Source organism: Drosophila hydei, unplaced genomic scaffold (assembly GCF_003285905.1).
Source record: "Drosophila hydei strain 15085-1641.00,03,60 unplaced genomic scaffold, DhydRS2 tig00000001-arrow-pilon, whole genome shotgun sequence".
NCBI classification, from domain to species: domain Eukaryota; kingdom Metazoa; phylum Arthropoda; class Insecta; order Diptera; family Drosophilidae; genus Drosophila; species Drosophila hydei.
Genome location: NW_022045643.1, coordinates 11,948,628 through 12,065,301, shown reverse-complemented (window position 1 = coordinate 12,065,301; position 116,674 = coordinate 11,948,628). Strand labels below are relative to the sequence as shown.

At 41.9% G+C, this 116,674-nt stretch overlaps 2 protein-coding genes across 2 annotated transcripts; one reads left to right on the top strand and one right to left on the bottom strand.

The window, feature by feature from the left end:
- Nucleotides 1-2,445: 2,445 nt before the first annotated feature.
- On the bottom strand, nt 2,446-71,267 carry LOC111600930 (MOXD1 homolog 2). Its single transcript, XM_030222791.1, has 10 exons — nt 70,461-71,267; nt 44,637-44,792; nt 27,153-27,434; nt 26,674-26,859; nt 25,365-25,560; nt 19,139-19,308; nt 18,879-19,041; nt 16,625-16,760; nt 7,619-7,787; nt 2,446-2,848 (listed from the first exon to the last, which is right to left on the bottom strand). The coding sequence occupies exons 1-10, from the start codon at nt 70,962-70,964 to the stop codon at nt 2,519-2,521; spliced, it is 2,292 nt and encodes a 763-aa protein (XP_030078651.1). The 5' UTR covers nt 70,965-71,267; the 3' UTR covers nt 2,446-2,518.
- LOC111600931 lies at nt 30,443-31,109 on the top strand. The gene is made up of 2 exons (XM_023317299.2): nt 30,443-30,750; nt 30,815-31,109. The coding sequence occupies exons 1-2, from the start codon at nt 30,535-30,537 to the stop codon at nt 31,016-31,018; spliced, it is 420 nt and encodes a 139-aa protein (XP_023173067.1). The 5' UTR covers nt 30,443-30,534; the 3' UTR covers nt 31,019-31,109.
- Nucleotides 71,268-116,674: the final 45,407 nt, after the last annotated feature.

The window sequence follows — 116,674 nt, the reverse complement described above, 5'->3', positions numbered from 1 at the left end:
GTATATATATATATATATATATCTGTATTCTTTTTTATTTGTGGCTAACATTTTGTCAGCTTGCGCACGTTCCATTTAATATGTGTTTTTTGCTTTTGTTTTTGGTTTTGTTTTTTTTTTTTTTTGATTGTTTCAACTTTGCATTTGCCAACTTGTCTCTAATCCATAGTTAATGCCATAGTTAATAGCAGTTATCCTAAAAATATATACTATATAGTTTTTCCATATATATATATACATTCATGTTATATATATGTATATATATATATATATATAATTCCATATATATATATATTTATATATATATAATAGCAATCGCGCGAGTTGCTCTGCTTGTTTTTTGGTATAAAAATTGTAACTTTACTTTTGGGAATTTGTTTTTCTTTTCTTTTATTCTCATTTATTTGCTTTGCTTCACGCGCTGCTTTTTATTTTTAGTTCTTTTATTATTCATATTCTTTTCGGTTTTGTATAAAATACTCACATTCACATTTACAACTACGAACCACGTAACTACTTATAGATGTATTGTATTGTATATATAGACTTTATGTTATTTAGTTATTTATATGTATATGTATATATAAATGTGTATCATGTGTGTGTGTATGTGTGTGTGTGTATATATCGTAATCGTATGTATGCACGTATGTATATGGTATATTTTAACTACCTCCAGCTAGAAGTTATACATATATAGTCTAGGAGTAGCCTATAAATATATACCTCTGTATATCTAGGCCCATTCGAAATACCTACTCACACACCCTGTATAATGCTTAGCTCCTCACATTGGCGAAATATCTGACCGAAAACCGAGTTTGTTTTTGCTTTTTGCATTTTGCTTTTGCCTTAGAAGTTGCCTTATCGAATATAACATATATCTAAAGTATTTACAGGTTAGATCTAGCATACAATTAGTTATAGCTAGAAGAGAGACAGAGTTGAACGATATATATATATTTATGTATATATAAGGAGAGAGAAAGGCAACACTTTGAGTGTAGAGCATTTTGAGTTGAGTTGAGTTGAGTTGAGTCGAGTTGAGTCGAGTTGAGATTGGAAATAGTAACTGAAATACAACTTAGTGTTAAATGCGTATTATCATAGCTTGTGGAAAATCAACAAAAATATACAGTAGAACTATTGTAGAGGACAGATACTTAAAGAAACTTTCTGTTCGCTTAGTCTAAGTTTAGCAAACTATTCGAATTCATATAGTAAAATATCAATGTCGTCTGGGTAACAGCTAGACTTAAGTGAAATTATAGTTAATTGGAAACTTCGTTTAGTCTTTGACGCCATGTCTCAAAAGCAAGTCTTTCCAAACGTTCAACTAAATAAGTCCTTCCTTTACTTAGTTGCTTGTTTGCTCTTTTTGTTTCTTGTTTAAATATGGACGTATAAATGTTATATGTGTAATGTATGTAGTTTTTTTGAATGCCTTTTGCTTACTTCTGTTTTTGTTGCTTATCTACGCTTCGAACTTAGTTCCTTAGTTTGCGCACACTACGAGTGACTAAACTTAACTGGGTTTTAATTATGTGTTATGTGTGTATTATGTTGCACGCTCTAGCTTTACGATCTATGTTCGAGTATGTTAATGTATGTTTAGTTTAGTTGCCCTACAGCTATATATGCCTTTGCTCAAGTGGTTTTCTTTTGTTTTCTGAATCTCTTCAGTTGCGATTGTGTCTTGCAATGTCCAACAAAAATCATCAGACGTTCAAGCTTTACATAAGTTAGACCCTATATACGATATATATTTTATATATATATACTATATAATGAAACTATTATGTAGAAGGAATGACTGCACTAGTTTTTTTTTCATTTTCATTTTGTTTTTCTTTTAATATCGTATCGTTCTATATGTATATATATTTGCTTTCTTGTATATCATATAACGACAACAACAACTAATTATTGCTTTTCGGTTTTTAAAATGCGGTACGCGAATATTTCTTTTTTTGGGATTTTTTTTGATAAATTTTATGTTGATTCTTTTTATCATTTATTTTTTTGCTTAAGGTACCTTAAAATCAAATCATTAATAATTTACTAAGAGCTAGAACAAAAATAACAAAATTTGCGAGACTTCGGCATAAATAAAACAGTGGGAAACAGCAGGAGAAGGGTGGGTTGGGTAGGAGAGGGAAGGGGGCAGTGGAGCCGTAAAGGGTATCTAGCTTATTATAAATAATTAATATTTTTTTTACGTTGCTTTCGCATTTTGTTATTTGCGTGTGCCTGTGTGTGTGTGCCTCAAGTTGTTGTGTTGTCTGCTGTCTGTACTTGTTTCGTAGTAGGATTAAGAGCTGTCATTTATAGTTAAAGAGTTGTAGTTGCGTTTTGCTTTTGTTTTTTAAGTATTTATGTATATATAGTGTAGTTAGACGGTGGTGCCTGTGCTGCTTCGCTCTGCTGTGCCTGTGCCTTTGCCTTTGCCTGTGCCTTCGCCGTTGCCGTTGCCGTTGCCTGTGCCTGCTGCCGGCTGCTGTGGATGCTGCTCTGCTCCTCACGTCCGGGGCAGCAGCAAGAGCCACCAGGAGACGGCGCCCAGCCACAGCCACAGCAGACAGCTGCCGCTGGTGAGTTGGTTGCAATTGCTGCCGTTGGCACCGCTCAGGCCGCCATGGCCATCGGTCGCCGAGCTGCGACTGCTGCGCGCTGCTCCCTCGATGATGTTGTTGTTGTCCAGCTCGTGCAGCACGGGCAGCTCACTCAGATCTGCAGCGGGCGCGGTGCGCTCCGTGATGGGGGCGAAGAGGCGCTTTGGCTTGCAGCGCTTGTGCTTCTTGTAGGTTTTGGTCACATTTATGCTGTAGCCTTCGAGAAACTCGGAGCCCTGCAAAAAAGGAAATGGATAAACATTAGCGTTCGCTCCGCATCTAATAAATTACAGCATTAATTAAATTTTTCTTCGTTCTCCAACTATTATACTAGACCAGCTCAAGCAAATGACCCACGCAGCCAGCACTGAGAGTGAAAGGAAATTAAAAGAATGAATGCTTTTATGTCTTTGTCGCTTGGAGCAACCAACAGCAAAGCGCCCCAATCTCGGAACTCATTTATAAATACTTTAATATCATATAAAACTGCATACATATGACTGCTGGAAAAGTCAAAAGAGCTTTGAATAGGACAGCGCTGTGAGTTATTAAAAAGTTAAAGTTAAAGTAAATAAAAAGACGAGTGAAGCACTCTGTTAAATCTGACTGAAGGAGGGCCGCTTAGTGCACTGATAGTTAAGCTATATACAGAATATATAAATAGAGATATATACTTTTACTGTGGATATAAGCACTGAGATGACTTCGAGAGGTTGAGTCGCTAAGGTAAAATTTAATTTTGTCCTTTCTTTAGCGATGCTCAGCTTTTATTATATTTTTAATAATAAGTAACTTAATTGACTTTTGAAATAATAGTATTAATTAATAGTAAATATTATAATTTAACTTTTGTTAATATATTTTATTATTATTTATCAACCATTGCAGCACAAACTGAGCAGATGTACAGCCAATTCAAGAACTTCTCAGTTTTCTTATCAGTAGAGCTATAACCAGTTGGGAATTCTATGACTATAGATTAGTCTAAAGCCAGCGAAGCCTCTGACCAAGTGAACAGAGCAGACAAAGAATTTTGGTATTCAAAATAAATTTTATTCAAATATATTTTTCCTTGAGAGTAAATTCCTTTTAATGTTTACATTTAACTAATTTCATTTGGCAAAATTGCCAAATTCCAATTGGTCTAATCTAAAGTCCTTTAAGACGCAAGTGAGATACGTGCTCTATTTAATCTACATATTCATATTGGAATTTAAATTTCTAAATTAAATTATGCTCGTGGCTCGTAGCTGTGCGCTATTCCAGACGATTGCCGTGATTAAACATACTTTATGCCGTATTTAGACGCTCGGCTCGTTCTGACTTCGGGGCGCAAATCTACAACACCTACACACCTACCCAACTCCTGCACACCTACAGCTGCCCAGGCACAATAAGAACACAATGAAGCCATCAGATTTGTCGTTTTCCACTCCTCAGATCCAGATCCAGCGGGCAAAATTTTGCCTTTTAATTACGCTGCATAAATTTGTGTTTATAAATAGGCAATGGCAATGGCCATGGCACTGGGCAGGACATGCTAGGGTCTGCTATGCTCTGGTCTTGTCTCTCTCTCTCTCTCTCTCTCTCTCTCTCTGTTGTCGTTTCGCTCTGTCTCTGTGCGGCTTGTGGGAGGGATTCGCGAGACTCGACTCCAGTCGACTCGACTCGACGCTGGATTTGGGATCTTTTTGGGGCTGCGGTCAAATGTTTTATGGCAGTCGAAATATATCTAAATCGAGTGAATGTCTGCATTTGGCCAGTGGGCGTGGCGCGCGTTGGGCGTGAGAGACTTCATAACGAGTGTTTACTAATAATATTATGCAAATCGTGCGACGGGCCAACAACATTGGCAACAGGAACCAACGTTTCGTTCGTTTGTTTGCTGTTGGCTGTTGAATTTTTCAAAAGGCATTTTCAGAATCGTTTTACGTTCACCCCCAGCGCAGATCCAGGACACAAAAAAGGAAAAAAAAAACAAAAATAAAGGAAATACTTGACAGACATTTGCAGGTGTGTTTGGACAGCTTTTATTTTGCGGGTAGCTTTTGAAGGTGTCTGTGGTTTGGGCTCGCCTTCCCTGCTGTTATTGTTGCTGCCAACACACAGATGGAGTGGGAGTGGGAGTGGGAGTGGGAGGGCGAGAGCATAATTGAAAAGGAATGCACGGGTTTGCTCACGGGGCCAACAAAATTATAAAATGTGCATAAATTTAAGGCCTTAATTGCCGGGCTTTAAGCCCACGTATGGGCTGGATTTCGCATAGATTCCTTTCGGATTTTGACATGCTAATTAGCTGTGGGGCTGGCCCTGATTTTTAGGCCACGGCCCATTCGAGCGACTTTTTGATATGACAGACATTTCCCCACTATGGCATTGTGTCTTTTTTTCTGTAGTCTCCCCTGCTTTATGCTAATTAGTGTTGCCAGGCAATTCTTGTTGTCAGGCAGGTGTGACGTGCGTTGGTATTTCAGGCAAAAAACATATGGGGTAATCCCCACTCAGTTCCTATCAAGTTAGGAAGAGTTACCAATGGTTGACTGACTGAAAGGTCTGCCAGAGCAATAGGAGCTCGAACTTAGAATTCTTATGGAAGGAAAGACTGTTGAAAGTTGCCTCTAATCGTAGCTGAGTGAGTAAGAATTTTGAAGTCAACTTTATTAAATAGATAATTTTCTAAATTTGAAAACTAGGCCTTCCAGCCCAACGACTGTGAAAGCATCTGTAGAATGAAAAAAAAACTCCTTTATCTACTCCTGGGGGATTGATATTTTTTTTGTTTGCCAACTTTTTTTAAGTTCGCTTAGCCAAATGGAGCAAGTTTTTGCCTTTCTCTTTGTCTCCATCTCTCTCTCTCTCTCTCTCTTTGCCTTGTAGATTTTTACGGTAGATTGAACGCCATTTACCTTTCAATCTGCAGAGCTGAGTGACATGTTTGCTCATAATTCGCCTGGGCTGCACAACTATTTTATCGGCTGGATGAGGTTTATTCTCGCGCTGCTAATTTGTGCGCTGCGGGGCTTTATAAATTCAATGGGTATGGCCGATGCCTCGAGGCCGCCTCAATGAATTATTAACTTGACAGCTGAAGAAAAAAGCGAAAGGCAGTGGGTGAGGGAGAGGGAGAGCCAGAGCGAGAGCGAGATGAGACCCAAGCCAACTTGGAAAATGGTCAACAACATTTAACGCAATAACACGGAAAATCGATGACAATTCAAGCGTTGATAATTTTGCTGCCCACCAGCCAGGGGCACAAAAAAAAATGGAGAAGAAAATGGCAACAATTCCCAACTTAAGCAATTTCCTACAATTTTCCAGCGACTAGAAGCATGGTCATATGGGAGCATTCAGTCAGCCAGCCAGCCAGGCAGTCAGTTGGTGGGTCGATGGGTCGGGCTGGTTGGACGAATCGCTTGAGCCATTGGACGTGAATTAGTGTGGCTGACTGGCAGCTGGCTAGCGACTTGGTTTTAGTGTGTGACCCATTAGAATGATCGTTGTCGAAGCTGTACGTGTGCGCCGCCTGATATATATGTGACCTGGTTGGCTCTGCTCTGTTATGCTCTGCACTGCTCTGCTCTGCTCTGCTCTGGTGTGGTCCGCTTGAGCCGCGTCTGGCCCGTAAAGTGGCGCTAACAAACTCGAATGCTGCCCATTGCCAGCAATTGAGCCAGCCAACCAGCCATCAGGCAGCAGGCAGCAGGCAGGCAGCAGGCAGCCAGCAACTGCAATTGATTGCACTTTATAACGTGCGGTTTCCGGTAGACATTACCCGCTTTGCTGCAGCCACATTATCCAAGCCCTCTCACGGGCAGTAAAGGGGCGCGAGAGAGAGAAAGAAGGATGTAGCCAGTGGGGCTGCGGACGCCAACTGTGAGACTAGGATGCCTCTAATGTCTTTTGCCCATGCTCCTCACGATGAATAAATGAGCACTTGTCTAGCGTCTGTGTGTGTGCATGTCTGTGTGTGTGTGTGTGGGTCGCTGGCTCTCAAACCAAACGGCAGCAAGAAAAATTATCCCAGATATTGTCTAGCAATTTAGCTGATTAAGCTGATGGATGTAAAGCAGGAAAAGCAGCGAAAGCAGCAAAAAATGTAAAAATAAAAATGTTGCCAGCGATCAGAGAGCAGATAAAATAGAGTTGACAAGCGAAGGGTTAATGCGATTTCAACTGTGACAGCAGCTTACGATGGCCATTCCTTTTCAAGGATATATATTGGCAATAGAATTGCAAAAGCAGCGCTAACGAACGTTTTGAAAAATTGACTTTACCTTTCGATACATCAACTGATTTGCGTTTATGTAAGTGAATAATTAACAATTCATTGAATGTCTTTTGATGCTTATTATTTATGTTCTGTCATGTACGGCAACGGAATGAAATCAAATTGTCTTGTTTTATTCTGATGGTTCATCGAGACTGAATTAGAAGAGAGTAATGGGAGAAAGTAGAGACATTGAAATGAGGATGCTCTATTCAGACCGACTCTGTGCTTCTTTTTGCATATGTGTGAGCGAGATAAACAGTAATCGCACTTGTCAAGGCCTTCAAACAAGTAGAAGAGCTTTGGGTGCACTCTAATACTTGATCGATACGCAACTCGCATACACTTCATACACGCATGCTTATAAAAACGTATAAGGGCGATAAGCTGTATGTTCACTCTTCGCGCAATTATAAGAGTCTACTATAAAGCTGATGCCTCTATTAATTTGCATTGGTATTTACATATGTGGGAGCGAGATAAGCAGCGCTCGCATTTCTAAAAGTGACAGTGCGTGAGCATAAGTATGTGTATAGTGTAACTTTATGTGACTACGTGTATAAGTGTCTTCTATAGCATTTAATGTATAAGTGTATTCTTTGGCATTTAATGTAGTTGATATTCACTTTAGCTTTAAGATTAGGGTATATATCCTTCGCATTTCGTTCTGCTACATTTTATTTGTGACTTTCACTTGGTTACACTTATCGTTTTTGGTAAATCGAAGTTGCTTACTCACCGGCACCACATGATTCTTGGCTCCCCAGCAGATGGGCTTAAAGCTGCCTTTGCGTGTTGCCTCTTGAAATTCTCCAAATTGATTTTCCCAATCGTAGGATATCAGACGTGCCTCCAAAGTCATGCCAGCCAATTCGGGCGGTGATGAAATCAGCACCGGATTTGAGTCGCTGTACGGGAGGAGAAGAGAACAGAAAGAGAAAGTATAAGAGAAGAGCAAAATAACATTATTAACTTTATTATTATTGTCAACTTTGATTAGGACTTAAAATTTATTACAGCCCCAAAAGGCGCTTTGCCAGCAGATTTTCAAATACTCCCGCCGGGGCCACGGACCAGAGGCCGGAGGGGGCTTGGCAAGTTGGTAAGTCGGCGCAGATTTGCGCGGGCTTTGCGCTGTCGAAGGGAAGTTCAGGGTAAGACGAACGGCCAAAAACTTGAGCTAATTAATCTTTTAGATTTTCATTTGTGACGCGTCAAATACGTTACTTCTTGGGCATGCCACGACTGAGGGTGACGCGACCAAACGAAATAAAAACCGCACTCGAATAAAGAAGGGCAGACAGCAAATACAGGAGCACCAGGCATTCGAAAACCCCCAGCAAATGGCCCAAAAGTGTAAAACCTCAAAGCAGTTGCCTCGCTGTGCCGCAATCAGGGGCGTTGTGGCAACCACTTTTGCAGGAACTGCGGCCAAAAATAGCTGTTGTTTGCAGAAGGTGCTATGACTAATGAGCTGGCTTAGATTTGTTTTTTTTTTCTCTCCTGTTTTCTCTGATCTGTTTATATATTTTTCGTTTATCTTTTTTGTTGGTTTTGGCTATTAAGTCGGCAGCTGTAAGAACCCTTTTTGAGTTTAACTCATCATTAATTTTCCTTGTCACTTCCTTTTTTTAATATATATAAATACACATAATGCTTAAACAACTCCAGAATAGCATACACATTAAGTTAACACCATATAAAGCGTTATTATTTTAAATATTCTTAGCTCGCTCATTGTTTTTGTTTTGGTCTTTGGTTTATTTTAACAGAGCTCGCTAGACTCCCAGACAATTGCAGGCAGCTACGCCTCTGCGCCTTTCGCGCAATATAAATTCCTTATACATTCATTTCATTTCATTTCATTTCATTCATTCCCTCTATTCATTCATTTCGCCTCGTTTCGTTTCGTTTTGTTTCGTTAGCGCCATCTATGATTGCCAACTGGCCCCGTGGCTTCCGCACCGTTCGCTGTCTCGACCGCCCTTACAATTAGGCTAATTAATTTTGTTCTTTGGCTGGCATTACGAAAAATGTTGCTTTAATTTTCTAGCACACACACACACTAACCGCCCATCCACCCACACACAAATACAGACACAGTAACAGTGAAATATCAGCCAACGCACATTTTCTTTGTTGTTGCTCGCCTGGCAGCTTCCTGTTTGACTGTGTGTGGCCGAATCCTTTGCAAGCCGCAAACAAATCTCTTTTAATTAATTTATGATTCCACTCAATCCGCATCGAGGGTTGCATGATATCACACAAGGGGCAGGCAGTCCAGCTCAAAGGATGGGGTAAGTGGCTGCTGCTGCATCGCATGAGAGCCGCAACAATTTGCGGTTGGCAACACGAAAATATTAATGTCTGCGGATTGATTGCAGCCTGCCCCCTGCCCCCTGCCACGCCATGGAAACCACCCACCAAACTAAAAACTGGCCACTTGTACGAGTGTGCGTGGTGCGCACCGTACGGTAATGCTCGTAATAATAATATATAAAATAAAATATTGCATTCATCCATATGTTCAGCAGTGTTTGTGGCTCGTGGCCTGTGTCCTGTGTCCTGTGTCCTGTGTGTGGCTGCTGTGTCCTGCTGCCTGCGTCCTGTTTCCTGTGTCTTGCATACGTGTATCTTTTGACGTTCCGCCCCCCTCCCCCGCTGCTTGGGTGGGTGTTTGCGGTTTATTGAGCGAACCATTGCGTCGCATCGCATCGCATCGCTCAACGCGCCGCTAATATATCCGGGCGCCGCATGCATGAAGCGTAACCTCCGCTCACCGTGAGCCGTGTGGCATCATAATAAATATAAATGCAGTGGAAAGTCAGACAGCTGTTGCTAATGCTAAAAGGCAATGGCAACGACAGCGGCAGCGGCAGCGGCAGCGGCAATGGCAATGGCCATACATAGATTATGCTGATCCCCTGTAGCCCTTGGCCCTATAGCTCTCCAGCACTCAGCCGCAACCCAACCGCCACATCAATCGCTGCCCGCTTTAGTCTTATGGCTGTTGACTTCATTGGCACTCAGTATAATTAAAATTATGAGCCAGCAGCAGCAGCGGTAGCAGCAGGACAAAAGCTGTGACTCCACTTTGGTTTGGCATTGTTGATTATAAAATCGAATAGCTGCCACCACATCACAATGCACATGCGTTTTTGGTGGTGCTGGTCGCGCGGCCTGGCCCCGCAGGCCATGGATCCTAAGCCGCACACAAAACTGGGAGCTGGGCAGCAGCCAATGGCCCATTCCAACTGCAGCTGCAACTGCAACTGCAACTGCAACTGCAATGCGAGCTCCAATGGGTTTATTTATGTAGCGTTATGGCAGCAGCCATTGCGTTGTTGTTGCTGCTGCAGTTATGGGCCAGAATTCAATTTTGAACTGGCATCGCAATGGCAATTGGCAGCAGGGCAAAAAGCAAATGACAAATGAAAACTTAAATTGCACAAATGGCCAAATGCTAAGGGCCAAATGGACAATAGGCAACTGTAACTGCATTCAGTTGTACTATATCGATGTCTCTATATATGCATATGTTGATATATCACAGAGTATTAAGTTGACCAATAGAAACTTCTTCAGCAGCTGTGAAAGCTTTGAATCTAATTTCCAAATTTTCTGTCATAATATTTGCTGATAAATTAATATTGAAAAAACTCAAGTTTTAATTAGAAAATATTTATTTCGAATAAGTTGAATCCTTCATTAGCAAATCTGCCTCAGCAAACAAGATAATGAGGCTTGGGCCGGCATTGAGTTCGCTTCTGATGCGTAATTGATATCGCATGCTCGTTCATGAAACAGAAAGAGTATATTGGCTTCACACTACAGCTATGGTATCTGCTGGAAAACTGTGATTTCTATTCAAGAGCGAAAAAAAGGGACTTAAAATTCAAATTTAATTGAATTTAAGTGCTGCTCAAGCTGTTACCCAAAATTTCATTAAGAATAATTGCCGCACGCAAAAACAATAAAAGAAACCACAGATTAAAAATGCCAACCACGTGCTGTCAAGCAATTTGATATCCTTTGCCAATCGGAGATGAGAGAGACCAAAGATGATGGGCGAGTGGAAAAGGAAAGGAAACGCATCAATCGAATGGACGTTGCTTTCATAATGAACGAAGCTGAAGAAATTGTGTAAAAGAAGACGAACTCATCAGGCGATAAAGGATATCAGGCAGGATATGGAAGCCTTAATGAGCTAAAGGTAGCAACAGCAGAGCACCATTAAAGCCCCAGATATCCTTATCAATGTTGAGGGGCCTCAGCAATTAACAAACAACAACAATATAATGAAGCCAATTTTATTGACACACACAGCAAGAGGAGGGGGAATAGAGCCGCACAACTTGAATAATTACTTTCTTTTTAATGTTGGGTAATTTAAAATGGAGCACGCCCAACACACACACACACACTCACACACGTGTATAAAAAGTGCCCACACATGAGCATACAATTAAAATTAATTTCGGTGCCATGGCCAGTGCGTAAATTGTGAAAAACCACTATCACATTATTTGGGCCGTGAAAAAAATCAGGCAGCCAAAACCCAAACGTAAATTAAGCCAATAACTGTTGGGTCACGGGCAAGCGTATGTCCACGCGAGTGTGTGCGTGTGTGTGTGTGTGTGTGATCAATGAAGCCCAAGCGGTAGCTCGACAATACTCGCCATGACACACACTACAATCAGGCGCCTGTGTGTGTGCCTGCATTGTGCTTTATGTCCTTGGCTCTGGGCAGGCAGGGCGTTGGAGCCTGGCACAACGCACGCTAACGACTCCAATGAGTTTTGCATGACGACGATGATGATGACGACGACGATGAGTACAACATTGCTTGTCCTGTCCGTTGCTGCAACGTGCTACCCTGCCCTGCCCTTGATTGGCCTGCCCTGGCTGGACTGTGACCCGTCTGGCCATAACTTCAGCCAGTTGAGCTGCCTGCTCGTTAGTGTGTGGGCTGGTCAATTGAGCCACAGTTGAACTGCAAACAATTTTTGGGCTATATATGTATGTAGATGGACCTCAATCGACTCGAACTGCTGCTGCTGCTGCTGTTGGCTACTGCTGCAACTAGTCGCAAAATCCGTGCGTATCAAATTAAATTGAATTCGAACCATAATAAGCAAGCAGTGACAAGAGGCAGCGGGCAAAAGGTTGTCATGGCAAGTAGTCCATAATTACATTAGTTCGGAAGCCCAAGGCCTGGCCAATGCATGATTAGCTTATCATTCATGAGCTGGCAACCAGACGACCAAATTACGCACTGCAGGAAACTTTAAGCTGCATGCCAAATTGCAATCTAGCTGAGCATCAACTTATATATGACCAATAATATTGCTCGCGATATCGTTTGACTAATTTGTTTGCTGTTCGATAAGGAAAATGGAAATTGATTTGTTATTTTATTGCTGCTTGACGGCTGAGCGACTGAGTGAGAGGCGAGTCTGAGTCTTTTATACTACTATTTTTATGTTTGTAATAAAATGTTTATGTTGTTAATACAATTTTTATACTACTCTTTGTTAGTTTTTTCCATTTATACATACTACTTTTTCTTGTGTTCTACTACTATTTCAGTATACTTATTTTGCTTCATACTACTTTTTCTATCTTTAGGGAATCCATTGTCTATGCTTCTATTTTTTATGATACTATTCTTATGCTACTATTTTATTATATTATTACTCCTTTTTTATATCACTGCTTTTGTGTTTCTAATACCAATTTTATACTATTTTAAAATACTCCTTTTTTAATACTGTTTCTGTTATGTCATTACTACTTTATACTACCTTATCCTACATTTAAACAACCATTTCTGTTACTACTATTTCATTGTAGTAGTATTTCTCTCTTATACTGCTAGTTATACGTTTGTAGTACTATTTTCTACTACTATTTCATAGTGTTACTATTTAATACTACTACTTTTCCTTCTGTTTTACTACTATTTCTGCATACTTTTCTTCAACTGCTTTTTCTTTCTTCGCACAAGCAGTTTTTCTGCTATTTTAATTTCTTTAGACTACTATTTATATTTTATAGTTATATTTTATAATTAAATAGTACTATTATATATTTTATATATAATATATTTTTAATTAAATAGTACTCTTTAATGCTATAAAGTTTCTTATCATATTACCATTTCGTTATTCTTAACTTTACTTTAATTTATACTACATATTCCTCTTCTTAGCACTGCCATACTCTATATTAGTATTTATAATTTCTATGCTTATATATATTACGATTGAATCATAGACTAATTTCTGCTAATATTTGTCTACCTCGTTGCTAATTCCTTTCTTCATACTCCCGCTCACTGCATAGCTTCGCATTCATATATAAATGCCGCCTTCTAAACCACATTTAATGTTTGTTGTTGATTAATAATTTAGCAGCTGTTCAATCAGTTGGCTGCGCTCTTTGCCCCTCGCTGCAGTGCCGAAAACTTAATTGTAATCTACCTATAGAGCTCAGTCTATTGTGGCATTGTCTGGTTTTTGTCAATGTTTAATTAAACTTGAAGCGCACAAGCGGTTTTGTGGTAGATCTAGAGCCATACGCCACCCCAAATACTGATTTTGCTCTGTCTGCCTGGCTGCCTTGTTGCCTGGCTGCCTGGCTGCCCGGTTGACTGGTTTGCCCTGTGTGGCTGTTACCCCTTTTCACATGCGATTGTAGTTGAAAAACAACTATAGCAATTTTCATTTTGTTGTTGTTGATGTTGTTGCATCGCTGGGGTTTTCATTATGAATTTTAATCCTCATATCGCATTCGCACTTTCGGCTCAGGCCCGGGTTCTAACAGACAGACAGACGGACGCCGAACCCGGAGCCGAAACATTAAGCGCTACAAAATTGCAGTAGCCATAATAACTGGCCGGCAGCAGCAGCAGTAACAACAATAACAACAGCGCCAATGCAAGCATTCATGCCATTGTATAAAGCGAACAACAACAAACACGCGAAACGAAAACAACAACAACAACTCACAGAGCGAGCCATAGAGCCATAACGACAGACAATTGCAAATGACTTTATCAATTCATGTCGATTTTCGGTGCACGCAGTTCAACTGTGCGTATGTGTGCGTGTGGGTGTGTGTGAATGACCATGTCAGGACAAAAAGCCACTGTATGGCAGGGCCTCACAATCACCTACAACAACAGAGGAAACAATGACAACAACACTAACAGCAACAACTGCTGCAGCTGGACATAAGCCGAGCAAAGGAAAAGCGCCGCAATGTGCCTTTGAGATACTTATGTGCATAAGAGATGATGTGCTCATACGAGATGATCTAATGCGAATGGATTTTGAGGCCATCAAATGATTCGGCAGGAATCGAAATGAGTGCATTCATGTTGAGTGTGAAATGCAATCAGTCGTTCATGAGATTTCCTTGCTGTAAGCGAATGAAAGTTTCTCTGGGTCTGTTTACTGAACAGGGTCAGATTCATTTTGAAATTTATATTCAGATGCAGATTGAGACAAGTGCTCACTGAGAGGTTTACCAATCTATGCTTCCTATAAGCTAAGTTCAGACCTGATAAGAGGCCTTATTGTAATATTCCATGAGCCCTAAACTTGACTAAGCAAATACGCAAATTGTTTTCATTTTCAAGGAGCTTCAACTTTCAGGCCAATCAATTTTGCAAGTTAATTGGAGTGAGCCATTATTGGAGCCATAAACAAATCGTCAATTAATCGCTTTAGCCCGTTTTATTTGCCGTTTAGGCCATGGGCCCTCGCTACTTCCTAGGCATAACTCATTTAAATGGCCGCGTTTTCCGCTTCCACCTGCCCTAATCCATTTATGCCGTTTACTTCGATTTGCGCAAAGGACGCAGAAGGAGAAAAAATGTATGCACTCCTTCCTCGTCTCTTAGAAAATTATCTTTGATTTTGACTTGACCGCGTCGGGCTTGTGTCAATAGGAAATGATTAAGGGAGCGTGCGGCCCTCTACCGAATCGAAAGGGCATCCTTCCCTGCTCCTGGCCAGGGCGCATCAATTCAAAACGAATCTCTTGACTGGCATTCAGGTTTAATTTGGACTAATTTTCAGCGCACGCTTTAATACAATATTTATGGACTCCCCGAGGTGATTATGCCCGACCGCATTTGAATTGGTAGACGGGGCCAAAGCCATTCAGGAGTCAAGAGCTGCCGGTTGCCTCATCCGAGCAACCTGACGGCTGACTGAATGACTGACTGACTGACTGTCTGGCTGCTTTGGCCATGTGGTTTGTTTGCTTAGCACTCGGCATTAATAGAAATCAATATTTTCTAAATAAAGCGAATTGCTCGGGCTGAGGTTGAGGTTGAGTTTGTGGCTCAACTGCCACTTGGCTACCCCTCATTCATGTCTCGTAATTTACTTTTTGCACATTTACAATTAGAGCACTGTGCAGAGAACAGTTCATTCTCCAATTGTTTGCTACGCAAATACTTCACATCGATGAATACGCCCGATGATGATTCCCTGCTCCTCGAACTATGCTCGAGCTCTGGCTGCTCTCCAGTGCCTCGCCTAGTTGACTGTCAACTGCGACTTCGTTAGGTGATTTGGTTATGCAGCAACATCATTAAATCACCAATTACTTTAGTCAACAGAGAAATAAAGTGAATTTCCTTATACACAAGACCGAACGTCGAGTGTGGCGTCTCCAAGTGCATGCGGCAAAGTACAATGGGATCAAGTTTGTTGAAGTCTCTTTAAAAAATTATGTAAGCTGTAGCATTAATCTAGCATATTAATGGATCATATATTTAGATATGTCACAGATCAATTCTACAATTAACATCTGTTAAACTATATGAATATCACTCTATCAACTCTTATATATTGCTCATCTAAGTATACAATAAATCGTATAGACTTCTTCGGCTGCATATTTCGATAATTTATCTGTTCAATCTATTATAATTTATTGTTAAATGCAACTCGATAATAAATAAAAATAAAACTCAATGATAAATTATTATATAATTACTCCAATATAATTGGCTTTCCACATACGCTTCCTCTGACAATATTGATAATTTATCGATTTAAATGTTCGATTTCTATTTCACTATTTATTTGATCTATAAAATCTAATTGATTTTATTTTAATTTAAATAATTTGATCCATTCTGCTTCTACTACTTTTATACTGTTTTATAAATCGATATGTTATCGATTGCTTTGTTGTGAAATGTGTATATATTCCATCATACGCTGACATACACACTTATTCATTATAACTCTATCCCCCACAAATCGTTAAGAATACTGAAAATCATGCTCTATCTATATCATACTATATCTATATAATATAGCTACTATATTCAGTATATATTATACATTCATAATTTACTTTATTTGCTGCATATATCGATGTATGATCGATAAATGCACTAAAGCTGTCTATGCTTCACTTCTATCTCCAAATTCTTTTATAGTCTATTCCGCATAGAGATACGTCTGATAAGCTCAGTCCATCTGTCTGCAATACACTCGATTTATATTTGATTTACTTTGATTTCTTCTGCAACCTTAATCTGTTTCGATACTTTTGCAATTTATACCGAGCCTTGTGTTCGGCACTCGACACTCGCTTCTCGCTGTGCGATCAAAGCCGTTGGCTCTGCAGTGGGCGACTTTATGCAAGTTCCCCATTTAATATATGTGTATATATATGAGTCTATATGTGTAACATTTGTATAATAAAGTGGGGGACTTACGTTGCGAGTTGTTCGATGCCAAGAGAATGCAGCACGGTGGGCAGACTGGGCAGTGAGTGACACGTTGTCAGCTTCTTTTGGCGCGGATAGTAAAGTGTCAGCACGGTGCAGCTTTCTTCCTTCATTGTGAGGCCACCTGTAAGGGAGAAGCGAGCAAAAGAAGCGCATAAGAAGTGCAGCGGAAACAACGAGTAAACGGAAACAAAATAAACAAATAAAATTCATTTTATTAAGAGCGAACGACAACAAGCCGAAGAATAAATACCCTTGCATTGATTCTATACAAATATATTGAAATAGCAGTCATATAATCAAGTAGCTTGGATTATACTACAGTGTCAGGCTTAAAGACATAGAGACTATCGACTGATGTCATATTGACTCCAAGCAGACAGGTGCTGCGCTCACGATATAGCTGTAGTGCCCTCTAGAAGGGTATAAATTTACATTGAAATAAGAAAGAAAGTATTGCACGGCTGACAACACACAAAATGCATAAATACAACGACCAGCTTTGGCGACAGTCACCAGCGAGGACAATTTCCTGGCTGGCTGGCCAGGTAAGTCGTCTCAACGAAGCCTGCCGCTCCACCTCCAGCTCCAGCTGCAGCTGCCGCCCGTTCAGCAGCTATCGCCAGCGCTCATTTCCATGGCTCGCCGCCTCACTGGCTATGAACAAAGGAGAAAATTAAGCGAGTGCTGGCCGTAAAGCAGCAGGCGCCATCATAATAATATTCCGCAGAAGACATTGATGTCAGTTGAAGTCTGAAGACTGAAGCATGCAGGATGAATCCTGAAAGATGAAGGCCTAAGGACGTAGGACGCAGGACGAAGTATGCAGTATGTATTGGAACAGTTGTTGATGGAGTGGCATTGGCATCGTCATCGGTATTGGCATCGACATCGGCATCTTCATCGCCTGCGTCATTATCATTGCTTTATTTAAGCTGGAGCTGGAAGCTTTATGTTTTCAAGGCATACGCCTGACTGCCTGTTTTACTGCTCAGTTCAGAGCATTTCTATTCGCATGTGCTCGCCGAGCTGCCTGTCCGTCTGTCCGTCTGTCTGTCTGTCTGTGTGAGCGCCAGAATTCATCTTCATGCCTCTGTGCCGCCCTTAGTGCAACATCGTTAGCCATGGTCTATTACGATTGTGTCTCCATAGAGTTGCACTCAATTGTTGCCGCTACGTTCATTCACTTAGTCTAGATTGTGAATGCTGTGGATTGTGTGCATCAAGCAAGAAACTCAAATTTCCTCTGTCTGCACTTTTTGTGCAAGGGCGGGCAGCTGCCAAGTCTATAGAATATACAGATATATAATAAAACTCTGCTTTACTCTTTTGAATGGTTGTTGAAACCGTAGGCTAAGTTGGTGACAACTACTTTGGCATATATATACTATATATTTAGCCCCGTAATGATGGTCATACATCATTTTCCAGATTATAAAGTACAATTTTTTCAGTAAGATTCTAAGATCTTTACCATTGTCATGTGTTTTTTTATATACTCGTGCATCAGGTGCATTAAGAAATTTCCTGTAACCATTTCTGATGCTGTAAGCAACTTCGTCTCATTGTTGTCTGTTCCATATTATTACATGCCATTGCTCGCTTCCTTTTGAATTGGACCGATGCGTCTCTTGTTCTTTCTCGCACATCTGACTGTCACATTGTCCACTTTGCTGGGGACTTGCTCAGCTGTCAGTTCGGCTTGGTTTCTGGCTCACACCGTGCCGCCTGTCACCCACACCCACACCCACACCCACATTACTCGTGCAATTGTGCATCTGCACCCCGCTTAACACCTGACTGTTTCGTGCTAAGTGAAATGTTTCAATGTCTTGGTTTATGTATTTTACAATGAGGTCGTCAGCGACTCCTCCATTACGGCATCTACTTTTGCCTTCATCTACTTGCCAGGCGCCTGTCGTGCGCTGTACTCTTTTTTTCGTTGCTTCAACTGACGGTGCCTGGCTCTGAGTCTGAGTCTGAGTCTGAGTCTTGCTCCGTGGCTGCACTTGCTCACTTTTTACTTGACTGCTGCCGGCTGCCGGCTGCCGGCTGTCGCATATCGTTTGGGCTGATTTAAATGTGTCATAACGACGACTCGCCCGTTTGCCCGGACGGTTGAGCATTGAAATTTTTGCACTTTTGCTCACGACAATGGCTGCTTGCTATTTTTTATTTACTCCACCTATATATTTTGTGGAGGCCCTGGGGAGAGCGGCGTGGAGGAGCAGCCAGCACTTACCTAGCGTAATTGCCTTTCGTGACGAACTGTCATAAATGCATTCTGCGATGAGTCTATCGCCGGGCATGGAATGCACAGACTGTGGCAAACGTCGAAAGTCCTGATAGGCCACATCTATATTGCTGTCGTGTGCGATTGGCGGAAGCTCCTCGGTTTGTCGTATCTGCAAAGTTAGTTTGCTCATTAGCATTGGCTTGGCTTAGCTTCGTCCTCAATACCCAGCGGAAATCTGGGAAGCGCGGGGCTCTCGATTCACTCACCTGACGCAGCTTAACCTCCTTGCCGATTTGATGTGTGCGCATCATGACCGCAAAAATGTTGATGCCCTGCCCGGGGAAGGCGTAGCCGGTGCAATCCTCAATGCACTGGCCCTCGGATATCACGCGCTTCTGTCCCGGTGGTATAATGTGGCGCCAGTTGGGATCCATGCCTGCAAATGTTGGGAGAGCGTGTGTTGAATTCTTTTAATTAACGCTTTAGAGTGGCGCAAAGCGCGCTTTATCAAAGCCACGACATGCACAATTCCCCCCACACACACACACATACACACAGGCATACACATAGCTGGAAATCAGAGCAGAGCCAAGCACTCTACTTACTTAGCTTTGAACGCTGATTTTTTAATTCGATTTGGAGGGAAACGTGTAATTACATTTTAATTGCTGCTTTTGATGTTTGTTAACAACTTTGTCAGTGCAGCAACGCAGACAAAACCGCCAAATGACAGCAGCAGCAACACCCAGCACCACCAAGCGCCACCAGGCACCGCCCACAGCCAAGCGAGAGGCTGCATCCGTATCAATTAGGAATCTTTCTAGTCTTTTAACAATTTTCGGTAATCGAATTATTTGTGTGTGTGTGTGTTCGCCTTAACTGAATTTGTTATGCGCGCTATATCCATTAGTTAAATGTTGCGAAATATTGCTCATACGACGCGTCGTACGGCTCTTAGCTGCCCTCCTCGACTCGGCTACGCAATTAGGGCCGCGTGTCGCGCGTCATGTTGAAAAAATATTTGAAATTCATGTGTGCTACATTTTTACATTTTTATATACCACTGTTTGGCATTTCAATTGCTCATGTGTCCGTGTGTGTGTGTGTGTGTGTTGCTGTTGTGAGTATGCCAATCAAATTACCCGCGTCAAATGCTTGGCATTGCTTGCAAAAACCCTTTTTGCACCGTGCCGCGGCCAACAATTGATTTTTATTGTAAATCCGCATGGGCGTCTGTTTTTTAAAGCCCTTTTACGGTAAAGGAATTGCATGTGTATATTTATAGCTTAGTCATGCTCGGTTAGCAACATTTTATACGGCGAGCACTGCGAGTGACATCGAGTTGATTGCATTTCTGTAATACTCGCAGCGCCAAGTCACATAACTGCGATGCAATTTTAATGCCACACGAGTCACTTTTTGTTCCCTTTCAACTGTGGCTGTTGCATGATTGATAAAAACTAAGGATCACATCATATTTATTGATGATCTAATGGCATTGCTCGAAGTCAACTTTGGCATTTTTTCATTAAATAATATTTCAATTCTGACAACGCAGCTCAGGTCTTTACTGGAAAAGAATTTCAAATTCAATTTGCAATTCTTTCGTTAATCTTTGGCAAAGCCTAATCGCAAGTGGGCTCTCTTTGGCTTTCACAGCTCAGACCATAATTGCAGATAGCCCCAGGCAATTATCCTATCAATGCAACCCATTGACTGTGTTTCAATTAAAGAATTGCGCGAATCAGTTTGGCCTTATAATGAAATTTGTATTTTTATTCTTGTTCTATTGGACATTGTACAAACATTATTTCGATTTACAATTGCGCATATATATTTCAATTACAGGCCATCGGGCCAGCGTATCTGGCGTAGAACTATAAAATCTATTTTAATTTGGGGCTCGGCGCCGTCAGCTTGCATAACAATGCGCTGTTTAGCCCACGGCCAGCCGCACAGATCCCCATTAAATTAACTAAATATTTTGTATTAAATATTTTGCAACTCTGGCAAATGCGCTTTAGTTAAACTATCTCTGTGTAAAGGCAATAGCCAATTCCACGGCCGGGCTAAAAGGCTAATCAAATTGTCACAAACGAAATAAACAAAACACAAAAAAGGAAAATACGGAAATAAAAGGGAAATAAAAGGGAAAAATGTTGACCCGGAAAACTGAAATTGAGTTTTTGCAGCAGGTGCGCCAGGTGCGACGCAAATCGCCATTTAAAATAATTAGAAAAGTTGCCGCCGATTTTTTGATACGGCCAGCGCTGCGAATTGGCATTGCTGTCAACGTGGCGTGTGGCAAGTGCAACGCCAATCGAAATTACCAAAATCAAGCCACGCACCGCGCACCACGACCACTGCTCGTATGTTAAATATCGATTTGAAAAATATGCATTTATGAATTGTGTTATGCTGCACGGACTCGCCTGGCCAACTCAAATATAAATCGAAATAGATATAGAGCCAAATATACCGAACTATAAGCCCTCGACACCCAACGCCCAACGTGCAACGCCCAACCTCAAACCAAATGCCAGAGCCAAGCTGAAAATCAAACTCTCGCTCGTTGCGTCGCTTTGGCCAATATTGAATTTGATTTAATGAATGGAAATTGGGAAAAAGCATCAAAAGAGCGAAACGGAGTATAGAGAGTGAGTGAGAGAGAGAGAGAGACAGTGACAATCGTTGACTGTAATTTATGTAGCAAACTGTTATTGAAATCTCTTGCAGTTTATTTTCATAAACATTTTCAAAGCATACTTTTTGGAACCGAATGTTTAACGACTGCAGAGAGAGAGAGGGAGAGAGGGAGAGAGAGATTTGAAAAAATGGTTAATTATTGCTTTAGATACAGTAATTAAATTACGGATGGCACAATCGCGATTCTTTCGTGATATCACACTGTCAATTGGTCGAGAGTTTTGCACAACTTTAATTTCGAAAATTTGATAAATGCGCATGAATTGCATTTTGGCATTAAATTGATGATGATTTCGCACAGCACATTGATTGATTTCATTTCATGACATTTTATAAAATGACCCAGAGCAGATAAACTGGAACAGAGCTCGCTTCAGCTCCTCAGTCCACAAGCCCTAAGTCGAAATTCCAAATTGAAAATTGAATTGAAAACAGGAAATTCCACTGAGTTCACAGATTGGAATAAAATTATTATTTATATGCAGAGATTGTAGCAAGTGCTAAGAACGGGAAACTGAATGGAGGCCTCTAGATGCTTACACACATATATATAAAAGCAGAACTTACTTTAAGCAGTCTATGAACTTTTCATAGCACAGTAAGTAGATTGCTTCAATTTTAAATATATAAAAATATCTGGGAGATCGCTTGAAAATGCTGACATTCGCATTTTGTAGACATTTTTAAAGGAATTTTCCGTTAATTTTCATCAATTTATTTATATTTCCTTTTGTTTCGTTAAGCTTTTCGGTTATAAGCCCCAGTGGGCTTAACAGCCTCGTAGGCTCTTTGATAAGCTCCAATCGGCATCTCCATGCGCCATCTCCAAGGTGCCATAAAAAATTCGCCAAGCCGCAGCAACATTAATCAAAGCGGCGTTGCATACACCAGGGCGCTATATCAATAACCAATTAAATTGAAATTAAATTTTGCCACACGGACGACAGAGAGACAGAGATGGAGATAAAGCGAGAGAGGGAGGTGGAGAGCGGAGAGCGGAGAGAACCACAGATCTATGGCCAGACAGTCGTAGTCCTGCAGGAAAACGAAGCGTAGCAATTTCACAGCTACTTACGCGTGCTGGGTCGAGCAGCTTTGCTGTCTACCTCGCCCCCGCGCCCAGCGCAATTCAATTTATAGCGTGCCAGCAAAATGTATCCAATCTATATATATATATATATATATTTCTTAATTTTTTATATAGAAGTATGTGCGTACATATATTTTTTATTTATTGACGGGCGTGTTGTGGTATGCGTTAAATTTCAATTAAATATTTCAATCGCATTGCCAGCTGCTCGAAGAGCTACATAGAAAGGCCCATTCGAGCGTAACCAGGAAGCTCCAAAGCTAGCTGCATGACGTGGCAGACACACACATATACAGCTAAATATATATATATATATATGTATATTGTATTTTGTGCTATTTTTTATTTTAGTTGATTCGCTTAGAAATTGCAGCGTATCAGAATGTATTAATCTACTTCTGCTACTTTTGTGCCGTAATACTCCGGAAGTTTTGGCAACACCTACTCAAAAAGCATCGACGAGAACGTGCGGTGGTTGAAGTGTGAGTGGCTTGGAGTTTGCCTCCTGCATGGCTTATTCTTTTACTTCCTATTCACACACACACACACACGGGCAGTCCCAACTGTGTTTGGCCATGTCTCTGTGCGGTTGTAACAAAGTTATATTGGTTTGCGTGACTATGAACAAAAGTAAAATAACAATTACAACAACAGCAACTACAACAACAACAACAATAACAGCGACCACAGTGCTCCGCCCACTCGGCTGGTGGCCACAAGCAAATAGAAAAACCAAACGAAGCAACCAAACAGCAAAAACAACAATAAGAAATAGATGCAGTAGAGGGAGCTGAAGTACAATAAAAAAGAGAGAAAAAATAGAAAACAAATTGTAAAGTGAAATTAGTATTTTAGTTATCCTGTGCGCAGGCACAGTCACAGTCACAGTCACAGGCAATACACACACACACACACACACACACATACATATCTGGGTGGAGGAAAGCTGAAAATTTGTTGAGCTCGCCTGTGGGCCAAGTGAGTGGTGGTTCAGGTGTACTAAGTCACCGGGAAATGTACTCAAAAAGCGCTTAAGCCGGGCGAACACACGAATTTTCTTGTTGTGGCTTATGCAGCGAGGGCTGCCTGACAACTTTCTGCGACTGTAGGCAGACCTTGTGTCTACTTATAGTCTAGCTAACTTTTTAATTATGTGACTGCTTGACGCGTAAACAGTGAAAAGCTGTCAACGATTGGTTTACTGACTGATTGGACTGACTTACATAGGCTAGATTGGTGACTGAAGATTAACAGAATGGTTGACTGATTGATGGTCTAACTGCTGGTTGACTGACCAGACTCGCAGATATGGCAGACTAACTGTAGGACGAATGGACTAAGTTTCCGATTAGATGATTGTCTACTGGCTTACGGCCATAGTGACTGATTGATTGTCTGCTGATTGACTGGCAAGAAGTATACTGATTGACAAACTACTCGATAGTATGATTACCTGAGTTACTGAAGTACTAAGTGACTGTTGATTGATTGATTGACGGAGTGATTGTATGACTGTGGATTGACTGATTGAAGGGCTTACTGAAATACTAATTGATTGCTTGACTATGGATTGACTGATAATACAATTACGTATTGTGATTGATTGAGTAATGAATTGACGACTTGCTAATTGTCCGATTGAACTGATTGACTAAGATTCTAATGTCTCACTGATGGCCTTATTTTCTTACTGTTCTGATTGCATAATTGGCTGATTGATGGACAAGAAACTTAGACTTGATCAGAAGACTACCGAAACTATCAATTGTAAAGTCTATAGAGATCACAGCTAAACAGAGCAATACGAAAGGAGTTCGGGGAACTGGATATACAAGTAAATATTTGAGAATCTCTTATGAAAAGGAAGCATATAAAGGCTTGCCCAAATAAAGTATGGACTAACATACATAACGAGCGGCATGCTCGCCTGGAGCTTAACTATATAATATTATATGAGCCCTCGTGGCTGCTTCTGTCCTAACAAATAGTCAAACTAAACCTAATTGACGTATTTTCAACCCTCAGGGCCATAGGCCAGGTAAATTAATAATATACGTATATCAAATTCTACAAAGTTTTAGATGTTCATTATAAATTTCTTTATGCGCCTTATGCGTGCTTTGCGCGCCATTTAATAATAAATAATTCAACAGTAAAAAACAAAGCAAATAGCAACGGCTAATCAAATTGTTTGGTCTGGTCTGAACCTCAGAGACGCACTTGATAAGCAATTAAAAATATATTTCTATTGTACGAAATCGTGAAAGCAGTCTGCCAGGATAGACAATGTATGACGTTGTTGTTTCAACTGTTCCGCCAGGACTTACCTTTACCCACAACGCACACACACACCCATTTATGTATGGACACAAAACTCATAAGCTTTTGTTTTACTTGCCACCAATGCGGTCGGCAGTTGGCAGTTGGCAGTTGGAAGTTGGCAGTTGTAGAGGGCCGCAGCGCCCAGCTTCCGAGTGAGCAACTCCCAGGGTCGTTTTTTGGATTCGGCAATCTCATAAATTGCATGACATGAGTTGCATATATGAAAGCTTGCATCGCATCACATCGCAGCGCATAAAATTTATACACACAGCAGCAGGCACTGCAGTGCTACACACACACACACACACACACTTATGCATATATGTAGAGAGATCTGTGTATATGTCTAGTATGTGCCCAGGCCAAAAACTTACCGATTGACAAAATGCCAGCGTCATTTGGTCGCAGCACGTGCGTAAAGTAGATTTTCAAACCAGAATTATCCGCCATTTGTCTGGCATGCAATTGGGCAAAGTCCGGCTTCAAATTGTTGTAATGGGTCTCCATTAAATAATATTTGGCCTGTCGCGACTCAATCGGGTAGCCCGCCTCGTGTGGATACGTAAATCCCTGTAAAACAGAAGCGCAAACAAATGAAACAAAAGCTCACTCGAAAATAGGAAAACGCTCAGACGATCAGCATGACCAACGGCGCAATACACTGTTATTTTAATAATGATAATATATATATATATATATATAAATATATATTTTACTATTAGACATAGCAGGAATGGACAGAAAACTGATTGAAATAATATCTCATATCTAAGTTAGCTGTGTAACTGCAAGTCTCAATGTCTTTCTCAATACTAATATGCCCGCTTTCACTTCGAAGCAGTGCACAAAAAGAAGCTACGACTGTTGTTTGCAGTATACATATTTATATATGTCGGTTTGTATATATATGTGCATGTATTTATATACAGTATGGATGGCAAATAAAGGACGGAAGTTGATGCCATGGTCATGTGCAATTTAAATGCGCAGCAGCAGCAGGAGCAACAGCCCCAAAGCCTTGCTCCTGCCCCAGCACCTGCCTCTGCTTTCGGACCTAGTCACCACGCAAGCCGTTGCCATTCAATTGCATTGCAATGCAGTCTGTAGCGCCCCCTGGCGGCAGCACATGGCACTGCATTATGGCAGCGATCCTGTGATGAAATTATGAAAAGCATGGCAAAAAGGTTCCGAAAGTGCAGAAGGCCAAGCCATTTCTTTTTTCGTGAATACACTGAGAGAAATGAAGTTTGACTAACTAACGAATGGACGCGGTATGGTCTACGTGAAAGATATGATTGAATGGAAACTTAATTATAAATTAATTTATATGATTTATATTTAATTGTCTGCCTTTAATATTTCTTTTAATCTGTTAGATTTTTTATATAAAATGAACACAGAAACTCAATTGATTCGTGATTGATTCAGCTTTGATTGCGCTGCTGTGTTGGATCTTTACGGCGTATTTCCTGTATCTCTCCTAAGGATTCACAAATCCGAATCGCATTTGCTTTAAGGGTATCAAATATTTCGTACTCCACTGTAAAAGCTAACTTGTATTTTGTGTTGAAAGGAAGCATTTGCGAAGGTTAAATGAATATTGCATGGTTATGGTTCTGACACTGATGGCCATGGGGATGAGAAAGTTCAGCTGAGTTGAGTGCAGTTGAATCTGATGCTTACCTCGCTGCCCCGCGACCAGGAGGCAACAATGGCATTGCATGCCAGCGGTATGGAGCGGGCGCCCATGCACTGTCTGCCCTGCTCGCGTGCCAGCTCCTCCAGCTCCGAGTGCGACCCCTGGCACTCGTGGAGCGTTATGTGCTGCAAGTAGTGTACGCTGGACGATGAATCATAAATCGGCTCGTACTGTCGGTCCCATGAAAAGAAAATGAGCACCAGCCAGAGACAGTCCAGGCCGAAGGCGAGAGTGAGCGTTGGAGAGACAGAGATAAATAAATTTTTAATATTTCAATTTGGTTATGCCGAGGCGAAGAAGCACAAAAAAAAAAAACAAAAGCAAAACAAAGAAAAGAAAATGGATACCGAATGCAGCAGACTGCACTTGGCCTCAATTATGAATTGTATATAAGTATTAACGTTTAGTCATGGCCACGGGCTGCCGGGCTGCCGAGCTGCTGGGCTCTCGGGCTGTGCCTTACCCGAATGAGATGATGCTTGCGATTGATATCCTCCAGCTTGAACATTTTGCACCAAAAGAGCGGCGTATCGCCAGCGGGCAGCTCCACGTCCTCATTACGCAGCTCCAGCACACGGACTCGCTCGTCATGCGGCGCTGGCAACTGCAGCTGGGCGCGCTGCATCAGCACCATCGGCCGATAAGGACGAAAGGCTCGCTCCGGATCGGGCAGGGTGCCAGGACGCACTGAGCCGTGCGGCGGATCCTGTGCGTGATACATATATAACAAGCGCATCGTGTCGTTCTGTAAAACACAACAAAAAAAACATAGTCAAGGATAATGGAGAGTTGAAAAATGTGTAAAAAATTAGTGGCCAACGTATGTGTGTGTGTGTGTGTGTGTGTGTGTGCACAAAATGGCGTTATAATAGCGTCCCGTGCAACAGCGGGCAACAAACCCATCAGCCATCCGCTTGCAGCCGGACAACAACAGCAGCAATAATGTCGTTGCTGACGTGAACACGGATGGACTGTCTGGAGCTGGAGCCGGAGCGGGAGCTGGGAGTCATGTGAGGGCAAATTAAGTAAAAGTAAAAAAGGTGCGCACGAGTTGAGCAGTGGAAGGAAACGGAAGTCGCCCTGCGGCCATTGCCAGCTGGGCAGCAGGTGTTGTTTGGTCAGCTGCAGTTGGCGCTGCCCAACTTCGAGTGCTCCATGTAAGGACTTCGCGTTGTTTCGTCTTGCCAGCGTGTACGAGCTTGTAATGGTGGCGTAAGACAAGGCACTAGAGCGACAGAATGCCGCTCCTTAATTAATGGATGTCCGCCAGCACAAGTTTCAAACTGCTGATAAGCTCTAAGCGCTGCCAGCAAAGATCGCACATGTTAACGCAAGTTGAGTGCATGTTGAACATAAGTACAGAGTTGTAGATTGTAAACTATGCAACAACAACTTGCAGCAAGTCTCTTTTCATCAATCTGCAGCCACAATAACTAAGTAACCTTGCCCGTTTGCTCAGCTGTTATTCATCTGCTCTAATTTCATTTAACAAAGGCAGTTTGCATTCCGAGTGGAGATCCAACTAAATCCGTTCTAATAAAAATTCACTCAAGTTAATTGCTTGCATTTCGGGCAGCGTTGCCAGACTTCACAAGGAAATCGCTTTTATTCGCCCTGCAGACTGTACTTAAGCATTCGCCAAAATTGTGCAGTTGGAGTCTCTTGTGATTTTTCATTCGGTTTGCCCACCCGAAGGACATAGCGTCCTCATGTCTTAGCTTCAAATTGCACGTCTGCTGCCGGACTCAAATACATATGTATCTAGATACACATGTATATCACATGTTCGTTATTTTGTATTTTGTTTTCTTGGCACTTCTTTTGTGTGTGTGTGTGTGTGTGTGGCGAGCATGTATATTTCATTTGCCACGTAGTTTTAATTGGTAAACCCAAATTAAAGCTTTCATTAAAGAATCACAACACGACGGACGTCGCGTCGAGCCAAAATGTGCCCATGAGCGGGAAATATACCTCACTGCTGCCGTCCTCCTGCTCCTCTCCGAGCTCCGACTGTTTGTACTTGACTCGTACGCCTCGGGGGCTTTTGGAAGCCAACAGTCAGCTGTCATTGTGTGCATGTCATGTGCACGTGCATACATACACATTTATATACATATATTTGTGTGTGTGTGTACGTCTGAAGCGAGACAACAACAACAATAACAACACATGTAGCAAACATGGCAGGCACCACAGTGACCGTGAGACAGAGAGGAGAGAGCGAGCGAAGAGTGTTGGAAATTGTTAAAAAAAAAAGAAGAAAATCTGCAACCCGGTCAGGGCATCCATTTGAATTCATTGTGGCAAAGTGCCCATTGTAGCTGTTAAGTGGAACTGTAGAGCACCATGTTCGACAATTGACGGCCAGGGCAGCCAGGGCCATGCCCAGGACAGGGACAACAACAGCAACAGCAACAGCAACAGCGACAACAACAACAATAGTGACAACGACGACGAGTCCTTGTCTACTTGTTCATTTTGCCAGCAACGAGGAGACAATACTTTAATTAACAATTCCCTTACCGCTCGCCATTCGCCATTCGCCATTCGCCAGTCGCCCTGCCCCTGTAACCATATCGCCCACGCCTTATTCATAGCAAGTCTGCAAAAAACCTGTACAAATGACTCGGTTGCCCGCTGTCCTGGCAAACACTGCGGGCGGCTGTGGCAAACGCGCTAACCGGCCGGCAATCGCTGCCCAGTTGCCCAGCTGCCCAGCTGTCCAGCAATAACAACAACAACAACAATAGGAGGACGGGCGGGCAGTTTTAAAACATTTGCCGTGCGACAGGCGCAGCACAAAAGTCATTAACGTGGCCTGGACGCCGCTGGACATGGCCCAGTTGTAAAAACATGACCACTGTGAAAAAACTCAACAGTCATTCGGAAACAAAAAACGAAAATGCCAGCTTAAGCTCGACTTTAAAATGCTCTTCACTGGAGCTGAACTCATGCAGAGAGAAGGCGCAAAGTGCTGAGAAGCATCGGACCTCATGTGGCAAGAGCCTATCATGTGTGGGGACTAAGTGCGAATACGACGATATTTTAATCAAGTGTGAGATCATTTCAAGCAGCTGCTTTCCCTTGACACGATTACAGACATGAGTTCCGAAGGAAATAAGCAAGTTGAAAAAATGTCTATGTTTTCATGAGTGATCATAATAAGAGTTTATTACAATAGCAACAGACTGTCACACAGACCTTAGATGTGACTTTTATAAATATCATATAATTAACTACGCAAGCCCACAAAATAGCCAAAGGCTTTCTGGGCTATCTAAGGGTATCAGCACGTAGAAACAAAGTGTGAAAAAGCCTGAGACGAACTATGCACACGCACGTGCAACGCCGAAAGCAACAACAACAACGACAACAACAGCAAATGTGAGTCGACAACTAAAATGAAATGAAAAGCTTCAGCAAGGATTACAGCCAAAAATTAATGAAAGCAAACTGGCTCCAGTCATTTGGCCTGTGGTCAACGTTTGGCCAGCACTTAATTGCCAAAGACTGTGTACGAAGGACCTGCCCAACCTGACGAGTTGTATGTGTGTGTGTCAGGACAACACGAGGACTACAGGTGGGCCACACTTTGCTGACTCTTGGCTAATTGTAAAATGCGCCGGTACAAGCACTCATTAGAGTCGTGGTTACGGCCTAAAAAACTCGCCAGAAAGGCAGCTAAACGGCTGCCTGAACCCAAAATGTGGTCCAAGGTGGCGCTCGAAGCACACACACTTTGAAACTCGTTGTAGCTTTTTGTTTGGGGCTCAGACAGGGCATTCCCTTTGCTGTCAACCAGAACAATAGTTTTCACTGATACAGACGCGACATTGAATAAGAACATGCTCGCTCATCGCCGGGCTGCGGCTATACCGCGTCTATCGGGTGCTGCGAATTACAGAGAATGGAGCCAAAAGGTGGAGCTTAATATGCGCATTCAAGAGACATGGCCAGCAGTGATCGGGCCACCAGTGCCCATTGAGACGGAGATTGAGCTGGAAGATTACATTTATGTTGCCTCGCGCAAACACATTTATATTCAGTGTCCCGAATTGTTGGTAAGAGCAGAGCTTAGCTTACTTTGAAGCCGAACTTTTGGGGTAATCGATTTATTTGTACCAGAATCGCAATGCGAAGTTGTTTTTGTTTAGATTCATAGAGCCCACAATTATTACGTCAGAGTTTATCGACATGAGTGTCCCCTGCATCTGGCGCACATTGAAACGTTATTATGGCCATGTGAAAAGCGATTTCAAACGTAAGTCGAGTGCAATTTCACATAAGAAATGCAAGAAGCCTAAAATTGTATCTCGTTGTGGTGCTTAATACTGGGCAAATAGCATATATGGCAGCACTTTGTTTTGTATTTTGGTTAATGTTGTGTTAAATTTGTTGTTCGTTCTTGGTCGTATGTCAAAGGAAACAAGTAAGAAAGCTCTAGTCGGGGTGCCCGACTAGGAGATACCCTGATCCCAGTCCTTTGAGTTTTGTAATATTTTCCGTAGTTTGTATCGAGTATTAAAAAAAAAAGAAAACAAATAAAAATCGACATTGCGAGACCAGGATTCGAACCCGGATTATTTGCGCAACGTGCACAAACTCTACCAACACCGCCACTTCATAACTAAAAAAAAAAAATAAATAAATAATATAAAACAATAAAAAACATTTCATCTCCTCTGGTCTCGAACCCGGACCAAGCTGCATCCGAGAGGTGCCTCTACCAACGCAGCCACTGCCCTTCTTACGCGAGCTGTTGCAAATTTGAACATAAGTAGCAGCTAATAATTCAGCACAATTCAATCGCAATTTCAATTCTTGGAATAGAAAAGTATACACGCATTTGAATGTATGTGTGCACACGCATAGGAAAAATGCGTGCGCGTGGCGCTGCTGACATGTGCTTTTGCAAATTGGCCAAACGTTTTGTTTAATAACTTCTGTTTTACTTAATGGATTTTAATGAAATTTTCAGCATATGATCTACATATCCTATTGGCTTGGTTGAGATGCAAACGCCTTCACATAATGGCCCTAGTTCCAACTAAACTTAAATTCTAAGAATTTGGGGGAATTTGGAGCCGGTATCCAAAATCCAACAAAAATCAAAATTGCATAAAATATACATAACACTAAATACAAAATTTGGAGGCTCTAGCTCTTAAGACGTTCGAGATATAATTTATTTACTGCATTTCAATAATGTTTTTATTCGATAACAATTAAATGCGAATAGTTATCGAATATTTGAAACAAACTTGACCTGCGCGTGCTATACACGGACCTACAAAAAAAATTTCAAGTCTCTAGCTCTTATAGATGCTGAGATCCACGCGTTCACACATACGGACAGACGGACAGACGGACAGACGGACAGACGGACAGACGGACAGACGGACAGACAGACAGACGGACAGGGCTCAATCGACTCGGCTTGTCGTCCTGATCAAGAATATATATACTTTATGGGGTCTGCCACGCCTCCTTCTGCCTGTTACATACATTTGCACAAAACCATTATACCCTGATTTCCCATTTTTAATGGGATCAGGGTATAAAAATAAAAAAAATCTAACAAAGTTGCATGACTTTTTATTGACGCTCGATGAATATTGACAATATACATATGTGTGAGCGAGACAAACTCTTGCCAGTATAAGAGTTAAGAATAGAAGAATGTAGCATTAGTCTTAAGCTTACACAGCATGTGCGAGTGAGATAAATAGTGTTTGCGCTTCTTGATCACTGGCAGTTTTTAGAGTAGGCGAGAAAAGTAATTTGAGCAGAAGAGAGGAAATTGACGAGCAGACTGCAAATATACACTTATACTCTTAAACACTTATTTATGTTTTAATATTAATTCGCTTTATTAAATAACCTTATTGCTGCTGCATACATATATATTTGTTAATATTGTTTTATTATTTATTATATTTCATTACTGAAAGACACACAATTCATTTAAGTCATTTATATCTACACATACACTGAGCGAGTTCTGTGTATGAGTGAGTGGGACATAAATGTTTCAGTGTGCAGCGCGAGCTAAACTGGCTCTGTGTATGTGTGTGGAAGCGAGATAAAGTCTCTTTGCAAGAATTAAAGTAAAAGTCGCACTCAACAATAAAACAATGGAAGTAAAACAATGAAGTAAAAATGCAATTTATACTACTACAAACGAATGCTCAATGATTTTATCATTCTAAGGAGCACATCTATTAAATAACTTGGAATTTTATTTATTTTCTCGTGTGTGCTGACGTAAATTATTTTGTTTAACTTTTCCAAATATCCAACACTCTTCAGACACAGACACACACACACACACACTCACGCACACCTTAAACTTTACAGCCCATTACGATTGTGCTGTTGTTGCTGTTGGCATTGCATTGTTATTCCTCGTGTTGCTGCTCTCTTTGGCTTCTGTTAAGTTGAGTTCAGTTGAGTTTCTGTTGTGCTTTGTTTTGCTTTGTTTTGTTGCCACTTGCGTTTTGCCATCTCAACGCGTTTTAATAATGGTCCAATTGTCCCAGAAGCGCAAACGAAACGTAACGTACGCCAAGTTGGCGCTGCTAATGGCTAATGGTCAAGTGGTCAAGTTGAACCATGTCCTTGTCGTGGTCCAGGTCCTGGCCCAGCCCCCCGGTCTGCACTACTGCCACTGCCACTGCCACTGCTGATGCTGCTGCAACTACTGCTGCTGGCGATGGGGCCACAAAACTTGCTCTTTGCCAAGCTTGTTTAATGTGCACGTAATTGAAATGCATTTACAATTGAATTATAAATAGAACAAAATACACACACACACACACACATACACATGCAGATACCTACACATGTACGTAAATTCACACTTCTGTTGCTGGTAGTCCCTACATAACTCTACCCGTTGCCTCCGCAGTTAGTCGAACAATAAAAGCAACGAGTCGCTTTGTTAAAGTTTCAGCAGCAGCAGCAGCAGCAGCAGCAGCAGCAGCAGCAGCAGCAGCTGAGCTTGCAACTGGCAACTGGCAACTGGAATCAAATCAACCGTTCCCCAGAAGCATTTCAAGAGGTGTCTTTGTCTGTGTGCACCTGGTTGCCATGGTCACGTCGAGCACTTTAGTGTATTTATGTGTGTGTGTGTGTGTGTGTGTTTGCCTGTGCTCTTATTCCTCTGTGAGCCATTGGCAATTCAATCATCAATGGGTTTTTCGTGCGCTGCTGCTGCTAACGTCTGTGGCCTGCAACTTTTTGACAGCTGATTTCAATAACTAATATGCAAAGTGGCAGATTGACAATACTACGCCCAGTTGGCCTAAACAGCCCCGCCACCCACCGTCCACAGCCCACAGCCCAATACCTGATTCTGCTGTTGAGTTTTTGTTGTGTTCTAATTGCCGTGTCAGTTGCTCTGATTGTGGCAGTCAGCAGCAAGACTTTGTTGTTAGGCTTTTCACACACACACCTGTGTGCCTGTGTGCGTGTGTGAGTATGTGTCAAAAATCTCAGACTAATCGTTTGGTTTGTGCTCCAGTTCCCCTTTAGCTATTATTCTAATGTCGGTTTCTAAGTGGCTTAATGATTTTTGTTGCGTTCAATTGAGTTGCTTTAATTAAGGTGTGTGCGTGTGTGTGAATGCTCTTGTTTGAATTGACATTAATTGAAATTATTTATGGCAAGTGTTGCAGCTTTTGTTATCGCTCTTCGACTTGCATTTAAATGCACAATCTAATTAATTGTTCTCTGCATTAGCTCAGCAGCTGCTGTGCCTATTGTATTTGCTAGTGCTGCATTTTATGCTTAATTAGACGAGTTAAGCAAGCTGTCGGATATACTTATTATATCAAATTTTGTATTCTAGTTGCCAATGTTCTCTAAGCAATTGTCCAGGCTAGGTTTTAGTATCAAAATTGATAGCAAATCAATTAAGCGCTTAAGTATTTTGATATTGTGGACTTAACCTGAGCTTAATAAGCTTTGATGTCGATCTAGAGGCCGGCTGTCTATTACTTTGATGTTTAAGAGCCCAAAAAGTATGCAATAGAATCTGTTTTGCATGCTGCATGAAAGCCCATTTGGCAGTGGCAGACAGAAACACTCACATGGCCATTAACCCAGCCATTGCAGTTGGATTTAAGCGTTATTCTCCACTCTCTGCTCGCCACATGCCATTTGCCACTTGCCACTTGCCGTCTGCCGCCTGCCGGAAAAAAATGCGCATAATTCCCGCTAAAAGTTTGAACTCCCGGACACACTGTGCTGTTAGTGTACAGGTCTACAGGCCGGGGACTAAACGCTGCGTAGCAAGCCATTGCCATGGCCATTACCATCGTGCTCATGCCCGTACTCGTTCACCTTCTCCTGCTGCTGAGCCTGCTGCTGCTCCTGCTCCTGCTCGTTGCCGTTCTCGTTCTCGTCAGCGTATATTTGTCAAGCAAATGGAATAACCGTTGCAATTGCAACAACGTCAAAGCCAAACAAAAATGTTATTTGCCGCTTTGCCCAAAAATCAAGTACACAGCCAAACAACCAAACAACCCAACAACCCAACAACCGAACAACCAAAACAGCCAAAATCCCGCGCCTGAAGTTGAGTTGGCGCGAGAGCTGGAGCATGTGTAGTCCGGACCCAAAAAGTGGTCGCCGGTGGGTCCCAGGACCCGCTGTGATGTCCATCACAGTATTGTCAGATCGTGTGTGTGTGTGTGCGTGTGTGTAGGTGTGTGCCTGTGGGTCTGGCAACGGCTCGCATAGTCGCTTTATTAAAGCTAAAACCTGCCTGCATTGTCCCATTTTACACATGAGTTGTGAGTTGCAAGTTACGAGCAGCCTCCACTTGTATAAACTGCCAGAGACTCACATGAGCTCCACGGCAACTGGCAATCGAAATGGCCAGAGCTTATAATGCTCTATGCAAGAGCTGGATAATACGACTTCATCGAGTCGCCTGTGCTGTGGATCGAGCCTTGACAAGCTTGCAGTGCATTAGAAGGAAAGAAAGTTCCCAAATGAACTAATCATTCACCAATAATAATTAATTTATACTGAGAGCTGCTCGAATGCAGACATTAATATAATTCTGCTCAAATTCAACAGCTTTTCGGAGCAATGCACTCAATATTGGGCTTATTGAGTTTGAGCTCTGCAGAGCATTGGCTCTGCGGCTTGCCTAGAATTAAGCAATTTCCTCTTGTTGCGCTTCAGTTTGGGCCGTGATTTGCGCGTTTCGCGCTCAACGTTTGCTCGCTGCGTGTGTGTGTGTGTGCTTTGCTGTAACTGCAGCGCCTGTTGTGGGCACTTGAAGTGCATGTGAAACGTGTGCTAGGCAAAAAACACGGGAAAGCCAAAACAAAAAACTGCAGGCAGCACCAAAAGCTAAACGCAACGAGAAACGTTTGTTTTAATGCCCTAAAGCGACAAATATTGGCAGAGAGGCAACGGGAGGCTGTGGGCGGGCGGGCGGTTGGCAACGGCAAAGAACTGGAATACAAAACTCGGTGCGGGATTTAACAGCCAAAGTAATGCAATGACAAACAAAAGCAGCCAGTGAGAGCCAGTCATGAGTCAAGAGCAGCAGCAGCAGCAGCAGGATTCGCTTTTTGCTGAATGCTGCGGGAGCTCGGAACTCGGAACTCGAAACTCAAAACTAGGAACTGGCTGATATTTTTGGCCATTTTTAGTGAGTTCGCTGGCTGACAAATTTGTTGTTGCTGTGTATTTGGGTGCAGTCAAGGCCATAAAAAGGACCCGAGCTGGATTACCATGTCAAGTGCAACAGGCCAAAGCCCAAAAACGTAAACCGAAGAACAACGCGATCTAAGCTTCGATATGTCTTTCGCCCGAAAGTAATTAACCAGTGGCAACTACCTCTACTCCCTGCTGGGCTACTCTGACCCATGTGCACGAATAAATTAACTAATAATAACAGAAAAATAGAAGGGAAACCGCAAGCATCATACGGCAACATTTTCAGCCAGCCGGGCAGAGCTGTAAAACCAATTTGTTTATGAAAAAAGCAAAGCGACGTAAAGTGTGCGCATTGTTGGTAACCTGTAGTTATTTTATTTTATTATTTATGGTTAAATGGTGCAGCCCCCCAACCAGGCAGCGCTAACCCGTTTATTAAATTCATTTCGCAGTTGTTTTTATTTCCATTTTTTTTCTGAATAGTAACCGAATAAACCGCAAAACCCGAGCAGCTAAGCAACTAAGACACACACTCATATAGTATCCAGAGGCCAGAGGCATGGGCGTGGCTAGGGTTGTGTGTAGGGAGTTGGGTTGGGTTCTTGCAGATATGCGCACACACACAAAGTAACCGCAAAAAAGTGGTCAGTTGGCCAAAAACTAAACGAAATGTAATAAAGCAACGGATATGCCAGTTTGCTTGAGCTCTGCACCCAGCTGCAATGGCAACGGCAATGGCAATGGAAAAGCGGAGGCAGTGGACCGGGGTACAAAGAGACCAACAGAGCTATGCAGATAGATAGATGCTATAGTTCTCAGTTGAAAGACAGCACTGCACAGTTCCGTACAATAAATGAATATGAATTAGGCAACAAGGTTCTTGTCCAACTAAAACACACAACTGGCCCACAAAAAATAAAGAAAGAACGAAATTTAAAGAGAGCCTGATGGGAGCAGGGTCATGGAAATCGACGCATGGCAAATCGAAGGCAGCTTCTTCGAGCTTGGCCTAAAAGGAAATATCCAGATATCAAATTACTGCCTGCAAATCATTAGTTCTTTGTCCAACTTCATTTAGACGTATCCTAAATTAAAACCTTAACTAGTTGCCAATTGGTTTTGGTAACGAAATTCGCTCTAACTGCAACAGCAGCAGCAGGAGCTGCAGCAAGTGCAGTTTAAATGGACCTCAAGGACTTGAAAGGGTTTACTCAAAGCACTTTTCGCTTCTCGCACTCAAAAATGTTGTTGTGGCTACACCTCCACTTGGCTTTCGGCCTGCCTAAATGTCAGTTACTAGCAGCTTTGCGTTGCTCCAGCTATATTTTCGTTATGCTCTTGTGATTTTTCCAGCAAAAAAGTTAAAAGCATTTTCTTTTTAATACCCTCACAATGGCTATTTCGCCTTTTTAGCAAAAATGACGCAAATAATATATATACATATATATTTATATAGCTATAAAGTAGAACAATTTTGCTGCAGTAGTAACAGAAGGGAAGTCATTTGACTTTGGCGGGCTATTCGACTCTTAGATAGAACAATTATTAATCAAAATCCCACAGCTGTTGGGCTAAATTCATACTGAACAATCTCTCTATAAATTTCCATCTATATAACATAGTAATTCTTTGCCATAAAGATTTAGGCTTATCATAAGTGAAAGCGTATTTGAATTTCGATGCTCTGAAAATTTGTTCCATTTTCTGTTAAATATATAAATATATATAAAGTTTTTTTGGGGCGTCCACTTCAGTCGACAAACTTTGGATTTTAAAAGCTTAAAATTTAAATCAATTTAAATTAAATTTTGCTGCATACTTTCTGGCGCACTTTTACGTTCGTTTCGACGAGTTTTTTGTGTTTTATTTGTCACAGCCCTATTAAATTTTTAAGTGCCAAGCAGGGACCGCAAGATCCGCAAATACCACACAAGCAACCGCTAGCCTTCAGCCCTCCTTCCGCTCGACCCCTGCCCATCGCCATCGCACCAGCTCCCCACTAATAATTCATTATAAAAGTCAGTGCTTTGGTTTGGTTTGGTTTGGTTTTTGTGTTTTGCTGTAACGCGAATTCCGCCTTAATATACACAGCCCCCAGCCCCTTTACCCATCTGAGCTGCGAGCTTATGTCGTGACAAACTGCACACATATGTGTGTATATTGTGTGTGTGTGCGTGTGTGTTTCAGTGCTTGTGTTCATGTTTATGGCACCATTTTGCACAAAGTCAAATCAAGTAATAAGGAGTCCTGGGCATTCCCTGAATCCTTTTCGTCTCGATTTCTTCAAGCCAAACCACGGAAATCAATTGCGATTCTTCTCGGCCAAAGGCCAACCAATCTCTACAGACTTTCACCTATCGAAATCGTTCGAAATCGAAGCAGAAAATGTTTTCGAGAACTCGTGACACTTATTGCGGGCATTAGTATATGGCGATGGCGCCTCGACCCTCCTGTAAGTGTTGAAAATTACTGTCGACTTGACTTGTTGCCTTTTTGTTTTGCCAGCTTGCAATGCCAACTACAACTACAATAACAATTACACGAAGTTGGTATGGGTGTGTGTGTGTGTGTGTGTGCTCGTATGTGAGTGTGTTGAAAGTTATTATGGGTGTCCGGGCCGCCACCGGAACCCAGACCTGGACCCCGACCCCGACCCAAAGGCCCATTAATGGGCAAAATTACTGTTTACAAGTGAAGCAGGCAGCCAGGCACCACTCGTAGTGAAACGCCGCCACCACCAGCACCAGCACCAACACTTCGGAATGCAGGTTTCGTGTTAAAATAATAAACACATAGCGAAAATTGTAGCAGCATGTGTAGCAAGCAGACTGCATAATTCCATTACAGAGCTGCATGCCCCATACATACTGCATGCTGCAAGCGCCCAGCTGCAAGCACCTAGACCAGCCTGTCATAAGCCATAAACTATTCCAGGGCAATATTTTTGCGTTATGGCCAAAGTCTTCAACTTAAGTTAACACGGCAAGCATGTACTTTACTTAATATTTATATGCCTGGAGCATAAAAATGTTTCAAAAAAGTATTTCTAATGTCCTTTAATGCTTTAACTAGCCTATGAGTCGGCTCCTGCCTTGAACCTCTCTTGATGTGCCATCACACATATCCCAACAGGGTAGGACAGGGTCAAGCACACCCGCTCAGCGCGTTTTGATTTGTTTTGTTTTTCTTTTTGCGCCGAGTTTTTGCATTTTAAATTGCCAGACAGCGGAATATTGTGGCTAGTTTAAACAATTACTACAATAGCAATAACAAAACAGCATAAAAAAGAAAAAATAATAAAAACAAACGAAAAAAAAAACAAGTTCAGCACAATATGAAATTATTCTAATTACAATTAGTGTTAATTGTCACTTACGGGCCTGGAATGCTGTACGTGTATTTCGTAATTTGGCATGCTTAGAGAAATTTGCATTTAAAATGAGTTTTTCTTTCTTGTTATTGTTGTTGCTGCTCTGTTTTTGTAATTTTGCAATTTCAATTTGAGTTTAGCCTAAGCTAATAATAACATGAAAGTCATGGAAGAACTGTGCGCATTAATGCATTAATTGTAATTACTTAATTATTTGCATAAATCAAAGTTTTGTTGCCTCGTTGCGGCGCCCAACATTAATTTTAATGCAAAGCGACATTTTCCTCATCTGATTGAAATGGCAATTAAAAAAGTTTTTGATGGCGCCCGATTTGCAGATCGCTGGCAGGCGACAGCCGAACGGATAGATTGATGAAAATCATCCGCGCTACTTAATGACAATTTTATGTAGCTCGTCAAGTTGTCGTTTCTGCGTTTTATGAGTGGCTCAATGCAAGGACCAAACAGGGCTTTAGAGACTTTAATACCAGGCAATTAAAATTGGAAACATTTAATTAAAACACAGGCAATCGGATTCATTGATAAATGCTAATTGAAGAGGATTTTCGTAAAAGTGGGCAAATGTTTTGCTAAGAAAAGTATTAATCAGACTAGGAGTCTTGAATGGGACAGCAATAATAAAAAATGTAATATAATATATAAATCTATACTGCGTCTCACTCACTCTCACATTGTGCTGCCTCAAAAATGTAATTAATATAATATAAAAGGAGAGGAAAGATTATTTTTTCTATGACTTTTTAACATATTCAAGACGAACCAAATTCATAATAATCTCATCAAAGAAAAGGCGAAGTCACCAACTGTAGAGGCAATCGAAAAGGTATTCGCATTCCCATTTCCCGCTGCTGTCTCCCATTTCTCCCGCCCCCTCCCCGATGCTGTCGTCGTATTTAATGTGCAGAACTCTCGTATATTTTTTGGTTTTTTTTGTGGTATTCTTATGTAAAATGTTTCCGTCAAATGGCGTCTGACAAACTCAGCAAATGGACCGCACGCCTTGCCACATGAAGTGGGCGTTGCCATTTCGGCAAGGCCACGAAATCTGAACGCAAGAATCAAATTGAAATGACGCACTTAATGGCATTTATGGTTTATGCGCATTTTTATTATAATGCGACTTCGATTTTCTCCTCTGTCTCTGTCTGTCTGTCCTCGTCTGGTCGCTTTGCAATTTTCCAACGTTTTGCCATTTTGGCCAGTTCATTTGGCAGTAGAGTCTAGAAGGAAGGCAGGCGAAGCGAATAGGGGACAAGGGTTGACCAACTGTCGCCGACTGTAGTCACCCTCTCGCACGATTCATTTTGGCCAATTGGTAATTTTGTTATTAGTCACGCTCTTTGCGCTTCATTAATGTTCATTACACACAAATGAACCCACATCGATTGATATTTCTCGTCGTCTGGCGGTTACAAATTGCGCTCGTATATATATAAATATCGGTATATATATATACATTTTTTACGATTTGCGGTTGATATTCTGCGGTGTGCAATAAACGCGATGTCCGCTTTTTTCAATTTATTTATACGATGGCTTAAAGGGTTGCCCGCCTAATACATTTAATTATAAAAATAAACACACACACAAACATACGTCTATTGCTAACGGTATATTTATATAACCACCAACACATCCATGTGCAATATGTATCGAGGAAACTTTGAACTTTTGGGTTATGCGTCACATATGCTAGGGGCGACAGCGAGTGCGAGTGCGAGCGAAGTTTCGAGGGGTTCGCCGAAGTTCACAAGAAATAAGAAAATAAAATTTATTGACGCAGCGCTGTGCACGCTTAATTGAACATTGCCAACTTGAAAGCCATATCCACTGATTGACTGAGCCAGTGGAACGCAATTTTTTATGACCTTTGAAACTTTGAAGCATGTAATTTGTTCTATTCCTTCCAGGGAGTTATTTAAATGGCCATTTGATTATGCGCCTAAGCAGCTGGAAATGTGGCCTGGCCTTGCCGCTGACAGGGCCGAAAGTGCAGGCGGTTTTTTAGTTTTTCCTCTTTTGCCTTTTCCTTTTCCTTTACTGTTTCGTTTTTTATGTTTGTTTAGAAATTGTTTATTCTGGCTTTGCATTATTTTGGGTTAATTTGGTTATCTAATATAAAAGTGAACGGGCCCAAAGGGGTCGCCCAGGACCGCAGGCCGCTAGGGGTTGATTATGCCACTTGAGCGGCTTAGGTTTAAACCATATGCTTGGCTTCAGTGCACTTTGAAGTGGCATGGAAAATATGATAAGCATATTAATATGATTTTCATTTTATTTTCGTGGCAGTAGCTGGAACTTTGATTGAAAATTGAAATTGAAAGGGAAAAAAGGATAAGCTGGGAGATACATTTGCTAAAAAAAAGCTGGAATAATGGCAAGAGCAGCTGCTGCAACTAACAAGACTCAGAAACATATGCGTTAGGAAACTCTAATTCAATGATATTCGAATACATTCATCACTGGAGTCCCCAACTATTAATTCATACTCTCTCCATAAATTATTAATCTACTTGATTATTATTCTTCCGGCATGAATTGCCCCCAAATCTTCAGTTGTTTTAATAAATTTCACATTTGATTTGGTTTGTTTTTCTTGCCATACAAATTATTTGCTTCCGTAGCCCCATTTGAGTGGGGCTTTCTCCCATTTTTATTTAATTTGCACAATTGCCGCTCATTAAGCGCAGTTAAAATCCAAACAATTAATAAATTTTTAAGTGCAGCGCAAATTATGCACCTCTTGACCGACCTCAAGACCCCTCCACAAAAGCGCCGCTCGTCAACTGTGGGCCGCATCACCTGCCTGCCTGCACCTGCACCTTCACCTGCACCTACAAACCGCTCTGCACACAATACATTATTAATTTAACGACCCTCTCTGCCCCTTTGCAACGTTTCCCTCTTTCAGGACTTGCTGCACGCACAACAAATGGCGCTTAATTTGCCAAATGGTTGGGACCCCTGCAGTCCTTGGGCACTTCCCTCTGTTTGGGTAGTTGGAATGTTGTTTTTTCCTCCACTACTAATACTCTGTTCGCAAAGCTCAAAGCGAGTTTTTTAGCTGCAGCAGCTAAGTGTATGTCTTTAAGCCTGCAAATGCATTCAATTTGCACATAAATCATCTCCATTTAGTTTACAATATAAGATATATATCTATATATATATAAGAGAGTAAACAGAGTATCTGCAGTGCGAACTGGCTGCATTCCCTTGTTTTCTGTTTTAGTGAGTGTTGCAAAAATATGAATGCACAAAGATGTAAAATACCTTGACTGGAAAATTTGCAAAGATGGGCGGCATAGAGCGCAGGCGAAAGTAAACGAACAGCAGCAAAGTAAAGCGAATAAAGCACAAATGCAAAGGGAAACAAAAGTAAGAACCAAATTTGCAACTTTGTGCAAACTTAAGCTAACAGAAAGGCCAGCCAGCTAGCCAGCAAGCAAGCAACAAAATTCATTAAAACTTTGCATTGTGTTTCAAAAATAACGAATGAACAGCAACAACAACAGCAATGGCAAAAGGAAGAAGAAGCACTAACCCATTGCGAACTAATTTGTCTGGCGATTTAGTAAAGATTTCGGACCCCAAATACCCTTAGCCCATGGCAAGGGCTGTTGATGACGCGACAAAACCCAATTAATACGCCAGACAAATAAAATGGTCAGCCAAAGACAAGTCGGAAAAACCGTTTAGCTACAGCAATAACCAAATGTGTGTTTACACACACAGACAAATACACACACACGCACACACACACAAACAACAAACAGACGCGAGCGTGCATAATTTTTTCTTTCCTTTCTATCCAAGTATATCTTAATATATGTATATGTTATGTGGTTCTAGGAGTGGGCTTTGACGCGCGTCTCTGTCGCCACGACTGTCTGCCTGTCTATGTGATGTGTGTGCATGTGTCTGTGTGTGCGCTGCGTATTTGTGTTTGTGCGTGTTTGTTTTAGTTAACCAGAAAGTTTTCTTAAAGATTTACGCTTAAGTTTTACGTGATAAAACTTTTATCACTATGACATTTTGCTCTAGCAGCAGCAGCACGAACAGAAGTGCTGCGCGACTTTAGCAGAGCTTTGCTCTAGCCAATTGACAGTGCTGTCAATATAGAGAATAGGATGAAAATGATACTAGATTGGCATTTGTTAGGCAACGATTAATATGTCTTTAAATTTAAGTGATGTCATCTGATACGCTCTGATATCAGTTGCTGGTTGCTGCTGCAAAAGACTTTTCTATTATCAGCCTATCAGATGGCACGGGGCATGCCACTTGAAAGTCGAGTTGATATGGAAATACTTTTAAGGACTCTCATTAAATAATCCAGAATTGGGCATCGCAAAGTCATGTCAGGCATCTCGCAAGTCAATTAAGTTCATCATATATTAAGATCAAATATTTTGCCTAACAGCATATTCTTTGTGAATAACTTTAATCGTGCCCTCTTTGACAGCAGCACCCCTGCCACTGGGACGGCACTACTTGTGTTGATATTTGCTCGAGGATATTGGTCCAGGCTCATGTACGACTCATGTTAGTCGTCCCAAAATATAAGTATATATATCCGCTAACAGGCTGGGGGTAAGTACGTGCCGCTGTTTACTCCCCCCGGGAATCAGTTAAGTATTTTGATGGCAGCGCTTATATCATCAGTCCAAAACTCAAGACCTAAGAAACTTTTTATTAACATAAATTATGACGCACAAACACACACATACCCACCCACCCACACAGAGAGAGAGAGAGACGCACACACTTGTTATGAGCATGTGAGAGAGTGAGTCAATAGTTAAGCATGGCACAAGTGAGTGCATAAATTTCACTTGGCACAAACTTTGGCCAATATATCTATTAAACGTCGACGGTGCTTACCGTTATGGCGATGTCATGGCTGGCATCGCATGTGTCCAACTTGCGGCGAAAGCGTAGGACGGTGTGGGTGGCATTCTCGTAGCCCAGCATCAGCATGTAATCCTGGGAGGGATCCACGACAGGCTCCGTGTCGCCGTTGCGTGTGACGTGTCGATCCTGCAAGCGGGAAGAAAACTGTGTGTGAGCTTTTCCATTTTGGTTATTAATTGAAAAATTTACGAAAATATTTAATTTGCAGCATACTTTTGTGCGGCAGGCACAAGCTCAAGCCCAACTGCTCCCGGCCACACATTCATGTCATTTAACAAAAGATATATATATATATTTAAATATATATATATTACGGAGTTTCGCTCCCAGCCACAGGCACTTCGTAAGCTCCCAAGCTTTCACGCAGCATCTGTGGGATGCGTTTTTCAGTCTTCTTTTTTTTATACCCTGCATTCGTTCAGCGCTTAAAAGGAGTTGTTCATACTTCACGAAAGTCATATAAATAGATTTATTTTGTACAGGATTGTGGTTCAATCCTGCTAAAAATAAAAATATTCTTAGAAATTTGCTTTCATAGCGAAACTCCTAGTTGAAAACTTTCAACAAGTTTTTACTTATTTCATAAAATTGTCTTAAATTTATTTGTGTTAATGCTTAAAATGTACACGGGCCCATCTTATGTTTACTTTCCGTTGCCCTTATCCTCGTTTTCCATTATTTTGCCTCCTCTCAATGTTTTCAGAGTTTTACCAAGTTAAATTTGAGTAGTCGCTCCACCTTCATAGACAGGACACCCCTTTCTTGACTGAGGTTTTTTTAGTCTTTTGACTTGTTCGATTCCTTGGCACATGTTGGCCAGGCCTCGACACAGACGCCAGATGAGTCTGAGCTGAATGTTGGGTGTATGCGATGTAAATTCCTATGCACACATACATACACTCACAAATACATTTGTATGCATGTATTTTGACAGGCCACTGTTGAAAATATTTGGGAGTCGCTTTTTTTTGGGCGAGGGTTGTAGTGGCGGGCAGGAGGGGGTGTTGGGGCATGCTCTGTGATTGTTTTTGGGCGGCTGCTTCGCATATTGGCAGTTGACTGCAAATGGGCGTTGTGTTTGCTATGCTCATAGCACATCCTTGCCAGCATGCGGCAGGACCTCTTGTGTTGCTTTTGGTATGGCAACAATTTTTTGATGATGTTGCAAAAGTCAAAAGTGCCCCCATTGCCTATACCCATTTCACTTCACTTCACTTTGCTGCCAGCAGAGCACGGGTAATTGAAGCTGATGGAATTTTTGAGTAGTTTTCTATGTAGATATTTCAAATTTTTATTGATTTAATTATTTGTTGTCGTTTGTCATTTGTTTGACTGATATCAAAGTGGTTCAGCTCTTAATGCAGTTACAGCCTCATATAGCAACCAAATATTTTTCTATATATAGTTGCAGAGTGAGTGCTGCTCATATTGCATTTCGACATTCTTTGAATGTGGTTGTGTGCATGTGTGTGTGTGGCTTTTAGAACACATTTGGCAATACATTTAGGCTGTGTTATTTGAGTGGACGCTCACATAAAATGATCATTTAAAAGGCTGAAGAAGTGTGGTAGTTCTGGTTCGAAAAGTGAATAATTGATTGATTGATTATACTACTTATAGGCTACACAGAACTGTTGTGCAACACTGAATTACCAAACCAGTCTTTCAGCTTAACTATAACATTTTCTTCAACTTAAGAGAATTCACAGTTATTTATAGTATTCCGCTTAGGTTTCTTCTCATTGGTGTTTGATCAATTTCTAGCTTTTGTGTATGTGTGAGAGAGACAACTAGTATTTGCTGCTGTACAGCTGTTCTTATTCCTTTGTATAAGACTAAAAGATGATATAAGACTGCAGAAAATGAGTGAGCTTGCCTTCGTAAGCACATAGAAGTAATTATATATGTGAGAGCAAGACAGATAGTGTTTGCAACTGATAAACTCTACTACAGTTTATTACAGTAAAGTAAGAGAATGATGTGTTTATGTGTTTTAGTCTCCCTTTGATTTATGAACGAACTTCTAGCTAATATTTACAATTAATATTCGCTCGCGTGCATTATGCAATCTTATGCCAGCTGCTGGTCAAGCTATGTTCTCACACCCCCATCTAAATTGGCGTGGTATTGGTAAATGTTTTATCATCCTTCATCCCTATCTGGCACTTTCTCAGGCTTCTCCTCCTACTCTTCCACTGATACATCGCCCCACATTATGGAGTGAAACTTTTCTGCTCACAGCTCTCAGCGTTTCCATCATCTAATTACAACTGAAATTTTCACACACCTGAGGCAGATGCAATTAATTTGCCCCAATTTATATCATCATCCCACCGACAGATCCTACGCCTCCCTCCCCACCCTCTTACTCGCGATACTCCCCTAGCCCATTAATATCGTCCTGTTGCGTGTTGTGTTGCCCACAATTACATGCTAGCATTTCATTAATCATATCACACGCTGCGCCATTTGCCATTTAGCTGGCTAATTAAAAGTTTGCAGAAAACATTTAACATAAATTCTGCTAAATTTATATAGTATATATTTCGTATCTATGCAAGAGATAGAACATTTCGAACTGTCTGTCTGTCCGCCCGACTGTTTTGCAATCTGCAAACGCATAATTCAAGATCTGTAACGCGCAGTTCCGTTCCCGTTCCCATTGCCGTTGCCCTTTCTCCTTTCCCCTTTCCTCTTGCTGTTTTGCACAGTTTCCCTTTTAATTTTACATTATCTACCTCTATACACACACACACACACACACACACACACATACACATATTCGCACACCTTGACATGTTTCTCGCTTATCGCAACAGCAGCCAAAAGTCGCGTATACGTCGCGTATGCCGAGAGAATTGCGAGCGGCGACGGAAATTAAAAATACGCGCTGCAATGTTGCAAGCACCCAAGCGACGTTATCAAAATCAGCGTGTGCGTGGGCGTGGCACGGGCTGAGGATAGGGGAGGCAGAACTGAAGTAGAGTAGCGTTGCCTGCGGGTGACGCGTTGTGCGGTAATTATGCAAAAGGAAGGCGCATAAATTTGCAATATTCTCAGCTGCTGCTGCGCTGCTGTTGCTCTCTTGTGTTTCAAAAATGTTTCAAATGCCAACGACGTTTTAACTGCTCACAACTTTTTATGCGTGCAGCTCAAATGCCGCCAATTCCGTCTTTAGAAATCTGCCCCATGGCGGGTAGTCTCGACGAGGTCGTGCCGCTTGTAACAGAGTTGAAGGAACTCAAGACTCCATAATATAGTAATATTAACATACTCTCTGGCAGTTAGTTAGTAATAACTGGATAGGAACAGAGTATTTGAGGTTCGGTCAATTGCTTGGAGAAGTTTTTCATTCATTTTAAGTTGCATGCCAGGAGAGCGTAGTGCGTGCAAAGTGGGAACTTCAGGGGAGGAGCTTGGCTGGTTTCTGTTGGGACTTCGTCCTGCTCGTGGTCGTCGTTGTCAACGCACACGTTTTTTTAATTGCTGAAATTTTATCACACCTTCATGGCTGGCAGGACTCGTAAATTGTAATCCTTGTGCGCTCTTTGCCAGAGCAGGCTTCTGCTTGAGCAACGATGACGTCGCCGCTTTCCTTGCCCTCGTTTGCCCTTTCAGTGCTCGATGTTGTCATTAACGTCGCTGCCTCTTAAGCATTTAATAGCCTTGTCAAGACTTTAATGCCTTTTAGCTGCCGCCCCCTAATATGTGTAAGAGCGCGGGACGGTAAAAAAGAGTGTAGAATATAGACTGTGCGAGTGTGTGTGTGTGTGTGTGTGTGTGTGTGTGTGTGTGTGTGTGTGTGTGTGGAGGGGAAATCAATAAAAGCAACGGCAAATTAAGCACCTTTACGCTGCTTCTCGAACAAGCAAGCCGCAGCGGGAATTTAATAGGATTATGCAACATTGACGTTGCGAGCAAAGCCAAACAAACTTATGTAAAGCCTGTCACTGCACTTAAGAGCAGCAGGGGTTGTGTGCCGCACCCATCCCACAGCCTATAACTGAGCCTTGAACCCTTTCGGCATCATAACATGCGCCTAATTGTGCTGATTTTCGCTTGATGAAAACTTTTGACACAGACACACACAACAAACAAGCCGCCCATCATCAGCAGCAACAGCAGCATCAGCAGCATCAACAGCAGCAGCAGCAAGTGGCATTCCAAGTTTTGTTACGCCAAAAACAAACTTTAGCAATTTATGATAATTCAACGTCAGCTGGGACAGTTCAGTGTTCAGTATACACTTGAAGTACTCGCTATATATCGAGAGTGCAGGGGAATCAAGGCTGAACACTAGACCCAGGCCCATGCCTGACTGAGATGCTGCTAATGTAAGCTGGCAGGCAGGCAGGCGGGCAGCAGGCAGGCTGGCTGGCAGGCAGTCAACCATCAACAACAACTGACAGCTGGCTAGCAGTGAAAAGCTCAGCGATAGACAGATGGAGAGAGAGAGCGAGAGTGAGAGAGAAAGAGATTGATATGGAAAGACAGAGCGAGAGCGTCTTAAAATATGCTTGTAGCACACATTAAACTTATTACCCCCACAATATAGCTCCTTAACTCTTTGCCTGTCCCTAGCCAAACACACCCGCACACCCACACACCCACACACCCACACACACTGACTGTATCTTTACATGTTCAGATTTTGCTTTATAAACAAATGCATACAGCAAAAGGGTTGGTTGCACATAGCACACAAATATGAAAATGCTAGCTATCTATCTATCCATATATGTGTATATAATATGTATTTGCCTACATACAGTTCATGCCACATGCATTGCAGTGGGTGGGTCGGCGAGTTATTGTCATGTGTGTGCCGCTCAAGTGCAGCAGCTGAAGTTTTGAGAAAGGTTCTCAAAATGCGCTCCGACAGCTTTGATTTATATGTAGTGGGGCTCATGGGGTTTGCGGCCACAGCAAAAAGTTCTCCGAAACGAGCAGGTGAGCGTAGGCAGGCGAAAAAACCATTAGATGGGAACGAACAACCGCAAGACTAACTAGCTTAAAAGAGCATTTCAACAGAATACTTTTCTCACCCAGCCACGGCATCCCAATGAAGACGTTTGAAAACTATTTTGAAAAGTTTTTTCTGAGAAGGAAATATATATATTTATGATGAATGGAAATATATATAGGCAAGCTTCTCTATCATTAGAAAATGTTCTTTGGCTGGTTTTCGAAAGCTGAATTATTTAAAGGCAATTCATGAGTTGAGTTGCATTTCTCTTTAAACACCCACTGTAATGCTCTGAATGTTGTGTGCTTGATTAGAGAACCCTTTTGAGCACTTACGAATCGACCCTCTTGCTGCCATCTATTACCATTCGGCAGTGCCAAAATCTTGTGCAACTCCTCCGCAGCCATTTGGTGGGTTTGTAAATTGTTTTCCTGCGCTCTGGGCTGTCTGTCCGTCCGTCTGTTTGTCTGTTTGTCTGTCTGCTTGGTTGCCTGGCTTTGCTTGGCAGTGTAGTATTTGATCTATGTTGAAGGCGCAGTGCTCTCTGTTACCCTGTATGCTGTTCGGCTTAGGAATCGACGATGTCAGCAGCCAAAGTTGATGCCTCATGTACATTTGATTACGTATACGCCAGGCAGGCAGCCAGGCAGCCAGACTCTTGCGCCAAAAGAGAGAACGCCAGCGGGCAAAGCCATCAAGCTAGACACCCCTTAGTCTACAGTTCAATCCCTAAACACCAACTCCAACTCCAACTGCAATCCCAAACCCAAACCCAGCTCAAATTCCAATCCCTCTGCCCCAACCCGCAATCTCTACCTTCAGTGCCTGTGATGATGCTCTTGGAATTGGCAGGCTTTCGGCTTGAGCTTGTGCAAATTATCGCTGCAAGCGACTATATCAATTAATATAGTTAAAGTGCCTTTCAGACTCCGCTCGACTCGACTTGATTCGACTCGGCTCAGCTCGGCTGCGCTCATTGGGGCTGCCTGCAGCTCTGCCAAATTTAATCGTTTGAGTTACTTTTGAGGCGAGTCTCTTTGTTGACTCGTCTGCCTGTCCGTCTGTCTATCTGTCTGTCTATTTGCTGTGCATCTCATCTTGGAATTTGGCTCACTTTCTGTGTGGCCGCCCCTATGCAATATCTCACAAATGCAGACACTGCAAATTGCTAGTTAATATTTTATAAAAGTAAACAGCAACAAATTGTGCAATGCCATGGAGTGTAAATGCTCTTTAGCTGATGCCTGCCAATATATCGTATGATTATATTTGGCAACCTGCTCAGCAGCTGCAACCGAGCTGTATGCATAGCTGGCAAACATTGAATTCCGTTTCAGGATCAATTCACAACATTATTAGCAGCATTCAAAAGTTGCAATTCACCTCTTAAAGCTGAGATAATATAATAAAATATATTCGATAAACAAAGCTAAATGTATTTGTATTCATCCCTTTGTGGCATGCATTGGTGCATTAAGCTTTTAACAAGTCATTCACAAAAACTGAGTGGCCCATTAAAATGATTAACAAGTAACAGAGCTGCAGCTGGGAAGTGCACGACTCGCTGATACCCAGTGGCGAGGCTTTGAGACTGTGCTGAATACCCACTCTAGCGCTTCCATGGTATTTGTAGAGGTAAACGTCAGTTCCTTATATTGTATGGCATATTTGATAAATAAAATATGTTCTTTATCAATATTAATTACTTGTTCTGAGAGTGTTGAAGCATCAAGTCTGAAAGCCTCAAGCCACTAGTACAGGGTATAGAAATATTTGCATATCTGACATGCCATGCCATTTATGTGTATCAATATATATGCATATATTTATATGCAATTACATTCGCTTTGTTATATTGTGGAGAATGTGCAGTGCAGCGCAAACAATCAAAGTAGTTGGCCATAACAAAAAACGTGGCTTCCGGATTAATGGAAATTTACAGTAGTAACTGCTGTCCATGCACTCTCACATATTTGCCAAGGATTTACCCACTTCGACTGCTGCTAGAGTTAATTGACAAATGGCATACATTCAGATAGCTCTAATGTCATTCTAAGCACTGTTATCTTGTTCAGCTTACTCCCAAAGGTGCTCAGACCGCAATCTCAGCTACTTACCCAGGGGCTGCCCCATTTGCATTAAACATTTTGGATTTTTTTTTGATGCTCGAGTCAACCCTTTGAGCAATTTCGTTGCTCTCTTTGGCTCGGCTGGTCGTTCACTCAATTAATGTCATGTAAGCAACCCACTTAGTTGGTTTCCACTGTAACTCGTGCAACATCAAAACTGACAAACACACACACGCATACACATATCAAAAGGCAAGCAAATTCAATTAACAAACTTTGCACGTCACTCAAAATTAACTCTGGAGCGTTGAGGCATCATGTTCCCCGCCCCACTCACAGAGCAACCCCAACACCCCCTGCGCTGTTGACAAATACCCAAGGAAAAAATGGAATATATATATATATAGTATATGAAATGATGACAAAAAGTGTGCGACTATTTTATATCACTTTCAATTGTCCGGCGGTTGCCGCCCAAGCGCTGTTAGCGGCCACGCCCACCCACTGGGGCAGCTCAGCCCAGCGCATTATAATATAATGCGTTTTATAGTGGCGAAAAATAAAGGAAAAAGTAGAAGCAGATATGATGATATAATAAAAAGACGAAAAATTGTATTTGTCATATTGTTAAGCTGATGGCTGTCAGTTTTGGGTGCGCTGGCTGAAGCTGAAGCTGATGCTGATGCTGATGCTGATTTCTGATTTCTGACGTTGACGTTGGCGTTGGCTGTGCTGTGGGTGTCGCTTACAGCGCGCTAGTGTCTGTGTGTGTATATTGAGACCGCTTTTTAAATACGCTGTGTAACGGCTGCCATCGAAATCTGTTGAATGTGACACACACACACAGAGAGACATGTGCGCGCACACAGACAGAACGATTCGAAACTAAAAGCAAATTCAAATAAATTTAAAATCCCCTTGTGCATTTTTAGCGACAGTCGAACTCAGCCCCAGCCTGTGAGTGGATGACTGTGTGTGTGTATGTGTGTGTGTGTGTATTTGACTGGCTACGTGTCGTTTAGCATAAAGGCAAAATGCGATAGGCAAAGTGAGCGGTTGGGCCGCTGGCCGAGGGCTGCGCGCCCTTAAGGGCTGCATTTATGACACTCCATTTGTCAAGTGAATGAACGGCGCCCCGAATGAAATGAAAGTGTGCAGAAACTGTAGCTTGGAATACGGAATTTGGTTCACGAATTGGGATTGGGATTGCGATTTGGTCTGCTCTTGGGTTACTCACTGACAGACAGCCAGACAGACAGTCTGATAGACGGGGCTGACTGTTTGACTGAGTGCGCAATTCAATTGCGTTGAGATTTTTTCCCAACCCGATTTCTTTTTGTTTTTGCCCAGGCAAAACAGCTGACAATCCCGTAGACCCGTTGTTCCGTAGACGCGCAGTGGCAAGAGATTGACAAACCACGCCGGAAAGTGTTTTGTTAAATTTTCTGTTTGGCAATGCTGACATTGACGTTTATTAAGCGTTTTTGACACTTCTGCCGCAACGTTATCTGAGCCACCCCCGCCCGCACCCAGCTAAGACACCACTCAACCACTCAACGTCAGCTGCAGCAGTGCAGAGACGCAACATCAACGTCTGTATTTTAAAAGTGTTTGGCATTAATGTTTGTGCAAAATTATTTTAATGAGCTCTTCGAGGCTTTCGACAATTTAGCTTGCGGGTTGAATCATTAGATTTTCACCGCATAACATATAAAACGATATATATATATATATATATATATATATATAATATATGTGTATGTATATCATTATATATGTGTTATTATATTATACGCCCGCAGTTTGATTGCTTGGCAGCTGCTCCAATTTTGCTTTTGTTGTAACGATTTGATAAACTGTCAGAGCTGGGCCCTGACAATTCAGTTCAGTCACAAAGGCAGTAGCAAACGCATAACTAGGACATTGCGACACACACGAACTGTTCGAATATTATTCATAGAGTATTGTAGAGGCTTGTCAATAGAAATCTAAGCATGGTTCCCATTGAAACTATTTGAATTGTATATCTATTGAAATACATATCCTAATGCATATTTCAATAACACCTTTAAGCTGCTTAATAGATTTGTTAATGTTATTTCAAAGTCCTATGAAAGCTAGAAGCATCATATATTTTAATATATTATATTATGTATAAATACATTTGCTTTTTAGCTGGCTGCCATGTCCCCAGTGTGTGATTTTAAAGAAGCTCTTCATAATAATTTATCTATATTTTATATGTATACTTTGATATCATTTACTTTTATACTTAGAAAATAATTTTCTCATGCATACATAATAAATCTCAATTCTGAAATATTTGTCGCCTGTTGCCAGCACACACACACACACACACACACACCATTTCGAATACGCTCACGTCCTTTTTATAGCATACTTTTGCGAGCAGAAACGTAAAAAAATTGTATTTCAAAGCAAGACACAAATCCTTTGCCTAATTACTTGTCTGGCTTTGGGCTTTTGGGCGAACAAGAGAAACTCGTTTCATTTCGTTTCTATTTTTTTTTTTTGCCAATTTCCGCATCCCGTGGCATTTCCTTTTCGCCGCCCCGTCCAGCATCCTCTTTCTATTATTAAGGCTATAAATCCATGATCGCTTTGATATGAGCTGGCCCTTTTTATTTCATTTTTATAAATGCCCAAACGTGCAACGCCCCCTCGTTGCTCCTGGCCTGCTTGCCTCGCTCTGTGTGCTCCAATTTCAAGGCAAATTTACGCAGGCTGCTGCCCGTAAAATAAAAAGAAGCACAAAAAATACTTTACGTAGGCAGATAAAAAATGTAAATATCATTGTTTGCTTCATAGTAGAGAGCGGGCCAGGCGGTGCGCAGTGGAGCTGCGGGGCTGGCTGGGGGTGGCAAAGATGTTTTTGAACTTGGTGCAAAAAAGGTTAACAGCGACATTTGCCATTGTTTCGCCTTGACACACACGCACGCTCACTGCCCCGAGTGCTGGCTGCTCGCTCGCAGCACGTTTGCATTTCTTTCCCTGATTTTGGACTGTTTTCAGCAAAAGGTTCGACCCCAATCCCCTCCCAAAATATGCCCCAGGGAATGAACACCTTATCGCAACTTATTGCATCCGCCGGCAACAATTTGGAGACGGCCTTGTTGTTCTGTTCTCTCTGCACAGGACTTCCCCCTATATATACAGAGAAATATATATGTATATATATATATAGGATATATATTTTTTGTTGGACAATTCCGTTTACACACACATACTTTCACTTTTATGTTGTTGTAGTTGTTGCTGTTTTTGTTGTTCCCTGCGGCGTCTGCGTAAAACGTTTTAATTACATTTGTATGTTAAAACTCCAATTGACGCCTCCCGCCAGCCCGTCCTGTCGCCCCAAACGCTTTTGAACTTTAACAGGGTTGTGTGTGATTGTGGACCTGGGCGGGTGGCTGCTTGAATGCTTGGTGGGCTGTGTCTGAGTCTACCAGTGTTTGTGTGGGCGATTTAGGATATAACTAGATTGCTATATAAGACGTTTTTGATGTAGGTAAAAGGCAATTTGCGCTTGTCGACTGCTTGTGTGGGGCGGTTTGTTTAGCTCGTCCTCAATTTAATTTAACTAAACTGTCAAATCAAAAGCTCGAGAGCAAGCAAAATTAACCAAGCGCTTAAAGTCAGCTCGGTCCTTGGAAGTCCTTCGCGTTCGCTACTCAAAAGCTGTCAGCTAAAGCAGCTAACACTTGTGTGTGTCAATTTTATTTGATGAAAATACAAACACAAACAGACAGAGTAAAAGAGAGAGCGAGAGAGAGAGACAGAGAGAGAGGGCAGAGCGGCATGCTGCATGAGTGGCTTGTTGCTATTTGTAGAGCGCCTGATTACTGCCAGGACATCCCTGGCAGGCAGTCGCCCTTTTAGTGCCAAGTGTTATCGGTAAACAAATAAAAAAGAAGAAAACAGCAGCTGCAGATACACACACACAAGCACAGACAGAGCAGAGAGAGACACACATGCCATATTTGTTAACTCTCTGTTTGCTCTAAGGATAATTTTCCAGCCATACACACACGCACACACACACACACTCGAACTCCCATTCCATTTAGTCTATTGTTCGCATCAATTCCCCAATCTTAATTCACTCAAATTCGATTATTTCTCGTGCACTTTGGGCTCTGGTGGGTCTCTCCTTCCCTTGCCCAATCGCTTTTTATTTCCAGCCCGGGTCGCTCATTGAGGTTAAAATAAACTTTCGAAAAGGCTAAGAAGTCATTTATTTTTACGTTTAAACTGCACAAGCAACAAATGAAAAAGAGAACAGCACACACGCAGCTGGCAAAAAGTTGCAACAATCAGCAGCAGCAACAACAATGAAAACAACGAAAAATGGCTGCGTTTGAAAGCTTTTAAGGCAATTTTCGAACGATTTCAAATGCTACACAATCGAGCAGGGCAACTGATTTACAAATGGAAACCTAGTACATGAACAGGATTATTAATAGTAAATGTTTAATCTGTGCTTGAAAGCTCTGATGTCGAGCAAAGTAGTTGAATCTGGTTCAGTTCAGTTGACTTAATAAGCCTAGGCACTTGTCGAAAGTCTGTCTGTAAAGTGAGGCAGACTTTTTTATTATCAATTTGGTATTTGATCCGTGAGCTAAGATAAACATAATTGTATTCTGTACCCCATCTGATGCGGCCATCTGCATAATTTGCAACATTCGCACTCTTGAGAGTTGGCCAGCTGAGCGAGTGGCAACCCCTATCGACAGCGGCCAACCCCTCAGCTGGTGCCCCACTCTGTAAAACACTCGCACGTATCCAAAACAATTGCTTTACCTGCCAAACAACTCATTGCTAGATTAACTCAATTGCCTTAAATTGTAGCGCACATGGCGCGCACCCCCAAACAGCCAAAGAAAAAAAAAATAAAATAACAAGCGAAAACAAACCCCAATGCGAGGGGAGTTGCAGGCCCATCCAATACGGCCAGAACGAATCGAATCGAAACGAAACGAAACGCGGCACTCAAGTGTTTTGGGTTTTGTATCTTTTTAAATTTTACTTTTGTGCAATCGGATGTCCAATGTGGCCCAGTTGAAAAGTCCAATGAGTTTGGTTGTTTGGCTGTTTGGTCGAGTTGGTCTGTTGGTTTGCTTTTTGGCTGTTATTTCCAGCTGAGTCACGCCGCTGAAATGGCGCCCATTCACACTCCCACTCATGCACACACACACACCCATCGATACAGACCCCACACTTGCAGCACACGTGCCTGTGGAGAGCAATAAAATAAAAATTGAAAACACAAAGGATTTATAGCTTCAATAGGTTTTCAAGGAGCCACCAAGCTCAGCACAATTGTTCACCCACTGCACCTTTTCGCATAGATGTAGTCAGGTGAGCGGGGCTGCGGCTACACTGAAAACAATAATATTCGTAGTCCATCGAAGCAGAGATATATATTGTATATGGCCAGACATTTCATTGTTTATGTGTGTGGGTGCGCCACAGATTTTACTTTACTGATTATTTCTTCGCCTTTGCCCTTTATGCAGCCGTTTCTCTGCCTCTCTCTCTCTCTCTGTCTCTATGTCTATCTCTCTTTGTGTCTGTATATGTTTTTTACACTGATTGGTGTATTTTCCGTTTGGTTTTGACGCGCCTAGAGCCATGTGGCTTTGGCTTTGGCATTCAAGGTTCGGGATTTCGATTGGGTTGCTCTGCAAGCTGCGGCTTTTTACCTTTAGCACATGCAAAACAAAAGGGCTTGCAAATTGAGTTTTGTGGGCGGTGCTGTGGCTTGGCTTGTGCCACATCGACACCCCCACCACCCCTAGCCCCACTGCCTCCCGCACAGCCCATCAAAAAAGGTGTAAATAAATGCGCTGGGAATTCGTCAGTCAGCTAACTTTTTGCCTTTAATGAGACGGAAACAAACTTTTTCACAAAATAAAAATACAAAAATGTGGAGCAAAAGAAAAACAAATGACAAAGCTGCTTTGACTTTGACAGTATTTTTTAAAAATCTTCTCCCTCTTCCTCTCTTTGGCTCTTGCTGCCTCCCTCTAGCTGCGACTATTGCTGTCTCTATCACTCATTTTCCCAGCTGGCTTTTGCCTTTGGTTTTCTTCTGTTTTTTTTTTTTTGGTAACCCAAGTGCTTGAGCAATATAAAGTTGTGGCCGTTGTTGGCAAAATAAAAATAAAATTACTTTAAATTTGTCACAATAAGCTACCGCAACGCTTTCTAGCCAGCGCTTGGCTCGTGCATACCCTGCAGCGGGCAAATTCATTTCATTTCGTCACACAATATAGCATTTAAATAGCAGTTGGCAGCAGCAGAGTGAGAAGATTGTCTTTGTTAATTGCTTGAGCTGTGTGTGGACACCTGCGTCCATTCTGCCTCTGAGCAGAAACAAAGCCGAAAGCTTAGCCTGCTTAGCTGCAGCTGAGGTAGCTCCCAGACGGCATATGGTTTGCCTATATATGTTAGCATTTTGTGGAGCTTATTAGCTGGCGATCGTAAAATTCGTGTTCCATAAATTTATGTTGGATATTCGGAAAAATCGTCTTGGATTGAAATCCATTCATTTCTAAAATTAGCAGTGTATTAGATCTTCGGCTTCAGAAACTTGGCTCTGCTTTGCGTTTTATTAAAATTGTTTCAAATTGAGGTCGTTCGGTTGTGGTCGCGGCTAGATGGCAGTGGGGGCCACGCGCTGGGCATCTAGCCTCTTCTAATAGCACAACAAAAAGCACACTAATGGACCATATTGTGCTTGTTTTTTGTCGCTTTCTTATTTTGATTCTACTCCGGCCGGCGTCATTTTTATTGCGAATTTAGGCATCATTAGTTACGGGTTTTTAATAAAAATACAAACAGCAAGTACCAAATATTAGATATAGCCAGCATATTTTTCTCGTGGCCAAAAGTTTGATTTGTGAACATGAAGCGATATAAGTGCGCCTTTGGGTGCCATTGTGATGGCTCGCTTTGTGGTCAAGCTCTGTGGGCCCGTCCTCGAGCCCGGCCAGGAGCCCGGCCTTAAGTGCCCCAAGCAGAAAACTTTGTTAAGTTATACAATTTGTTCGGCAAACGGACAAATGTATTAGCAAGAAGTTGTAGAAATGATTTCAAGCTTTACAAATAGCCTGCAATGTCCACAATAAATATAAGAAGAGGCAAAATGGACTTAATAGAATTCGAGCTTGGCTTGAACAGCGACTTCTTTGAAGCGTAACCTCTCTGATAAAAAGATTAACAAACATTGAATAGAAAATGAAATATTAGGCATTTTATTAATGGAAATGAACTTTATAAGTGAATTGTAGACCAAGAAAAGGTTAGAAAAGGTTGACTGAGTGAAGGAGATCTCCCAGAAGTCTGAGCACAAAGATTTTAAAACATTTTTAATAACAATAAAGTCAGATTGCCCCCTTTTGCATTGTCAAACGTGTTTTTATAATTAAAACTAATCGGCTTCAGCTATAAGCTTTATTCGAAATATATATATATATTTCTTAAAGATGATTTATGCAGCCTTTTTATTTGCTTATTGCAGCTTATCATATTCCTTGAGAAATGCGTCATTTCTGCTGAGCGGCGGCACAAATAATCTGCGCTGCTTTTTAAGCTACTTCTGCTAATGACCTCTAGCGCATTTGGCCTTAATCAAGTCTGTGGAAGGTGCCAGCCATATGCCATTAAGTGCACATAGTCGAGGGGCTTTGGAGAAGAAAAAAACGCCGCGCCCTTCGATGTGGAAAACTCTAAACAAACTTAATGCCAAGCTAGCTGCACTTGTCTCGAATCGCAGTTTATGAGCCAGCGTCCGGGTAGCGGCAACCACTGTGCAGTGGTTGAGGTTAGTGGATGGCGGGGCAACGGGCAGCGGGTCTGTCACATTTTTTAAATGCGCGTAGAGCCACGGAAGCCACGGCCACTTTAACACCTACCTAAAACTCCGACTGCCGACTGTCGACTGGCGACTGCCGACTACTGCTGACTGCTGTTGGCTGCTGCCGACTGTCGAGCGACAATCATTTTTCATGCTAAGCTCCAACGTCAACCGTTTGGTTTATGGCCTTAATCCTTTTCTACATAAATGAAATGACGGCAAAGTCCAGCCTCACAGTCTCAGACCCAGTGCAGCGCAAATGCCGCGCATTTCATCATTAGTCAGCGGCCATTAATGCCCAAGCAGGCAGGCAGGCAGGCATGCAGGCAGCCAGCTACTGGAGATTGGGGATTTAGAACTGAAACTGGGAGTGGAGCGACTCACATCTACGCATATCGACGCGTGCACCAGCCTACGCATCATATAAATACTTAACTATATATATATATATAAATAGACTTATATATATAAGTACTTGATGTACTCGCAGTCAAATGCATATACATTTATATGTATGTATATACTAATCAAGAGACTGACTAAGTACCCAGGAAATGCCAAGGTTGTTGCACTCCAACTCCAACGTCCAGTGGCTTTTAATTAACACACAGCCGAGACGGCGGGGGCTCCATTCCGGGCCATCAGCATCTGCCTCGGCCACATCATCATCGGCATTAACAGAATATTTTCATTTTTTTTCTTTTGCCGCCTACCGCCTGCCGTTAGCCGCAGCTATTTTCAAATCAATTCCATGCAGTTTTTAATATATGAACCCACACACACACACATACGCACACAGAGTCACATCTCTACATGCATGGCCCATGACTAGATGGCTTCCCTTTCCAATTTCTCGAAATGATGTCATGCTGCTTCTCGGCACTCGCAGTGAAATCCGCTCGGGGCATAAATGCGCACAGCGGGCGGCTGTTTAGCGCTTAATTAATGATGAATATAAAAATTGCCGCATATATGAGTTGCTTTGCTTATATGTGTGTGCGTACATCTAGATACATTTAATGGAAATTTCTAATGGAACGTTGCGACACGCACTCTCGGTCACATTTGTGGATTGTGCAACGCGGGGGTGAGCAACAGTTGCCAGCATCGGCATCGGCATAGGCAGCAGCAGCAGCCATCGCCTGCAACATTCGCCAATTTTCTTTCTACTTTTTTTCTCAGTGTCATTTAAGTTGCCTTTCAAAATCTATACATAAATATGCTTTCACGCAGCTTCCAAAGATATCAGATACTTTTTTGCTAGTTTATTATTGTTGTAGCTGTTGTTGTTGTTGTTGTTGTTGGTGAACCGTTAATGCCAGCAACTCGTATCAGATGCAGATGTTGCTGTGGCCACGAAGCTGCTCTGCTCTCGATTGTGCGAAGGGTATTACGATAAATTGATAAGTTTTGCTTAACGAGACAGAGAGAGAGAGGAGAGACAGAGCTAATATCTTAATCTTTGGCTACTTTTTCATATTTATATGCATGTGGATATAGATTCTAAAACTATACCCTTGCCCGCTTTCACAATTGAAGTAAGGCAAGCTCTAAGGCTCGATGGCTTTCAGGTTTTGGCTGCGAAACAATTTTTGTATTTTTAATTTTATTTAATTTAGTTTATGTTTGGAATTCGAATTCCCTGGGTTTGGAATTCGAATTTCGAACTCAAATTATATGTTTTATATGATTACATTTGAGCACAGATTCTATTAAAAATGATGAATATAATATAAATAATAAACAATAAGCCACTTTGTAAAATAAAGATTAAATATTAACAAATATAATATTTCAAATATACTATTTTAAATAAGATTAAATATTAACAAATATAATATTTCAAATAATATTTCAGAATCATAATTTTCAGTTTTCAGCTTATATCACATTCATATTCATATATCACATTCAAAGCAAGAGTATTTTTAGCATTCCATATATTAGTTGTATATTCTTGTCTTATAATCAAAATGTGATTAGCCTGGCAGCCCAGAAAAAACAGCAACAATGACAACGCTGGGCCAGCTACAGCCTGGGAAGAAATGCGCAACAAGCAACAACAGCAGCAGCAACAACAATTACAAAAAAAATAAAACACAGCTAACACACAAACACACTTAACGTGTAAACATGGCTAAAAGAGCGTTGACCATATTCGGGGCGCTGCTGTTGCAGTTTGTTTTGTTGTCGCACGCAGCACCAGAGACGACAACAGGTACAAACAACGACAACGACAACGACAACGACAACAGCAACGAACGGTACACGTTAATATGACTAGCGCAATTCTGAGAGTGGAACTTGAGACTGCGGCTGCGGCTGCAGACCAGGCCAAAGCAGGAGAAGATGCTGCACAATGGCAAACCGGTTCGGTTCGGTTCGGTTCGGCTGCTTGTGGGCCCATCATACGACATTATCAATATAATCAACAGGTAGTGGCCCCTCTGTCCGCTGCGCCGCTCTGTGGTCGATCTGCTTCAGCTGCTTCTAAGCCTTTTCAACGCTCATAAATTGTTCGAGTGGCGCAAAAAAATATTTTGCAAACGCAATGCGAGGCATGCGGGAAAGCCAGCTCACATGAAAGGAAAGTATTGGCTGGGGCAGCGTGTCGAGAGAGAGGCGGCTTTGGATGGGTACCAGGAAAATCTTTCGCATACGGCGAACGGTACTTTTTGCAATTATCATCGTTGTCTTTGGGGTTCCAGAAGATGCTGCTGCAGCGCTAAAGCAAATATGCGCACTTGGCATTGTATGCGAAGACTCAAGACAGCTCAAGACTTGGCAAGACAACGCACTAATAGCCCCAGTGCCTGTGCCCCTCTTCGCTTCTCTGCTCCTCTGTACGTAGTATGTCCTCCTTTTCGGCTTGCATGTGGCAGCAGCACACGCACACACACACACACACTTACAGGCAGCGACTGAAGGCAGCTGCGGCAACTGCGGCGATTGTGGCGGCTGTTTTGCGGTCTGGGGCTGAGGTTTTGCGTTATGGCCATGGCCATGTGTAATAGATTATCAAAATGCCAGGCCCATAGACACGATGCCAACGGTTTATGTCACATGAATGTAATGAAATTAAATTTCTCTCACACACACAGAGAGGGAGACTTGAAGCTTTAGACATGGACAAGTTATTAAACTTTGGCTTGTCTTCGTCCTCGACTCGACTAACTGCGATAATTTTAAAAGTCAACTTTGTAGCATCCAAAAGCATCTACGCAAGATTGTGCAGCAAGTGTGCATATTTACTTCCTGTAATTGAGCATTTATAGCTTTTATGGCCTAACGGATTTAGCCAGCTAGCCAGCCAGCCAGCCGGGCAGTCAAGCGGCCAACTGGGCAGGCAATCAGCCAGGCGGACAGGCGGACGGGCAGTCAGGCATTTAGGCTCCTCCTCTAACTCAACTGGGTAATTGCATTCTAACTAGTCTTGAGCTAAAGCCATGACTATGCGAAGACGCTTAAATCAATTTGATTATAAAGTTTATGCATAAATTGCAAATTGATTTAGCAGTTAATTGATCAGCACTGATGACATTGCCAATTGATTTGCCCAGCACAGTTGCCTTGCCTTGTGGTATATTACTAACTAGATAAGCAATGTATAAATTGGACAGTTGCCTAAGTAACACATGCATAGTTAATGCTCTCGGCATTAGATGTGTCAATTCCAAAAGGAGTTTCCAATTTCAGCTAAATGTGCAGCAGCAGCTGCTGCTGAAGTGGCCTAAGGCAGTTTTGTTGACGTATCGATTGAGAGTTTGCCAAATGACGATGCTTAAAAATTCAAATTGAAAATAAAGCCTAAGCCAAAGTTATTATATATATTTTGTTTTATAAGCTAGCGAGCCATAAGCTAGTTCATAAAATCAATTTGCTTTAGTGCTCCTACAATTGTCTAAGGCCTTGGCAGTTTCGTAAGCCGATTCACATTATATTTTCTGTGGCATATTAAGCAATCTCTTCAGTTCGGTCGCGCGTCATGTGTTTTGTCAGCAGACCAAACAACAATGTCCAACATGAATGCCTTCAATGTTCAACGCTTAAACGCATTCATAGATATAATATGATCTTAAACTAAGCCCTCGACTTCGTAGCAGACCCCCTCACAGCCCCCCACACACACACAATTGAGGCAATTTGCTGTCTATGTATTTTCGGTATTCTCATTCTATTGCTGAGCAATTCATGTAATAAAAGACCTCGGGGTCTTAGGCAAAAGCTCAAACCAACAAATATACGCAGCATAAAATTTAATAACAAAATGTTTACGCGTCTACTAGATGAGGAAGGCAAGAAATTTAACTATTATTTATTCGCCTGACTCTCAATGCGCAGTCATTGAAATTTGTGGGAGGTACTTTGGGAACGGGCAACGAAGTGGGAAGCGGGAACTGGAACGGGAACTCATCTATATAATTTGCCGGCATGTATTTATGATTTATTAAGTGTGTGTGTAGGCGTAGGTGTGTGCGTGTGTGTGCGTGCCTGCAACAACTACAAATAATGCTTAGGGAACAATAGAAAAATGGATGGCTATTGAGAGCGAGCTCAATGCCCAGCACGCGAATCGTTTCGTCGCTTAATAGACAGTTACAGATACAGATACATTTATGTACGTGTGTGTGTGTGTGTGTGTTGGAGTATAAAACACACGCACGCACCCAGCAGCAGCAGCAGCAGCAGCACCAGCAGTAACAACAACAGCAAATTGGATAATGTCTATAAAAACTAATTGAATTCTAAGCGCTCAGCACGCTATTCGCATTCTTCAACCAACAGCTGTGAGAAAGTAACAAAGAAAGTAAGAAAAACAGCGAGAAAAAAAACGAAATGTAGAAAAAAATATATATAGAATCTCCCCACCCGAAACAACTATAATAAAAAACTCGTCTCAAGTGATGACATGCAAGCTGTTGTGTGCGTGGAGTGTAGTGTGTGTGGGCAGCAGTTGTTGTGTAATGTAAAAAAAAACACAATTTCACACAGAAATGTACGTTGAGTCGCAAACACAGAATACGCTGAGAAACAAAAAGCTCATTACTCATATGCCAATCAAGGGTCCCGAGTCCCGCGTCCCGCGTCCCACGTCCCAAGTCCCGGCTGTGCGTCCAAACACCAAACCCAAACCCAAAACCAAACTCAAACTCAAGTCGAATGTAAGCCGCAACGCTCACTAGTTGACCCCAGTGATGTTGTCGATGCTTCGGCTTTGGCATAATTAATCATTCACTTATAATTAACAGCGCAGCGCGTCTAAATAGAACAACTTGCTAATGTTAATGCTAATGTTCATCTGCCGCCAGATAGACAGCGAGACACAACAGTCTTCAGCAAAAAGCGTAACAGCATTGCGTATGCTGAAACTCGCACACGTCATGCCGCGGTCAATGCAAAAGTTCAAATTGTTTACCACCAAATGGTTTCTCTTCACATTACTTCCTAATTTTGAACATTTTTTCTTTTTTTTTTCTTTATTTTTTTTTTTGTTCTGCTCTCAGCAGGAGCGTATTAACTTGGGCGTTGGACCTAATGGCTTTACAAAAGGGTAAGCTGAGAACTTTTCACTGAAAATTCTGAACTCATTGGCGATCATTATGAACTAATGCTTTGAACGGATTTGAACCCGGAACTGCGGCAACTTTGTTGTTCCAAGAAATGAAATTTCAAAAATTTGTATTTAAAATATCATTAAAACCTTTTTATTTTGATCAGCAAACTTTCATATTTATTGAGCTCTGTTTCCATAAAATAAACAAATTCTCTAGTAATATAAAGAAAATATTGAAGAAACACAATCGAAATAAAAAAAAAAAAAAAAAAAAAAACTTTTAAAAAAACCAATTTTGCTAAATATAAAAATTAAACGAAAGAGCAAGTTCTTAGTTCAAAATTCTAAAAATTATTTGCAATTATTTTTATAAATATCATTTTCACACTCGGTCAACTCTTACTTCCAATTCAAAAACTTTCCACAAACATACGCTCTATGAGCAGAAGTGTATTTGTATGTCGTTGAGGTATCTTATGATTGTTTTCTTAGCTGTTGTTTGAGCTTGTGCAGCATAGCCACTTGAAAATTAGATGGACAGCTGGTCATATGGATATTGAATAGATACGCGGCCCAACCCAACCCAGCCCAATCCGGACCAGGGCCAGTCAAGCAGTCAGCCATTCAGTTGAGGTTGAGTGATGTACTACGAGGGAACGCAACGCCACGCAGGCATCGACATCGACGTCGACGTCGACATCGATGGTCATTAGCAAAAGATGACGACGATGGAGCCGGAGATGAAGCTGGATGTGTCGAGGCAATGGCGATGGCAACGGCGATGGCGATGACGATGGCCATGGCGCTGGCGCTGGCACTGGCAATCGGTGATGTTGCGTACTCGTAATTCTTCTATAATGGATCTGTTATCTCTCTGTGCTTAATGGGTTAGGTTAGAGCCAAAGGGGCCAAAGCTTTTTTCGAGCAGTGCGTGAGGAGGCAAGGGGGAGGCGAACGCGTACGGCATTCGCTGCGAGGCAAAGATGACTGACAGCTCTTGTTGGTTCGGCTCGCTGGCTGGTTGGCTGGTTAGCCGGTTGGCTCTGGCGGAGCATACTTAAAATTTGAAATTAAATAATTAGTTGTTGGCTAAGTTTTTTCCCCGCCTGTTGGCCGGCTGGTTGGTCCGTGCAGTGTAATGACCTTTTAAGTACTTTTAAGATACTAATCGCCTGGTTCTCTAGCTAATGGCTTGTTGTGGCTTGTTTTTGGGGCTTGTACTTCTCGTCGCTGAAACGGGAGTGCAACAAAGTCGCCACTTGGATGGCACTAATTAACGTCACAGCGTTGCTTTAGGGCTGCAGAGCGTTAAAACCCATTTTCGTAAAGTTTCTCTGATGCGTATTAATTAAAATTTTGATAAGCGCCAGTCTCCGCCGTCCTCCAGATGCCCGCTCCAATAAAGCTTGAAAATAAATTACACAAATTTGTATTTGGGTTTTTATGTGGTTGTTGTCGTGCCTCGCTTTTTAGCCTCCTCTTTTAGGTGTGGCGCTATTGTCGGCTGCGGCGGCATGGCTTATCGCAAAGTATCTACAAATAATGGACGACTAATAGGCATCTGCCCCCAACACCCTACCTTGTAGTCCCCCCTCTCCTGTCGCCCAGCGGCTTTGAGCTCTCAAGCATTTTGTCAGGCTTTAAAACGAGCGCCATTTAGCAGCTGCTTGTATTAAGCTGTGGGCGAAAGTGAGGTATGTCGAATGCATAGAACCGTTGTGACTTACGCGTTACTAGAAGTGGGCGTGGCATAGAAAAGTTGAGCAGCTGCCCAAAGCCTGTGGGTCACTTTAACGATTGAATTGCATTTTTAATTTAAATAATTAAGTAGAATGGTATAAATATTTAATTATTAGTAGCAATAAAGACTCGACATATTTTGCTGCATTTCAAGAGTTTTTAACGAGACTCGTCATAGTAAAATGTCAAACATTGTCACAGGCGCTGCAGCAACATGAACTCTTGGATTTTCGAAATATTCAAGCCATGCCATGACAGCCAAAAATTATGAAATACCAGCAATTGTTCTCAATACATAATTACCACACATTGTTAAATGGAAACTATGCCAATGCCCAAGTCTATTTTTTCAGTCGAATACAGAGATATTTCGGCATAGATATTCGTACGAGCGCCCGCTCTGCCATCCCTTTTTGCCCTTGGTCAGATAGCTCGACTCGATTTAAAGTTGAAAATATTTCGGACTTTTCATAGTTAAAGCCGACTCAACAATTACTCCGAGTTTGTGTTGCATACAAATACGTACGTGTATGTGTATATACATATATACAGCTATTGTGTGTGGTTAAACTGGGAAATGGCAAATTGAAATGAATATATGAAATGCCAGAAATGTGCCAATTGAAATAATTCCTATACCCCGTAGCCAGTAAATGCACGAAAGAGAGTAATCACCTATTGAATAAATTGATTGAACATCGATGATTCGATGATGACATTCCCATTACAGCTGAGGCCTCATAGAAGCTGAAGAATATTCCTATTCATGCACTGCGAAGGAAATCAGTTTCGAGTTGAGCGCTATGTACAGCGTATCTGATAGTTGGGCATTGCTATCGAATATGAATTTCAGAATTTTGTTTATGTCCTTTTGGCAGCTCATATTTAAATTGCTTTTCCCAGCATTTTCCAATTAACGCGAATACGAAGTCTGCAATGTGTTTAACTGTTGTGCAATAAATATTGAATATTAATTTCATAATTCAAGAATTGAATGCAATTACGCATTGGCCATTAGATAATTGTAATACACACACACACACGCGCGCGCAGACGCTTTCGCACACACACACAAAGCAGCATAATCAGTCAGATAGAGAGGTTAACCCCGAGCTTGAGCAAACAATTGATATGGCTTTAATGCCAGGCTTTTACTTACACTTCAACACTTAATTATTATATTAATAGCCATATCTATTTTGGCTCTAATTAACCTTTGACACATTGTGTGGGCTTCAAGCGTAGCATTTTGACAAATCAGCAAACATTCATACAAAGGCAACAAAGGTGATAGTTGAATAGGGGCTGGCAGGTAACAGTGGTCGGGGCAGGTTATCCAAAAAGGCCGTCAGACAGTCACGACTCGTCATGCTTATTGTGTGCGAGTGCACAAGTGTGTGTGTGTGAGTGTGTACAATTTGAAGCGACTCGCAATTACCAACGACACGTCAAGATGTGAAATTAACACCGTCACACAAAACCCAGTAACTGACAGACAGACAGACGCAATGAGTGGGCGGCGGTTGGGCAGACAGACATATTAATGTATCTGGTATTTAACATTCAACAACAATCACATTGTGTGCCTCTATGTGTGTGTGTGTATGTGTCCGTCTGGGCGTGTGTGTAGTTGACGTTGCTGGCTCGAAATCATTAAATCACAAACACACACAAGCAAAATGCAGAAAAAAGCGCCTGGCCCCAAGTATGTGTTTGTGTCAGCGACACAATTGGCCGCCCACCCGCCGGCCGCCAGCCAGCCACCAACGTGGAGCGCCACACGCATATCCTGCCAGGCAGCAAACAGCACTGACTGAGAGAAGGAAAACAGAAGAGAGCTACGCAACCGCAACACGCAATACTCGCATTTCATTAGACACTTTGCAGTGACGACTCCTATTACTCTTGCAGAGCGCCAGGAGGAGTAGCCGTGGGTGGAGCACAAATAGAGGGCAACAATAGACATCGTTGTTATAGCCAAAGGCGTTGCTAAAAAGCAAAAAAGCAGCTCGGGATGACAATGAAAGACCAGAAAATGCCCTGTAGACAGCTGCGTATAGAAGTCACATACATATCTTTTTTAAGCTGCTAAGCTTTAAATATATAGAAATGAAATTTAAATGAAAATCTTTTTTATTAAAATATTTACAGCTTGTACAAAAGAAAAATGAAAAATATGAATTTTGTAACGTTTCCTGCTCTAATAACACGCAAAAACTATTTGAGAAGTGTCAATTTATTATGGACTTTAAGCAAGAATTTAGATCTTATTTTCTCAGAGAAAGCACGGTAGATCGAAGTTGCTTATAACTGTCGTAAATTTCTTAAATTTTGGCTTGTGTATGTAATGTGCACCGACCTTTAAATGATAACTTTAAAGGGCATACATAGAAACAGTAGTGGGTTCGAGGAAACTACCCAAAACGACGTCAGTCATGGACGATTTCCAATTGGTTTTAGTGTCCAAAAGTAACAAAGGTCGAAAATCACATATTTGTTTTATTTCCTTCTACAGTCCGCAAAGTAGAGAATTAAGTGTGAACTTTAAAAGTAATTAAGTTCTGAAATTCTAATTACGTAAAGGCTGAATGCGAGCCACTCCCATGCGTAACCCATTTTTTCCTAGCACCAAGGAAACGCCTTTCATGACATTTTCAAGTATTATTGACTTGGACTTAACTTCAACTGCTTATTAATTTATTTTAAAAATTCTCAAGCCAATTAGAAGCAAAACCTATTTGACAATTGATAAATAATTTCCAAGACAAGACACAAAAAATTTAAATAAAATAATAATATCTAAATAGCAATAAAAGACTGTTTGAAATATGTATTAAAAAAATATAAAACTTAAATAAAATAATACAAAATTTTTAAGCCATTTTAGTTTAGCGTATAACTGATGATCTAGTTATAGGTATTTGCTGAAGTATTGCTGGATGTGCTGTGCGATCAGCTTATTTCAGTTGGTTACACGCAGGACGAAGGACGTTTGCGGCTAGGTGTGGGCGCTGTAGGAACGCGTGCACATTCAAATAAAAAAGCTTCGAGTCGTTACAAATGACTCTGTCATTATTCATATGCCGCGCTGTCAAGGAACCTGCCCAGCTGAGACTTTGCACATATTTTGTGCGCTTTTTCAACGGAACTTGGCTCGTATCCTGGCTCGCTTTTTTATTTTTATTTCACTTTTTGTTCTTGCTGTTGCTGTTGCCGTTGCCGTTGCTGTTGCTGCCACCCAACAAATTAATTACTAACCAACTTGAGTGGTAAAATGCTTTTCTTGTTTAGCTAACAACAATTTTTTGTTTTTGTTTTTGTTTTGCGCTCTTCGTTCTTGCTGCTATGTATATTTTTACTTTTTTTAATATTATTTATCAAAATGTTTGCTTGAAGACTTGAAAATAAATTGCCAGAGATTAGGGCGACAACTTTTCATTTAGCTAGCTGCCTTAATTTCCGGCCACACGCATTGGAAAATGAAAATGTAACCCGGACCCAAAATGAAAAATGGTTGTCTTTCCAAAAGGGCGTCTTTCGGGAGGGCGGGGACTTCTTTTGCTTATCTTATTGTGTTATCACTCACCTGAAAATATGTTTGACCCTTGTCCACCCAGCCGATGGCCATATCCGCGCCAGCCAGATTCCCATCGGGCGAGAATCCAAAGCCGACATAACCCAATGTACGTGCCTGTATTTCAAATGTTATATCCTGATTAATGATTTGCCATAGTATGCGAAAATCCTCATTCAAATCGATGGCATGATCCCAGACGGGCGTCGCTTGTGAGGCTGCTGCTGCTGCTGCTGCTACTGCCGTTGTGTTGTTGGGGCTGCTGCTGTTGCTGCGAGTGGTCAGCTTGCTGGCCGCTTGTGCCGTGGCCAGCAGCAAGAATAACAACAAAAGCGAGGCGAACGTGTGGCAGGATATAAAACATGTGATTAACGATGACCGCCTTGAACTTGAATGCGTGCCAACTCGTGTTGCTCTTGTGGAGCTCTGTATTGCTGTCGTGTGTGTTGTTGCTGCTGCTGCTGCTGCTGCTACTGCTGTTGCCGCTGCTGCTGTCTGCCTCATTTTGTGCGCCATTTTGTGCGGAGTTTTGTTGGCTGCTTGGCTTCAGTAAACAGTTGATGTTTTTGCTGTTGTTGTCAGCGATTGCGCGTACGACATTTATTAGTTTGAAAATCAGTGAAACGTAATTACGCACGGCAACTGCTTATCTTTTGTATCTGTTGCTCTCTCTCTGAAGATGCTTCTGCTGTTGTGTTTTCTTTGGTGCTATCACAGTTACGATTATTTAGTAATGATAATAATGGCCACGCAGTTTTACTTTCATTCGAAGCTGCCAATGTTGCTGTTGCTGTTGCTGTTACTATTGCTGCTGCTGCTGCTGCTTCCTGTTTCCGATTTGTTGCCGCTGCTGCTGCTCATTAGTTGCGCTTGTCACACAGATAGACACTCACACACAGCTGCCGGGCTGGAGTCTGCTGACGGATGTGGACGACCCTCTGTAAATAGACGACAAGTGAAGGAAAGAAAAATTATATAATTGCTATAATTTGATGTCGAGCTATATAATGGCAACACAGATGCAGCTCGCAGTTAGCTGCTGCGTGCTGCAATGCTTAAATGCATATAATTACATAAATTATGAACCGGTATCTATAAGATTCTACAACATAGTTGACGTCTCAAGTTAGTTGAACTGCAACTTTTGAGCATACCACCAGGCAAGCAGGCAGCCGGTCAGCCAGCCAAGCAGGCAGTTCGTCAACATATTCCGAAGCTTTAATTAACCTGGTCACGCAGTTTCCCCAGAACATGGCCAGCACTGGCTGACAGACCGGAGAGCAGCACTCCAAGGGGAGCTAATGGCTAACCAGGCGACAAGCAGAGGAAATTGAAAAAGAACAAGCTATGGGAATTCATAAAACTTAACAAAAAAAAATATATAAAAATGTGACAGGCTCTTGCATATTTAGGTAAAATAAACTACGAATTTCTAAGGGAGTAAAGGTAGATGAATAATTTACTATACTTTCGATGCTTCATGTGTTTTAGACTGAAGAAAAGATTTATGATCGGTCAGTGGTAAAACTATATTAGAAGCTTTCTTTTAAGCTTAATACTCAAAGTAACTGCAATGCTAAAGATAATTCTTGTATATTGTAGTTAACTGATTTAGTGCTGCCTAGACGTGTGAGCAGCTGCCCATCCGTTTGATCTTCCGCTATGCAATCCACAGACGTTACTCATAGAGTTCGTTCCCACAGATACGAAAATTTTGACTCACTTAAAACTGACTAACTCGGACATAACTCAGTCACATCTTTTGCAGCGCTGACTAATTTAAAAAAAAATAAATAAATAAAAACAAAACAAAGAAACGAAACCAGTTTTGTTTTTTGCTGTTGGATTCACTTGAGCGACACTTGAAGTGTACGTCAATTATGTGTCTACAAATATATATTTCACTTGGTTCGAGTATCATTTCCCACTCTGACACGCAATTAATGCGTAGCTCAAAGCAAATCGAAGATAATTACGGCTTGTCATAATTTTAATGAAGAAGGTCGTCTAGCTGAACTCGAGCCGGGCATACGCCCAGAGTAAGGCCCCGCAGTCCGGTATATTCGATGAAATAGCAGCGGCTAACCCATCAACCACTAGGCCGATGTCGGCCCGGGCACTCGCGTATATTCGGTGTGCGGTTACATTTGATAACATGCCAAAAGTGCGTGGTGGCCTGGCGGCGCCTACATTTTCAATTTCAACTCCCATGCCCACGCCCACGCTGCCACCCGCTTTCCGCGGCAGCCCATTTAAATCTTTAATGCGAAGCCATCGCAGTTGCCGGCCGACGCGACGTTTGGTTAAATGTCAAACACGCAGCAATTTGTTATAAATAGCGCACTTCCGGCCTTAGATACACAACAGCCGGGCACACTTTGGAGTACTTTGGGATATACGACTGTATTTGCACCAATTTTAAGCGCTTAGTCGCGTGTTGAAGTTGACAAAGGTCGACAAACGTACAAAGCTGCCATGCAGCACTGAGGAAAAACGAGCCACGAAATTAAAGCGAAAAAGCTAATCCAACGACGAAGTCGAGAATTTGATGCCCTTCAGGCAATTAGAGCAGAGGATTTCCAAAAATTAGAATTGACTTGCGAAGCAGCTCAGTTTGATTAATTTCCGACTGAAGTAGGGGCTGCCTGGTTTCTTAATTTATTTGGGCCAACATCAGGGCTGCCAAGTGAACTGGCTGGAATAAGAAATTTTTTCGCTAGAGACAAAATTTTATATATATATAAATATATACTCAATAAGAATGTCTACAAATTTGATTTTATAAATCGAAAAAATAATCCCAAAACTCTACACCAATTTCCAGCCAAGTTTCACCAGCTTGCATTGGGACTCTATAAGAAACTAGACCTTCAAAATATTGTCCGAGTTTTGCGGCAAGATAAAGCCATTTTCATACAGTTATACCGACCATTTGGTGTTTGGCTACAGTTCTGTTATATGTCTGTAATTCCATTAATGCATTCCTAACCTAATGACAAAGTTATTATGCCCTCTGTTATCAAAAATGTATCCAAAAGATACACAACAATGAGCTTGATGGGGCACTCTGGGTTTACAAGTTGTTGTTGTTGTTGTTGCTGCTGCTGTTGCTGCGGCTGTTGTAAATGTTGTAGATGGCGCTGAGTGACGGCCGGCAACGTTAAATGACGTTGATTATAATTATGCGGACTTGTACTTTGTACGAAGCTGTCTGATGGGCCACAGGGCTGCCTTGCAGCCTGACTCTGGCCGCTCATTGTTGTTGGTGTTGTTGTTTGTTATTATTATTGCTGTCGTCATCATCATCATCGTCATCCGTATCCCATCCAGAACATCGTCATTGGCAGGCATTGTGCAGCCGGCGCTGCTGCTGCTACTTCTGTTGCTGCTGTTGATGGGCGAGCAGATGAATGATGTCGCTTAAATACAGACCGAGGCCGAGGCGAGGCCAATCGTCGATTGTCGTTCTTCTTCTACTGATGCTGCTGCCGCTGCTGCTGCTGCTGACAATCATAACAACAACAAAAACAGCAAAAGCAGCCGTAAAATTCAAGCCAATTTAGCTTGAGGGGCTGGTCCGGCAGGTTCTTCTGGCCATAATCGAGCCTGGAACTGGACTGGGACTGCACAGCATGTTGCTCAGACGACATTTATAAGTACGAGTATAATATTATTACTTGGCGAATTAACTACATTTCTTCTTTTTGTGTTTGCCTTTGCGTTTGTGTTTGTTTCTTTCATTTTTGCAAAAGAAAACAAACCGAATGACTTGGCCTGGAAACTGGTTACAGGTCGCCTGACTGACTCTCTGCACTGACTCACAGCTAAAAGGCACGAAATGGCTTCCGTAGACACACATTAGTCGCATTTACACAAAACGGAGTTGTCCGTCCCCGACGGACGCACGGACAATGATGGGCCAGGCAAAAAGATGTACTGAATGGGCATAAAAGCGTTCCAGGCGGCACAAAAAAACCATCAAAAAAAGAAAAAAAGAGAGAAAAAAAAACACAGAAGCTGCGGCGCAAGTAATAACAAAAACTGAATACAAGTCAAAGACTTTGTCCATGGCTTTCATCATTGCACGATTTGTAGGAAGCGTTGGCAATGGAAAAAGCTGCCGGTGCATTGCCTGGACAAGTGGACAAGTGGACTCTGGCACTGACTGGTTCTGACTCTCTGACTCTCTGACTCTCTGACTGTCTCTGGGTTTGTCTGCGACCAATGCCAACCACAGAAAACAACGACAACAACAACGACAACGACAACGACATTGATGAGAATGTTTTGCTGTCGAACAGTGGAGCAAAGCAATGAAAATATGCTAAATCAATTCCATTCCATTCAAACTAGCTAATTATGAATACTCCCTCATTGCCCATTACGCAATTTGCATTGTCATCAGACTAATCACAATTCCTTAATTATTTTCGATGCCCAACTTTTGCCACCTTCTCGCAGCAAAGCATAAAAAATTACCAATATTCGTATGACTTTCACATTTTTAGAGGCCAGCAACGGAGGCCCCTTAATACATATGGTATTTAAGCATAATATTTGCAAATGCCATTCCCAGTTGGTAATTAGCTCTGCCCATTTCTTTAATAGCATTTCATCTTAGACACCCTTTAGCAATTAGGCTCTAGAAAGTCGTAAAGGCTTCAAGTGTAAATAATGAAAATGTGTGAAGCATTCGCTCGATTACCATATGCTGTGGCAGCGTATCTACTAATTGAGTAGTTTCGTAGAGCTTTTGAAGATTATTATTGTGCCATCCCACTGTGCGCTAGGCAATCTTCAGGGCTGCGCTTTGCCACTTTGTTTTGGAGGCACTAACTTAAGAGTTGAGCCCGTGCAATCTGCGACCGCAATATATGTTTTCATTTAGCAGCTACAAGCTGCAACCGACTAAGTGCAAGAGCTACCGGGCAGAGGAGCAGCAGCAGCAGAAGCATCAGCATCAGCATCACCATCAGCATCAAATCGCTTCGGTTTTGCCCACTCGAAGATGCTTCATCATGCGCCATGTAATGCGTATGTGCTGGAGTCCGAGGTCTTTGCGGCTGGCTGCTTGATTATAAATGTACATGTATGACATGTAAGTTGTGTGTATCTATATATAAACACGTATGTGTATGTGTGTGCGTGTGTGTGGTTGTCATTGTTGAACAAGAGACGCCCCAGCTGGAACGTGGGCTTTCGAGGAACGACACTTCTGAACAGAATTCGAACTTTTCAATTAATAATAAATAGCAAATGCTACTTTTTGCCATACAGTGTGATATTTATAAACTTAAATGGCAAAGCAGAAGAATTACTATCGCTAAATTGCATGTCATGCGAACCTTCTACCTGTGGGAAGTACTTTGGCATGCCCAAGTCCCACTGGGTCATTTCTGTAAATTGCTTGCGCTGCGCTCTGCCACGCTCTGTATGTGTGTGTGTGGTTGTCACTGCACCTGTCATCCTGTGGCAATGCCACAAAGGAAAAAAAGTTGCTCAAGCAGCAAGAAAATTATTATTTATCGACGCTGGTCGCAGCCAAAGAAGCAGAAGAAGAAGCTGAAGTTGAAGTTGAAGCAGCGTCTCCACCTCGTCCCCAACCCGAGTTATTTTCGTATATGCGTGTGTATGTAGATGCGCTCTTATACCTATGTATGTGAGGGCCCCTACTAATTACTGCTCATCATTTGCTTACTCGAGTGCTTGCAACTGAAGCTACTACAGATTTAATTGAGTATAAAAAATAAAAAGAAGAAAAAAATTGACTAATTAGAGTGAGTCCAAGGCACTTGCCCGCAAGCCAAAGAGTTAGCCATAAAAACAAGTCTGGGCTGGCTGGCTGACCGGCTGGCTGGCTGGCTGGCTGGCTGGCTGGCAACCTGTGTTCATTTATTAAGGTATGGTCAAGAGCGCTTTGAATCAAAACTGGGCTGCTGTTGCTGCTGCTCGTGTGTCGTCTTCATCTTTAATGATCATTAAGGAAGCTGCCAGCCAATTGCACTAAAAGCTGCAGGCAAACGAACCAAACTGCTCTCAGCCTGATGAAAACTATTTGCTGCTCCAAGTGCTCCAAGTGCTCCGGGTGCTCCAAGCTGCAAAGTGCCAGCTACCCAGCTACCTTTTTGTAAATTGCCCCAACATTCCAGCAGCAGGACGGCGCAACTCATCCTTCTGGCTCTGGCCACTGGCGCATAATTTAAATAATCATAAAAAATAATAATTTGTTCTAACGGCTGGATGAAAGAAGCGAAGAAAGAAGCAAATAGCAAATGGCTATATGCCCACCCTTTCAGCATTTTGATTATTATTATACTAGTCGTAGTCGTAGTCGGGCAGTATGGTAATATCTTTTGCTCGTTAGCAATTTTCGTTTGAAATAAATAGTAATTAGTGTGCCAAAGAGTTGCCCATCTTTGCTAAAGTGCCGCCTCGTCGACGCTGACGTCGACGTCGTCGTTGACTTGCTTTGTTTGCAGTTTTTATTGGCATGCAACCCTACAACTCCTAGCTTTGCTGCTGCCTCTACCTGCTCCACCTGTTCGAGGACTTACGCTGCAAAACTATCGCACAAAGCTTTGCAATTTGCTGTTTTGCTTCTGTTTTGGGCACTTTTATTTGACATTTTTCATTAAACACGAAATGAAAATGCCTGCTATTTCAGTTCACTCTTTCTCGTTTTTTATTATTTATGCTCGTTTTTCGTCTGCTTTCGTTCGCTTTTTGTGATGCTCTGCGTTGACATCACATTTTTCGTATAGCCACTCAAAAGACTTTTTTGGATACTGCTGCAGAAGTTTGGCATAAAAGTTTGAAGGCATCTGGGGAAATATGTCAGCGTTGTTTAAGTTTTTAACATTTTTCGCGAAAGCATGGGAACGTCGCGTCGCATCGTAGACGTGACGGCGAGTAAATGAGTCGAGGCTAGATGGAAATCGAGTCAGATTGTTATTTGCTTTAGTATAATTGGCTTCTGCCGTGCCAAGCTTGACTGCCTACAACAGATCTCCCCGATCTTCCAGCTTGCAACATTTGTGAATTTCATGCGTAGTCAACACAAATTTGCACTCTCTTTGAACGCTTCGAGTGACACAAAAACAAAGCCCATAGCAAATAATCCATTATCGAAACACAGCCCATGAATGTCCATTTTTGGCCTAGTAGCTTTTGATATTTGCAGTTTTGTTTCGGCCCTGTTCACTTTGCCTTTTTGTAGTGTTTTGTAGCCCTTGATGTGGGCGAATGATTGATTGGCAACATTAACTAGCGGACTTTGGCACAAAGTTCTGATGCTATCCCTTTTTTTGCTGTGTGTGTGAGTGTGTTGGGATCATGATGAATTTAACAAGGGGTTGACACCAACTGGTTATTTTCTTTTTTGGCTGGCTTTACTTTTTGATTGTATAATTTAAATTAAAGACTTATCTATTGATTGGAATTTACTGTGCTATCAAAAAGCATTTGGTGCTCTAGGTCATGGGAACAAGTAATCGCAGTGAGAGTTTGAACTTTCGACAACTGTAAGGTGTAATAGCAAAACAGTGTCATCTTCATACTTATTGTCTTTAAGGTAATTAATCAAACTTTCAACTTTGGCGCGTTTTTTTCCCCTTCAAGTAGTTTTTGCTACTTGTTCTGAAAGCTTTTTCTTTGGGCAAAGCGTAGCTAATGCCTTCTGTGCCAGCTTTTATTGCCATTATCTGACATACTTTTTTCACCGTTCTCCATCTGATAACCTTCTTTCTTTGTTGGTTCGAATTTACATAGCGTTTCGTTGTTGGGGCCCACTTTTACCCACTCGCAATGCAACTGGTTAGAAGAATAGCTGGAGTGGCCTCTGCTGCGTCTTCTTCTTCTACTTGTACCTCTTTCTCTGTATCTTCCCAGCTCTGCTGCAGTTGTGTGTCATCTTTTTGACTTATCAGCTGTGCATCATTTGCCCGTTTTTTTGCTTCCTCTTCTGCAGCTCTTGCTCATCTTTCGCTTGATGATGAGACTCCTTTCTCATTTTTTGGCATTTGGCGCCGTTCACTTTTTTGCGCCTGGCTTTAAACTTTCTTTTGTGTTTGTATCTATTGCTAGAGTCGCGTTCTTTTTATCCTCCCCTGTTTACAACTAGCATTGCGCCTCGTCGCCCTCTTTTACCTTCCACATCGTTTTCCCAGATTGTATACTCTGTTTGGCAATTGAAGTGGAGTGTATGGGTGTGTGTATGAGGGCCACTTAAAGCTTTCAATATATCTTCAATAGATTTAGAATGCGGCCTATGTGTCCTATCATTGAGATATCCAGAGCTACAGTTCCCCTTCTCTCTAAGCCACTCTTAAGCTTGCCACGCTTCTCATTTAAACAGAGTGTTTTGCAGTCGCTTATACCCGTTTGTTGGCTTGTTTGTTTTTTTCGCTGTGCTACAAGCGAATTTTCTCATTTTACTCTTAATATTGTTGCCTTTTCTTTGGCAGTTGTACCAACTAGTTGATGTTGTTGTTCTTCTTCTGCTGCCACTGCTCCTGTTGCTGCTGTTGTTTTTTGTATTTTTTTTGGCAAAGTTTTCGACACTCTCTCGCAGGGTTTGCATTTCGTAGGCAGGTTGGAAATTTAATCTGGAAGTCGTCATCGTCATCGTCGTCAGCGCAGGCGTCACAAAAGTATTTAATTAATTTTTCGAATTTTAATTAAAAAGTTTCCGTTACATCGTCATCATTTTCTAGGCTGCTCTCCTCTCTTGGCTGGTAGCTGGTATACTAGTATATGGCCTACTTGTTATTTGCTACGTTTATGGCCTTTGGTAGCTCTCGAAATTTTGATGACCAGGTGGGCTACCAGTTGTCAGGTAATTCAAGACTTTATTCACAACTTATCGCTCTGTTTCTCTCTCCCTCTCTCTCTCACTCTGTGTATCTCCGACTCTGTCTGTCCGATTGGATGGTGTCGGCCATCAATCAATTTGTTAAGAAGAACGCGCTGCGCTGCGGCAAATCCATTCCAATAAACATAAAGCAAACACTTAATTGTCTGTCAGCGTTAACAAACCGAGCAACCCGACAACACAAATATCATATGACCAGCCCAAAGGAGGAGGCGTTAGTGTTGTATGCTGGTTGTTGGTCGCCAGTTGTTGTTGCTATTGTTGCTGTTGTTGTTTCCATAAGCAGACAGCACATATATCACCTGCTGCGCACAAAATGTTTTCCACAAACTTGTAAGAGATGCCAGGGCTCTGATAGGAGGCCCAAAAAGAACTCTTGTAGCCTCTCAACTGTTGGCTCTCGGCTGTTTGCTGTTTGCTGTTGGCTGTTGGCTGTTGTCCGTTGTCTCTTGTCTGTTGGGTGTTGTGTGTATATAAAAATGCATGCATTTATTATCTGTGACAAAGATCTCTTGGCCATTAAATTAACACTTAATGACTTGTGTGTTTGTGTGCGTGTGTGTGTAGGTGCTAGGACGGTGGTCGGGGCAGCTGGGCGTATTATGCGACGATAATTCTCTATGGGATGTCCAAAATCTTTGCAGCAGCAGGGCAACACATCATTAAGAGATAGCAACAAAAAGAGAACAAAAACTTCATGACTAGCAAAGACATTGCCGAGCTTTTGTTCAGCTTCAATACACTACAAAGCTCGGATTTATATGACGACCATGCAATGAAGGTGGTCAAGTAAAGCAACGCTTTGGAGACTTTTTAAATATTAAATAAAATTGAATTAGGCTGAGGCTTACTTGGAATGGAAATGCTGCTCAACAGATGAACTCAACTGCTTACAAAAGATATTTGGATATTATGAGTGCCATTGAGGCAGCGAATCGATTCCTAGTCGGAACTTTCCCATTGTGAAATCTACCTGCACAGATTAATATTTTATAGAAGAAGGCCCTTATCATTAAGGCCATTTTCATTAACATTCTGGGATAGAGCATCGCTGTTTCGTTGTGGCTTTAGATCTATGTTTTTTATCTCATTTGTATCTATGAGCTGTCGCATACCACGATGCCGATGCGGAGCGGAGTATCTTGTTTGCAGCCATAAGTTGGAATTGTTTTTAGACTCTGACAAAATAAATGATGACAGCGGCGTGTTGAGTTTGTTTTCTGTAATTCCCTTGTCGCTAAGTTGTTCTAATTTTTTTCATCGTCTTTGCTGCTTTTCCTGGCGGCCACAGCGTTTAGTCGCTGCCCATGGCGTGAGATATATTCACTTATATAGATGAACAGGGCTACATACACGCACACATAGTCATATAGATATATTTATATATATAGATAGATATACGTGGAAATTAAGCTGAAGTGTGTCGTGGGTTAGATACCACGGATCCCGAACATGTTTTTGTCATTATGCACGCTGAGCAGCAGCCACGGGTCGGGAGTATAAAATTTTATGTTTCTCACTCAATTTGTTGTGTTGAAAAAATCAACAAATGCCTCGCAATTAAAATTTGTTGTATTTTTTGTGTGCTTTTATGTTAATTTAAATGCGTCACGCTGAGCTATAATTAATAGCTGCATATTCCACATGTAAAGCTAATAAATATTTCACAATTTGAAGAGCTCTTAAATGCGTCTACTCATACGGAATCTGAGACGTCTGTTCAACTGCCGCAAATGCAAATTGTGTGTGTGTAAATGTGTGTGCGAGTGTGTGCCAAAATCAAAACAGACATTTATGAGAGGCTTCTGTGGAAGAGCAGGGGGCAACCGCAAGCCGAGCAGGGGTTGGGCCAGGGGAAAAGTGCATTCATCTGTGGATTGCGTTGCACTGGAATCAGTGATAAATTTATTGCATAATTGAACAGGACAAAATCCAGTCAAGGCTTTAAAATGCAGCCATGTAAATACAAACTATTTACATATAGATTGGTCTGGGCCTAGGCCTGGGCTCGGGCCTTTCCCGCTGCCTTGGAGCAGCCCCCAAGTTGCGCCCTTAGTTATTTATGGGCTGTGGTAAGCCGGTGGGGAGTTGAGAGCTGTGCGACACGGCAGGCTGCCAATGTGTGTGCGTGCGCGTGTGCGTTTTGTTTAATTAAGTAGCATAACAGTAAACAAATTAATTTCAATATTAACAAAGAAGATTATTGAAAATCTCTCTCATTATTTACAATGCTGAATGACAAAACAAATAAATTATTAATTTTCCAAAGCAGGCGGCATCAACGGCGCTCAATGAATGACAATGCACAGTTTGTCAGCTCCTACCCATGCCGGTGCTCCGCTCCATCCGGGCCACAAAGCACCCATTCAAGCGTTAATATTATGTATAATAACCACTTTGGCTACGCTTTTAATTGTGCATGGCACTAGAGTGCGATACACACACACTCACACACACATGCAGCCACCGCACCACCAACATTTTGCCCCACGCCACATTGCGGCAGCTGTTGTCGTTGCCACTTTGCCAAACGTTTTCTTCAATGTCATCCTCTGGATGGCTGGAGGGCCAACCCTTCATGTGGCAGCTCAGCTCTAGATGACGGAAATGTAGCTGAAAAGTGTGGCTTTGCCGAGGCGTTAAAGTTGGCTTTGCATATGACATCTAACAGTGCGCCAGCAAGAGGGCGGGGCGGGGCTCTGATGCCAAAAGGGCTTGGCAAAGCAAAGAGTTGTTCTCGAATAATTAATATGCTTATGCTCAAGTCTGCCTCTGACAAACTTCCACATGGATGAGAAGAGCTCTCGCTAAGAAGACTTTTGATTTGTTTTCTATAATTTACAATAAATGCTTTTCATATTTCGGTTTCATCTATTTTATCTTTCTTTATTATGGTTCAATATGTCTTTCATGCTCTCAATCCTTTCATAAGTCAACTAATCGATGCGTATCAGTCTCAAATTCCAACAGAGCCCACAAAAAAGGACTTAAATCGCTTTTCATCAATTCTGCCTCGCAATTCCAGCTGGCCAATTCCTGTTTTGAATGTCAAATGCTTGAGGTAAGGGGCGTGGCCTCACCTACTGATAAATGGCACAACATTTGACAAAAACAAAACAAGATAAAGGAACCTGAATTTCAAACATGCCAAAAAACATTCACGTAATTTGTGCGGCATATTTTATGAAATTGGAAATTTAAACGCGCGGGCATGCGAATTAAATAGGAAATCGGGAAATATATTGGATATTGTTGTTGTTGCGGGAGGCCTCATAATTAATGTATAATTAATAAAATGCATCGATATGAAATTATGATATATTCATTTCAAATTATAAGCAATTTGCAACGAGGAAAGAAAACTCTGCAGCTTAAGAGACCGAGAGAGCCGCCGTAATAAATGTATTTATATTTAATAAATTAATTTATTGCCTTAAAAGTGGAGTCCAAAACTCGGGGCTTTATGGACAATATGATATTTATTATTTAAGTTTTAAAAGGCTGGCATGCAAGTTTTGTGTGCGAGTTTTTACTCAGCGGCGCGACGGTGCAAATTGAATAAATTTCGTTAATTGTTGTCGCGCACCTGTGTCCAGCGTCCTGCGTCCTGCGACCTGCAACCTGCGTCCTGCGCCCTATGTGAATGCTCTGACTGCCTACCAGCCTACCAGCCTGTCCGTCCGTCTGTCTGTCTGGCTGGCAGCCCGTCCGTATGGCCCACGGCGGCCTCTGATAGTGCGGTCGATTTGTGGCGTATAAAAAATATTAAGTGGCACTACCTCGTCCGCTACCGTGACCCGGGCCAACCACCAAACAGCGTTGTCTGTTGCCCTTTGACATGCAATATATAATTTGCCATGTATGCCAGTCGGTCGAGCGTTCAGCGGGTCCTAGCATATCCTGCCTGACGTGCCATGCGGCCGCTTCTGCCAATTTGTTTTTTGTATGCCAAGCAAGTTTAATTAATTTACATGGAATTTACAACAACAACAAGAAAAACAACAAAAACAACGTCGACATCATACGCAACAACTACATGTGCAACAGTAACTACAACTACGACACGTGAAAGTTTAAACGAAAGGTGAAAAATGAAAATAATCGAATTGACCGAAGCACAGCTCGGACCACGCTGCACACACATCGATCGGCCTAACGGTCAACATAACTGCCAGTCAAACTAAATTCAGTCGAGAGCTGGGAGCAGGAGTTGGAGGCGGAATAAGAATAGGCGTTCGAGTTGGCGTTGGAGTTGGAGTTCAACACCCAAAAGCGGACAATGGCTGCAGGTTAAAATTGGGACGGACGTAGATACCACGTGTGCTGCATAAAATTGTAATTAATGTCACTAGGAAATATTCTAGTTGACTGTTTTCTAGCTCTGGACTGAGGGCTAATATAATATAATATGCATAAACGCGACTGAAATGTTGAAATTTCATTTAATGCACAGCCATAAAAATTGTCATAAACTTTAATTTTATGTCTTTTCTCTTACAATTATAAAAATATTTATGCATTTTTAATAAGCCACCTACACAGCTTACTAATAATTTTTACCATTATGTGGGATATATTTACATTTGCCTATGGGAAATGGAAATTCTGAACAATATTAAGACATTAATATACCTATGTGTTATTGCCTATAAACATGAACAAGAGAGGGGGATAGAAAGTCAGATAGAGAGAGAGAGGGAAAGATAAAGAGATAGTAGCAGATGCAATTTCACAGAGAGGCAAGAATCAAGGAGGTAAATACTATATACATTATATCATTCATAACTCCACAAAGATTATCTTCACGCCAGTTCCAAGTCTCGTTTACTCACATAACATGATGATTTGATACTTTGCTGTCAACGAATCTGCTCGAGCAAACTGACTCTTCGAGCATTTGCTATGTTACCGATCTCATGTCATGAAGACTTAACCCCCTGAAACTTCAGCTTGACAGCTTTTATGGAGTTGCATGGAGGAACAGAGCATGTTTCCCCTGCTTGACCTTGGAGGTAACCTCTGCTGTACACTTGGGTCAGCAGTGCAAGTGGCTGCTACTGCCACGACGACACCCTCTTCAAAAGCCCTTTACTAAATCACTTCGGGTAGCAATTAATAAAGCTCAGTTTGGCTAAGTCGCTGTAATAAAGCAAAAACTTAAGCCGCACAATTAAAGCTTTAAGCAAGGAGCCATAAAGCAGCTGTCAATATCAGAGACGACGTATGTCACTCTATTGAATATGTCACACCCACGCACACGCACACGCCCACGCACACTTGCATAAATGAGTACCCATGTGAAGAACGTAACTGAAGTTGGGTATCGAATTTTTGGCTCATTTAAAAAATTAACTTGGAGTCGCAAGTATCTTAAATGTCCTTTCAGAGTGCGGCATACAATGCGATTTATTGGCCACGCAAGATAAATGGCGAACTGTTTACATTTCCTTCTGCAGGTTGGTCCGCCCCCATCGCCCCCATCGCCCCCATCGCCCACGTTGCAAACTGTTGGCGTAAGCATTTTCATGACGGTTTCGGTTGCTCGCTACCGAAAAGTTTCGGCAGGTTTTTTGTCCGTGTCTTTTTTTCTCCCATTTTCGTTTTCTTTTATTTGATTCATTTTTTTATTTTTTTTTCTCTTTTGGCTACACATGCGATAAAAATTGTTACAGCCAAAGCTCAAATAAACTGATGGTAGGGACGACGAGCAAAAACATCATTAGCATTACCAAATAAATCACATCCGCTTTTTCACAACCGTTCTGCCCAGTCCGAGAGACAGAGAGCACACAAAAACAACAACAACAGCAGCAGCAGCAACAGCAACAACAATAACAAAATAAATAAAACCAAAATGATAAAAAAGGATAAAAGCTTTGAACACAGGAGTGCAATAAATTTCTCTCGTGACGAGCATAAAACTTTTTAAACACAACAATGCCAACAACAAGAGCAGCAGTAATAGCAACAACAACAACAACCACACAAACGCATAGTGAAGCGGCAACTTCCGTTTAATGCGACCTCCCCAAAAAACTCGCCCCACCGCGCTGCAGTAATGCACATGTGAAAGGGCGCACAGCAAGGAGAGTCCGAGAGAGCGTAAGAGAAGGAGTGGGAGAGAGAGGGAGGGTGAAAAAGAAGCACAGCATGACTCTCTGTGTGTGCAGTCTTGCCTCGCTTTGTACACCCTGTACACAAATGTAGCCTAAGCATGAGCATATGCATTCAAAACTCCAACACAAATCAACTAGAATCAGAGACGTCGCAGTAAGCTCATGAAACCTATTCACTAGAGTATTCAAATAAAGTAAGTATTATCTGTTAGACTTGAGGAGGATCTACTATAAGTTTCCATAAATATGCCAATTTCAGTTGCAGGGCATTGCATAGTCGATCATGAACACATTGAGCGTGGCTACTTGTTTTTATTTGTATGCATCACTTCGGATTTTGTGGTTTGATCCTGCATCCAGCGCTTGGCCATCCTTCAGCGTCCACGTCGTCGTCCTCGTCGTCGTCACTGATGATAAAGTATGCCAACTGTCCGCCCCTTGCTTCAACCCCCTGGCCAACCCCAGCGATACATCAGCTCAGCAACTTTGCCCAATAAATTTTGTGCACAGCTCAAAGGCGCCCCGCAGTATGCAATGATTTTTTTCCATGGCCAAAACAAGTTGCTTACTATGGCAGGGCCTAAAGCTGGGAAGGCTAAAAATTATAACAACTTTCGGTAACAACATGAAACGTTTACGTTGTGGCCGAGGACGACAGTTGCCTGTTTAACACTGGCTGCTTTTCTGCTGGACATCGTATCGCTTGTCCTGTTCGTATCCAGGATCTAGCTGCAGCTGCCGTCACAGTCCCTGTGTTTGAGGTCTGGCAAATTTTATTGTCATTGTTGTTGGGCTGGCAAAAATCTGCATTGGACATAAATGTCAACACCCGTGCGGCATTGTTCGGAGGCTGTGGCTATGCAGCACTCTCTCCCTCTCTCTCTATCTGACTCTCACTCTATATATCTCTTTCTCTGCATGAGTGTGTGAATGTGTGCTGTCTAAGCCAGTCCTGCAATCAGCTTCCACTTTTGTGACCTGTCTCGTATCTTAATTTTACACTGGCAAAGGCCCGAAAAACTGAAAATAGAGTTTGCTACGGGCTCACTGCAGACATTTTGGCCAATTGCAAAATGGGTCAACCCAAATAAGCGCAATTCTAGCAATGCTATCCGTAGCATAGCGTAGCTCTCGTCGTCATCGTCGACATCGTTGCAATTGATTGAATACGTGATGTTCATGCAAGAAGCAAACTTAAAAGCCAGCAAAACCAGCAGCCCCCTCGGCCACGCCCACACTCATGTGCAGCTGAATCGAAAGTGGTTTTTAAAACGAAATTGCTGCGAAAATGTTTGCACATTTTTTAATCAATAAAAAGCGCCAAAATGAATGACCAGTTGGCGTGTTTTGTATCCAAATCCGGCTCGAGAATCTGAATCAGAAGCCCGAATCGAAATCGAAATCTGAATCGGTAGCACTTCGCGCTCTCTCTCTCTGTTTCTCTGCCAGCCTTGAAACTGGCAATAAGCACATCTATTTGCCAATCAACATGCAATGGGTCGTAGCCAATCAGGCGAAAATGTACTCTAGAAAATGTTCATGTGCAGTGCAGCAACCGTAAAGTCTACAAACTGAAACAGAATATCCAAAACGAATTAAGGAATGTGCTACACAGAGTCTCGTGCTTAAATCATGTTCAATATTATGTAATATTTTATTTAAAATAATTAATTTACCAGCCAAGCATATTAGCCAAGTCAACTCGAATTTGAAATCATTTCAAATTAAAAGCAAAATTAATAACGCCCATAAGACTTAACGCTTGAAGTAATTCAATTGCTTAAACCCTTTTTTTGAGGCCAAATTATAATTAAATTGAAAAGCTTTATGTATTTAATGTGCGTCAAGAATAATTTGATGGCAACTTTTCATGCAGAGGAGCTTAAGAAATTTGCTTACAATAAATTACGTTGGGCAAACATAAGAAATTCATTTGCTAAAAGCAAAATTTTACATTGGCTAATCCTCGACTTAGGCACAAGTTGTTTGCTTGAAAAGTGAAAATGTTTCTGCCCAATGACAAAAGAAAATAAAATGCAGCAAAAAAGACCAGAACAAACAGAAGAAGAAACAAACACACAACAAAAGGCAGAGTCAAGTCAAATAGGCAACATTTCAGAGAATACAAATTCAAGCAAAATTCGTAGATTTGGCGATGCATAAAGCAAAACGATTTGTTTAACAGGCCAGTGTATAGGTGCGTCTGTGTGAGCTATTCAATTATATTGCACATAAGACAATGTATTACAGATATAAATGTGCATATCTATATGTGGACATGGCCAGTGTGTCGTATTCATTTATCAAAAATTATATATTAAATTGCCAACATTGAATGATATTTTAATTTGCATCTCTGTCTCTGACTCGATGCTGTTTCCTTTTGAATAAAACATTAAAATGTGTGTCTGTGTGTGCTAGGGAAACATTTTGTGCTCTGGCTCTTATCTTTATTTATTCAAAAGATAATTTTATGTGTTCCGCAGTCGAAGCATAAAATTACTATGTCGAATATTGTTTGAGCAAATAAAAACGGGAGAGACACATGCAAAGTAGCCCGGCTCTGGGTGCGAGTGGGCTCCGCAATGAGAGAGGCTGTGGCTGCTATACATGCAAGTAGCATCACCAAAAAATGGCTGCCTAACTGTGCATGTTCCTGTCTCTGTATGTGACCGTATGTGCGTATGCTCGTTTGAGTCTGTGTGTGTGTGTGCTTGCAGGAAATGCTGTGTAGCTAGGACTATGAAACGGAAACGGCATCAGGCTGTGAACAGTTCAGTTCAACTCAGGCAGAGCAGTTAATTTACATTTATATGGTCTGCTTACAATGTTAACGCTCATGTATGCGAACACACACACACACACACCCACGCACGCCCCCAGTCCCCAGCCCCTTTCCCTCTCTCCTCTCCCACCACCCGAAAAGCTTTAGAGTCAGCGAGTCACATTGTCTGTTTGATTGGCTGTCTGTCTGAGACTCTTTAGCTCTGTCACTCTGTCTGCCGTCTGTCTGGCTGCCCGCCTGTGTGTCTATTTGCTTTATCATTTGCCTCTGCCAACTGATAATCTTTATTGCAGTGAAATATTTAATTTAATAAAAGCTTTGCTGACTTCCCCTCCCCAAGCCAACCCGACCCACGCAATCCTTCTAGTGATATTTTACATTTTATTTAATTTATTGCCTTTATACTTGCGCGCGTGTGTGTGTGTGTGAACAAAAAAGCGTATAAATGATAAACATGCATAAAATATGCCAAAACAACAGCAAGGACAAGCCAATAAGCCACACACATTGCATGCATGTAATAGTACAATAGAGTACACAGAGAGCATTTGCATTAAATAGTTTATTTTGGTTTGTGGCTTATTTTGGTTACTTATTTAAATAAAAGCAAAGATCTAGCGACTTGATGTGTGTTAAAGCGAACATCTTCTTTTGATAAGTGTAACTCTTTTCGATCACTGAAATGGGCTGAGACAGTTTGCTGTAGCTCCAACTTTGCATTTAGCCAGGTGGCTCAAAGATGTCTTAAATTTAAATGTTAAGCATTTCGGAGCTCTATCCAATTAGAAACTTGTGCTGGGGTTGTCGAGTAAATCTTGCTACTTACGATTTATTACTATTGCATAAGTTAAGTTGAGTTAAGTGTCCAAGTTATTTGTAGTTTAATTATTGCATTGTATTGATAAAGTGTTGTCTATTGTTTGTGTGTCTAAAGAGTCATTTGATTTACATAAACTTCACGTTTTGAATGCAGTCAAATATGACGATCGATATCTTGTTTGAAGTTTGACATTTACAAGTTATTTTCATACGATTGCTGCTTGTCCCGATAACCATCTATTTTACGAGCTACTATTGATGCTGATCAATCTCAATCTGTCTCTTTAATGTTTCACCTTTCCATCAATGCATTGTCAAATATCAATTAATAAACAGTTCGTCTGATTGGCTTAAACATAGTCCAACTCAATCAAATAGTTGATCTGTTAAAAGATAGTTAAAGCAGAGTATGCGACTTTTAGCAGAGCGTAAAAACTTTTCTTTTTCTTTTCAGTTTGTTTTTCTGTTTCTCTTGTGTGTGCGTTTGGCACTTTTATTATTGTTTTCGTTTTCACAATTTTTAGAGCAGAAAATATAATTTCGCCATGGAAAAATTATTATTTGCAGTTAGAAAATGCGACGCGCCGCACGCAAAATAATAAAAAAGATTTTTTGGAGGCCCAGTTGACAGGCACAGTTTCTGGGTTCGGTTCGGCTCGATTCGGGTTTTGGTTGTGGCTTTGGTTTTTGGCAGCCAACTTGGCGACAATGGCAGCAGGCGCCTTTTGTCATGGCCGCTGATAAATTGTGGCTGATATAAATGCAAAAACCAAACAACAACAACAGCGAAAGTGTGCAACATATTAGCATAGATACAGATACACTAGGCCTGGGTGGAGGGCAGGGCGGAAGGTAGGGCACAGCGAGCAGTAAATAAATAATGTGGTTAAAAATTTGCCTGCATGTGTGAGAGTCTGTGAGTGTGAATGAAGTTTGACTTTGAATAATGTTTGGATTGTCTGTGGCAGGCAGGCAGTCAGGACAGTGAGGACAGTGAGGACAGCCAGGACAGCCAGGACAGTCAGGACAGTCGGAACAGTCGAGACTGGCAGCAAAATAAATCGAGAAATTATAGAACTGTGACTAGTATAAGAAATGGCCAGATATTTACCGGCACAGCCGAGCAGCGAGCGTGGCAAGATATATTACTGCCAGTTAGCAAGCAAACGCAGCCTCCGACTTAGCCAACTGATGTCGTCTCCAGGTGCCACATGTCCCTCCAACACAGGCAGCGGCAACAAAAAATAAGAAAAGTCAACAGAAAATAAGACAAAAATATATACGTGTGACAGCTGTTGGCCTCATGGTCGCTCGCTGACAAAAACTTGCTGAGATAATACAAATAAAAATACCAAAAGGAATAAATACAAGGTTGGCAAACGGAATATGCGACAACGGAATGTTCTACATCTAACCAAAGCATAAATCACAGAAGCAGATAAGCGATGCCATTCAAGTATAGCAAATAGAAACTCAAAACAGTAACTAAACCTAATCAGATTGGAATTGCCGCCGAGCAGATGACTAATCGAAGGAGTCGTCCTCGAGTTATTTAATTGCCAGTCAAAACAATTATTTGGGCATTTGGCTTTTATGACAACGATAAATAATACATTTTGTAAATTCAGCAAATCTGTATCTGTAATCCTAATAAATTATTGGAACCTTTTCCCGTTGCCGTTGTTAATATGCCCTCTGCTACCCTATCAATCAAGGATATAAAAACAATAAGCGGCTCGGTCATAAAATTTGTTTTTCGTGTGAGTTTTCTGCTGAGCCCATGGGGCATAAAATTGTTTATTAACAAATCAACAGCAATAACAAAGGCTTTTGCCTACAAAAGAAACAACAACAGCCGAGGCTCGTAACTTTGACAAAACATTAAAATCAGCAGATTTTTATATTTTTTATTTCAAGTATTTTTCAATGGTCTCCTTACGAAAATGCAATAAATTGCAGACGTAGTATAGATTTTTCGCATAAATTGTATAAAAAGCTCAAGATGATACAAAAAAAAAATGATGTTTTATATATAAAAGTATATATTCAACAGAAAAAAGACAGAAGGAAAGATAGGCAACGACAAGGACTACGTCCAACGACTTCAAATACTAAGAAAAAATATCAGGAGCAAGCGAAAAAATGCCAAGACAGCTCAGAGTACGCATGGTTAGGGTCACGAAAGGGGATTGAGGGTGAAATGACGGGGAGCTTGAGCGGGAGGCGGCTGAGTTAAGTTCGATAGGTTGCAGGGCCAGGCTTCCCATATTTATGCATTATGGATATTAGTTTGAACCACAGGAAAAATACCATTAAAAGCAAAAGCATGAAGTCGATTACGCGCCAAAAGCAAAATTGCATGAAAGCCAGGGCAGTCAATGGGCAAAAATGGCGTGGAATAGGGACAAGGACGTGGGCGAGCAGCAGTAGCTGGAGGAGGTGGGGCCAGATGAGCATAGAGGACAAATACAATACGCTGCAAGGGAAGCCAAGAACGACGGGCTACGCGTTTTGAAACTGACAGCTAGCAGCGACAGAGCCAAAAGCTGTAGGGAATGCGGCAACGGGTGCAGGGCTGAGGACGATGGCATATCAAAGTAAGAGAAGGGGAAGGGCAAGGGGAAGGGAAGGCAAAGGGAGTGGGAACGGGCCGCAGTCAAAGCCAAGCATGAGAAAAATCAATTTACTTGAATTTTTCTTATTCGCCGCTGATGGTTAGAAGACACACTCTCGGCGACACACGCAGACACACACACACACACACACATAGACAGCTTGAATATGACAAACCGCCAGAGGGCTGTGGTCGGGGGCAGACGCCCCTCTTCACTTTTCAATGGGGCAGAAGGAGCGACAGCAGCAGCTGCTTCTTTTAGGGGGAGTTTGGGCCATGTACCGCTGCCATTGGCGTTTTTCTTAGATTGCTGGCGACGTTCCGTTGAGTTGCAGGATTATTGTGTTGGGGCAGTCGTACGGAGGGGGTTGACAAGTGTCGAGATGTGCGTGCGTGTGAGTGCTTCTATGTGTGTGTGGGTGTCTCTGTGTGTGTATAGCAGGAAAGGCAGCTGGCACTGTGCGTGCGGCCATTTATTTGACGTGCAACGTGTGGCAAACGGAATTTACGCAGGTTTCCATGCCACACAGCCGAGGTTTTAGCCAGTCTCTATGTGTGTCTATGTGTGCAGCGAAATGCCAAGCGAAATGATCTATGATAAGTGCAGAAGCAAACACCTAAACACTTTATGAACCTATCAGCCATCGAGCGAGGAGCAATCAGGAGCAAAGCAATTGCATTTAGAAATACATTATTAATATGTAAATCGTGCTAAACTCTGCTATCGCTGTGTTAAGACTGTTTTAAATGTGATAAGCTCAACTTAGAAGCAGCAAAACTGCTTGAAGCTGCTTTTCTATAAACAGCTCAGGCGACTGTGATTGTTGTAAGTGCAAAATGGCAATAAGACAAATGGCAGAGAGTAAGCATTTTCTCTAAGCCTTTCGAATCAGTATATCTACTCGGTTTCAAATACTAGGAATGGCTAGAAATTATGGTCAAGTACATATGTCAACATAAATACTTATATAGTGTAGTTTATAAGGGTATTATAGCTTTCCTTACTTTCTTCCAATGACACCATTTTTATTCATGTAAAGTATAGCTCAATGAAAATATAAAAAAATACTGTGTTTTTTTAGAGGTATTTACATCGAATGTCTATTCGCTTGTTGGAATACCTTGCCCTTTGGTATGGAATAAACTATTAACTAAGTTATAAATGAATTTATTTTTATGGAACTAACAAAAAGCAAAATCAAATCGGAATATATTTGTATAGCATACAGGGTATTAACGATTCGAGCAACTCGCAGACGACTAGATCACTCTCACTTGTTTATTACGTACTTCCGTGCACTCTAACGCCTATCATTAGATCTTTATTTTATCTACGCACATGCCCGTACATATTCAATAATATAAATTGACTTTTCCAGCACTTCGCACCTATATTCTCTGTGCGTGTGCATATATTTTTATATTACTATAACTACTATTTGGGCTGCGGAGAAACCCACCCTGGAGTACTTGGACCTTCACGCACTATTGCATAATTAGCCAGTAACTGACTTTTGCAGACCCCACAGCCCATGCTCTTGCTATCAGTTGTCCGCCACTCAGCCACTCGGCCAATTTCGAAGTTGATGTTGACCCACCCTAACCACACTTTAGTCTAATTTATGCCGCATTTCTCATCGCACATCTCTCTCACTCTCACTCGCACTATCTCATTCTGACTCAGTCATTGCGCTGTCCGAGTTCGCAGCGTTTCCGCTTCGGGCCGCCACATAAATATTCATCATTAATACGCTTTACGCTTTGCTCTGATGTCTCCGCTGCTCTGCTGCCCCGCCGACCCAATCGACATTGCCTGATAGGGTTGTGCGTTCAATGGCCAACCTCCAATAACCATTTAATTAAAAAGAGTTGGAAAAACTTTTTCATTTGCCTTTTTTTCTTATGTCTACTCAAATTAAGCGAAATTCTATTAAAAAGGGAACGAATAAAAAAAAACAAACAGAACAATGAAAACAATGAAAACAACAACAAATGTCGCTAGTCTTCTCTCTTTCTCTCTTTCTACCTCTCTCTCACTCTTTCTCTGTTGCTCTGGTGCTTTTTGCCACACGCACCCGTCGTTAATTTTTATGACTTAAAAGTCATGTAATTTTATTACTTTAAAAGCTATTTTAGAGCCTTTAGTTTTATTTGACAATTTCGGTTGGGCTCCAAAATCGGTGCCCCTTTTGCCTTTTTGCCTGTGTTATGCATAAAAATTGGCGCATAATATGAAAACAAAATAAAAACAAACAACAATAGAATATTCCTAATGCCAGCCTAGCAAATACCCTGTACCCAAGTGGGAAAAAGGATTTCGTAGATTTAACTTTTAGCTTAAGAGTATCAGCTACATGATAGCTGTTTAGTTATCAAGGCACTTTAGATACATATACATACATTAATCTATGTGTGTCGTCTTCTATATGTAAATACTCCCCACTTGTCAAGCCATTTGCAACATATCAAGGCCGTTCTACTGCTCTGCCACAGAACGGTGCATGGAAAATGCCTATAAAACCTAAAAGGCGTTGTCTATTAAACAATTTCTGAGTGTCTGGACTTATAGTCGGTTCTGGCTCTGGCTGCGGCTCTGGCCTTGTTTTATAGCCATGAATTGGCCTCGCATAGCAATGAAAGTTGTTGTTGGGCTCGACTTTGACTGAGTCTTCATAAACCACACACGGAGGTAGTCGAGGTCGGCCTAATGGCTCGCCGAGCATAAAGTTCTATAAAGTTCTACTGTGATAAGCACAGAGTGCTACATTAAAAGGTTAAAGACTAGCCATTAGCCAAGTTTCGCTGTTATCTCTGGCCAGGAAGCAAGCCGACTGACTGACTGACTGCCTGGTTGCCTGCTTGGTCAGATGACTAGCACACTAGTTGGATTGCTGGGCTAGCCATGAGAATGCATATTGTATAAGCGTGCATTTCATCAGAACGTTTAACTAGCTGAGTCATCTGATAGATAACACGATGGAATATTCATGATGGGGGCAAAAAATGGAAATGAAAATGAAATGGAAAAACAATTAGAGAGTAGGTCAAACAGGTAGCAAAGGCTTGAATGGAAGGCATAAATAGATTTGTTACCCCAGATAAACGGCTTTTAAACTCTGAAAGCAAATATCTGTCATAATTTGTGTAGGCTGCATAAAGGCTACTGCTTGATATGCAAAGCGCAGTTATTAAAAGAAAATGGTTTTAGCCGACTTTTTGTGAGAAAATTTCTCGACCGAGAATAGAGTGAAAGAAAGGGGTTTCTTTTGGAAAACTTGTTTCTACATATATAAAATTCGGTACTAAATTTTCAAATTCGGTAATAAAACTTTCTTAAGTCTTTACTCGTAAACTCTAACTCGAACAGTTCAATCAAATCAATCAGGGGAAAGCCCACTGGAATCATTAAGCTTTTCTGAGGATAGCAATTGCACTCGACTGTTTGATTTGATCGGATGAAGGAAATAAATTAAGTTAAATATATAACTCCTTTAGAACTTGAACGCTCTTAATATGCTTTTGACAGAGTGTGAAAGTGAAAATCCAATTAGCATTAAAAGCCTTTGCCTATAGTGATAATTGGAATGCTTTCAAAAGTTTCCTTCTTAGTTAATTAAAACATATACTAGTTTTGATACGCATACATACAGTCAGTGAGTAGTGAGCCAGTTTTTGTGCCGTCTCTGGCGCATTTAATTTGAGTTGATTTAATTAATTTAACGGCTGTATTTACGGCTTGTTAACATACCTGCAATGAAATAAATTGAAATAAAAGTTATAAGCTTAGGCAAAAAGTTTATTTGTTATTTAAATATCTGGCTATGATGAGTTGGCGATTGAGGGGCGATTTCAGTTAGTCGACGCTTAAATAAACAGCGACAACAACAACAACAACAACAGCAACGACAACAGCAGCAACGACAACTTTGATGACAAAAAGCTGTGCAATAATTTTTGAATAGTGTGTCAACATTTTACAAATGCATAAAGTCAACTTCCGTCATTTGTCCGTCGGAGTGTGCAGTCGGAGTGCAAATATTGTCATAATCATAAACATTATTGCCATTGTTGTTGTTGTTGTTGTTGTTGTGCTGTTGCATAAATGTATGCAGAGATATGCATATGTATCTCTGTCTGTGTCTATGGATGTCGAACGGCACAGATACATATGCTTCAGTCCGCTGTGTGAGAGCAAAAAGTACAATGGATGCAGTTTGAAATGCATTTAGTTTGCTGCCTGCTGGCTGCTAGCTGCTGCGGCTCATTACTTGGGTATCAGACGGGATTGCGAGTTGGCAGCGATTCGCTGCCAGAGACAACAAGCGACAGGCGAATGGAAAATAAAGAAAAAACCGGCAAAAATGTCAACAAGCCAGCCAAAGTTTCGCAGCCAGTTACAGCGCAGTACAATTTCCCTGCTCATTACGTTGACTAAACAGAACTGAAGTGGAATAGAAATAGACGCTGGAACAGACAACGATGCCGAGGACAACTGCAGAAGCGGAAAATAATACGATACTATTTAAGACTGAAGATATAAAAATAGAAGTCTTTAACGTGGGTGCGACTGCAATTGCAGCAGCAAAGCATCTTAAGTTGAATGACAGAAGAGAAACATATTTATTTACAGGCACTGTAATAGTTTGTTATTGTAAATAAAGAACGGAGAGAGCGAGAGAGGGACACAAGGGGGAGCTAGAGAGAGAATAATGTGACAGCTTAGAAAATAAACAACAATCTGAATTTTCTGTACATAAATCAAAGAATGTTTGCATTAAATATTCTAAATTTATATATAAGAAAATTAGCTTGCAACTCAGTTTAGATTTACTGATAAATTATCTGTTATCACAGTCTATATATAAATATGAAAGAGCTGCATATATTTTTATATCTCTCAGAGTGCAGTCAGGTAACTAGTATTCTTTATAGAACTGCCTTTCATAAGTTTTCCTTTCATTTTCATTGCTCATTTTTAATGAGTATTTGTTGAAGGAAAACAGAAACAGCGATATATCCACCGAAAATTGCAATGTCAGTGAAAGCACTGCACTTGCCGCGAGTTCTACGTTCTACGGCTCAGTTCAATTTCCAAGGAGTGGCTGTAGCTACAGCTGCATTACTTCAGTCGCATACGGGAGCATTTCGTTGGGAAAAGTTTTCTGCCGGCTGCTCGTGGGGCAACTTTGTTTTGCTTTTTAGTACTTTTGATGACTTTCGCCGAACAGATGTCGATATAATGCTAAATGTAGTTATATGCCAGCCAGCCAGCGAGGCAGTCAACACACACACACACACACACGCCCATGTACAGAACAAGTAAAGGAGCATTGGGTGTCCTGGCAGCGAGCATTGCATCCAGTTTCAGGCCACTTACATGCAGGCATCTGTAGCAGCACAAGCCACAAAGGCGCAGGCACAGGAAAGTTGATGAGGGGATGGCATTGCGAGCTACTCCAACGCAGACTACTTGGCGGACTCTTCTGTTCGGTTCTGCTTTCATTATACCCAGCAGAGAAAATACCTTAAGTCGGGTATACAAAACGGGCATTCAGAGATACTTTGACTATGACTTTCTTTATGAGTGAAATAGTGGAATCTGTGAAAAGATTCAGATAGGGTATGTCATAGTCGTGGTTATTCCGCGTAAGCACTTGTTGTTTATTGTTGCTGCTGTTGCAGTTGCTTCTGCTTGCAATGGAACTCATTTGAAATTTGAAAAGACGTCGAGGCAACAGCAGCAGCGGCAGCAGCAGCAGCAGCAGTAGCAACAGCAGCAGCCATTAAAGTCGCGCTGAGTTTTTATTATAAACGACATAACTACGACAAACTGAGTTACCAGCAAAGGACAACAACGACGGAGCAGAGCCCGCATTACATTTTACGTCATTTATTGCAACTTTGTTGGGGCGGCCGACCATTTGCTGTGACGACATTCCACTTGCGCCTGTGCTGCACCTTTCATCTTCTCAGCCAAGCAGCCACGGAGGCAGTCAGGCAGGGTAACAAAAGCGCCCTACGCCAACCGTTTTTAACAAAATGAACAGCGGCAGCAGCAACAAAAACAACAACAACAATTGCTACTCCATACTTAATTAGCTGTTTGCCAGTTAAAAATAATCAGCCAAGCCAAAGTAAAGCAAATGAAAGTCGGCACCAGCAGATGCTAAGAGGAGTATTGAGTGGAGGGGTGGGGCTTGGGTCGGTTGCAACTGCAGCCGTTGCTTTGTTTTACAATGTTGTTGTTATTGTTGCCTGCCAGCCAGCATTTTGTTATATAAAAGTCTGTAACAAATTTTTCATTAAAAGAAATCAAGCAAAATGAAAGAAAAAACGCAACAGCACAAAAAAAAAAACAAAGAAAAAAGCAAAAGCAAAAAATGAGCCATAAAAAATGGCTGTGGCAGAAAGGAGTTTGGCTTGAAAGAAAATGTAAGGCAGAGTAAAGCTAAAAGCATTGGCCAACAAGCCATAAGATCTTTTAGCTAACATTTTATGACTTGAAGTTTCTGTCCAAAGAATCTGAATTTAACAAACTCCTCTTAGGCTGTGGCAGAACTTTGCCCAAGAGCTTAGATAAAAAAAACGATAAAAACAGAAAGTGCAATGAAATTAACTGAGAACAAAGTTGCTATATAGACCAATTTACTATATATATATATAAATTGTTTCTCAATTTGAAAAGCCTTAAACTAGTTGCGAATCGTAATGCTTTGGCTGTAACTATATCTCAATTAGAAAGCATTTTTATATAAGAAAAATGTGTTAGTTCAGCTAAGAAAACTCTTCTTTTCTTCTTCTTCTTTGCCATTGTTAAAATATTTTATTTTTTCTTTCTGCCTAAATAACTTCATCCAGCTTAAGGCTTAAGCCCCGAGGAGCTCTCTTTCATTAATGCCCCAACAAAGACATGTGCATTTACATACAGCCAAAGCCGATTTGAATAGAAACTGCGGGAACTGACTTTATTAGGGCCGGCAGCCAGTACAAGCTCTTCAATAGTTTGTTTGCCTAAATAGATCATCATAAATGTCAAGTTTTAATGCGTTTTAGAGCTATTCATATGCTGATATCCACTACCGTCCCAACTATGATCCCATGAGTCTCAAGCGCGCACAGCTGCCATATATCAAAACTGTGTATAAGCCGCCGCAGCCACCGCCCCCAACCACTAAGCCCCCATAAGCAAATCGCCTCGAAAAACTAAAATGAAAATGAGAAGAAAAGATGAAGAGAAAAACGATACACAAATCTTCCCCAGCTGCGTTGCTAAAACTATTAACTAAAGAGCTGTAATAATTAAAAGGCGTGCAGCAGGCCGCATGCAGCACGCATCATTCGGCTACTATCCCCAAAGGGGGCGCCCGGCTCGTCATTTCTGGAAAGTGCTCTCATTTCATCATCAGATGACGACTCGATTTCGATTTCCAACACACTCCGAGGCTCATAAATAAAAATCAGTTTATGGCGGCACAAACTCTAAAAAACTTTTCTCTATGCGCTTTACATAAAAATAAAGCACACACACACACACATACTCACACTCACATAGTTAGGCAGAAAGAGAAAGACTGAGAGGGAGGGAGAGGGAGGGAAAACGCTTGAGCGAACGTGATATTAAGTTTCGGACATAAATCAAGCTCTCGCCCCCAATAGCCACACAGCGCTTCAAGTTGGCTCCAAGTCAACATTTTTGGCCAACACTAAAAACAACTAATTTATGAGGCGACCCGTGACGATGTTGACTGGCATGAAAATGCATAATAAATATTTTTATTAAATATTTTATGCTTTTCATTACACATCGACAGCCAGGCCATCGCCAGTTGGCTATATTAAAGCACACATGAGAACAATTCCCATATTTTGGTCGCGCAGTCAGCACAAAATCCCAGACAGATGCAGAAACTCAACATGCCACGACAAATATCCTTCAAACAGTGCGACGAAGAAAGAGCCAGAGAGCGAGAGGCGCTGTGTGAGTGTGGGAGGGGCTAAAGAAAAACTTTTCGCCAGGCTCAAAATGTGCGAAATGCTTTTTGACAATTTCATTCAATTTCAAACTTATTTCAGCAAATTGTTTGGCTGTCAACGCGGCGAGACATGGCCTCCAAAGCTCCACGCTTTACAATCTTTTCTCCTACCGCAATTGGCATATGCACGCCAGACGCTGGGTCGTGCACCAGAACAGCAACAACACAATTGTCTAATTTTAGAATCTTTAAGATACACTCAAACAGATACAAGGCAGCATGGAAGGAGAGAGGGAGAGAATGAGAGCGAGAGCGAGAGCGAGACGTTGCCAGGCAGTCGGGCAGACAGTCATCCAGAGGCCTTGTCATCGTATTAGGTGTAATATAAAAGTCATTTAATGACATTGACTGACATTTTGATGTTTCATAAAAAGCAACTCAAGCAGTAGACATCGACACAGAGTCACACACGCACACATGCACACACGCACACTGCCTCTGCTCTCTCAGACACACATAATAGTTTGACAATAGCAATAAAAGGCCTACAGCAGCCGTCGCCTGGCTGTGCCCAGGCAGAGCCACATTCACAGGGACAGGGGCAGATTTACAGGGACAGCACTCAATGGGAAAGTCGTCGTCGTTGTCGTCTCCCGTCTCTTGTCACTGCTCTCCTCTGACGCACTTGGCTGTATCGTGAGGCATCTTCATCTTCATTTTCATTGTTGGCTCTGCCGGTTGCCATTTCCTGGGCGTCGACATCGGCGGCAGGCGCGCGAGATTTTCCACATATTCAAAATTAATACGTTACGCCATATCCTAGACACATTTGTAGCAAGTAACTCAACTCGTCTGCCGCACGTGGCGGCATCCCCGTGCGGCTTTCAAAACTGTAAAATGCCAAGCGGGTGGTTAGCTCAGATTGCCAGGCATAAAACCAAAAAAAAAACAAAAAAAAATAGAAGCATACAAAAGCATTTTCATTGTTCCGCATGGAAATCTGTGCTCTGTCTGCTCTTTAAGTTTATACAGTTTAAAGCTCATAAAACCTAAAGCCCAAATTCGTAACATTGGCTGAGGCCTAGCAAGCAGAAAGACGAAAAAGCGAAAAGAAAAATTATGTGTTTTTTTTCCTTGAGTCAGATCCTCTATGCCTCATACATATATCCATGGATTCTTTGCTTTACATTGTTTCTAGTTTTCAAAAGAATTTCTACCCCCATAGACTGCGGCAGCTGCAGCTGCCTTTCCATTCACAACTCTATTGTGAACACAGTTCCGTAAGCTGATTCTTATTAATTTTCCATGTTTTCATTTCACATAACTCTCGGCACCTGTAAGGCCTTAAATACGACGTCTTTTGTAATCTGAACTATACAATTCGAAGTCGCATTGGCACTGACCAGCTCAATGGCTCACAGATCCCATTCGGCATCTGAATAATCTATAACTTATCGAAGCTACAATTAGCTGCCTTCGATTTCCAAGAAAATTGTGGCGTTAGCCTTGTCGCCAACGAGCACCGATTATCGGGTTACGTGGCGTTAATAAACTGTCTCAAATGACTTTAGACCACCTTATTGATACCACAAAATCTCTGTGTGCTCTTTCCCCACTGAGCTCCCTCCGTTTTGTGGCCTTCTCGTGTTTCAATTTAACTCTGCATCGTTGCATCGCATAAGTCCGCTCGTTCACAACTTGCCACCCAAGTTGGAGGCGTTGTTGTTGCTGCGCTGCAGCTGCCTAAGCCGCGTTTAAATACCTCGCCTTAATTTCCACTAATCTGCATAGCGCTTTTCCCCCACTTGGCATTGAACGAGGACCACAACTGTTGCCAACTACACACACACACGCACACACACACAAACTACAACCTTTTAACGTGCATTAACTGCAGCAACTATGACACAAAAAAATATAAGAAAAACAAACACGAAGCGTTTTTTAAACGGCGCAAGCTCGAGTCTTCTTATGAATTTAATTTCAGGCAGCGTAATTACTTTGTAAACACATGAGCAGAGAGTAAAATACATAAAAAGCCCAGACGCCCAAAAACCCAGTTGCTGCACGGCCCAGGCCCAAGCCCTGGGATGTGGCCAAGTGGCGCGCGCAGTAGCTGCAGCCAGCAGCTGCATTCTTGGGGTGGTCCACGTTGCCCCCCAGGGACCTGGTCAACTCGTCCTCTGCTTTGGGGTGTGCAGCGAACCAACATAAAAAGTTATGAGTGTCTTGTGAGTTTTGTGCCAAAGTGCGGTTTGCAAGTTTTTGCTGGCTCTCTGCCTTAGTGGAGGCAGTGCTACCTGCAGCGACTGGCTCTGCCTTTACCTTTGCCTTTACCTTTACCTTTACTTTTACCATTTTGCTTGCCTTTTGCTACTTGCTGAAATTTATGCGGTAAATTCTTTGCGCGCACTTTATGTTCGAAGCAAAAGTTAGTGCTACGTGTAGGTTCCACAGCCAAAGTCGGTCGGCCAGTGCCGCCCCAAAGCTCTCATTGCCAGGGCCCAGGCTCAGGTCCTGCACTCGAATCTCGAGCCTGTGCCACAAACTATGCCAAGTGTCTGACGCGCGCGGCTTCTACTAGTTACTCGGAGTACGCTGCGTTGGCCAGGTGATAAATTCCTGGTGCTTGTCAAGCAGGTAATAAAAAGAGATTTGAGTATTATAGCAGCCGATATGCTCTACAGCTCGTCGGGCCAATAGAATTTACCTAGAAGCCCTTCTTCTATTGAATTCATCAGAGATGCTTCATCAAAGATGCTTCACTAAAATCTGATTTTTCTTTCTAACTGTTCTACTGTGCTTAATTATTGACAAGCAAATTGAGTTTATTCCACTTTAATATTGAGGAGATTTTCAAAACTGCGCTTACAACTCACTGAGCTGAAAGTTTGTCATGATTCTATGCCTTGTTATACTTTATTCTCGCCACAGATTGCAGCTTAAAGTAGCTAGACTTGGGATCCTTGACGTGCACAGCCCTAGCTTATAGTCTAATTGAATTCTTTGCAATAAACTCATTTGTGTAATGCATTTCTGGTTCTGGCTGAGAGCCATTAAAATCATTCAACACGCCTGCGTAGGCTGCCCGACAGGCGCTCGAGTGTCATTTATTGAATTTTAATTTCGCTTTGAGAACCAATGTCCCATAAATCGATGCAATGCAGCCAACACACTGTTCCCTTTCTTGTCCCCCGTGCAGTTTTGCTCTAGAGCTCTGCAGCTGGACCGGGCCCTCTTTCCTGCTATCTTCCCATCCGGTCCCAACTGTCCGTCTGTCTGTCTGTCTGTTTGTCTGTCTGCTCGCCTGCATGTCTGTCTGTCTCTTCGTCCAGCTGTCTGTTAAGTGCCGCGACGCAAATATTATTAAAGTTTTTGGTGCGTTTCAGCGTGAAATTGATTTTCATACGCCTGCTCGGCCACAATCAAATTGCCGAAGCATGCACGTTAAATAGTAAAAAGCATCAACGATATTTATTCGAATACCTTCCTCGCTCTCTCTCTCTGTCTCTCTCGATCTATCTATATATATTTTGCCAATATATGTGTGTGTATATATTTTTAATTTAATAAGTGGCGCAAACGCCAGCGCTATTCAAATACCCGAACCACGTTTGTTTTTTCGGCAGGTGAGCCAGGTGAGCGGAGAACAGTTTTGGGGCTTTTGTCTGTACCGCATGCAAGTCACATTCTCGATTGCCAATCAGCGCACAATTGAAGCTGCATTAATATAACAGATCGAGGGACGCAGCCAAAAGGGGAGCCACTGAACTGAAGCCAAAAAATGCCAGGCTGCCGCAACAAAAGGGCGCGCACCTCTGCCAAAAAAAAAATAAAAAAAAATAAATAAAAAGAATCCAAATGTGAAGAAAAACTGCAGTTGACATATATAATATAAAAAACGACAAGGAATTACAAATAACAAACACAGAGATTTGATTTTTATGCACGTATACAGTCGCAGCGCCGAGGGGGCGCCCGAGGAATGAGGCGCGCGGCAAAGGCTCCTCACAGTGGCAGCTTGGCTGCCGTTGAAGATGGCAAAAAAAGACGTGCATGCGGTTTCTGGCTGAGCCAAGATATTTGTTAAGGGTAATGTAGAGTAACAAGCGAATCCGGCACTGGAAGCTACTTAAAGTTGACTCCAAACCGAAAAGTAAAGCACGGATATGAAAAGGCAATGCTAACATAAGAGATCAGCTAATTAGCTTAATCAATTCAATTAGCTGAAAGACAATTCCTAAGGCATAAAGTCTGTGAAAGAAATAGTATATATATATATATAGGATATCAATAAAATTCGAATTAGTGATAAAGAAAATTCCAATCTAACAGCTTTAAGTCATCTGGAGCAGCTGCTCTGAACTAAGCTGAGCTTCCGTCTGGTTTTCAGATAAATATAATGCATTTCCTCAATGTCCTTTGAGTACTCTTTATGTCGCACATCCTCAATCAGACTTCCTTTTGTTAGCTGTAGCAGTTGCTCTTCCTCATTATGAACAACTACTGCAATTGCTGTACAAAAGCTTAGTTTGGGTCAACTTCGAAGGGAACTTGGCTTTACATAATTCCCGCAATTGCATCAGCATTTGAATACGTACTCAAAACTTGACATTATTATTATCATAGAGTGCATGAGCTCAGCTGCAGATGAGAACAAAAAACAATCTGCAGCACATTGATTTCAATGGCCAAAAATGGAATAAACTGTAAAACTACTGCGACTCGAATCGGAGTCCAAAAATGGCAAGCAGTCAAATGCAAATGGCCAACAAATATACCGAAAACATTCGTAGCCAAAGTCCCCGCACTAATCAAAACTAAATGCACAAAACTAATGCCATTAATTCCAGTAGACAAAATCTGAATAGCCCCGGAAAACTGAACCGAATGAGCGAGTGCAGGGAAAATGCTGCTCCAACTGCTGCCATAATTGACCCACATCATTAGCCGAAAGGAAATGAGCTGCTTTTCAACTGCACCAAGTCGAACTAGCCCAAAAAACCAAACTAAACCAAAAAAAAATATCAAAATGAGGAGCAAGGACTGCAGGACTGCAGAACTGCAGAACTGCAAAACTGGTAGCTGGCAGCTCAGAACTCCCGCTACAAATTACTCGACGGGAGCAAAAAACTTTAACGCAGCAAAAATTTTTATTTTACCATACTTCAAATGAAATTATCTACGCTGATGCTGCTCAAGGCGGCGTCGGCGGCGGTGGCGAGGCATCGGGGGTCATCATTTCAGCGCGCTGCATTTTGTTGTGCAGCTGCTGAAAAGAGGGTCATGTGGAGCTTCTCGTGGCACGCACACTGCCAATTTGTGTGCGGCAATAAAAAATAAAGCAGCGCGCTGTGAGCTCAACGCTTCCACGCTGTTTACACAGTCCGGCAGCACCTTACCCATACCAACAGGCGCCCGTTTACAATGGGAATACCCCAACTACTCGTAACCTCTAACCCTCTAAGACCCAGCTCTACTGCTGCTGCTGCTTCTTCAGTAGACAAAAAGTAAACTGTGCGAAGCGCTCTTACAGCCTCCACTCACTTCAAATCTCTCGCTCTCTCTTCCTCTCTGCGCTGTGCATGCTTTATGTGTTGTCCTTGCCGGCTGCTGCTTTAACTTGCTCCTGCTTTGGCGCCCGCCTCGTTATGTGCCCCTGCTCGCCCCTGCGCAAACCAAGCACAACAAAATTACTTTGCATAACCATGCAGCGATAGTTTGCTTGTGTGCATAGACATATGTGTGTGTGTGTGTGTGTGTGTGTTTTATAAAGTAAAACAATCCTGGTGAAAACGAGAAACTTGGGACTTTATGATGGGCCACTTAAACTAGTTCAAAAATTTTCAATGCTTCGTCCTACTCGTCAACGGCTTTCTTTCCACGCTATCATGTCAACTACACACACACACACACACACACATGCACACGCAGATGCACTAGCATAACGAATCGTGTAAATAAAAACATATATCTATATACATATAGAGGTAGCTTCTATAGAGCGCACATGTTGCCCAGGCGTCGTAACTACTACTGCTTCTCTCTCTCTCCCTTTCTCTCTCTCTCTGTCTCTCTCTCCGTTGGTTAGGCGAGTGCATCAGCGCTTGGGTCATGCTTGGATTTTGTTTATGTGCATAGTGTGCTACCCAGTTAGCATTTTATATTGGTCTATACTTTGCTTTATGATACCCCAATGTACACAGCGTCGGCTGCTGCTTAGTTGCAACTGAAGCTCCCTCCACTCAAGCAGCAGCAGTGTCCTGCTGAGAGTGCTGCTTGTCAAGGCTTTAGTCAATCCAATTGCAGCTATCCAATGGGGTAGAGTGTCAGCTGGTATGCCATGCACCCTTTGGGCCCTAAACAGTTAGTTAATGCTTTGCCTCGAAATAAAAAACTACAAAGAGGGAACCCTTCATTACGCGACAATTTGGGCCACCCTCAGCCACAAGCAAACGTAGCTAATTGCTTAACCATATCTAGCCCGGGGCAAGATGTTGCCGAAGTAGTTACTCGACGCATTCCCAGCGAACATCGTTACGAAACCAACTTACCCATCAAGTCCAGTTCGCTGATTGTTTCGCTTGGCTGCCTCGCGACCCCCTGTCCCTGCATAGGGCACCTCTACCCGTTGCTCTTACCTAGCTGAAAATGTCAACCCTTTTTCAGTTCAGTTACCAACGCTATTTGCATTCAAGTTGAGCATTCAACTACCCTTACCGAAGACTGGACCGAGCCTAGGTCTAGCCCCTCTCGCACTATACTATATATATAAATGTATATATACATATATGCTCAGTCTAGTCGTTGGCTCTTGTTACCCTACGCGCCCTACAATTGCTTGACTGTGCAGCCTCCGTTCCGCCTTCATTTCGGTTGGTCCCTTCACGCTGCCACAACCTTTGGCACCTATCGGCTACCCTACAGGACTCTACTCTCAGGACTACCTAGTCCTAGTCCTTTAAGCTTGGTGTTGCTGCGGCTGGGTTGGGTTGGGCTGTTGCTGCGTTTGTCGCTTTACCTTTAATGCCATTTTGTAGCATTTTTATTTATTTATTTTAGTGTTGCGTCCTTTAGGGATTCTTAACAGCCCTGGTCGCCTCAGCTTCCTGCATAATCCTGCAGCTGTTCAACGACTCTAGTCGCGTTCCTTGCTCCAATTCTGTCTTCCTGTCGCTCTGTCGCTCTGTCTTACCTAAACTAGTCTACAGTTTGTTGCACACTTCTTTGCGACTTAGTTTTGGCACTTTATTTATATTTAAATTTTGTATCTCAAAGAGTGTTTAGTTGCCAGCTATAGCTACGACCCGCCAACCGCCACCCACCACCCAACACAACCAATTCAACGCCTTAAGCTTTTACTTATTTTCTATATTTTGTGCAGGAAAGTTTTTTGGTCTTTGCGGCCGAGACCGCTTGGCTCCTGTCTCCCACACTCTCTATGTATCTCTTTCACTTGGGCCATCAACAAAAAAAAGGAACTGTCAACGGCACCTGATCTATTCCAGACCAGAGCTGATGCCTCCGGCCAAAGTGCAAGCAGCATCGCATCAACAACGACAACTTTTCTGGGCTTCCTGTTCGATATAGCGCCACCCATCTGGCTCCACGCAATCCTGGCACGCCCCCAGCACCCTTTAGCCTTTTATAAGTTGTGAAACTTTTAATCAACTGCTGCTGCTGCTGCTGCTCCTCCTCCTGCTGCTGCTGTTGTGCTCATAGCTCGTTAGGTTCAAGTTCTTTTGTTGTTGTCGGCCCAGCCATATATAATAATTTCTACGTAGCTAGTTTATGGTCGACAATGTCGTCAGCATCTCATTGTTATTTGCACTCTGCAAGTACAACTACCAGAGGAAGAAGAGCAATAACAAAAGTTGCCATTTTCATAAACTTTAATCGAAATGTTTTACTTCAATCAACGCGCTCTACACACGAAACGAGCGCAAAAACTTTCACCACTTGCCACACAGCACGGGGCGAGCTTGCAACCCATCTGGGTCCATCATCTCCAACACCATCACAGTCTCCTCACTGTACTCTCTCTTTCTTTCTCTTTCTCTTTCTCTTTCTGTCTGTCTGTCTATCTACGTCTGTTGCTCGCTTTGCCTGGCGCTTTTTCACTATTTATCATTGTCAACTTGAGTGCGACGTTTGGCGCTGCTGCTGCTGCTGCTGATGCTGCTGCTGTTGCAGCGGCTTCGTTGATTTATCTTTCCGCTAAGCAGATGTAACATTATACGCCACAAATACATCCGACGTTCGTCTCTGGCTGCTGCTGCACGTTGACAACTCTGGTCAGGACGCAATTCCTACTGCTGCCGCGGCTGCTGCTGCCGCTGCTGATGCTGTTGGCAGGCTCATGCCCAGGGGTGCAATATTTCGTATATTGTCAAATGGGCCAGCAGTCGCAGCAGCAGCGACAACCCACAATAAGTAAAACCTCTCACTCTTTTTTTAATGTCGACCAAACGCTAGCCAAGTGTCTGGGCCAATTTTATAATGCCCTACAATTGCTAAATAGAGCTGCTTGGCTTGGTCGAAATTAGTTTTGGAAAGGTCGTAGTTCAGTCAACGGAAACTCTGCAGAAATGCTTTATTCATTTGTATATAAATGTATAATATATAAGTAGATATAATGCTTAAATATTCCCCATGGTAATTTTACAAATGCTGAATTAGAACAAATTCCCAGAGACAAAAATAGAATTGACAAATGGAATCAAAAATACTTAAATAAAATATTTTAAATATATTTTTCATTTCATTAGTCGTCGACAAGAAAATAAATAGATTTCTTAATATTCTCAAGGGATACGAAATTGTCTGGATAATTTATTGTTTCTCTAGCTTTCTGAAACCTTTGCAGTGTCTGAGCACTTTCTCAGCGGCTACACCTAAATAAAACTATGTGCAATTTAAGTTTTCTACAAAGCATTCCATGCCTTGCAGCCAAAACATCTAACTCGGTGCTTGACGGCTTGGCTAGCCCAAAACCAAAAGCAAAATAAAATCTATCTGTGATATGCAAATAGACGTACATAAATCTAGCTGAAGGCTACAGGGTATTGCATGGATTATCAACACATTCCAATAGCAGTTTGAATTCCCTCTTTTTTTTAGTTTTTCAATTTTTTAGTAGTTGTTGCTGGCAGGCAAAACGTCGATTTTGCCCAGGTCAAAACTCGTATATACGAAAATCGTTTCTTTTTTCTGTGTGCACATGGGCACGGCAGAGTTTCAGTAGAGAGAAAGAGCAAGAGAGACCCAAGGCCTGGGAGAATCGCAGACGGTGACGGCAACGGCAACGGCAACGACGGCTTGCTATTATATTTATTATTATTTTGTGATTCAAACGAAGTGATATAAATGTGTCACGTTTTACCAGTTCACACATACTGCAGGCCAATCGCTGGCCAAAAGCTAAGCTGCCAGCTTGCTGCTGCCATACAGGTAACAAACAGCAACAACAATAACTGGCAACAACAATCAGCCAACACCGACACCAACACCAACGCCTCCTTTTGTTTTGCCAGCCTCACGCTTTGGCTCTTTACTCTGATTTCAGTATTTTTTCCTCACTTTTTTTTTGTTTGAGTTTTATTTTTTGTTGGCTTTTTAGTTTGCGCAACAATTTCGTGAGCGCTGGAAGATGATTTGTGTTACGAACTGGGACTGCGACTGGGATTGCGACTGGGTCTGGGACTGTGGCTTCAACTCTGCTGTGAAGTTGAGACCGCATCAGATACACGTCCAGCGGGCGTTGCGACCGGTCGTCGGTTGCATTGTTTTGGCTTCTTGGGCTTCTTTTGGCTGGACCCGACTCGACTGCTCGCCTGCTCGACTCGACTCTGACTTAATTTTCGTTCCTGCATTTGCAGGCAGCTCAAAACTATAGCAAAAGTGCCTCGGCCAGGAGAGCATTGTTATATGACTATGGCCATTGTTGTTGCAGTTGCCTCTTTGCATTATTTCTGACTGCGACTGGCCTGGTATCAGTTGCTGTTGATCAGCATTAGCACCTCTATCGAGTGAGCCTCTGGGATGACTGTGAATTGTTCGTACGTGTTGGTTATGAGGAAGGCATCAGGTAACGCTTATAGTGTTGGCTCCCCCCTTCCCTCTCGAAGCCCCTTGAACACTCCTCTGCTATCAGCATTGGCATCGGCGTCGGCGTCGGCATCGGCATTGGCAAGTATGGCAAAATTATGTAGCATCAACTACATCTATACATGTATGTGTGTGCTCTCGCGAGTGTGGCCAGAGTTCGAGTTTAATTTGATTGAAACATGTGCTCCAAAGCATGTAGGATCTCGCAACTGCGTCTAATTTGTGATAATTTGTGGGAAGTACAAAATACCAGCGAACTCGTCTCGTTCGTCTACGCGGCAGATCTTGATTCTGCAAATGAAATTATTGGGGCAATGCTTGTGTGGAACTGCTCGAGCTGATAGTTGTGGGAAGATTTCGTGCGTGCGTGTGTGGCGGCTGAATGAAGTGTTGAGAGAGCAAGTGCCTGATAAACAAGATAATTGAGGACTCTGCAGCACAGCAAAAGCAACAAATAACCTTAGGCACAATGAGTTCATAAGGTTAGCCGCAGAAGATCAACGAGATGAAGCTGTAGAAATATTTAATCCAACAAAATTGTACTTAATGTGGCAAAAATAAAAATTCATATTTTTATTTTTATTTTTTAAAATTTCTATTTTTAAAGAGACCTGAAATTTTGTTTACATTTTTGATTCAATTTTTGCCTCGACTACTTCTGCATTCTTTCAACATTCTAAATTATTTGTTAGCATTTGAACTTGTTGATTTCGTTGCAGCGCAGGTATAATTAGGTGGCTGCATCTTTCAGAAAACAAAGGTCGAAGGCATCAAACCCAACTCAAATTGCTAATGCCACGATCAAACAAAGAGCATTCCCAAAAACTAAAGTGGCAAAGCAGTTCAACGAAATACCCGCAGCAAGTCAATGCACACACACACACAGAGACAGAGTCGCAGTCACAATCAGCAGCACATCAGCATATTTCGAATGACATTTGCGCCCTAACGATAAGTCGCACTGTTGCAGACTGCCTCCCCTGAGAACATTCCGATTGGACCCCAGCACAGCGCACAGACATTGGACAAACATTGGCACATCGTCGGGGCCCTCAGCTGTTATTGTAGTTTTTTTCTTCTTTTTCAATTTGAATGATTTAACATAAAGCAGAAAAGGTAAGACACAAGCCAAGGCAGCCTCGCATAATGCGGGGCATTGTTGTGGCAGGCCTTATAAGTGCCACGACCAGGCAACACGCGCAAAAGTTTAACAGCCGCAGCAACAATAGCAGCAACAACAAGACGGGCGCGCAAATAATTTCAATCGTCGTGAATCATGAATAATTCAAAATCATCATTACCAACACCTTTTGAGCAAGCTCTCCTGCAACCACCTGAGAGTGTTGCCCAAAATGTTCACACTTCCCAGCGGCAACAGCAACAACAATCGACTGGTAACAGGCAACAGCAACTTTTGCTCAATCTGCAGCCGCATCGCCGCGTGTTGAAATGGGGGGCAGCATCAGCATCAGCAGCAGCAGCAGCAGCAGCAGCAGGAACAATACAACAATATACAAATCCGTGCGCCCCAGCCAAAGCTGAGGACGCGCTGCTGATGCTGCTCAAGTGCTAAACTGAGGCGGATTACCCAGGCAGGGCAAAGGCAACACAACCACCAAAATATACACACATACAGACAGACAGACACACCTCCGCCCCCTTTGGCACGCCTTGAGTTTTTGTGCCGTCGCCGTCGCCGTCGCCGTCTATTGTTCCATCGAAATATGAGGCACGACTCTGGCATTAAACTTCAAAAACGTTGCAAAATGCCAAAATGCAGCTCCAGACTTTGCTTCGATGTTGGCCAAGAACAATAAAAAAGATAAGCAAACGCTGTCTGACAACAACAACAACAACAACAACAACGATGACGATGCTTCGAGCCACTTCAGCTAGCTCAGCTGCAGCGCGAGCCTCTGCCTGCTTCTGCCTTCCGCCACCTCGCGCTCCTTGGCCATTTGCAACAAAAAGCGTTTGCGCGCAAGTGTTGGCCAAGAAATAAAAGTTGCTGACCTTAGCTACGTCTGAGGCTGAGGCTGAGGCTAAAAACTGAGCTGCAGACGAGAGTCTTTGTCTATGCAACAACAAAGTTTAGCAACGTCTTGTATTTTTCTTCCTTCCATTTTCTTTTTATGCTTTTGAAGGATATGAGGCAAACACAAAATAGTTGCGAGCACAGGGCGGCGGCAGGTCTAAAGTTGGGCTGCAGTGGCAGCTGCTTAATAAGTTTAAGCAATTAAAAGAGTGCTTTAAAGGTGGCCTGGCCCGAGACATTGATAGGCGCATAAAAACAGCTTAATGATTAGCGAAGGGGGAAAGGCGGTCAGTTGGGGGCGGCCGCCAGCGGTTGACTTTAATGGCAGAAGGTAAGGCTTAACAAGGTGAGCATCATAAACGTTGCTTAATAGCGAAACTTGCAAATGTGGCGCGAGTTGATGGGAATCTTAGGACTGACGAGCTTCGGTTTCGACTTAGCCAGAACTGGGTTGCCTAGGATCGGCTCTCAACAGAAACAATAATCATTAAATGAATGGCCAGAGTGGAGCAAAGACACCAAACTAATGATCACGATGTGGCATAAAAAGTGCCAGGCATAGTGAGATATCATGTTAATTGGCAAATCGCAGGGTGTGCGCTGCCTATAATTCCCAATAGGTTTAAGCGAATGAGTCAGGCCTTTAGTGAAAAGCAGCTGTCAACACCATAACGAAATGTGAGACAAATGTAGCGGAAGGGCGCATAGATGAGTGAATACACTTGGCAGATGGAGATTACAATTGATTTCAGAAGTTTTTACGTCAAATGACTCATCTCATCATGATCAAATTTGCTTCAAAAAAAGTTTTAAGTGAAAAATTCCAATCTACTGAAAGAGCAATAATAGGAAAATTATATTGAATACATATAGCTAATGCTTTATATATTTCTTGACAAATTTACAATACCCTTTTCATATAAGGCAACGGCTAAATAACAATTCATATATATAACGAGTTTTTCGCATTTCATGCCTTTGCTAAGCCCGCTCGCTAAATGCTTTCAACTATTTGAAACATCTGCACCATTTCCATTTCACTTCACCCAAAAAGAACAATCACAAACCTTTTATGTATGTGAATGTGTGTGTGTGTGTGTGTGTGTGTGTGTGCGTGTAATTCTTTATTGTTGTCGATCATCATCATTGATCACATGCGCAAATTGGATGCAGCTCAGTCATGCATGTGTTTTGATATAGGCTACCCAATTGATTAATCCGATGCCAACTTAATTTACCCTCAACAACAACTGCTGCAATAATGATCTAGGTAAACAGTTTGTGTGATTTTCACACGCACACACACACACACAGGCGCACCCAGTAGCCCGCCCGTATTTGATACCTTTACAAGAGGGTATTTCGTCAGCCGCTTCTGGTTAGTCGGCAAATTTTTGCGCCGCTATTGTGACTTGCCAATTGGCATTTGGGATTTCTGGTCAAAGTCATTTTGCGCATTTTCAATTTGCCAAAAGTTTTCCATCATTCCACAGAGTTTTCCACAGTGCCTGTGCCTGCCTGGCTGCCCGCTGTTACACAGCTGCTTTGTAGTCTTAGCGCATTCAAGCTGCTAATTAGTCGGCATTAGAAGCATAAAATGGGTAGCTCCCCCTCCTATTGAAGCTCCACGTTGGCGGCAAAAGCGCATTAGATGCTTCAGTTGTGTTGCTAGTTATACGAGAGCGGCTGCTGGGCCCGAGGAGGGTGCCTCGAACTCAAAACGAGAAATAAATGCCAATAATTTGGTTTTCGCTCAGCTCAAACCAATCACCCACACCGTTTGCCCGCACTCCCCAGCGCAGCACAGCACAGCACAGCTCAGCTCAGCTCAGCTGGCTGCCCTTTTTTGGGGAAAATACAATTTAGTTTTTGAAAGGCTAACGAACTATTTTCACAGCCTCGAGTAGCTCCTTGGCTGAGGAGCTGCTGCTGCCGCTGCTGCTGCTCTGGCCACTTGGCAAAAGTGCAAGCGCGGCAAAGGAAAAACCAAGGAAAATCAAAGGCAAAAAAAGGTTCAGTTTGAATTACCATTGCCATTGTTGTTGTTGTTGTTATTTTTGTGTTTGCTACGTGCACACAAACTTAATTTGAAGTTAAAAATGTGGCACAAAGTGTGGCCAAGGGTGGATTGGCTAGTGCAAATGTGAGCGCTGTCAAAAAGGCATCGACTTTGTCTCATCTTGCCTTTTATGATCGAGTTAATTTGAATTTATAACAAAGATAAATAGTTGAAAAACCAAGCCAGTTCTTTGCAAATGGCAAAAGTCATTTGGTTTAAGCTTGAAAAAATTCGAAAATTATAAAATTATTTTTAAGCATCGAATGACTAATGAGATATGAGTTATCAAATTAAGCAGTTGTAATGCTTAGCTAACTAGACCAAGTTAAGCTTAAAGTTCAACAAACTGAACTAAAAGTTGAGCTTAGTTTTAGGACAAGATATAATCTTACAAATCAAAGATACTTCATGGTGTCATAGCACAAACTTCTGAAGAGGAAATATGAGAAGAAAAGCAGAAGCAAGCGAAAGTAGAGATAAGTATAAGAGATTAATGAGAAAAGCTGATATTTTATTTTCATATATATAAAATATAATAAAATACAAAAGAAAATACTAAATATTTTATTTCATATATATAATATAATATATATATATATTTTATTTTCATATATTTAAAGTATAATAAAATACAAGAGAAAATACAAGTAGAAAACAAGGCTCTGCTGGATTAAAACAATGCGCTAGAAGCTCGTGTCATTAGGGACTTGAGATTTGTTTTTCATTTTTCTGTTTCCTAATTTTTTTTTTTTTGTGATCAGCTGAGACACGAAAAAAGTAAGTCAAAGATTCAACTGGTTTTACAACCCTTCGCTTACTATGTTGCCCCCACATATACATATACATATATATATATATATACTCGCATATTCCTTACTTTTGCTCCTGCATGAGATTTCACTTTGAAAAGTATTTGCCGCATGTGTCTGGATAACTTTGGTGCTGCTGTTGTGGCTGGCTGTGGTTTTTCGCTGGTTTTTTATGTTTTCTTTTTTTACAGAACGTTTTGTACGTGCTCGGGTTTATGTGCATAGGATTTTCAATACGTCGCTATTGATTTTTATATAATACATAATTTCTTCAACATTTTTTTTATTCGTTGACTGGTTGCCGTTTTGTTGTCGTTGATTATTGGTGATTGGTTGAGTGGGCGGCTGGGCGGCTGCTGGGTGGCTGGTGTCTGCCTGCATCAGTCTTTGTCATCGTTTATATATAGCATACGATTCGATTATGCGATTTAATCTGATTCCGCACAAACGAATGATTCAAATGCAAATGCAAACACATAGGCTGTGCGTGGGGCGAGGTACGAATGCCCGAAGGAAGCAAACAGCACAGAAATGCGAGTCCTCAGCCTCGTTTTTATTTTTTATTTCATTTTTTTTTTGGTTAATAGCCTGCGATATATAACAAGCAGATGAAAGCAAAAGATTTGCATTACAAAACGACAGGTAAGCCATTTGCAGAAAGGGTGAATTCCAATGCAGGGCAGGAAGCAGTCGGGGCGGCATATATGTGTACGTACAAATGCTCCGAAGCAGAGGACTTATAAAGCCAAGCTGTGCGTACACAATTATAGCAGTGAAGTGGGATTGGAAATTGATTTGGTTTGCGGGAATGTGCTCGATTTAAAATCAAATCACCTGGTGTGTTTGTTAGATAAATCTTTGTGTATGATGAATGCATATTGCTAGCATGCCTTGTCACTCCACATTGTTGTGTAACTGCCTGATAAGAGGCTTCGATAACCAAAAGGCCCATTCAACAGAATCGTCGAGTACATTCGAACAAATCTAAAGCGATTTCAATAGAATCCAAACGAAAGCCCTTGAGCTGGCAGCTTGTGTTTCACGTGTCTCAACAGTTGCAATTAAGTACTCACATAATTTGTATTAAATATACCACTTAAAATGCCATTGATAGCATTCGATCTCATTTTGTGTATGGAAAAATCAATCAAGAATCTAATTTACATCGTCTGCAACATTAAATAATCTGCAACTAAAGTTGTATTTGTACAAAAATGTTCATTCAATTTGTACTTAGTGCCCTGCACACTTTTCTATTCAATATTCTTTAATTGATTTGTGAGCTTCAGAAATTTAAGTTCTATTATCAAGAAGACTTTCGCAAAATAAATAAAAACATTTTGACGAAATATAAAGAAAGCAGCAGCAAGTGGAAGGCGAAGCCCTCCCACCTGACTAAGTGCGCATCAAATTTGAGTCATTTAACTTGCCTTGAAAACTTTACTGCCAAATGCAGTCATTAAAACTGCCAACTGGCAATTCAATGGCAAAGCTCAGACCGAAAACCAAAAGCCAAAAACCTGGCAAAGCGACCGCAACAAACGCGAAACTGCCGAACGGCAATCAACTATTAAAAAAAAAAACCAAAACAAAAAAAACATGGGAGAGACCATAAAAAACTCTAACATGAAATTAAATTGGTGCCCCAGTGGAGTTCGTCCTGCCCAGATCCTCGACCGATTTTGGGGCATTTAATTTTTATGGCCGGGCATTGCCGCAAAACTTTTGCCAAAGGTTCAATCAGAAAACATTAAAATTATGTACAAACATTTTCGGGCTGGGATATTATGTATAAAAATATGCGACGCGCATTTGGGAGGGGCCTCTGCTTATGACCGGAAGTTTATGGAGCGACCTGCCGAGGTTATTTTATTATTTGGAGGGGACTTTCTGGAGCCGGCCAGATAAACGGCAAACGCTAATTTGAGTCTTTGTCACGTCTTACCATATGGAAATATTATTTGTAAATACTTTTATGTTTGGTACGTGACCAGAGACTGGGCGGCACATGTGATGCAAGTGGAATTGGATGATTGGGCT

Coding starts and splice junctions, on each gene's coding strand:
- LOC111600931 (XM_023317299.2), top strand. CDS start 30,535: ATGCTCGCTCATCGCCGGGCTGCGGCTATACCGCGTCTATCGGGTGCT. Junction 30,751..30,814: donor TTCAGTGTCCCGAATTGTTG/GTAAGAGCAGAG, acceptor TATTTGTACCAG/AATCGCAATGCGAAGTTGTT.
- LOC111600930 (XM_030222791.1), bottom strand. CDS start 70,964: ATGGCGCACAAAATGAGGCAGACAGCAGCAGCGGCAACAGCAGTAGCA. Junction 26,860..27,152: donor GCAAGCATCATCTCATTCGG/GTAAGGCACAGC, acceptor TGGGACCGACAG/TACGAGCCGATTTATGATTC. Junction 2,849..7,618: donor CCAAGAATCATGTGGTGCCG/GTGAGTAAGCAA, acceptor CCTTTTTTGCAG/GGCTCCGAGTTTCTCGAAGG.